The sequence below is a fragment of the Agelaius tricolor genome, unplaced genomic scaffold (genome assembly GCF_023055355.1).
Source record: "Agelaius tricolor isolate 1412-34295 unplaced genomic scaffold, bAgeTri1.0.p SCAF_82, whole genome shotgun sequence".
Taxonomy (NCBI): domain Eukaryota; kingdom Metazoa; phylum Chordata; class Aves; order Passeriformes; family Icteridae; genus Agelaius; species Agelaius tricolor.
In genome coordinates, this window is record NW_027269342.1 from 104,569 (window position 1) to 219,222 (window position 114,654).

Below are 114,654 nucleotides of genomic sequence, written 5' to 3' on the forward strand. Positions count from 1 at the left end.
GTTATGTTTTGTCATGAGTCAGTCCAGCCCCTGTTTTTCCCCTAGGCCCTACCTGTCTTCTAACCAAGCCAGATATTAGACATGGTAGCAGGCTCTGCTGACTGATGCGAGTGTTGAAATTAGAGCTTTGCCTGCTGCTACAGCTCGTATTTGTTTTACAAAATTTGGAAGAAAATTCACTAAGTACTTTTGGACAGCAGGTCAGGCTGGTTAGCAGCATTTCTATATTTCTGTCCTGTGAGAAGATCTGGCTGAACAAGAAACTAACAGTGGGGATCACTTGGCTGATCTGGGCAACCAAGTTGCATTTGCTGCTTTCACTTAATTTGTCCCAAGCTATTTAGAAACTAATTCAGCCCCAGGAGTTTTGTATTTTACAGCATGCCAGGAAAGTTGTCTACAGTTTTTTGATGATCAAGGAAATGTCTTAGTTCAAATAAAAAATATTAACTAAACAACACTAAAATAGATGCAGATTTTAGAAAGCCAGATTTTAGGATGACAGGTGGTACCTGCTCTCATAGGTGTGACTGAATTCCATTGGAAAGAAAGAAAACTACAGCAAGAGCTGAAAAGCAAGCCTGAGGAAGCCTCCCTTATTTCACATTTAAATCCTAGGTGTTGGGCATGGTAAAGATATATTACCATAAATCAAAGCTAATGCCATGAGCCAGATGGTTCAAATTTGTGTACTAAGTGTTAAGCACTAACAGAGCACAACAGTCTGTTGTCTTTCCACAGGAGGGTTCTCAGTTTTGAGCAGCTAATTAGCCTAAAATTAATTAGGGCCAATCTGAACATTTTTACACACACACAAAAAAAAAAAAAGAAAGAAAAAGAAATTTGAACATATGCAAAAACAGGCCAAAACCCCTGTCTGACAAGAGCAGCAATGGCACTGAGAACAGGCAGGAGAGAATTGTATGAGGGAACAGAAGAGAAAAGAGCCTACACAGACAACTGCCACAGGCAGGTTAAAGGAAAGAAAGAAGAAAGAAAACAAATCTTTGGAGAAGAGAAACAGTCCATCTCCAAAGTTTACTTGGGAAGCTGCTGCACCGAGGGTCAGCTTGTCACAAACCTCGTCCAGATGGTTGGGATAAATATTTTACAGGTGCCACACTTTACATGGTGCTTGTGTTTAACCTGGTCTGCTGCTGTGCAGAGACTTGGAGGCAGTGACAGCCAATTCCTGATTCCCAAAGAGATGGCAAAGCTCACAGCCCTGCTGGGAAGCTGCAGTTCTGCTCCAGAGCAGCATTCCCCTGGGAACTTTGGTGTAAAAATGCTGACACCTACCCTGTTAGCCAGCAGACTTTCTGGATGACACAGATACCAAATCCCACCCCATTTCCATTTCCTTCAGGCACATAAGATTTTTTTTTTTTCTTCCCCAGATTGGAGCCTCAGCTCTTAAATAATACACAGGCCAAAAAAGTCCTGTAAATGCAGAATTATATTTTGGTTCTTTTTTCTCTCAGTGAGCAAACTTCATCCACTCAGAGGTGCTAGGCACTTTGGCAGGGCTGAGATCCGGGGCACTGCAATAATGTTTAATCCCATTACTAATGCTTATTTTAGAATCTGCTTGTCCTTAAAGACATGATAGAGATCTTAATTATTGTCTCCAACATGTATTTGCCTGAAATAATTATTATACTTCATTCCTATAGAGACAATGAGATAAAACCCTTATTTCATTTTATTGGCCCTTCTATCCATCAAGAAATTAGTTTCTTGTGAGAGCTTTGAAGTAGTCCCCTTCACGGATTAAACTCCTTGAAAGTACAAGAAGAGAAGGGCGGGGTGTGGGGGAATTGAAATAATTTACATACCAGCAGACATGTAATGGGAATCAAGAATGCAACCAGACCTACATGATGGTTGAGAGGAAAACGTTGAGACATGCTATTCAACATGAAAAAAATAAAAAAAAGGGTCCAGTTAGCTGCAGATTTTAGCTCAGGAGGCAGCCAAGGGCTGCACTCAGGCAGAGGAAGCAAGCAGCAGAGAGGAACTTCCCTGATCGTATTAAAAAAAAAAATAAAACAACAAAAACCCGAACCCAACAACCCCCCAAAACACCCATTACTGGATAAAAGAACATCAGATGCTCAACTGTCACTTGGGTGTCTGCCAGGCAGGCTCCCAGCACCACTGTCAATATTATACAGTGTAGGAATAAATAGCACAAGCTCTGTCAGAGTAGCACCTAAGATCTGGTGTTAGATCTATGCAAGATATTGTCTCCACAAAATATGAAAATTTTTGTGCTCTGAATTCCGTAACAAACAAAATTCCAGCCATGTTTTTTTTCAGAAGACAAGGCTGCAAACCTGACTGCTGAGATTGTCCCTGTGTTTACTTTCAAAAAAATACAGGCCAACTTTTATTTCTGGTAAATTTCAAACAAGATAAAAAAATAAAGCCTATCCCTTAAAGGGAAAACTTTGAGCACAAGAATTATTATTGTATAGGGATTAATTCCGCAGAATCCTCTGAACTGTCTCCTGGGATTGAAGGAACAGTTTGGGCTGGTCCTGTAACACCTTCTTGAGAGCCAGTGCTTTCCCACAGAAAGCAATGGCATCCTAAGATTTTAGAAACTTGATTGCAATGGGTGCTCAGCATTCTGGCCTGGGCAGAGCAATTACACATGCTGTGAAATTTTATGAGTTATTCAATTGATCTAAATTTAATCACGCCTTTAACTCTTGAGTCTGACTGGAACCAGGAGTGCTGAGGGCCCTGCTGATCAGAAGCTCTATGGTCAGGAAGCTTTTAAATGTAGATTACCACACCTTCAAGCAAAGAAATGTGAGCATGTAAAGAACCTGCCCCAAACCTTAGCATGTTCAGGATAAAGGTTTTGCAGTGCTGGGCTGTATGTAGCACATGTGATACACAAAGCAACCCTTCCCAGTCACCTGCCCATCGTGGATGTAGCTACAAAACACTTATTTTCTTTTCCATATTCTGCATGTTTAAATTTCTGTCTACTATCCACACAAGCAGCTGTCATTTGTTTCAAGGCACAGAGGTGGAGACACAAGGACCATGCCAATTCCTCTTCTCCAACACAGACTTTTGCTTTTTCTGCCTTCTGGCCTGAATGATTCCAAAATAAAAATCTCTCTGTCTGACAGCAAGTGGCTGCTCTTTTTAGTGAGCCTTCCCACTGTCCTGCAGCCCTGATACCACTGTGCTGCAAGAAAAATATATTCACTTCCCAACACAACCTTGAAAGCCAAAACAGTGGGAAACCTCCTGCTTGGTATCGTGCCAAAGAAAGTTTTTGAAGAGAAAAATGGTGGTGTACAGACAATAGTATAGACAGTGTTGGTCAGAAAAGTCCTATATATTATTAGATTATCTCAAGAAAAGCAATGCAAATGGTAATCACATGTATGCCACGAGGGCTAAATATAAATGTGTCAGAGGCCTCCTGTATGGAGAAAGTCCAGCTGATATTGATAAGATTTAATGCTTCAGTTGATGATTGAAAGGTTTCAGTCCAGCTTAGAAGGTATGTGCTGACACCTTCACTGCAGATTTTGTAAGCAAAGGTTCACATCCCTTCATGAAAAGAATCTCAACCATGCAGACAGCAGAAGCCCAGGGTTCCATGCCCCGCAGGTTTTACAGCCCTGGGAATGTTGTGCAGCAACTTTCCAAGCTGCCATTTTTCAGATCCTAAAGCTGCACACACAAGAGGAACATACAGTCCTCTGAAACCATCCAGTTCTTCAAAGTAGGGCATAGGATAGTAGAACTTCCTCTTTGCTGATTAATGTTCTTTAAAGCTCTCAGCACTGTTTAATCATGTGATTCAAAGTCACCCTTTCTGCTGCTATGTGAAGAGCAAAAGGCCAACTTGTCTGTCAGCCCAGTGCCATTGATGGCTTTTATAACATCAACACAGAAAAATAAAATAAATCACATCGTTGCATTTAGGAAAAACCCCAGCAATGCTGCTCAGGTGACACAGGGGCCACGCTGGCTGCCAGCCAGGATCCACCATGGGCTGTGACTTCCCAGAGAAGCAGCTGTGTCATCCTGTTAGGAAGTAAAAAGCCAGGCAGAATCCCATTCTCTATAATGTGGTTTCAGAAGAAGTGCCAAAATTGTTAAATTGATTGAACAATGGACAGAAAGAAGCAGAATTACATCAGGCACATTTCAAATCCCTCTGCAATTGCTGTTGGCAGCGGGCTTGCAGCTACAAGAGACTTTTGCCCTTAACATTCAGGGGCTTCAAATGTTACAAAAAAAAAGGGCAGAACCAGGGAATAAAACTTAGCCATGGGACCAGAGCTGGTCTCTTCCCTCCCTCAAATGATTGTCCTCACCTCTAATTTATGAAGCAAGGACTATGAGAGATGTCAGCCACAAAAGAAGCCTGGCTCCACAGTTTGAGGACACTATTCTACCCATGCTGTTGGCTCTCAGCCTGTGCCATGTTCCCAGGAGAACTAAACCTCCCCCAGCATTTCAGCCACTGCCCATCACAGGTGGGCACCTGTGCCCAAATTGCTCATGTGGGCAGGTGCACCCTGATCTGCTGTCCTGGGTAGGGATGATGAACCTCTGCCATGCTTTAGGAATAATGGAAGGGAGGAAAAACCGCCACCTTAAACACCCCACAAAAATTAACACTTGACTTTCCTGGTACAAGACATCTTTTTTTTTTTTTTTTTTTTTTTTTTTTTTTTTTTTTTTTTTTTGGTGCAAAGATCTCAAGGGGCTAAATGAACTTTCTTACTCACAGACAGACATATAGATAGCAAATGCAAAAGCCAGGAAAATACCTGTGCTGGTATGAGCAACATCTGGTGTTGCAGTACTGGCTTTACAGCAGTTCAGTCCCAGCCAAGCAAGTATGATGAGAAAAACTGTTGCAAACTGGTAATTTTGAAACTTAGGAAACCCCCAGCTAAGCCAAAGCATTGCCAATGATTTCCCTCATAGCCCATCTGGTACAGTCTGGGGAAATCCTATACAGTGCCCACAGAAATATTTAAGGAGTAAACAGGACCGTTTGAGTGATTTCTTCCCTCCCCCATCCCACAGGAGCAGGGAAGGGAGTGGAAGTTCAGCAGAGGCTTTTTATTCCTGTGCTGTTACATAACTGTGCCTCTGCAGAACTCCTCCTCCCGCTTCCAGCAGCATCAAGCCCACAGGAGGCTGGAAAGGAGGCAGGGGAAAAAAGGTATGTGACTTGCTCAGGGCTACAAACCCATGGCAGAGGAGGGAGGGGAACTTGCAGGTCCCGGCAGAGCCACTGCCGAACCCTGCCGAGGCTCCACATTCCTGCCATTCCTTGCACACCCTTCTCCAGAGGTGAAGCTGCTGCATCACGGGCTGACCATCCAGCTCAAGGCACCACCTGCTTCCCAATCATCCCTCTGCCTTCCAGCATGCACAGACACACACTGGAGATATTCCCTAGTCTCAAGAGGATTTAAGGTCCCTGGAAATCATGCCCATCACATTCACTGACCACTGGTTTTTCTCTTTGGTAGCCTTCCCTAACCACAGGCCTCATTTAAGCACCACTGACTGAGTCTCCTATTCTTTCAAAATTCTGCAGTAGATTCCATTTGCTAATACTAACAGGAAATCCCATGAATCTGCCTCATGCCCTTTCACTGACTTCACAAATCCAATTGATACAGATAGAGCCAATTTCTGAAACTGCAGCTGTCCACACTTACAAAGCTCTGACTGTTAGATAAGAAAGTGCCAGCTGGAACAAGAAGTTTCTCCTACTACTGGATGCCACACTCCCAGCCAAGCAGGCAGCTGTCACTTGGGTGGTAGCAGAGCTGCTTAAATGGGAAACCCTTAGATCCAGTCCCTCGTGCTCACCCTAAAGCAATTGAACAGCCCCACAACAGGAAAAGGGAGCAAAGCTGAGTCCCAGAAGAATGCAGTTGCACTTGTTTTCAATCCCCTCTCCATATTATTGCATCCCTCAAAGGCCATAGTAGCTGGAGGCCCAGGAAGGTGAAGCTCTGTTGGCCCCTCTTTGGATTTAAACAGTGCCATGGTCTCAGCCTCACTGAAAGAGAAGCTGAAGTTCTCCTCAAGTCTGAGCAGCATTCTGCACTTCACAAAGGTAACACCTGCTCTTGTGATGGTTTTCACTGCTGATTTTAAAACATGCATGAGTTTTAATCTGCGTACCATTACAGCTCCCAAGATGTTTTAATAAGCAGGCACTGGACTGGGAGGTGAGGGGATGGGCAAAGTGGCTGGCTCCACCTTCCTCAGCCTGGATGTGTCCAGGGGGAGCATGGATCATCTCCCATCAGAGTCTAACTGGATATGCACTCACCCCTGACACCAAGAGTGCCCTATACCTGGGAAGGGATTGCAGAGGGCTGACACAGGCTGGAAGCTCACTTTCAGCAGAGGTGGGTCTAATCCCCAGTCCTACACCATCACTGCACGGGGTAGCTCTGCTGGGTGCCACCAAGTCTTTCTGCAGCTATGGCTCTTGGCCACCTGCCTAAGTGTCAGGAAAACTATTTAACAATCCCTTCATGGATCCCTACTTCACCCACCCTTGGTCCAGTAGGGGCATAAGCATAAGCAGAATAAAAGAAATCCATGTTATTAATGACACTCGACAGATTTCATCAGTGCCTTCCTAAAAGATTCCTGTATTAGAACCAAAGGCACCTCATGGCTCACTGCACATCTTCAGTGAACCCTTAGAAGTTACCAGAAACTTTTTATTTCTTCTCTAAAATAACACAGCTGCCTACTGGAAAATGCCCATATGCCCATCCATTCTGTTTTGCTATTTCCTTATTTCTTTATCATTAATCTACTTTTCTGGAGATATTTCAAAGCCAATTCCTCTCTTGCCTCATCCCCTCACATCAACCACTGAGCAGGAATTTTTAAAGGGGTTTGTAAGTCATACTATTTACATACAGGTTTCCATGAGATTTTTAATCTTTTTAACCTTCCTCCTAAATAAGGACGTTTCGAAAGCTTTTTTTTTCCTATTTGGTAAATCACATCAGTTGAGTACTGAAACAAAAATGAACATAAATTCTTCTGATAGGTTGGGAAGGACATTAAACCAGAAGCCTTTAATAACTTTGAATACTCCATGGGAAGCTCTAGTATGAGCATGAGGATAACTGATTTGATCAAATGCAATACACAGATAGACAAACAAGCATACATGCATTATTGCACCTCAGAGATCTTGAACCATAAGAAAAAAAGAGGAAGCACATCAATTCTTCAGTCCAGAATTAATAAAATAAAGGGAAAATCCATATATATATATATATATACACACACACACATTTAAGCCAAGAAAATTTGGTTTTAGAAAGTGAAATACTGCTTGTGCAGATAAATACATATTTGGCACCCACAATTATATATTGATTTTGCTCTTTATCCTTACAGTCATCTTTATGGTGATTTCCTGAATGGGAAAAGGGCCTTCAGGAAAGAAAAGCTAACAGAGAAAGAAACAAATATCCAAGTAGAAATTAAAGCCCAAGCAGTAAATACAACAGTGGATGCTGTATTTTAATGGAAACTTTCTATATGGATCCATGCAAGTTACATGTATGGAAAGTTGACTGTGGCTTTGCGGGCTTCTTAATATAAATATCCTGACATAAAAATTACTGTTCTAGAAAGCTTTGTGGAAAGCTTGGAAAAAATCTCCTCATACACAGGCCTATGTAAACTGTTCAGTAACTAGGGAGAGTTTTCGGATGGAAGCCGCCTTCCCCACCCCCCTTTGCAGACTCCTGTCTCATTTTGTGAAATTGCTTTGCTGTCTTTCAGAGGGGGCAGCTGAGCAATCCGTTTCAGTGCCTCTCTTTCCCATGGAACAAATCCCCCCCAGCCCTCCTGCTGCACCCTGACAGAGATGGCAGGCCTTTCTTTGCTGAATTCTTTCAATAATGCTGCAACTGCAACATTAGGAGAAACAATTAGGACTAAGGGGAGTTGCCTCTGCATGCCAGATCTGCTTAATAACTTAATTAAATAAACAGAAATATAATTATAATGTAAATATTTCCTTTCTTTAATTCCAAGGCATTCTTAGAGAGAGAACACTGCTGAAATGATACAAGATTATTGAAAACCTTTTCAGTTCCTCCACACTTAAAAACAATTTTGCTGTCTTCCCATGCCTTCCCACTTGTAGTATTTCACTTTTGAAATTTCAGAACCAGCTATCAGAGAGAGAAAAATGCATCCTTGGAAATGAATACCCCAGATAGTCAAAAGTGTTTCTAATTGAAAAGGAACCATGAAGGAGTAAATTGCTCTGCAGATTTCCTTCCTCAAATTATTTTCATTCAGCAGTTTTCTCTGAGAACTTTTACAGTTTCAAATGTTTTCTTGAAAAAGTGCAAGACACACTCAGATCATGTTGTCTTTTGGCACGTACACAGCCACTCAGAGACAATGACCTACCTTATGGGTTTACATTGAATGAACTCTGATGGCTTCAATGCATTTATTCATTATTTACCTCAGTTCAGGATAAAATTTAACATCAAAAAGGTTGTTCCCCAGGTACTTACACAGGGAAATTTTCTTTAGCTTCACCACCACCAAATTCTGAAAGCAATCTGTTCCATCGAGCTACTTAGAAAGAACAATAAAAATCTAAGCAGTGGCAGTGACCCTATCCTGAACATCCTGAAACAACACATATGACAACACCCCATGTCAAGTATTATGAAAAATCCCTCTAAAATAGCAAGCAGAGCAAGAATAGAAAAATTCCCCTGAATTAGGAATCAACTCCTACTGCTGGCTAGATCTGACTCCAAATTACAGCGATCTTAGCTTTGTCCTTTCTCTCTCAGAACTGCTAAACTTAAAAGTCAGCATGTAAATGTGCAAACCCACCTAATGCTGACCCCAGACCAGTACAAGTTGAGTATCCTGAGGATTCTTCATGCACAAGCCTCCAAGAGCACCTGGACCTAGGCAAGACACTCAAAACTTTGCAGGCAACCCAGACACCTGCAAGTCCCAGCTGCAGTAATGATGGCCAAACCAGATTTTCTGGCAACAGCTTCCTTCATTTCCCAGTCTGGACCCACGTTATTTCCCATTGACCGTCTCCATCCCACACTCTTCTGTGGATGCACGTGAGTTAACTCCTTATGCCACAAAATTTGGATTGTTCTCTGCCTCCTGTGACTGCCCCAGGTTTGGCCTGCGGATGCTGTGCCTGCGAGTGGTTCTGCCATTATTAATTCTCTGCAGCACACAAGGCACAGGTGTGGGCTGGGAGTTTGGGAAGGAGAGCTGAGGATGACCTCATGCTGGACTTTGGAAGGAGGATGTTAAAGAGCTCAGGCAGCCAGTGCTGACAGAGAGACATGCACCTGTGCAGCAGGGACTCTGCCTTCCTCCTTCCTCTGTGCTCCCACATGGAGAAACCCCAGCCCCAGCTGAAGTTCAGAACCAAGCTGCAGGTTCAGGGCTTAATTAGAGATTACACCCACACCAAAAAGGGGTATGGAAGAGAAGAAACAGAACTGGTTTAACTGTATTAACTCCACTGTTAATACAGGCCAGTAGTACACTTGACTTTATGGTCACATGCACTTCTTCACAATTCCCTGTTCCTGTCGTCTCCTTGTCTTCAGAAAGTGACCCTGGGCTTGCTGCCTTTGTTACTTACATCTTCTCTCTCATCAGACCTATTCTTGTTTCTACTTGGTGCTCTTAATTCCTTAAATATAAAAGTTTATATTTATCTATATAATTATACACACATATTCCACTCAATTTCCTCAGGATATGACGCTTCCATGCTGCATAAACTTCCTTCCCTGGCCTTCTCCAGCTCTATCATTCTTTTTGCTACTGTCCAGGGTGCAGCTGTCAGGGGCAGGAAGCCCCAGACCCTGCTCCTCACATCCAGATTGATCAAGGTCAGGGAAAGGGTAGCCAGTACCTGCTGCCTCCCAAACCCTCCACATCAGAACAAATGAGTCCCCAGACAGCCCTGTGAGCTCTCAAACACAGAAACAGATGGAGAAGGCGGTGTAGGGAGGTAAAAGCCATGTCAGACAAGGACGTGAGCTTATGGCCCTCCCAGAGATGGCCAAAGGCTGAGAAAGGGGCAGGGGAAGCGCTCAGGTGAGCACCCCAGAATATAAAAACTGCAGTGGGTAATCATGGAAATGAGGTTCCTTGTGTAAGGAAGCTTCAAGGGATAAAATGGATATGCCTGAATAATGCAGTTGCAATGTTATTTCAAATAATTAATTAAGAATGCGATTAGATTATCTAAGTAAATCATCTACATTATTTATACAACCTGTTCAGCACTCCTAATTTCCAAGGACTTGCAGACTCTGATTAGAAATTGGATTTAATTTTTTTCTTAATAAATTTTGCTTTGGGATACAGAACTAGAGGATAAAAGTGTCACAGGAGACTTAAAGCAGATGAAATAACGTGAGTTCCCACTAATTCTGCCAACATGCAGATGAAAAAAAAAAAAAAATCACGTTGTTTTTACCCAAGTCTCTAAAATGTCACTTTTGGAGCCCTCCCATAGTGAGATTAGGAGAAACTGATGCTGAAACTGTGACTGAAAGGAAAATTTTGTGAGCAGCTTTGGAGTAAAAGGGTATAGAGCCTTTTTTGGAGCACGGCTATGCCGAGTGCAGAGAGACTGAGCCACAGAGAGCTCCATGAAACCCAAGAGAGTCACATTAAATCTAAGTGCTCATCAAAATGTTTCACATTAATGAACCACCACGGTTTCTGAAGGGTAAAAAATCACCATTCAGTAGAGCTGGGTTTGCACTGTGAAAGGTGAACTGGAACTGAAATGAACTTTCCCACGCTGAAGAAAATGCTTACATCCTGCCTGGCCAGTTTTAGAGAAAAATGTCAGCTACGACATCTGGATGTAAAACCAAAATTCTTGAGTCAGGGCTTCTCTAATCCAAGGCCTTCATTGGAACCCATTTCTGCAGCTCATGTGGCAAACCAGCCTCTGCAAGGATCACCAAGGACAGGTTCTGCAAGGTGTCTTCAACTCCCCATCAGTTTGAGGTGCAACCAGTGGGAGATAGAGACAGCACCCTGCAGGACTTGACCCAGCTTCAGAAAACAGAGAACCACAGGTATAAAGCTACATTTAGCTGGATTCCCTTTTGCAGTTTCAAAACCCTAAGGAATGTGTCATTGGAGGAATGGGATAATTATTACAGCACAGAACTGTTAAAAGTAAAAATGTCCTCTATTCCCCTTTGATGTTGAAAGAAGAATCATTAATTCAAAGGCATGCAAAAATTCATGGAATTTAAAACACCAAGCAAATATAGTCTAGTCTTGTCAGGGTGCCTCTTGTAAGACATTTCCTAGCTTGCCCAACCACAATGGAGCCCCCACAGCTTTTTCAGATCTCCTCTACAGGGTTAGTTAGATTATCCTCAAATACAGCAAAATAATTAAACCACACCAATTAAAATGAATGTGACTTCAAGGGCTCTTCTCTAAAGTATTGCTCTCTATCAACTATTTCATTCCAAGCCATGCAGAACCTAAAAGTAACATATATCCCAGAAAGTCAGCCGTGCCCTGGGCTGCACCAAAATACCCACAGCTGGCAGGTTTAGGGAGTGGTGCCTCCCTTTCACTCCGCTCTCATGAGACCCCAGCTCTGGGGCTTCCAGCATCAGAAGGCATGGACCTGTCAGGGCAAGTCCAGGGGAGGCCCCAACGATCATCAGAGGGATGGAGAACCTCTCCTATGAAGGCTGAGTGAGTTGGGGCAGCCCAGCCTGGAGAAAAGATGATTCCAGGAAGACCTCAGAGCCTCTTCCAGTACCTAAAGGACTACAAGAGAGCTGGAGAGGGACTTTTTGCAAGGGTATGGAGTGACAGGACAAGAGAGAATGACTTTAAACTGACAGAGAGTGGGTTTAGATAACACACTGAGAAGAAATTCTTTTACTGTGAGGGTGGTGAGGCATCATGACAGGTTGCCCAGGAGGAGCTGTGAATGCCCCATGCATTCCTGGAAATGTCCAAAGCCAAGCTGGATGAGCTTTGAGCAACCTGGTCTAGTGGAAGATGCCTCTGCCCACAGCAACAGGGGGAAGTTGAATTTTAGATCTTTAAGGCCCTTTCCAAACCACACTATTCTACAAAATGTGTATTTTTCCTTTCGACATAAGGTCAGACATAGAGTTAGGAGACTGTTGCCCTGTAATTAGCAAAACTTTCAGCAAACAAATCTAGTTTTTAAGATTTCACCCACCCACTGAACTGGTGCCTCTTCAGCAGCATCCCAATGGGACAATGGCCATTTGTGGTCACAGCAGACTTTTCCCTTCAGCCCTTATGGATACACATCTCACAAATGCTGCTATAATTTATAATTTTTAATATAATTTATGATTTTTATTAAATGCATGATTGGCATGAATAGAATGAGAACTGCTGAAACAGGACTCTTTCTTTCCTAGAATATTCTGAATTCAGCAAATATTACAAATAGTCCATTTCCATTGGGACAATCATATTTGCAATTTGAGTTACAAGTTTAGCACTTGACTCATAGTGATGATGATTTAGGCCCGTTAATTATGCCTTGGACTCCAAATGGCTGTCAATTCATCTATTTCTCACCCTGTTTGTCTAACTTCAGCCTTGCAAGGACAATTGATGAAAGGAAAAGGTCTGAGTGAGCTGCCTCAGCCACTGTTTAGCAGTGGGGTGTGAAGCTTAGCCCAGGCTGGCCCTCCAAATATTTGTACTTCTCAGGAAGCATCTGCAGCTGCTGTTGTGCTCCATGGGTTTTTGTGACTGTAGCTTGGACTTGTCTCATTTCCACACCTCTCATCAGCATAAGCTGTGCCCTGAGCTCACAGAAATTCAGGAGTTTAGCCCAGTTTTGGTCTTGGGCTGGAAGAGGTCAGTGAATTGTGGGCTTGGCACATAAAAAACAGCAGACATTTTTGACCTCCATTTCTCAAAGACCAAGTTCTTTGGCACTGATGTGCTTCCTGCTAATATGTACAAGACTGATATTCTGTACCTTTTGGTTTTGTTTGGGGTTTTTTTTGTTGTTTTTTTTAAGCTATCCCTTCAAAGCTTCCTTTCTTTTCAGTTCAGGCCCACAGGTGCTATGGCTGCACTTAGAAATCAGCCCATTGACCAAAGTCCTGCAAGCACCATTTACCACAGTGGAGGCTTGTCACTGGAGACCAGCCATGACTCCTGATTCTGAGGACTACCTGATCCCCTCTAAGAGACTCCTCCACTATTTTGTAATTAAATTTTCTGCTACACCTCACTAAATTTCCACTAGACCTCGCTAAACAGGACAACACGACAAGAAGGAAGATAATGTACTGTGAAAGCATAAAACAACAGCAGAGTTTTCTCTAAGGACAGCCACATAACATACATAGATCATATTAGGCATCAATTTGCCTTTACAATTTTTTTCCAAGGAACTTTCATGCTTGTGTCTCTTTGGGTAACTCTTTTAACTCTCTGGCTTGCTGAGGAATCGTGTAGAGCACAGGTTAGCCCAAACCATGCCAGGGGCCATTCTAACACTGTGAGACCACAAGAGAACAGAAATACTGATCAGTGCTGTGCTGTTTCCTGGTAAATAGAAGCCCTATGACACATTTTCCCCCTTAGAAAATGCCTATCTTTTATTCACCCAGGTTGCTTCAATAAAGAAAACACACAGTTAAAAGGTTACTGGTAAAAATCAGCTTTTTCAGGAGCATTAGTGTTCATGTTGGAAGCCTGCTTGTGAGGGAACCTCTTCCTTCAAATATCTCCCATTACCACATTTTGATTCCCATCACACATCAGACTGAGAGCAGGAGCCCAGTTCCTTTCAGCCAAACAAAACTGAGATTCCTGCCTGTGGCTAGTCCCAAGGCCAAAGCCTGCAGAGTGGACAGCTTGGGCCTTGGCACCAGCTGGGTTGGTTCTGTAGATCTGTTCCTGTAATATTGCACTACTCACAAACAGAGACGAAGCCTCCCTGTGCAGGACTCTCCCATTAAACCCTTTTAAAGGGATTTAAGGCACTCAGGCCCCTGTAACTGCAGGGATAACCATATCTGACTCCAAGAGCTGGAAGTCATTTAGTCTCTCCAAACAAGTGAAGGACCACTCTGGATGAAGTCTGCAGTGCCCTCTAGTCTGACTCTCTCTTCATAACTGAGTAGGTTCAATTCCTCTGTGGCTACAGCTGGTTCCACACCAGACCAAGAGGTTACTGCTGGTCTTCAGCAGAACTTCCCTGACTGTAAATGAGCAAGTTCCCCTGTTATCAGAGACAACTGCAGCCCAGGCTGCAAACCCTGCACTTGGCTGGTTATAACTTGCTCCAGCACTTTGTCTTGCAAAGTAAAGACACATGACTTGCTCAGTGGTCACTTATTTATAAGCTCAGGACTGCAGTGATTCACACGATCAGTGTTGTTACTTATTGTGTTATATACAATGGACAGTGTTTTGGGGGGGGCGAGGTGAGGGAGAGTTGCAAATACACACGGCACTTTCAAGTTTGCATGCCTTAAATTGACTTTAGATTTCCTTGCTCCTGTAGTACATATTTCCAGAATGCTTGGATCTGATTCAGCTTGAACAAAACAGTTTCACTGCTCAGAGACCAGAGGAACACAGTGGTGAATCAGGGCCTTTATTTGCCTCCAATGGCTCACTATCAGGCCCACTGCAAACTACCTATTGAAAGCATGACAGCCAGCACTATGCTCTATAGTGAGCGTTTGGAGTATCATGCCCTAAGTATAGGCCATATGAAGAGGTCTTTTGTTCAGGAAAGCAAACTGTACAGTGTTTAGTAAGCCACACTCCAAATATAGGATCGATAAAGCGCGGCTAAAATCAACTATTGCCTCAACAGGCATTCACAGATTTTCTCTGAATTAAGCACGCTTCAATCTTAGGGCCACAATGCCTTCACTCAGCTCTTTCACAAACAGTTCATGCAGAAATAGAGTAGGCTAGGACCTGGTATCGGGCAGTGCGCAAGAACTTGAGGCTCCAAGTGGGGAAGGGAAAAAAAAAATGAGGGGGAAAAAAAAAAGAAAATAAAAATAAACCATATGGAATCCACACTCAGATGCCTTTAAAACAACCACAAACATTCTTGCTGCCTCAAGCTGCAAATGTCGTGAAACAATTACTGGGCTGGGGGACTTCAAAGGTTCACTGAGAGCAGCAGTTTTATTTTTCAATCAAACACAGGAATAGGGCTTTTTTCCTTCCCTCCCTCTCTCGCTCTCCCCTTTTTTTTCTCTGAATGAAACAGTGCCCAGGCTTCCTGATTTCAAAAACCCTGTTCGGCTTCGCTTGACCACTCCATAACCTTAGGAGAAGCTCAAAAACTTCAAAACAAAACTGTGAGTCATACTGAATGAAAAAGACATTCTTAAATTTCATTAAGATTGAAAACTGCTGCATTCCTTGTTTGTAAAATTTACATGAATGATCTTTAAGAGCTTGCAGCTGAATGCTGTGCAAAGCTTGAACTTCCATAAATTCCTGTTTACTTAATCATTGATACTAGAAGGTAACTGACAATCATGTGCAGGGGTTAGGAGATGCACAATTCACTGTGCACAGAAACAGCTGGACTCCTTCTTGCCACTGCCTAACCTATTTATACTTCCCCCCCCCCCCTCACTTTTTGAAGCATCTATGCACTTTTATTTCTTGTTTTCATTTCAGGAAGGCAACAGTTTAACCTCACTTTCCTTGCAAAGGCTGCACTGTTGCTTACCTCGAGCATTGGCTCACTAGTAGAGGGAGCTGTGCTTAACATGGAGTTTTCAGATGGCTGGAAGCACAGGGCATGTTTGGCAGAGCAGATAGATGGCCAGCAGCCCCAGCTCTCCAACGTTTAAGGAGCACACCTCCCACCACCTGGAGAATCCAGGCTGCTCCAAGAGGCCGGATCCCAAGGGGTTCAAGTTGGCACTGACCCCTCTGCAGAGAGTCATGCACACAAAAATCATGCAGAAATAACATGCTGCCCCCTTTGAAGAGAACTGAGTCAAATTGTTAAAAATGAAACTGACTCATTGTAGAAACAGTGGTCACTGGAATGGCATCTCCACAACTGCTGCGGTAAGAGAGGAAGCTGCCTGACCACAACTGCCTTTGTGCTTATTCTAGCTGTTTAAGTTCTAAAAACCACAAAACCCCATTTGAAATTCCACTGTATAGCAAGGTTTGTGTAATGAGGTTACAATTCATAATAGGATCATTGAAAACTGAAACAAGCAGCATTAATATGTGGACTGCCTGCAACGAGCTGGCAGCAGCGTGATGATGTCATTTTTAATTAAAAGTCTGTCCCTGTTTGATATGCTGAAAAAAAGAGTGCAAATCAGGGAATATGCACTGATCCCATCCATAGGGAAGGACTGTCAAGCAGCACAGTGGTATCACAGAGCACCCTGCGAGCCATATGGCATGGCTTTAATGGAACTAATTCCCACGTACTCTGTTTGTGTCACGCGTATCAGGATTCTGGTCCCACACGGAAAAGACATTAGTCAGGAAGAGGGGGAGGGGAGGCTCAGTGATACCCAGCCTGGTATCCTTTGTCATGTGCCATGCTGTAAATGCTACTGCAGCACTGCTGAGCCCAAGAGGAAATGGGCTGCAGGTTCATGGAAGTGGGCAGACCCTTCACTCCCTTAAGTCAGCGACTAACTCAACTTACAGCAATTGAAGTCCAGGACTTTCAGCAGAGGTGACCAACCAGCCCTGTGAAATACCAATTTAAAATGTCTGGTGCTTGTAGGGCCATTTATTCATCCAGTATTGCACTTTCACCCAAGACTGAGTGACACAGAAACTAAGAGATGCTCATCCACAAAACCCTTCCCTACCCAGCACCATTGATTCCCTTTCAGCCTCCTGTGCTTTCCTTAAGGCATTTAAACCAACTCTGGACTTCAGTATAAGGAGGATACACTCCTGTGAATGTCAGTGTCTGCTGAACACGCTGTCCACCTCCCAAACATTGGCACCAAGGACCCAGTCAGCCCATCCTCAGTTCTCCGAACTGCCCTTTTGGCTCATCTTACTCAGCTGGACAAGAGCTATAAGATGTTGGTAGTCATGAAGCTGGTCATGACTTGTGTGAAAGTAGCAGAAGAAAGATGACCAAGAGAACGTTTACACTTCACTTAACTGCCATTTTCATGTCCTACAAATATTTTGGAGGCAATTTTGCCATTTATTTAAAAGTTCACTGTTGGGTTTCTCCACGCTAACAACTGGGTTTGAGTCCAAGTCATGAAGACTATTACATGCACATCCTTACACCAAGTTGGTCTGCAGACCTCCACTAAACCAGTCAAATTCGCTTTTCCTTTTTAAGATTTCTGTGTAAAGTTTGATGTAAGGCTATATGTGTGGATCTCTGAAAACATTGAGTTGATCATGAGTGTAAAAGAAATTTGGGGATCATTAGCATAAAGTTTTGGCATTAGGTCTTAGTTTCATAGAATGCTGCTCTCACGTAGGATACACCTTGCCATTATCATCAGGGGTATTTAGGACATCATCAGGGAAATTCATTTGGTCTAGTACTTTTATTTCAGCCAGTACTTTAGCTGCCCAGATGGTTCTACACAAAAGGAAAGAATGGAGAAATCTGTGTCCTGTCCCAGGTATCTGCAGGCCTGCAAAAACCTTCCTTGATTTATATTGAAAACTAGAGAGATGTTTCAAAAGGTTTCAGCTTTATCCTAGCCAAAGAATGCTCAGTGTAACACCTGGTACAATTGTGCTCTCTGAGGACAATCCTACAGGATTCCTTCTTGGGAGACACAAAGAGGCAGGACCTGTCTCTGACTGCAGCAGCTCCTCTCCTAGAGCCCCGTGTGTGGGTGCATGTGGCTGCAAGCACACACATGTGTGTGAAAGGGAGAGAGTGCTCCCAACCAACTTTCTAAACCAGTGGGAGGGAAGGATTACCACAGCATTGGACCCCACATGTTTAATTTTCACACAGACTTAACATGAGATAAGCTACAGCAGACCCAAGATAGTGGTTTTCCTATTCTTATTGACCCCAATCACTTAAAGCCTTTTGAGTGCTGTACTCCAGAGTGAATATTTAAATTCTACTTGGATATTGTTTCTTGTAGTACTGCGTGCAGTGTGCTTTTTGAAGAAATAGTATTTCCTTCTTGGACCACAATGAGCAAGTCCAAGGTCAGAAAAATCACACGTGGTAGAACAGGTTGCAGTGTGAAGGGCTCATAAGGTCACACAGATTTTTGCTTTTTAGCTCAAGGAACTTGGCTATTTGTCAGGGAAATACAGAGCCTATCTTCTCATGTTAATAATTGATGTAATTCCATATACTCATTACTGTGAAGCCAAAAGTCATCAGCTAAAAAAATTATAACCTACCTATCCTATAAAAGACAGATCATTACTCATACACACTGAATTACAGCCAGACGAACAACAAAGAAGAATATTCAAATTTGTTCTCTTGTGTGGAAAAAACATTGGAGATTGGAAAAGTAAATGTAAAACTGTTCTCAGTGAATGTTAACCTATAAATAAAGCACTGAAGATCCCCAACATCAGTGTAAATTTTCCCACCCTGTTCATTCTTGCCTTACCTTGGAGGCATGTTAAGAAGTGAGACTGCTGGGATGTTTCTGCCCGATACCCTTTTTGTGTGTTTCACAGCTAGAAAGTGAAAGGCTCAGCAGGTTAAATACCAGCAGAGTAAAGTATTTTATTCAGATATCAGTTGCAAAGATCGGGGGAGGAGGGGGAACGCAGTGAGGCCTTTCAGCCTGCAGTGCCATGGGAGAAGAAAAACGAGACAGCAGAAGTGTGTGGTAACACAAAAAGAATGTTATCTCAGCGGAGGGGAAAATACTTTCAAATGCATAATTGCAAACACATACCCTCAGCAGCTAACCCAGAGCCCTCTCAGACTGCACAGCTAAAAGTTTGGAAAGTGGCCAAAGTATCAGTTTTATTTGAGAGATCAAAGTGATGAAAGAGAGAGAAAGAATAGCATCAAATATGATTGATAAAAAGTATTGCTTTCTTTGATTGGTTTCTGCTCCCCCTCCCTTTTCCACCTCATTCTTCTCCCAAGTTCACTAAGAAAAATGTCAGATCTGTGGTCCATCCAGTAACACATGCGTGCACATGAGATGTGCCTATAGGAAAACACCTGCTCACTGCACATACCTGCCTAAACCCCTGATGGCCACCAGGTTCCTACAGATTCACTGCAGGTAGGGGCTGTTTGCTGCAGTGCAGTCATTTGTGACCCTGCACGGATGGCACACACAGGCATTGTCCCAGGTGGTGATATTTGGTTACTCTGCACAGCCTCCCTGGTGCTGCTGAGCATCAAGGCAATCCCCACGTGGATTTCCAGGGACTCTGACCTGAGAGTGTCGCTGCTTCTGGTCCATAATTGTCCTCCCCCCCCCTCTTTATTGTGCACACTGTCTTTATATAAACACAGCAAGGAAGATAAAAGGTTTATGATGGCAACACAGTTGAGTTTATGGTTCCTTTCACACACGTAGATGTTGCCTCAAGCACAGACCAGCCAGGATGAAGAGCTTGGAACTAAAGGGCACTTTCACATGTGATGAGTTCAAACCCTTCTAAATCCTCACAGGAATTGTGTCTGACAGGCAGGGACTAGGCCATGCTTAGGCTCATGAATTTAACAATATTATACAGGCCAGGACCTGCAAACAATGTACACAGTCACTTTATATGTGCACATGTGTTGCAAAATCAGTTCTTTGCATCAGGGTTTTGCAGCCCATGGGGATGACATTTACTAGAACCACTTACATGAGCAAGAGTTTATTGCAGGAATAAAAGGCAGATCACACCACAGGAATTCTGAGAAAGAAGCTTGTGGAGGTTACTGATGAGTAATGAAATGGGGGGGAAAAAATTGCAAAGGTATTGATTCCAAAGCAATACTGAGAAAATAAGAAATTTTGCAGAGAAGGAACAAGGCAGCTCTGAGCCATGACAGATATTAGGAGGTGAAAAGAGCAGAAAGAGACCATAGCAGATGGAAAAGCAAAGAAATAGACCTGAGATGATTTGCAAAAGACATAGATATTATCAGAGGTAGAGCAAGATGTTGTAGGTATTTCCATGCTAAAGATGAGCAAAAAAATCACAATAATTCAAGAGGGAGACGGGCATGATGATGAAATTGGCCATTAAAGCAGACCAAGAAGATACAGGAGACCAGGTAGGATATGAACAGGTAATAAACATTTTTGCAACAAGCAGAGAGGGTGGGGGCTTTGTTAAGGAAGGAAAAATGATCCACAATAGTGAATTTGAACAACGTCCTTATGGATTTGATAAACTCATGCTTAACAAGATGTGGTGGTGAGCCTGGTTCATTAATCATTCAGCCATCTAGCTAATCCTGCATCCAATATCTCAAAGTCTGCAACAATCAGATGCTGTCTTGGCAAGCCTGAACCACTGGACAAACAGCAGATTAGGGGTGCATGATAAATGCATCACACCACATAACTCTGCAAGGAAAACAGGACACAGAGGCGTGATGAAACATGGGATGATTTGAGCCACAAGATAAACCTGTCCCTTAAAAGGGGAAAATACTTCAAGGAGGATGAAGAACAGGAATGTGGGCAAAAGGGTAGGGAAACTGTAATGTGGGTAATGTGCATGTGGTTAGGAAAGATGGAGAATGCTGAGATAAAAGGAAAAGGGCAGACACACCATAGAGGAGAAGGAAAAGAGAAAGTGTAAAATTGTGGGGTTTTTAAACACCTATCACCATGGCAGGACCAGATCAGGTGCACTGTGAAAGGAGAATGTGCAACTGAACAAACCACTCTGTGTGCTCCTAATCTGAAGGATGGCAGCTCTTCCTTTCTTCCTCTGCCCACAGCACAGAATTGTTCCCCAATTCTCCCCACCCTTCATCCATCCACCAGTACTGGGGTGCATCAAGATTTGTAAGCAAGCTGGCAAGTCAAGTGTCTCCCAGGATGAAAGTACACAGAAAACCATCAGGAAGTGCAGCCATCACTTTGGGGTGAATCCAGCCAATTTCACTGCTTCCTCTCTTGGTCCCCGGGTTGTTTAAGCAACATCTTTTCATTCCCCAGCACTAATTAGTGCTCATAACATGCCATGAGATACATAAACAATTAGTATTACCTCCATTTTACAGGGAAGAAAATTAAGACTAATAGATTGAACAATTTAGCTACACCACAGGGAAGGTTAATTCCCAAAGTAGGGATTTAGACAAAATGAGTTCTTAACACTGTTCTCTGAGCACAGCAATTGATAACTTTGCTGTTCCTACCTGAGCACCTCAAAGCAAGACAGACAACTGCCATCAGACTTCAGGGCTGTTCCTGTTCTTTGTTCATTTTACACCTGATGGTTACACAGACTCAATTATTGACATGCCTGTGATCTGTATAACTCTCAGTAGACCAATACTTTTCTTTTTTCTGAAAAGCAGGCTTGAACTGCAAAAACTACCAGGTATATTTAAAATTAATAGAGAAGAAAGAAACAAAAGAACAGCAGACCTGAAGGACAACAGCAAATACAAAGAAAGTAGCAAATATGATACTGAAACCCAATGAGAAAGGTTAAATGCACAAAAAGAATAATGCAAGCGGAACCACACAAGGAAGTGCAAGGCTGTGAGCTGCAGGGAAATCTGAACTAACAGAGATTGCAGCACATGTACACCTGGGAGCTCCAGGCCAGTGAGGCAGCAGGATGCCACACACCCTGAGCTCCCCTCAGAGCTGCTGGCCCTGCTGGTTTCAAAGTCTAGCAACTGCAGCTACCGCTCAATGACGTCTGCAAAGCTCACAGCAGCACAAGTGCTCACCACCTCCACACCATCCCAGCCCAACAAACAACTGCTGCTCCCAGGGAGGCGTGGAGAGAGGTCAGACCAGCAAGAAGCACATAATTACAGCTAAACTGCGACCATCTTCTGGATTTGGCTGTCTGTGGGGCTCTGGCCAAGCTGAGGATGCCTGGCATCTCCACAAGCTCTTCCTACAGTTGCTCTCACTGGTTGTCATGTGCCTTCCTTACTAAACAAGAAGCATGGAGAAAATGAGATTAATTTGCCTGCAAACATGAGAAGAGGCTGCAGTCAGAACATGGGATAATACAGTCCCTGCACAAGCCAACCTCACTGGCAGGGAGATTGAAACAGAAGCCCTACCTCATTTTGAAAATGGCTTGGATGGCTGTAATTAAACAGCAGAGGCTGCAGCAGCCTTAAAATTCAGGATATGCACTGTCTAGCCTTTTCCTTTAGACCTGAACCCTCATTTAGGACACTCTAATAAATTATTATTAGAATTATTTTTAGGAGCTCCCTAAACAACTACTTATCCAAAGGTCTCCTACTTTTTTCATCCCATTCTAGCCCTCATTTTTTGGCTCTGCAGTCTGGGGCATCCTTCTAAATTGTGTGGCAAGAAATGGGCTAACAGTGTCCCAAACCCACCTGACACTTCCGGGCATGAAGGGTCTTCACATGACACCTCCAAAATAGTAGCAAAGGTACAACCAAAAGCTTTTGATTAAATCAGGTATTCAGTAAGCATTCCACTCATCTGTGCAGGAAAACTAAGCATCAGAATAGTGTGCAGTGAGGAAGAAAGCATTACATTTTTGGGGGGTCTCTCTGGGGCTTGTTGTTCTAAAGAATCAGTGACTGATAGGGAGTAGGTTGCTGAAAACAGGCAAATCTTTATGCAGCAATTCACAGCCAACCAAGAGATGTCATGGTTGAATTAAACCATCATTTTCAGGTTGCCTTTCTTTTTTGCTCATTATTTTTGACTGCTCATTATTTTGTCTGGCAGTTACTATAGTGGCAAAACATTCTCTGTAAACCTAAAAAAAAAAAAAAAAAAAAAAAGAAAAAGGAATGGCACATGTAACAATGATTCAGCAGAGGCTGGTGGTGTGAGCTGTCAGCTAAATATCCTGTGAGATACTTTGTTGGCTAAACCTAAGATTATTATGGTAGAAAGATAAATGGCACTCACGCTGCTTCTGGGAGATTTTTCTGCCTCTTATTGAGATGATATGCACATGATCACAGGTTGGTAACTGCCCATGAAACAAATGCTGGTGAACACTGAGATCTATCATTTGCTCTGAAAGGAAAAAAAGTCACCCGTTAATTTTATAAATAACCAGCAAGCAGCTTTGTGCCCTTAAAATAGATCAGCAACAGCCTCTGCACCTCAGAGTTGATTCTGGGTGATGTTTCAGGCACATAAAGTCCAGTAAAGTTGATCCCAACCTAAAGAACACAGGATCATTTACTCTTTGAACAATAGACAGGGAGATTGAAACAGAAGCCCTACCTCATTTTGAAAATGGTTTGGATGGCTGTAAATAAACAGCAGAGGCTACAGCAGCCTTAAAATTCAGGATATGCACTGTCTGGCCTTTTCCTTTAGACCTGAACCCTCATTTAGGACACTCTAATAAATTATTATTAGAATTATTTTTAGGAGCTCCCTATATAACTACTTATCCAAAGGTCTCCGACTTTTTTCATCCTATTCTTGAACTCTTTTGACACATTAATAGCATATTGCTTTTTTGAACTGTGCAAGAGGAAAGTCCATTGCAGATGGATTGCAGACACTCATTTATGCAAGAAATTAACTCAATTTGGAACTGTCAGCTCAACTCAAAGTAAAAGCAACATATAATAGCAATGTTCTACCTGGGTAGATTAAAAAAAAAATAATAAATTTAAGAATCTGTGGGGCTTTAGTGATCATTCTTGCAAAGGACTTGAACAAGGACTCACAAATAATTGCCACCCTCTCAATAAATGCCTGAAAGTTTGTGGATCAGCCACAGGTGCAAACATCCAAACAGACAGCTACCAACTGGGCACTAACAAATTGGTATAAATTATCATCTAGTCAGAGAACAAACAGGAAAAAATGTACAAAATTAATCTCTTGCAAGTTACAGTTACTCTGTGATGGTGTAGCCACCCAGATACTTCACCTACACTAGGGGTGCTAAGTGCCTGGAGAAAGTGCTCTAGTGTTGACTGAGCATTCCAAAAAGGCTTTCACTGGAAAGCCAGCTTTGCTGAGCGTTTATTTTCACAAGAATTGTAGAGGCACTTTGGGCCAACCCTCTTAAAAATGCTCAGACACTCCAGAATTGACAAAAATTTCCACAACTTGCTCCTTCAGCAGCAGCTCCAGCCTTTGGGATGCATTAACATTCCAAATTACCCCCATTACATTGAAATGCCCTCCTGTGAATTAGCACACTGAGATGGGAATCACCCCACTGACATTTCACGTGTGTTTTCCTAATGCAGCCACAGTCGCAATTCAAGCCTTCAAGTCTTTGTCAGTTTGAGAAGAAAATAGGAAAAAAAAGTGAAAATAAAAAAACTCTGAGCAGCTTCACACTGGTCTTCTTCAAAACCCAGGAGTGTTTGAGATGTCTTCCCGAGGGGGGGAAAAAAAAGGAAAGAAGGAGCTCCTTGGAATAAACAATCCATGAAGGGGTAAGAACAAGTGTCTTGGGCAGAAAGAGAACTCCATGTAGCTGAGATGAAACAAATGTGTCCTGTGAAACAGGAGGGAAAGGGGAGGGGGGCAGTGGAGAGGGCAGCAGACAACTCTGACTTGCTCGCTCTTTCCAGGCTTTGTGTTTATTTCTGTCATGGATCTGAAAAGGCAGGCAGCAGACTTTGTAGAAGTGCCTTATGAAATGGGGTAAATAATGGACCCCAGATGCCCTTGTTTCCTTCATTATTCAGTCTAGGCCTTCAAAGCTGCTTTGCAGTGTGAGGTATCAGGGGGAGGTAGAGTGCTCTGTTAACAAGATTTCAATGAGCTTTGGAAGCAGGTCCAGGGAAGCTGCTGGAAGTGTTTCAGACATACAGTACTTTTGTGCTTTTCTGACCCGTATGCAGTGAGAAAACACAGGACAGAGGGTGCCCTGATTTTTAAGAAAACACCATCTAAACAATATGTAAACAACAGCAATGCTTTTGTGTGTATGTGATCCCTTCAATTCAGCTTTCTCAAAGCATCTAAAATATATTAAAGCTTTAAGAACATGGCTTCAAACTGAAGCTCAGACAATTTGGAATATGTATTACAAAAAAAAAAAAAAAAAAAAAAAAAAAAAAAAAAAAAAAAAAAAAGAAAGAAAAGCAGCACAGTAAGAAACTGGCCAGCCAGGGCCATGAAAACAGGGATTTGAACTCCCCATTTCCCTGGTCCTTCCCCATAAGGCAAAATTTCCTGCCCACTTAGCAACAAACTGCATTTCGCCTTCGCTTTGAGACCCACCCTAAACATTTCTCTGTGCATATTTCTGAGATTCTTCATGATTCACCCTCAACCAGGAGCCACGTGAACCCAACTGACACATTCAAACCCTTCCATTTTTTTGGATGGGTTTAGCAGTAGTTTAAATCTAAACTCCACAGACCACACCCACTCCAAATAAGTGTCCTTTCCCTGCACTTTCTCACTTTTGGTGATATTGACATTTAAAAGCCCAAAAAGAACCAAAAAAAAAATAATAAAAAGAAAAAAAAAAGGATGTCTCAAGTTGCCATTCTTCCAGCCCTTGCCCTCCCCATTGTTGACAGCAGCGGTTCTATATTTACTCTAGCAGCATTACATCCTGTGCGTGGGGATGGCTCTGCGCGCTCAGATGTTTCCGAGTCACCGCGGGTAGGAGGATGCATTGTGCGCCGCATCCTTTCCTCCATCCTGCCTCACCTTAAAAAAACACAATGGCACCACCTAAAGGGCACATCATGCACACAGGGAGCCTCGCTCGACGCATTTCCCCCTCCCGTGTGTGCATCAACAACAGTCCTGGCAACGCTGAGCCAGCCCTGCGGTGGCAATATTCATTTTCTTGGGAGCTGGCGCGGCACAGAGCTTATTCACCATTCAAATCATGCATACAGGAAGAGACATCCATATTTTTATAGTTCCTCTGATAAGGCTGTAACAGAAAGGACAACTGTTAAAGCAGCTGCCCCTTTTCTGTGCATTCAACGTGAATGTAGCAGGCATGCCTAACATAACAATTTGAGCAGTTTTAGGGAAGATTAAATATGGGAAGGAAGTCTCTTGCAAACAGAATGGTAAGCGATACTGTGCCATATAAATCTCTAAGAAAAAAAATATGTGTCAGAACACAAGGAATTAAAAGGAAGAAGGGATAGGAGATCCTTTCATTCCATTGTATCTAGGTAATACAGCAGCATGTATATTGCTATATGTCCCCCCATATGTTAGGCAGTGATCCTAATATCCCAGAAGAACGGGGGGGGGTTTAAGAACAAGTTGGACTTGTTCTCCTTTCTCAGCATCAGTCATAGCTTTCATAGTTCATTCTCCTAGATAACTTTTGTGAAAGCATTTAAGTGCTTTCACAACTGAGGACAGGCATAACATAGGCTCTTCCTAACAAATGTATGAGGGCTTTATCATTTGGAATGTACATTTTTCCAAGGCAAAACCAAACTATTTCAAAGTTAATACAGGCAATAGCCTATTTGTGGTTTCAGTTCCATTTTATATATTCATCTTGGGTTGCTCCATTTACATCAGCAAAACTGAGGAGGAAAAAATAACTGGTCCTCTAAAATAACATTTATATATAAATATAACAGAGAGAGACAAAGTGAATGGCAACTAGTTTTCAAATGCCTATTACAGTGAACATACAATCCTGCTCTGTTCTGTGCTTTGGTTTTAAAGGGAAGACTAAGACACAATCAACTGACAAAGACTAAAGTTATTTTGAGGGGCATCCACCAGTTCCAAATGTTGCCAACAGACTCTGGAGATTTTCACTCGACAATCTGAAGTCTGTACCACAAGATAACATGCACAAAGCCTTTTAACTGCTTCAATTTGGTTACTAGCTGACAATATTGTATGGGAAAAACTGCTTCTTGATAAGTGAGGAGGGAGAGAAGCCAAAGACTGGTTGGGAATAAAGAACAAACTACTTCCTACCCCCCAGGTCAGCACTGGGTGGGGAATGGCAGGCTGTAATTGCCTGCAATGCAGTTCATAAATAAAGAGACTTTGGTCTCACAGAGAGCAAAACGAGGAGGAAATACCTTTCAAGGCTTGTGTTTTAAACATTGTTTCCAGAATAAAGCGAAAGGACAGCCTTTGAAAACATTTAATATGCCAGTTGCCCAAGAAGGATGTGCTAGCCTTAAACACAGCCGTCAGGGCCTGGATACTCAACAGAGCTCCACTGCCCACGTGCATTTCCAAATCAGATGACTAGATTTCCTGAAGCACTAGGCCTCCATCAGAAGTTTTGATTATTTTGGCATTTCCTTTAGGAGCTGAATTGGAAGTTGACAACAACTGCTGAGTGCTCAGCTCCTTGAAAAACCTGGCCTGGAGATTAATAGCTATGCAGTGCCGAGCATACCAGCTGCCTTTTACTCAGTGTCTCTCATAATTTACAGTATCAATTGCTTGAGTCTAACACTTTTGGGAAGCTGACCATGAGTTTTCCCACTTTGTAGGTGAAACAAATGCAAAAGTACCTGTTCTAAGAATAAATCTAGGGTAAAAGCTTCCACAGACTCTTCAGTCTCCTGTATTTGCATTAAACAGTACACGTAGAAAGGTGAATATTTTCAAAGACAGCAACAACCTAAGACACACATAAATGAAAGAAAGATCCTGCCATTCCCTAGATGATTTTAAAGCTCTATGCTCACTCTCAAGGGAGACTCTTCATTAATAAACTCTTCATTCCAGCCTATGGGTTTATTCTGACCCCTCAGTACATTCCTGTCTGAAGAGGACCTTAACATTACTAAAGGAAAAAGTTAATGGAAAATTTTGTGAAGGGTGTAGTAGGTGGCAAACCTACCATATAGGTGGGGAAATGGGGGGCAGTGGTGGTGTGCTCTGCATCTTTTTGCAAAGCATGAAAAGGAAAATGTCAAACCTCCTAAAACTTCAGCTGTGTACTGCCACAGCCCATAAAACCAATTCCAGCCACATCCCCCAAGCACAGTTCTCCTAACATTAAAGGGCAGCAAATCAACTGACAAAAACTTGCAAAGGAGACCATAAAAACATAATTTTCATTTCAATTGGAAATGAAGCAGATAGTTAATAAAAAATTGGTTACCTCAAAGGACAAGGAATACCTGCCAACCTCTGTGTGGGATGGACATTTTTGTGCCAGTGCATTATGCATCCATTCCTGGCCTAAGTGGTTATAAAAGCCCATCAATTCAAATTGTCTTTTGAGCAATTTAGCTTAAGATCTCCCAATGAAATGGTCATCACCTTAGTGATATGCTCCTTAACTGTTTCTAATTGTCAACTCAGCAGCAGCTACACTGCCAAGTTTTTCCTAAAGCCAATATTCTGTTAAAGTTTGTAGGATTTTGATTGAGTAAGAATCCCAGGATTTGATTTTCAGGTTATGTCTTGGAGTGCACAACGTGCAAAGCTGATGCTGCAAGCATAGAGTTAGAAAAATAGCAAGGAATTAAAAAAAAAATTAAAATGAACTGCTCTAGTCACTGAGATCAAATGTTCAGAGAAAAGCCTCAGAAATGTTTATTCTCCCAGATTAGATGGAATTCTAAGCAGTGTTCATTGGAGAGAAGAGGTGGAGTGTGCTATGTCTTATTCTTGTTCCCTGTATCCGCCTTTCTCCTAAAAGTGCCAAGTAGCAGGGCTGCAGGGATTATGGTGCTGAGGGAATTCTTGCCACTTTCCTTCTCTCTCTCTCTCTATTTAAACACGACAACTCTTGGCAGGCCTGGGTCACATTGTTTGTGTAGCCAGGACAAGAGGGTGGAATTCTGGAACACGTTCCAGCCCACATTCCGGGGTTTTCCTATAACCTAGCCCCTTATTTTAAACACACGCCTCTGCGAATTACCTTTGTGCTGCTGTGCCATTTGAAAATCTGTTTCAAACACTCCTTGCAAATTAAAATCTGATTCAGCTTGAGCTCCAGTCAAGGTATTTCTTCATGGTGAATGATCGATGAAAAAGGCAGTGTTTGGTTTTGCAGGAAAAATAAAAATAAAAAAAAAAAAAGGAGGAGAGAGTATGAAAGAGGAAGGACAAATGGCTCAGAATCAGCCAGGGAGTATGGTATTTCTCCCTCTGAATGAACAATTTTAATAACTGCCTATGTTGATTGCATAACAATTTATACAACTGTACTTTATTGCTTGTCTTGTCAGAGGACTGGCCTACCCTTTTGTGAGTGCAATTTGCATATCTATCTTTTTTGCACCACCAAGTAACAGGCAAAAAAATTTCAACAATCATTTGGCTGACAATCAGATGCGTTAATTTGCAGCTAAAAAAAGTACAAAATGAAGGTCAAACTGAGGCAGTCAAAAATGCAGTCCCTGCTTTCTCTTACTCAGCTGATTGTTGCACAAAGATCAAGATTGCTCAATCTGGTGTGTGTACTTTCAGCTCAATAAGTGCTTTCATTCATCATTCACAACTTGCTTCATTATGAAAGTTGAACTATATCTTTAACACAAACCACACTTCCTTTGTCCTGAATGAAAGATCTGCCTGGGCACACGGGAGAACAGGCTCCTTGTTGATGCAATGTTATCACATGCACTGGGGCCAATATCTTACATCTCACAGCACAAATTGCCCGTGGAGAACAAACTTCCCATAAAGAAGAGACTACTCAAGCAGAGCATTTTTAATTAAATGATGGAGGGAAAGGAGCTCTCTGTCTCTCTACCGGTGGCACCAGGTTTAACAATCCATTTGTCACAAAAATGTTCCTGCATCTTCTTTCATGAAGTTGCTGATGCATATTAGGACCTGCACTCCCTCCAGGCAGAGCCCCCCAGGATAGCATCTGCATACCCTATTAGAAACTCATTAACTGGCACTGGCGTAACTTCAGCTTCACATTTCCATGCCTAACACTTTCTTGTTAGTTTCTGTGTTCCTTCTCTTATAGTCCTCTCCTTTTAACTGCTTTTCCATCTTTGAATACTTGTTTGGAAAGGATATTGTGTTCCGTGTTCAGACACCCCACACTCTCTAAGGGAAAAAGTCAGAAACAATAGCAAAATATGGAAGTTACAAGATACCACTTTCCTCATTAGCTTATAACCTTTTCAGGTACTGAAAGGCACCAAAATCAGGCTGTCAGACAGGAGGCAGAGCAGGAGAACAGGGAGGGTGTTAGGAAAGGAATAACAAAGGAAAAAAAGACAAGAACCTACTTATAATTGTCAAGGCAGGCACCTTCTGTGAGTATGAAGGCTGCCTAATGAAGTTAGAATAAGTTCAAGAAATGCCTGTACTATCCATATGTAGAGCATGGATTTCATCTCACTGGATTTCACAAGCCACTTCTGACAACTGAGATAAGATATGTCAACACTCTCTGCTTGTAGAGTTTTTCACTCTTTTAGCACATCAAATGCATTTTGTATCTTAGCAAAATCTCTCTTCTTCCCGTTCCTCCGCAAGCATTTTTCTAAAGGTTAGCTGGAAGTGGTATTAAACACAGGACTGGGGAAGAGTGAGTGGAGAGCCACAATTTCAGGGTCCATTCTCACCCTGCAGCCAAAGGAGCCTGTTCTGGCTGATGGACCCAAAAAATGCCAGAGGCACTGAAGTACCCACTGCTCCCCAAGCTGGTGCTGCTTGGTTCCTGCCCATCCAAAGCCCCCTCCTGCACAGTGTCACAGCATGAATGCCAAGTGATAGCCTGAGAAAACAAGTCACACGTGTAGCGCCATGCTGAATAATATCCCTGCGCCCCTCTTATCTCTCCTGTTCCTTTCGTCTGCTGCTGAGAAACCATTAACACACTCAGGGCTCTGAGAGGGAGAACAACAGCAGACAGGAGATGGATTTCAGGTGACCTCCTGAACTCTCCCAAGCTGACGATGGGCAGGCACTGGAGTAAACCTGAGGTGTTATCCAAGAGCAGCTTCACAGCCACTGCCTGATCCAATGTATGTATATCCCAATTTTCCAGAGAATTTCCATCCTCTCCCTGGCTTGGGTAACTCCAGTATTAGCAAGGTAGAGGAATGGAAGGCAGCCCTGACCCTCACTTCCAAGCACAGAATGAGAGTAAACAAGTAAACATTTTCTGGAAAAAAAAAAATTAAAAACAAAACAAAAAAACCAAACAAAAAAAAAAAACCAAAAAACCAAAAAAACAAACAAAACACCCCCCCCCCAAAAAAAAAAAAACAAAAAAAAAAGAAAAAAGAAGGAGTTCAAGTTTCAGAAAGCAGAAAACACCCTGTAAATGAAGGAGGGAAAGGTAAGAGAAATGGTATGGAAAATTTGGAACTAACTCTAACAACCTGCAAAAGAGAACCTCTAGTCAAATATGCACATTTACAAGATGAAGTAGTTATTAATTATCCACTTTTTGCAACTGAGACAACAAAAATCTTTGTAAAATCTTAAGAATATGTACAAATCTTGGACATTTGAGCACCTCATCAGAGAGGGATCTTGGATAACATTAAGCTCTAAATAAAGCCCCAAATTCTAGCTAGCTTCCTTACCAAGTCTGAGATTTTCACAAAATGTGGACCCAGGAACTTCCTATTTAATGGCTGACCAATTTATGATCTGCTACAATTTTAATACACTTCTATCAGAAACCTTCCAGCATTTTCAGAAATTCAAAAGACCCTCAACACCAGAAATATCATATGGTGGCTGCAGAAGATTGCCAGGTCTTAAAATATTATAACAGTTGCTATTTTTCATGTCACTGGATATATTTTCAGCCCAGCAGAAATGGCACACTTCTAGTAGCAAATTCTATATAAATGGAAAACACACAATGTACACAGAAGCTAAGAATATTCCAACCCTTGACACACAGGTATGTTAGTTTTCTCATTAAGACTAGAATTATAAAATTGGCAGTTCCTATAAACAAGCATTTATCAAATAGGAATCTGTTTGTGTTGAGTAGGCAAAAGAATTTGTATTTAAATTTTCTGAATGTATATTTGTGTTTCATCATGCATTTGACATCAATCTATAATTAAACTAATTTCTGTAATCAAATGGCAAGAACTATCATGTTTAAAAGAATTGCAAAAGCTGTGAAAGATTCATGATAGCAGAGTTAAATTAATTTTTAATGAAGTCCTACATAAAGCCCCCTGCAAAGATTAATTTCAGTTATATACCCAAAGGTTACAGTCAATTTATATCTTATTTAAGTCATATTCCACGGCACATTTACAACCAGTCTTTTGCAGTGCTGATTTAAAATTAAACCAGACATTGAAGGACTTTTCATTTTAATTTAAAGAGCTAATGCTTTGGAAAAATGGTGGAATAAGCATCACTGGAAGACTTTAAAAGCAAGAGGCAAACATCTGCCAGGAAGGATGGAGATATAATTGATCCCACCTTGGGGCAGAGGGATAGATTAGAAGATCTTTTGAGGTTTCTTCCAATCCTATTTTTCTTCATTTCCAAGGTGTGGAAATGGGAAAACAAAGAATCACAGAAAACATCTGAACAACTGAAGGAAAAGTAATTGTATAATTGAAACCAAATTGTTAACTGATTGCAACTTCCATGTTATATTTGGATGGGAATTAGCAAGAGACAATAACACAGATTAACTGAGACAAGGGAAAGATAAAAATGCCAGGGGAACCAGAACTCCAAAAGCTGCTGTGGAATTGAAGGCAAATGTTTGCTGGCCACACATGCCCCGTGTGTCAGCCCCCAGGATCCTGCACAGGGCTCGGCTTTGTCTGGAAACCAGCTTGGATTTCATCCCATGTCCCGCCTCAGGAAAAGGGAAAACGAGCCACACATTTCCCAGCTTAATCTCCAAGGTGGGCACAAATGATAGATGAGATTTAAGCACAAGAAAAGTGTGTCTGCAAAGGGAGGGTCTCCATGCACCAATCAACCCCTCCTGCCTCGGTCATAGGGGGAAGGTGTGAGGACATCCTTTCAAAAACCAGCTTCTTGAGCCTGTTCTGCTCCAACACTTCTGCCTCCCTGCAGATCTAAAACAACAAAGCCTCCTTTCCCCCAGGAAGGGCAAGCCTAAAGCACTTTGTGTGTCTAGAGCTCAATTCTCAGGAATTATTTTTGGGTTATTTTCCTTTACTAAATTATTTGATAAGGTCATTGTGCAATCAGCTGGGACTGGAAATTCTTTCCCACTCCCTCCATTTGCAACCACAATGTATTGCAAGGGTTTCTAAGACCTGAAATTGTGGTGCTTGTAACTCAAATCTGCCAAGCTCATGGATTTTTAAGAGCAAGAAATTCAACAGCCTATCTTGCTAATGCTGAAATTTCTGCCCTAAAATCCCAGCAGGAAGACAACCTTAAAACAAAAAGTTTCTTATTCTTAAAGTCAAAATCTTGCTGTTATTTGATCCCATTTTGAGAAGGAGGTTGTAAGAGGCAGAAATATGCATTAAAAGACAAACACAAAATTTAATTTTTCCTTAGAGCAACAAGGATATTAAGACATTTTTTCCATTTATTCCACACTATAGTCAGAGTTCATATCAAGGGGATGCAGAAACTCAAGGGAGTGTCCTTTAAGAATGAGAGCAGGCATTTAGAAGACAAATTCCTTTCCTGACTTGGCCACCAGATCCTCTGGGACAAATCATTTAACATTATGAAACATTAGCAATTCACAAGCTGATGTGTTTTTACTCCCTTAGAAGTACAAATGAAGAAAAAAAAGTGAAGAATCAATGATACAAACTGTATGCTAACAGGTAGCTATAGATTTGATGGGACTTAAGTTTGGCAACCAACAGCTTTCTGCAATCTTTGAGACCACAGAAAATGTGTGCAATAAGGAGTGTGCAACAAAGCTTACGAAGACAAGGTGACTGTGCAGAGTCCTACACACGTGGAGCTACAATGATGAAGAAGGGCTCAACAGTGAGTTTTCCTGTTGGAAAATCAATCTCACATTTCCCAGAAGGCCATTAGAATAGTCTGGACTGGTAGCACAATGCACACACGTTCCCCTGTCACATCTTCAGTCTACCCCAAAGGCTACATTGAAAATGATGAGGATGATGGTGGCAGGGACTCTGGATCATCCAAAGTTTGTGTACCAAGAGCATCCTCTCATGGCTAAGGAGGGCTTACACACGTGCTGTAATGTAAAGAAACAGGGAATTAAAGCAATGCACTGGGTGCTTTTGGACTTTTCTTCACCATCATTTAGTCTCTCCTCACTGAAACAGAAATAATTCGCCAGCATTTTCCTTCTTCTGCCATAGTTACCACTATGATATCTCCATTACTGTACCGAAGTTAGAGTTAAAAACAAAGGAAAAAGTCTCTATCAGGTGGCATTAGTCAATAAATACAGAAAACCCAAGAACAAAGCATCCATACTGCACTTAATCTCCCTCCCTGCCTATCTTCATTTATTTTAGCCTACCGTTAGTTGTACTCTTTGCATAGGAAACAAGCACTGAGCCCTTGGAAGCAGAACACCTAGGCCATGGAAATGTCAAAATCTGACCAAAAAAGTGAAGCTGGCAATGTAACCACAGCTTCTCTCTCCACCTGCCTAATGCCCATCATGAAAAAAGAGGGGGAGAGAGAGGACATTGCATTAATGGACACGTTATTGTAGGAATCAAACGCTGTGGCTAAAATTATCCAGCAAACACAAGTCTAAACTGTAAACTGGTCAAGTAAGAGGGGTTAATAAACCCTTTCTGTTGGTTGCAAAGTGGAGACAAATAGTTATTGGCTAGGTGCTCTGCACAGCTGTAAAGTGTGAGGGACTTGGGAGGCATTGTGACCCAGACACTGAGGGATTGAATGTGACTGCATAGTGGTGAATAACTTGTTTGTCATTCATGTGAATAAAATGTGGAAGTAGATCGATGCTTTTCTCCATAATATGGGTTCTCTACTAAGCACAGTAAATCTCCGTCTCACGACAATGGTGTGAGATCATTCATGCCATTAGTTTCAATAACACTGACTCTATACTGCATGCAGTTTTGCTGTTCTCTTTCCTCAGTATAACAAAGCCTGAGAGTGCCAGCTGCCTCTTGGGCCTTAAAAAGAAAGAAAGCGAGAGAGAGAGACTTTTATTTACCATGATTTTGATTGGTTAATTTCTCTCTATTATTTTGTTGCTTCCTCCCATATGAAAAAATGCATTGTCGCCCGAACTAACGCGCAGGAGAAAGGCTGCTCGGTGAACATGCAAAATATAAATCACCAGCCAGCAATGGCACTTTGAACACGGAGCATAACACCACTATCAGCCTTGATTTTTACCCCAAATATCACAGATTTTTTTTTTTCTCCCCACCTTTTACAGCTGGGGCTGTGATCGGTCTCATCTGCTGAGCTTCAATCGGGCCGCGCACGCACGCAGCAGTCAGGGTTTTATGAGTGTAGTATTTTAATTGTTGTAGTACATGGTTGGCACGTGAATGAAAGCCAAAGTCCTTCCAGCTACAGATATGACTAAGTTATAAAGATAACCGTGCAACAGAGGCATTTTCTGACCATTTTAATGGCCTTCTGGCTTTACTGCAGTGTCATTTAATACAGCCATTTAATTGTGCCATGTTGGCACTCCTGCAGAAAAGATTGCCATGGACCCCCTTCCCCTCCCTGCACTGCCCTGCCTGGGGCTGCAGCTTGGCCTCTCCATTGTAGCTGCATGCTGAAACTTTGCAAATACCATGCCAAGTTAGGATGTTTTTCCCTGAAAAGTCAGAGTAGGGGATGATGGCAAAATCAAAGAGGAAAAAGATTATGGTGCACACACTTAAATTCAACTTATATACACTTAAATTCAAGTGCTTACATCCCCATAAATCTGGTCTTGAAAGGGAGACCAAAAATGTTCAGGTAGAAGACATCCAAATCCTGAGGTCATGTTCAAATGCACTGGGCTATACACTTTGTGTTTCAGATAATGCCATGGTCCACAGACCTGTGTTCCTGATGTTTTCAGAAAGTGCTTTCTCATCAAAAACAAGAACAAAAAGTTGTCTCCTTATCTGCTTGCATTATTTAGAAAAACAAGAGGGGGTGAGACAAAATATACAGAAAGCCCCAGAAGTTTTACTATTAGAAAACAACATTTCGTGTCCTCACATCAGGACCAGCTGGTTAAGCTTGGACAAGTTACTGCTTCTCTCCATATCCCAGATTATTCAGCTATAAAACAACCTGAAGAGTGAACAGCTACCTTAGCTGCAGGGATGAAGTGGTTAATGTGGAGAAAACACACATTTTACATTAGGTATGCAATGCATTTATACTGTTCCTGATCTCCTAGAAGGACTTGGGAAACACTGAGGAATTAAAATGGGGACCTGGCACTGGTCTGACTACCCCAAGTGCTTGGGTGTGAGCAACAACAATCCATCTGTTCCATTACCAGCCAGACAAAGCCAGCATTACATAAGAACCACAGGGATATATTGGCTTATTAGGAAAATGGTTCCAGAGCCCATTATACACAACATTACTGAGCTGTATAAATGCATATTAAATAACAGCACACAGCTTGGCATGTGTTAGCTTTAAAAACGTGTGTACACTTCCAAAAAATGGTCATGGCAGCTGTTTCAAAATTGATATAGCCTTCTCAGTTAGAAAAAAAAAAGTTTAAAAATCAGCTGTTGAAAAAACCCCACCCTAGATACACATTTGCCCAGCATGCTGGAGCAGCATCTCCTGGGTAAATAACTCATGGGTTTTGACATTAGTACATGTTCAAAGTATGTATTTACCTGATGGACCATAACAGCCATGAAGGAGCCTGTCTAGCCTACTGGGTAATATCTGATGGATTTTTCTACAATTAGTATGCATGCCACTAAGCATCCTAAATCATATAAATAGTGTACCTTTTAAAAAGCCAAAATAAAAATTCAGACAATCCAAAACATACAATGCTTTGGACCACAATGCGTGGGCAAGCTAAATAGTTTAGAGGTTTGCAAAATAGAAGCAAGGACAGATAGATATTTTATCCTCAGTTCCACTGTAACATGAGCCAGAATTTTGAAAAAATTAGCAGAATTCTCTCCTGGTGCCAGAGACCCAGCTACCAACAATATTTCACAGGGTTTTGCAATAACCTCATGGTAACGACTCACTTAACCCACTGGGAAGAGTGAAACTCAAAAGCAGCCTCAGAGCACTTTGCCCCTGTGGTCTCCTGCTTCTCTGTAGCTCTGGTCTGGGGTCCTGTGGCTGGCCACACTGACAGCTCATGCCTCATCATGCTGAGGGGAAGAGGTGCCTGAGTGATTTCACCTTCACGCACAGAAACACAGCCTTGACAGGTGTCTGAGTGCTCCCAAACAAGGATGGGTTTCACCCCTCACCGGAGAGCCAGGGAAGGAAGAGGCCATTGTCAGACACTTGTGCTTTCCCCTCTGCAGGAAGGAGTTTAAAGGGAAGGGGACACCCATTACCGTTCTTCACAATGCTTACATTTGCTACAGAAAGAGTTTGCAGTTCAAAAACAAGAAAAAAAAAAAGAACCCTTAAAAGGGTGTAACCTTTTCCTTTAATTATTGGCTTATTGTGTTATTGTGCTTCACATGCTGTTGTACAGTCACCTAAAGAAACTGTCAGCTAAATAGAATCTGTGGGCTTCACCTTTTCAGAAAAATACAAATATAAATCACTGAAGAACATTTTTGGTGTTATTTGTAGAAAGCCCCATGGGATGCAGATGTCTCGTGGTGAAAATGCCACATTTCAGGCAGCTATTCATGCCATACATCCCCCACAATTTTCAGATAAAGATGCCATAGTCATCCCTACCATTAGTATCCCAAATTGTATTTTGAGTGCAAAGTAAAGAATTAATATTTCCATATTAGCTACTGCTATATATGAAATTCATTACTATCTGCCAATCTATGATCTATGCTACATTTAAGTTCCACTTAACTCCCAACTGAGAACCCAGAGCAGGCTTTATGCCTTCTTTAAGGTCTATTTGAGGTGTGAACTTTATCCAAGGAATACAATTCCACACTCTCAAACTTTTTACCATATTCCCAATAACCAGAAAGCTAAATGGGATTCGTTGTACACGTAACAAAATAAACACATCAGTGAATGGAAAAGATGTTAACAAGGACAGGCTTTTCCTTACTTGTTTTCCTTAGGTGATGAAGAAATATCATTTTTCCTAAAACCCCACTGTGGCTATGCAGAACTTCCAGATAGATCCAGTGCAGCCACAAGAGATGTTTAACAGCAAAACTGCACTGCTCTCCTCCCCAAGCCTCTGAAATCCAGAGCAGTGCTTGACCTTGAGTCTGAAAATCTAGCCAGCAATCCCAATGCTCAATCTGTGCTCCAGAATTTGTCTTTGTGTGGGTTTAGAGGCTTAATTTAAGTAGCACTCAATTAATAGCATTTCTATTAAAGATTTTCATAGGTATCTTCTTGAATTCTGACAGCATTTTCATTTTCACCACCCAGTATTACGGCCAGACATTTGTTTTAACTTTCTGCATTTTTTTCATAAAGATCTACTGTCTGCTTGAGTTACTATAACTTCTGTAATGAAGTCAAGTACATACAACCACACAACTCTACAAGAAACTCAATCCGAGTGAAAAATGGACACATACATGAAAATCCCTTCAGAATAAACCTTTCAAAATACTAAATTTGTATTAACCATATGAATATCTCCAAATCTCTTGAAGAATTTGAGATGATGGAAAAAAGTGCTTGAGGAACAAAAAAAGCATCTCTACTTCCTTTAAAATAAACTCTCAGTCTCATGAGTTATTTCTAATTTATCATCAAGGAATGCAACTGGTGTGCTACCCCTGCTTTAGGACCTTGCAAGACAATTTTCACTGTTCAAAACTGGAGCAAATCCTTCCTGCTCTGCCCTTCTCAGCTGTCACTGACTTTTGGTCTTCTAAATCATGAACTCTCTGAAGCAGGAGGTATGTTGTTCGGAGTATTCAGAATCTACCTCACAAACATCAATACGATATTTGGAATTATCATTGTGAGACCAAGAATTGAGAAACTCAAAATTATTGACTCGGGATATTTTTTCAATATATTAATGAAAAATTTCATCAAAAATAAAGAGCAGATAAAGAAAAGCAGATACATAACTGCAGTAAAATATTGGCTATGAACATCTCGTTCCTCTGGGTGCCTGAAGAACAGCATGAATAAACCTCAACTACTGCAGCACAGACTAGAAAAACTGATTTGAATGTAAGGCTCCTTTATGACTGGAAACTATTGCCTCTAGGTTTCATTTTTTCATTTCAATAGGTCCCTAAAGGGAAGCAAGAGGCCCTTCCATGAGCACAGGCTCTGCATGGACAAAAGCAGCCTGCACTGACCACTCCTGCCATGTATGACAAAGCTCTTCCACCTGGATCCTGGGCAGAAGGGACATTTCCCAGTCTGCTCCTGGCCTGTGCTGGGCTTATAAAGCTGCAGTTGATTTTGCTGAATGCCCCTGCTGCCTCTGACAGGTCTTTGCAAGCAGACACATTGTCAAGGTTCTCATTCTGCTTCCAAAAAAACCCAAAACAACGGCTGTAATAAATAGGGCTATGAGCTGCAGCAAAGGAGAGGCCACGTGCAAGCTTAAATTCATGAACTGCACCCCTGCAGCTGCCAGGCAGGTAGCAGGGAAATTGTAAATCACTTCATTTTTAGTCACAGGGGTGTACTAGTGAGAGGGAAATGAGGACAAAAGCAAACATCTTGGGTTATAGTTTCTGGAGATTTCATTAACACAATACATACTGAAATCAAACAGCAACTCTTGTGACAATTAGAACTCCTAGGTCAGTAGGAATTTTTGGATGAATGCTAGATTTGGTTGGGTTTAGGTTACAATATTTGATTAATCTATTTTTCTGCTCTCATAGAATGATTCAAAATTCAAAAAACCCCATAAGTGGAAGTGATTATCCTCTCAAATTAAGAACACATATCTCATCTGTCAATGAAAACTCTGTCACTTTCTTCAGCTCCAAATGTTCATAATTAGTCTGAGGAGCCTGGTGCCATCCAATTTTCACCCCAGCAAAGACATTTTCATAGGTAGTGCCCTGAAGTTGGGATACCAGTACAAATATTTCTGCTTATTAATCAGAGCTTCCAGTTGGTCCATTGCAATTTAATCCTGCAAGGAGCTTGCTCAAGACACTGCTGGTCAAATGCTCCACATCATCATTACACATTTCCAGTCATGTTTTCTCCATAAAGTACACTTGCATTGTTCAGTCTGAACTCACAACAGTTGCCATCAACTTGAATTTGCAGCACATTATTATTATTATTTGCTTGTCTACTTATCATTTAGGCACTTTTTTTCCATCATCTCAAATTCTGCATCTTAGAAAAGGAACTGCTGGGTGAAGGACCATTCCTGGCTGCTACACAAGATTGGGGATCAGGAAGTGTTTCCAGTTTGTGCCAGAGGTTTCCTCTGTCAGCTCCAATAACTGATATAACTTCCCTCCCACCTTTGTGAGAATTCACTAATGTTTGAAAACATCTTTTATCCTAAGTAGGAAACTGCTATAAAACAGTTGACATTTTTAAGCTAATTTTGTTGGGTTTTTTTAATGCTGGGATCCATGAGATCAATTTCTTACACTGGAAGAGATCATTGCAAGGGGCCATTCTATTTCAATGGCAAATTCAAATTGTTACCTACATCAAATTCTTAATTCTAACTGAGCTGCAGACAGAAGAATGGAGCAAAGGAAAAAACTGCGGGCTTAAGTTAACATTATAAGAAAGTTAAATTCACCAATATGCATTGGATGCTTATGCAGAGAAAAAGACCATTAAAGAATACTCTGGGCTAGTGACAGAAATATTTTAAGATTGCTTTTTTTAACCTAGAAATCATTCCAACAATTCCCTTTCCCTAAGACCAAAACTAATTTGAAAAGCATACACGTTCATGGAGATCTCTAGGTGTAAGATGGTCAAATGATAACCTCTTATTTAATATACTTATCACAATGAATCCTTTCCACATAACAAAATAACTACTGTCCACTCAATATGAAGAAAATATTCTCATCGCTTACCTAGTGCTATGTCTCTTGCATATCTTTGTGCCATCACAAGATGTAACAGAGATAAGATGGGGAGAAAAAAAGCAGCCAATTTTTTCTGTGTGATTTCCCCTCACCATCCTTCCTGGCTCCCATTATTGGCCCCCATTGTTTATCTTAATCTGCTCTGTGAACTCATCTGAAATACAGGTATGAGAGAAAGCAGCAATTTACTTGCAACTCAACCAGTGGCCTGCAGCAAAATCACAGAACTACATTTCAGAGAACAATCGGGTCTTGCAGGAGGGGTGAGGAAGAGGGAGGTGGGGATCAGGAGAGAGCAAGTGAGCAACTGTGTGCTAAGGTAACACTCTCTCCCCTCCTTGTGGTATCTAAAAGTTCTTGCTGCCTGAAGGAATAAATGTGAATCTCATGCAGTTCTTCATTTTAGAGTAAGTCTGCCCTCAAAGAGATGCAAATCTAATGGAGTTACTAATAGAACGCAATTGTATCTCAAAATTGTTTCTGCAAGATGCATTTGTGTGCTCACGTATAAAGAGCAGGGAAGATGCTTGCAAGACACACTTCTTTAAGAGAAACAAATAAGCACATTTGGTATAGTTTGCAAGAGCAATTGGCAGATATTTTATCATTAAGTAATTATTTTCCACCATGAAATTTGCATGGACAATACATCCTTTAATCTCCAAGCTGCTGTCGAGCTGTCGGCAGCTAGCAGAGGTATTCACTGAATTACGTAAAGCAAGTTTTTAGGTTTATGCCAGTTCCCATTGGCAATTAACCACACTCACAGTCAAAGTGGCTTTTGGTACCAACCTGAGCAAAGATAACCGAGATGATAATGACTTATTCTACTCAAAGCATTCTGAATGACACTGGCAAGTGCAAAAACTAATACTGGCAAGTAGAGGGGACGGATAGTTCCTGTCATCATTTTTAATTACAAAAGATTCATTCAGTTTAGTACCACATACCAGGATTACATTAGTCCATCTTAATTAACCATTCAATTTACATTTTACTTGATTATTTTGCGGCTACAGGCCTAAAAGAGGAGGCAAGCTCCCTGCTCTAGGGAATGAGCAGAGCTAGGGAGGGAACAGAGGAAGGGAAAGCTGAGAAAGCAGCACAATGTTTGATGCATGACAGATCAGTCCCACGGGTTTAGGAATTTGTTTTAGCTGCAGGCAAACACCCTCAGCACAGGAAACAGCAAGTTTGCAATGGCACTTGTGCTTTTTCTAAGCAGCCTGGCCAAGTGCAGGACTGTGAGTTATTAGCAGAGGAAACTGGATTAGGAAACAGAGATGCACAAGGTTATTTAGGGTAAAGAGTAGGAAGAGCCTACTAAATAACTCAACACATGGTAGTGAATTCATCCCAGCACATCAGCCCTAACACAGGCACTAGAATTCTACCAGTACAGTCAGAAAACAGACAGCAGATACGGTCAGGAATCAGACAGGAAAGGAACAACATTCCCTGTTAAACAGCCCATCATGTGCCTACAGGTCAAATACAGCAATTTTGGTTTCCCCATCTTACAAAATGTAAAATGGAAAAAGAAAAGTCATAATCGTGGTCAAAGGAATAGACCACCTTCCACACAATGAATAACAAGATAGTCTGAGAGTGCTCAGCCTGGAAAACAGGGATTTATGAGGAACACGTGGTTAAGATCTCCAAGGTTATGATGGGCATGCAAAAGATGAACAGCAAACAATTACTACATGTAGCTACCAATACAAGAACTAGCAAGTGAATCTTGCAGGTGACAAATGTAAGATTGATAAAAGGAGATATTTCTTCATACAGTGTTGTTTAACCTAGGGAATTCCTCACCACAGGACAGATCTACGTGTGCATGTTCAAAAAAAAAAAGTAGAAAACTTTGAGAAATTAAATTTCTAATATTTCTTGTTTCTGCACTCAGGACAATATTCAGAAATAGTGTTTCACTGTAACACCTACCATGCTCTTTTTCTCCTCCATTACCACACCCAGAGTACTTCACTGAGGGCACCTCTGCTCCCCCTCTGCACACCACTTGTACACACATCTTGGACCCCAGGAATTTAGACATTTGAATTTCAACACTTTAAATTCCTGCTGGACAACTTGAATAGATTAAAACCAAAGCCTGAATCTTCATTAACTCCTGTAAGCTTCAATTAACTCATCAAGATTTTCCTCGGAGGTATTAGGGAAGGTGTCTTAAACAAACAGTTCATTTTTTCAGCACACTGATATAATGAAGTTATATGAAGTCATGGAGTTTCACGAAGTGTTGGTATTTTGGTATGGCTAGTGACTCAATAAATAAATCAGTTCCATTCAAAGAAGTTTTTACCTTTATTTTTCTCCTGGTAAAACAATGATTAAAAATGTTTGTGCTTCAAGTGTCAGATTCCACAAAAGATATTATTTTCAGTCCATAAAAAAAAAAAAAAAAAATGGAGGGTTTGACTGGCAAAGCTACTAATCATTGGAGCTGCTCAGTGCATTCATCAATTCTGCTATGAAAACACTCAGGTCTTTTCATCCTCTCCTCTAGCCCATCAGAGCCTAAATTTAGTGGACCCATGACCCAGGCAAATACCTTCACTTCCTGTGTTTTCCTGTTGCAGCCCTGCTCAGCAGTGACTGTGGTAGGTATCCCACCTCTGCCTTGCAGCAAAGCCCAGCCAAACCTTCCCTGGATGTCCTTTTAACCTTCAGAACAATGATGGCTCTGCTTAGGACAACAGAGTAGGAGCTGCTGCCCCACAGCACCCTGGAGGGGAGGATGATGGACAGTGAGAAGGAAAGAAATTCCACTTTGTCATGTTGATACCAATCTACTTCAAATATTTACATTATGGGATGAAAGTTAGAATCTGCAACTCCTTAAACAGCATCGTTGTAAAAGGACACATATTCCTTCTTTAAAATCCCCACAGTTTCCTTGATAACTTTATATTTACAATGAAATAGACTTAAAAGGAAGAATCAAATGTACCTCAACCTCAAATACCACTGACTTGGTGGTCACCTGCTCTTGCTGAAAATCAGGCTCATTTCCACCCCCCTGCTTGATTCCAGTGCACTGAACTATGACCTCCCATTTGCCAGAAAACATTTCCTACACACTAACCATTGGTATTTGATTTATAAATGATTTTTTTGTTAGGCCAAGGGATCACTGCGTCTCTTCTACTATGCTAGAGATAAAAACTGTTGACCCAATCTGTGTGCAGCCAAATACAATGAACCTCAGTGTTAATGACACCAGGAAACTCAATGCATGTTCTGGATTATTGCAATTCCAGTTGAGCAGCTTCACATAATTTCTCAGACTCAAACAACCAAATCCATTATGTGGCTCCATTCATAACCCTGCCGCACTTCATTCTGGTTGGTATCTCGGGGCCTGGAGATAAGATATCCATTTAAAGATCTGCATGAGCAGTTTTTATACTTGTCAAAATGGAAATGCAATAGCCAAAGAAGCCCTTTCAGACACTTTGGTCCCAGCCCCACCTACAGATAATATGATCCTGTGAGGACTGGTAGCAATTAGTTTAATAGGAAGCACGAGAAACAATTTCTATTGCTCCACCTCCTAAACTATTGCATTACAATGTGATTCTCAGTATCTGGAGTGTTTCACAGATAAATAGTTTATTTATTTAAGTCATGATTAAAGCAAAGCATTTTATAAAAGTAGAACAGCGGGTGAGAGGAGGCAGTCTGGTCTATTTTCCTCAGAGTAAGGATATCTTCAGAATAACTGGACATCCTCAATCAATGCTTAAAATGGACCCTCACAAAAATTTATCTCAAGACTTCATTTTTTATTGCTCTCTGTTTTGGGGCACAGGCTTTGACAGTAAAGATCAATATATGGCAAGCAAATCCCCAAGCATGTGTTTTAAAGGCCAGGAGACACAAACCCTTTGGTCTCATTGAAACACACACAAGCTGGCAGGAAATGAAGGAAATTAACATAACCAGCATTCTCTTGAAAAAGGGACATGTACATGCCCACATAATTCTCATAGTCTCTGCTGCATGGAGCACCTCTTTCCTGACAGTTCCACTGGGGTTTACCTGGAAGCAGTCCTGGCTTGTGGAGATGAGTGTTTGCCACAGTACCACGGGCTGCAAGACTCTGAAGAGTTTAAATAAACTTGATTTCACACTGAGCTATTCTCCCTGCAGGCCATGTACAAACCTTTATCTGAGTTCCCACCACACCTTTGCCTGGGAATGGTTAGCTTCCCCCCAGGGTCATTTGATATGGAGCCCCTGCTGTATAAATACAAACACCCACACCTTCATTATCCGTGTGCTTTACTTTTCCTCGGGGCTTGCAGCTCCCCCTGTCCCAGCGATAAGGATGGCCCGAGGTGCTGCAGTGTGGCTGCTCAGCTCAGGCCAGGAACAATGCACACCCCAGGCATCAGCAGAGGTATCAGCAGCAGGAAGAAGCCACCCAGCTGCCTGGCAGCCCTCTAACTCATCCCCACCCCCAAACCTGCTCTGGGGCTACGTGCCTTATTAAACAGAGACACCCTAACCTGGCTGGCACAGACCTGACCTGCCCCCAGCTAACCCTGTCTTGCTCTTTGCAAGCCACAGTGCTATAAAGTCTTCCGCTCAGCATAAGCAGAAGCTTTCAGGACAATGACAGATGCAATGGTTTTGCATTCCCAGGAGAAGGTCCTGTTAGATTTCCTTCTGAGCTAACCCAGGTCAGATCAGCCCAAGTCGAGAACAAAACCTTCAATAATGCTGAAATTTTTCCCTTTGAACTCCAAAGTGCTATTAGTTTTAGACACAGAATAAAATGAGCCATGGCAAGAGAGTCCATAAAAACCTGTGTTCAGTGACAAAAAGCCAGGGAGAAGATGAATCATGGAACAAGCTGGATGCTGTATTCCAGTCAGCTCCGGCAATGCCAATAATGATTTGAATTGTGATCACCCAGACACAAATTTGCTTCCTAAGAGTTTGGGCACCTCTTCTCAGAGAGTTTTATTTTTTTCTTAGTGCATAGAAGGAGAAAAGGTGAAACACCAAGCAAGCAGAGGTGTCCCTTGCAAGCTGTCAAAGTTGAGCTGCTGGGATACAGCAACAGAAGGAAAGGTCATCCCATGCATGACAGTTACGCCAAGCATCAAGACTTTAAATAGAAAAGAGTTTATGTAATTGTGGTGCCCAAGTGCTTCCTCATGACAGTCTCTCTCAGCCAAGCCATCAAGGTTAGGAAGTGTTACCTGTTGCTTTTAAGGGGTTTTTTTAGTCACAGTGCGATTACATTAACAGGTAAGGTATAACATGTAATAGTTGATGGATTTTTTTATGTTTTACAACAGGAGATGCAAACACCAAACTTATTTTCATGCTATGGTTTCTAATAGAGTAACAACATCATTCTGAGAAATTTTCATTCTACCAATCAATGCAGCAATTAGAAGTTTCTGTTGCATTTCCACTATGCCATTTAGAAGACAGCACAGCTGGGTTTCAGAAGACTGATATTTACTAAAAAGATAAGCTGATAACACCAATTCATTAATTTCATAAAAATACACAATAAGTTGTTGCTTTTTACTGGGAATTCCTCTTTTTGTCAGTTAAACATCAAGTCCTCCCCAGAAATCTAACATAAGAGATGCCTAAAAAAATATCTACCATGCTCAGGTGAGAAGTGCATCTATCCATGGTTTAAGTGTTCAAAAATTATCTTCACAAACTACACTCAGAATTTTTATTAGGAAGTACCTTATCACTATAATAACATGAGATTAAATAATTGAGAAATCCACCCTAGAACCAAGATAAACCAGAGCTGATATATCCACTTGAACTGAAATGTCAGATTTTGCAAACCAGATTAATCCTTCAGTCACTCTGAAAGGCTTATTTTAGGATGGGGATACATTCAATGCATTTCTGACTCAGTACAGCTGGGTATTAAATCTATAATCAAAGTGATTATAGATTACAATATGATGCATACCTAATGCACTGTGGGCCAGACATCTAAGAACACTTTCCTGATGGAAAACAATGTTAAGTCCTTCATGAGCATCTTCACATCTCCAATGAATTCCCAGTCTCAAGGAGTTATATTTATTTCACCAGAAGTGAAAGAGATACGAGCAGATTTGAGCATAAAAATCTATCAGTTCAGGTAATGCTATCACTGATAGTCACTTGTCTCAATAATAGCTGAGGCCACGACTCAGAATCAGCTAAGGTGAGCCATTCCATCCTTGTAGAAGCTCCTGCAGTCTGGGGCAGGGGGGGAGGAAGAAGAGAACACCGACAATTTATCAGCTCCATGGGTCATCAAGAAATCAAAGCTCAGTCCATGGCAGCATTGGAAAAACCTCTGCCTTTATACAGAAGAAAGCAATCGGTAACTACTGGCTAAAAAAAAAAAAAAGTTGGCAAACTCAAGAACTGTCTTTACAGTACTCTTTGCATACCTTACATTTGTTGAATGGTTTCCAAAACTAAAGCTTTCCCATGGGAAGGCAAAGAAACAATAGCAATTTCTTCTGAATGAAGCTCTCCTAAAGCCGAAGAGTAAACATACAATATGTGACCTGAAAGTTTGCTTTTAACTGTACAAGTGGCCAATTACATAACTAATCAAAATACCTTCAAAAGCAATTCCTGAGGGAAGGCAAAAAAAAAAAAAAGAGAGAGAAAGAGGAAAAACCAGAAGGGAAAGAAAAAAAAAAGCAGCCCAGCAAAGAGAGAAAGTGATTGATAACCTGCTGCACTGTATGAACTTGTATGTGTGTGCACATACATTCAAGCTTAATGATGTTTAAAGATTTATTGCACCTCTGCAGAGGGCTGTGTGACTCCCAGGAAATCTGCATTCCATCGGAGATGCCAGTGCCGGTTGAGGAGATGGATCCGTACACGGCACAGCTCCTGTTCCAGGAGGGAGCACGAGCTGATGACGTGGCAGCCATGGAATGCATTGGCTGCACGGCCTAGGCACACTTCTTGACATCCAACGGTGAAATAGTTTGAGTCTCAAGACTTATTTTGAGAGGAGGACCTGCTTGCAGAATATAAATTGTCTCTTAAAAATTAGTGGGGGAAGCAAAATTTGTTTCTTTACTGGGGAGACACGGCATGCACTCTGCATTGCACGTGTATCCTCCACAGCCATATAACGTGGAATTAAACCTAAGCAGAGGCTTGGTTGGTATTAATTCTTAAAGAAACACGTCTTCACACCTTATAAACTCTGGGGCTCTCCTTTCTTGAGGCACCTGTATTAAAGGCAAACAGGAATTTAAATATTTTTGTGCATAGTCCATGCAAGTGCTGAATTACACGGCAACTTAAGAAAACATGTGGGAAATGAATTTGTAGAAAATTCTCAAAACCTGACAGAAGGCTCACATAGATAAGAAATGCTGACTTAGAAATGCCATGGAATAGGACAGATATTTGGAGAGAGAAATTGAACACTAAAGTTTCAAAGGATGGCCTTGCAAAAAAGACTAGATACTTGAGAGAAAAAGAGCTATGAAAGATGCATTGTAGTAAGACCCACAAGGGGCAATTTTAGATGATTGGCTTTAAGGCGTTTACAACATGGTGTGGCAAAAACTGATAGGCCAAGAAATGCTTATAGTGTATTGTAATTAAGAAATAGTTAACTTCTGATTGCAATGGCATGAATTATAACACCTGTATTGTCTCACCCTTCACATAGACTGAAAAGGGAATAAAAGTTTTTAAAATGCCTTTCAGTTACCCCATCTCTAAGTCAAAAAAAACAAACTCAATCCAACAAAAACTGTCAATTTCTGTGCAAAAAAATGGCTGCAGGTTTAGGTGTCTCAAGCTTTGTTCCACCACCACCATTCCTTGTGTACTGAAGGCAGGATTAGCTCAGGCATTCCCTGACCCCTACTGGTAAGGCTGGCCCTGATTTTTGCCTACAGAAGGAAACAGAGGGGGGAAATACACTTAATGGCTTTAGGAATGCCAAGAGGATTGTAGAAGGAACTTGAGAACCAGACAAAATATTTTGCAGGTAGAACAACCTTCTCTAGAGGCTATGGTAGGCTTAAAGTGTACCAGGGAGAAAAAGTGAGTTGGGATCCTCTTTCAAATTGTTTCCTGACCAGAGGGATCTACCTGAGGTTTATTTACCACTGCTCTAAGAGATGAATGCAGCTGCCATAGACATAGCTCAAGGAACTTCACCTTGCTGCACACACGGTGTCAAAAGCATCCACAAATCACCAAGCACAGCCCCTGGAGGGGCTCAGCCCAGCCCAGGAGCTACAGGAGAGAGGCCCTGGTGCTCACCTCATGCTGCTCCATTCCCCACTCCAGGCTGGAGTGATGGAACTCTGCACAGGAAGAGCTCTATGCGACAGAGGCTAGAGAGGAGAATCTCCACAATGCAATGACTGCTTCTGCTCAGGGAGAAGGCTTGTTTCAGGAATTCTGCAGCACAGTGCACCCAGTAAACTGATCTAAAGACCCCTCCTTTTCACAGTATGGAAGAGGATCAGCATTAAATTAGATGCACCCACTTCTGCCCGAATCCACCTCTCCCCTGCTGCACAAATGGACACAGCTTTGGAGGCAGCCTCTCCTGAAGGCACACGAAAACAGCTCAGTGATTCCACATGGCAACAGCTGAAACAAGCCCTGAGCAAATGCTATCTATAATGCTGACAGCAAGCTAAAAGTCATACTTGAGTTTTTTTTCTTTTCCTATTTAGGCAAATTTTCAAGGAGCTACTGTGAGTGAGTTCAGCTAGAGTTGGACATATTTTTTCATTCTAATGAAAAGTCAACACATTTTCCAGTAGGCATTAAAAAGTAAAAAAAAAACTTTTTGACCATTATATCTCCAGAAGAGCAAGCTAAAGTACAGCAATACCCACCTTAACTGGAATAAATCCATCTCCAGTTACTGAAATAAAATCAATGTTTCTCTATGGGACCATTATTTACTAAGGGGTAAGTGCATTTAAAATCCTAATTCATGCATTTGCCTTGCAAAATCTGTTTTGGATTATTTCAACAACTAGCTGATCATGTACATTTAGCTGGAAAATATACAGCTTTGAAAAAATATGAGGGGAAACCTGGAGATGTACAGTATAATTATGAAGACAGACTTGCCAGTACCTCCAACAGAACAGGCCAATGTCAATATCCTTAATGAACTGCATTTTCTTCCACCAGTGGCCAAAAAAACAGAAAAAAATATTTTTAGAACCTATTTATGTCCCCAAAGCCAATCTCCTAGACTCATCCCCCTCACCCCCAGCCCAAGGAAGTCTCTATTACATATATCCATCTTTTTGAGCAAATATCAAATCTCTTAACTCTGGGTTAACTAGCAGACATTCCACATTTTCTGACATCATTCTGACTTTGTATCAACTATATTTCCTGCTGAAAAAAAAGGCAAAAAATCATTTGGGAAATACATTTGTTGTCAAGACAACTTCCAGCACTGAATGCCCAAACTCCAACAGATCATATTTTTCTGAAGGTCTCTTTTCCAAGTAATGGAAGGCTTTGCTTACAGCATCTTCAGATACATCTTTTTGCAAAATCATAGAACCCTTTAGGCTGAAAAAGGCCTTTAAAATGCTCCATTTCCTGCTGCATCTACAAAAAACACTTCTCAGTCATGAGCTCCTCTGATGCCAGGAGACTTTGCTTCCCTGCTAGGATAGAATCTTTTTGCTCTGCTGCATACCACATTCTGGACCAAGAGCAAATCAGGAACAGAATCTCAACACTATAAATCAAGTAAGGTGGAATATTTGTGAGTGGAGAAAGCAAAAGCCTGGGAAAATTCCTCTTGCTTTAATGGGCCTTGAATTTCACCAGTTTTTGTTTCTGCCATGGTGCTTAGTTCATTGGAATTAGGCAAGCCACTTAAGTTCACAAGTAATAAAGACTTTGGAATATTTAACTCAAAAGCTTTGCTCTCCCCATTGTGTGTGCGGCCACGCGTGTTTTACCTTCTGGAGGCTGCCCACAAAAATGAAGGAGGGAATCACACTGGAAACAAAAACAAGGATTAAAATAAAATATACTCCCTGTGCTACAGCCCTGGGCAATGGTTTTTGTTCCTAAATGACCCACTGCAGCTTCCTAGCCAGGGGTCCAGAGGATCTGCATCCCCTCCCTGACTTTTTGGGGAATTATTTCACATCCTCCCTCTCCAGCCTCTGAACTTACTGACGTGAGATAAACTTTATCAGAATCCATGTTGACCTTCCTCTCTTTTGAACTCTCAAACATTGATTAACTTGTAAGTTATGCAGCAGGGGGACAACTTCAATAACACCCTTATGAGTACTTTTCTCCTGACTGGCTATTTCAGCACTTGTAACTCTAAAAGATATTACAAGGGCTAAAACTGACTTCCCTCTTTCTTCCCACTTGTGAAAACAGAAAATCTTGCTGGAATATTAAGAAAAAGGTCATTAATTTCTTGTAAGCTGTTAGCTGCTCCATGAGAATTGCCATTAGCAGCCAGTTGCAAAGAAGTCACTAAAGCAGGGCTAGCCACACTTCAGAAAGAAAGGAGGTGGCTGGAGTCATTCTGAGCAGAATTTTGAGGAAACCCTAGACGTTGCATATCACAAAAATAAGGGGCTCCAGTATAAAAAAGAACCAAAAAAACCACAACTCTAATACAGAAACAAAGCCTTGAATGAAAAGGAAAAAAAAGGCAGAAGAAAGTATCCATGCCCATAATCAGCACCTGTAGCTGTGCAGAAACATAAGATTCCACCATTTCCAGCTTGTGTTTGTGTCATACTGAACTACATCTTCATCCTCTCTGTCAGGACTCATCCCTGCACAGGCCACCAATTGTTGGTGTCAGTCCTGGCACCAGTTTATTATCTTACTGTAAAACTTTAAAACTTTCATACCTTCTCTCTGTTAATTCCCACAGACAGCTCCTCACAACACTGACTCCTTTTCTCTTCCTTCTCCACGGCCTGCTGACTCCTTCATGTCCCTTGCACAACCACCTAACCCTTACTGTCCCTCACAGCACATACTAACCCTTCCTGACCCTCGTTGCTCCTCACTCCAAACTCCAACTCTCCTCTTGACCAGCTAACCCACTCTTTTGTAACTCCCATCCTTATTGGGCACAGCTCTGTTACTGAACTCTTTGCTAATTAGTACAACTGCAACCTCTCAGGGGTCAGATTACCTTCAGCACTATCTCTATCCTCCTACAATCCATCCTCCCACAACTCCCCCTTTTCTTTTGCTTACAGAGTTGCAGCATCTCTAGAAAGACATGTCCAAGTAAATTGACATTATGACAAGCTCACATATTCCACTTAGGACTCACAGTTATGCAAATGTTCAGACAACACATCACGGTAAGAATATATATTTCTAGGTTTTGATTTAGTTTTGCTTCTCACAGTATAGAGCATCAACCTAAGGCTTTTCATAAACTAATGTTATGTCTACTAATCTCTGCAGGGCCCTTTGCAGAGGCCAGCAATCACAGTACAACCATCTTTGGTGTAACTTCCATTGAACTCTTGAATGCATCTGTGAATTGAGCTTGATTCATTCTCTAAATTCACAGAGTACTTATCATCAAAGTCTTTACACTCATGCTTATGGGATAATAACAAAATTAATAGCTGTAATTCATATGTTGCATCAACAAATAAACACATTATACTGAATAATAAAACTACTCTGTTTCCAGTTCCTACAGTTACTTTAATAAATTCTCTTGTTCTTCTTTCAGTTCTGTTGCTTTCATCTCTTGCAATTCCAGTTCTTCAATCTGCTGAAGCAATGTCCCTGTTTGCTGCTTCTCCTCATGCAGTTTTCTACTCATTTTCATAATATCTCTCTCACATTTTAACAAAAAAAAGGAAGTTTTTTCATTTGCTCTCATTAACATTTTATATCAAATAACCAAAGTGCATATATCCCACTCCTCATATGTAACACCCTTCTTCTACAAAATTCATAACAAACTGTCCAAAATGAATTTTTCTTCACTTAATATTTAAGTCCTCCTTTGCAGGATCCCAGTTGCTCAACTGGGGTCCTTGAATGAAATTAAAAAAAAAAAAAGGCAGAAGAAAGAACCCATGCACATAATCAGCACCCGTAGCTGTGCAGAAACATAACTCTGACTTCATAAGTCATCTAAACATTCAGGCTCTTTGCTAGACTGGGTTCCACCATTACTGCTCTCTCTGCAGTTCTCTACCCAAATCACTACAGGATCACATCAGGATCACCAATTGTCAGGACTCATCCCTTGCACAGGCCACCAATTGTTGGTGTCACTGCTTGGCACCAGTTTATTATCTTACTGCAAAACTTCCATACCTTCTCTCTGTGAGCCCCATGGGCAGCTCCTCACAATGTTGACTCCTTTTCTCTTCCCTCTGCACGGCCTGCTGACTCCTTCCTGTCCCTTGCACGATCCCCGGACCCTCACAGCTCCTTGCAGCACACCAACAAGCTCCAACTCTCCTCTTGACCACCCAACCCACTCTTTAATAACACCCATCCTTATTGGACACAGCTGTGCCCTGTTAAAGGCAGGGCTGTGGCTACTCTTTGGTAATTAACACAGCTGCAACTCCTCCGGGCTGAGATTGCCTTCAGCACTATCTCTATGCTCCTACAATCCATCCTTCCACAGTCTCTACCCCACATAACCTTGCTATTTTTATTTTTTCCTACATACTGAAGACTCCTTAGAAAACTGATTTAGTGACTAGGTCCAGCTATCAGGTACCTATTTCCATGAGGTGCAGACCAAAGGTCTGACCTGCAGGATCCTCCCCAGCAGCTCCAAATTATCAGAATCATAGAGGGATCATTTACTTCCTATCCCAGAGGAGAGCAGCAGGATTTCTCCCCAGCCTTGCAGTTGAATCAAAACCAGCTTAGGAGTTCCATTTTACATCCTGTTCAGAATCAGGGTTTCCAACAGCACAGCAACAGCCCAAAACCTGTGGGGAAACTTCAGTCTGCACTATTTTACTGAAAAGCTGGTGTGTTGTTCACAGCACCACAAATCATTCAGCAATCTCTTGTCTCAGAAAGGTGCCAGGTTGACAGGGGAGCTAAGAAGACTCAAACACAAGCAGCTGTAGCTTGCGTGTAGTTCTAAAACACTTCAAAAGATTTACATGCAAGTTATCAATTAACAAATATTACACTCAGGGTCACCCCAAACTGTGTTATCATTCTCATAGTGCTGCAAGCTTCTTTTTAAAGAATTATCTTTCCTTTTGCAGTTCAGCCATTTCCACCCTAATGCCTTTTAGTCCATCCTGGTTATAGAGTTGAAGAGATAATTTCTTGTTAAGAAATAAAGCCAGGACGAATAATGCCACCAGTGTTATTTATGTAGGGCTGGTACATTCCATGGATGTTTCCTCCAAAATTATTTCAAAGTGCTGTTTTGATATCCATGTTTCTCTAATGAGCAGAGTCTTGTGTTCACAACTAAAACATAAAAACAGTGCAAAATGTACAGAAACTTTTACAGTGCCGGCATCCCAGCTAACAGGAATTAGTACAAACACATTCTTTTAATGTGAGTTCATTTTTGGAGTTCAATGGCCCTTATTATCTCTCAAGGCAAGATGAAGCTTCTCATGATTGACCATGTGCACAATATGACAGCAGAATCAAAGGGAGGTCAGTTATCTACACCCAGTGAGTTCACCCCATCACTCTAATTACATTTTTTTTTCTTTTTTTTTTTCCTTTGGAGGATGGCTCAGGGAAATAGGGTGATGATACAAGGTAAAAGAGAAGGCAAATAATATTTTCACAAAAGGTACTAGTTCTTTTACAGTGTAGGGTGTCAAGCTAGTCATGTCAGCGTCAGGTGGTTCCCAGCTACAAAATAGCAGATTTCAGAAACACTTCCACTGAATTCTGAATTTTACCTATGGCCACAGAAGAATATATTTGTTGCCTAACACATGATAGATTTGGGCTAGATTTTTTTTTCCATCACTGACTTGGTTAGTTTTGATGTCTCTCTTCAAAACGGTCATGCACTATTTTTCATATAAAGTTGACTATAAATCCTTATTAGTGTACCAGGCACTGGGAGCAAAAGAACTCTCACAAGCCTAGAAAACCAGAAGCAGCTTCTTCCAGAGGCACAAATACTACTAGAGGGAGCCTTGCCCACCAGGTAGAACACGCAGCCCAAATACTAAAGAGTCAGAGACTGTATCATCGCCACAAGCAGAAGGAAAGTGAGGTATTTTGTTTGCACAGAGCTCTGAAACTTGGCAAGATTGACAAAGTGAGCAGATATCACTCTGCTGCACACCCTCCTGGCTGTCACAGCACCCAGTTTGCTGGAAGACACCTGGTGTGTTTATTCACAGGTGAAAGTAATTTCAAATATTTGTTCTCGATTAGGTATTATTTTCGATACTGCCATCTGCACCAACCTGACTCACCCATTCATAAAGTTTTTCTTTGAGAAGGCAGGGAAGTTATTGGGGCTTGTATCAATCATCCCAGCTTTATGAATGAAAAGCTTCTTCACTTCTTATTGCCACCCAGATGTTCAGGGTGTGAACCAGAAAACCAAAACTTTAAAAGAAAGCAAACCTGTGCATTTTTAATGGAAGAATGTAACCAAGAGCCGCTACTGAGTGACACGAACCAAAAATAAAAATACAGATGACTAAGCACACTCTTGCCAAACAACTTCTGAGACCAATTTAAGAATGAAACACAGCAGTGCCAAAGCTTTGAACTAGAGGAAGCAGATGCTTTTGCTGCTGTGACATGAATTTCCACCCAGCAGGTAGATGAGATGAAATCCGGTCTCATCAGGTCACTAACAAGGATCCAGGGCTAACAGCAGATTGGGCTAAGCCAGCAATAACAACACTTTTACATATGATTTCCTGATACATGGAAGTTGGATATTTCCGCTATTTCATCTTCTATTTTTCTTAGGACAAACTGCTGAAAACGAAATTGCCATGGAATGCAGGCATCTATTCTGATACACAATAGTTTATTGAAATGGACTGCACGGGAAGCATTCCTTCCCTGGATGTATGTACCAACACCAGCAAGTGGGGTGACCAGTGCACAAACAGCCAGAGGTGAGGGCAATTTGCTTGGCAAAAGTCAAGGTGGTGCAGGTGGAATTAATCCCTGGTTAAATAATTCTCCCTTCAAAGCCCACTCAGGAGAGTTACTGCTGTCAATCTAATGAGTTTTATTGGTTTATTACCATCATATGTTTTCACACAGTCAAATTTTCAGGTGTTTATGTTTTCACTTGGCAAAAGCAAGCTCTGAGTCAGGTTTGTGTGAATTAAACACAATTTTATTTTCTTTGTACCACTAGCAAAAAGATTTGCTACAGCAGTAGGAATACAGGGGAAGGTTTGCTTGGGGAAAAAAAAAAGTAATCCACTTTCCATGAGATATGTGTTTCATCCAGAAGTTGTTCATGCTACAGTCAGTTCCCATTTCTCTGTTTTTCTCCCCAGAGGTCACCAATGTCAGCTACAGGCTGCTTCTGGTCACTTTCCCAAGGGAAAGCTTTGTGTGGCATTAATGGCTGGAAAGGCAGGGATTGAGAACAGCATGAAAATACGTGGAATATAAGGCTCTAATTACAGCAATAGTGTATTTTAAACTCAGGGTTCCCCAGGGTATTACATCAGTAACTCAGCTGAGACACTGAACCAAGGGAAGAACTCTCACATCATTTAACTATTTGCTATAATAGATGAAAAGAAAGAAGATATTTTGATTAAAGCTCCTCAACAGTGAAAGCCTAAAGCCAAAATCTCCCCGCATGAGCCCACTGACCTCACGTTTGCTCATGCAGTTCTGGTGCACTGAGAGAGGAGAGAAGTCAGGTAGAGCAGCATAAGCACAGGGGCCCTGCTCTGCCTGCACAGACACTTGCACAAACAGAATTTTTTTGATTAGAAGGGACCTCTTGAGATCTTGCAGTCCTACCCCATGTTCATTCATTCCTTCCCCCTGTCTGTGGAAGTACCACAGGCACGACCCATTGATCAACCACATGAAATTCCCAGCTACGAGCAGTGAATTTATGGATTTTTTTAAAGATATTCATTTGCCAGGGCTAAACAATAACTGAAACAATTCCACAGTCTTCTGGAACATGTAAGTACCAGCACAGGAATGACTGCAGATGTTCATTTGCTCTTGTATTTCCACTTGTCTCTTAACCATCCCAGGTTTCTCCAGCTTACATGTCAGCATATAAATGTCTTTCTCTTGAGAGAGACCTGGTTATCCCAAGCCACAGACACACCAAAATTCCAGCTGAAGACAGGGAGAATGATGTTCATTCTGTTCATTATTTCTCGAAGACAAATTGAGCACTTCTCAAACTTCACATAAACATTTTAAAAGTCAGATTATCTGTCTAGTCTCAGACTTCATGACACAGAAAACAAAAATGATTATGTCTTAATATTCCACATTCAAAAGGGCCTAATTTCACTACAGGGCTGCATTTTTGTTCTGTGCAAAATACAATAAATTGTAGTTGTGTATCAATGAAATATTGAAGAGGAAATTAAAAGTATATTCAGTCACGTTTCATTTTCACAAAACCATAAACATAGACAAGAGGGAATACAAATAGTGCACATTGGAAGCCTTCATTATTTAAGTTGCATGTAGGCACTTCTTTCATCAACAGAGACTAAAGAAAGGAGAATTATACCACAGATCACTTTTGTTTTTCTTCAAAGTTAGATAGGTAAAGATAGCAAACTAGAACTTATTAATAAGTGAAAGAAGGCCTTAAAAATCTGAAGAAATAATAAACTGATCCGCCCAGCTGTAACTCCTCCAAGTTATTCTGTCTCAATCCAAACACCTTCTACACTGGTCCTCTAAAAAGACCTTTTCAATCTTTCCTTGCCTTTTACAATACACCAGTGTTGCTCAATTCATTTAAGGCTTAATTCATGAATAAGAAACCACATTTACTCCACACTCCTGCTTGGGATCTATCACACAGCTGGGATGAAAGGGCCTCGATTCAGAAGTTGCCAGGAAGCTGGGTCACAGTGGTACAGGGGCAAAGTTTAGGCCAATACAATTAAGCCCACAAAAATTTGAGTAATATGCACTTCTCATCACAATACACAGGAACTTACACTTACTGAGTCCCACAAAATACTCCTTACAGATCCCAAAGGTCTCGTTAAAGAGAACATGAACAGAGACTGTGGGCATCAAGTATTTCTCACCCTTGGCTGAAAATGCTGGGATGGGGAAAAAAAGGAGATGGCAATTGTAGCAGAATGTAAAGCAGAGCACTGTCTGTTCTCCAGTGCTACATGGCTGCTGACCAGAATAAATAATGATTTTCCTCATCTGAATCTTAAGAAACACTTTGGGGATCACATGCATGTTGCACAATGTTTAGAGAGAGGGGAGAGGAAAGCACCCTCCAGTCTTGTACAGGAGGGCTTGTGAGTGGCTCCCAAAAAGCCCACTCATGATGCTCAGGAACACTAAAAGCATCTGCTCCATCAGGCAGCAGCCCCCTCAGTATGCAGTTCACATACAGGTTTACCTCCACAAGAGAAAGAAACATTCAGCACGGAGGGGGGAAAAAAAATAAAATCCATTAGCGTTCAAAAACATTAAACATTGGAACAGAGTGTTTGCATCTTACAGAGTGTTTGCTGTGAAATTCTCAACTGCCAAATGAAATGCATCAGTGCAAAAAATAGCAGAGAAATACCAAACGATGCCATCATGTCCAGAACCGCAAGCATTTCCTTGTATTCACTATTCCCATAGCCAGACAGGGAGGTTCCTCCACCCAGTGTGACTGTAACTTCCCTTGTAGAAATACCATGGGCGCTGGAGTAAAGCATTGAATGTGGTTTTTAACACTGATGATTCAGCTCAGAAGTGGCACACACACAGCCAGGCTCACTGGAGCATCGTTCTGCATCTGCAAGCAGCAGTCAGAGACCCTGGGAGTATCCTCCACAATTGTTAACCAAATGGAAAGATTCCCCTTTATCCATTTCAATCGAGCCATTACACAAATCATCACCTTCTCTACCCAGAGCAAGGATCTGGGAACAGATGCAATTTGCAGCTGAATGGCAAACTTGGTTACAAAGGGATAAGTACAGCTCCAGCAGCAATGGGGCTCTCCCTATCTACACCTGCTCCTGCTGCTTTTGGAATGCTGGGCTGGATCCTCCTGCAGAACCACACCCAGTGCAAGCTTAAAACATGGAGATTAAATCTCCAGGCTCTTGATCAAGGGAATAACTGCTGAGGGTTTAATGCAAAACTCATCAGCTCATCTATTAGTAACACACCCCAGTTCCCATTCTGCCTCTCCTCTTCATCCATATCCCAGTCTCTCCACTTAGGAATGCAGAAGCCTCACCCTGGCAAAACCCCAACTCTCTTTGCAGTCACAAAGCTCTTTCTTGGTTCCTCTTGTGCCATCTTCTAGCTCCTCTCTAGCTTTTGTATCCAACTGTCCCCAGATACCAGGCTCCTTCTCGCAGTCCTACTCTCCTCCAGCCCACATCCTTCCTCAGACCTTTCATATCAACCATCCCATTGGTTTCTTATCACACTGCTCTTGCCTTCGACATCCTACCACAAAACATTGCTCTCTTTCCTTAACTGAAACTGTAATCTGTTAAACTAACATCCAGATCCTGGTTTCCATTTGTGTTCCCAGTCTCTGTGACCCACCTGCTTCCCAGCCAGTCTGTTTCTTACTGCTGTGCATGGACACCTCTTTTAGAGCAAGAACTAATACTGTTGTCCATGTTTAACTGCAATTAAATCTAAGAAAATCCCATTCAGCTCTTGACTTGAAGAGTCCAAAACCACTTCACGTACTTCAAGGAATGACCTAATGGCAGGATCACAAATCCCTAATAAGCACGTCCAGATTATGACTTAGGATTTTTATTTCCCCAGTTAAAAAATGTGTTCCATAGACAGGAATGGCAGAAAAGGGAAAAAAATAGTTCACAGGGAGTCTGAAATCTTTCCAAATTTTAGATGCTAACTTCAATCTAAGTTTGAAGCACCAACACAATTAAAGTGCCAAAATAAGATGATCAGAGTATTTTTGACATGGGCAACCAAATGTATTTTCATTCTCATTCTGAGAAACATCTGGATTCTTACTGTAACATGCCTAAAATTCAGCCTAAGTTTCTTACTCCAAGAAGAAACCACAGGCAACACAAAAACACACAGTCCTTCGCCCAGGCAAAAAAAAAACAAACTGCAAATGAGCTAACAGCAAAATGTTACTAACTTTCTATAATCCATGGTTTTCAGAAGCCCTAAAGACAGTCAAGTCAAATTTCATAATGGCTTGGAACATATTATACATCAAATAAATATTGGTGGGTGTTTGCAAAGGCATAAAGGCTATCAGAGTACCCAGTTCCCCATGAAATCCAGTGGAAAGAAAGGAGTTATTCACAGGAAAAAGGTAAATACTGCAAGAATTTGAGTGAATTTATGAGAGCAGACTGGGAATCCTGGAAATCCTTACCTGAGCTGTCATCTCACTGCTGGTTCATAAATGTGGGTAGGACACATGCCATCAATCCAAAACCCTTCTCTGCACCAACACCCACCAAAGACTTCAGTCTTGACAGGGTTGAAGAATTCAGCCCACGTGTCACGGCCAAGCCTGGCTTGAGCCCAGACATTATGTCTTTTTTTATTTTCCCATCTGTACTGAGAATCTCCCACTTGGTGGATTTCCTCAGATTGTCTCATAAAACTCATTTGTACCGGTTACCCCTTAGGATTTTTTTTTTGAAAAGGAAGAGAAACTGCAGTACCGATGTCCTGGATATAATTTATAAATTAGTTTATTTACTGTAACACTTGTCTCAAAGGTAAAAAGATAGAAGAAACCAGAGAAGATGGAAGACAAGAAAAAACCACAAATTCCAATCTTCTGTTTTATCCACTAGGGAAAAAAACCCCTTCAACATTTCTTCCTAACTACAATCCTGGTGCTAAGTTCTCCCTTCAGCAGTTCATCCTAAGCAGAAATCACATGTTTCCACATTGTTTAACCCTGCCCTGTCCCAGAGATAGTTCTTGAGTTTTGTCCCCCTTCACAACAGCTGCTTTCTCTTAACTTATCCAAAAGGTGAAAGGAGGAGACAGAGAGAGCGTGGAAAAAGGGCTATTTAGGACTGTCTTTTGGCTTTGGCCAAACATCATCCATGAAAGTAGGAAACAAAAAGACATGATGGGGTGAAGGTTCTTGACTGTTTACAATTAAACACCCAAACCACAAGATATTTATTGTTGCGTCTTTGACATGCAAATTTTAGGAATCCAAACTAGAGCTCGCAGAAACATTTTTACATGGCATTGAATTATGGTTTACAGTTCTGATGTAAAAAGAAAAAGAAATTACCTTGCTCCAAATGTGTTTGTGCTGACAGCTCTATCGAAAATCTATTAAAACCTGCAGAATGTTTTAAAAGCTGTTGGAAGGAACCCTGTTTCAATTTAATTGTGTACATTTATGGAGGGGTTTTTATAAGCTTGACAGATGCTATTTCAGCAGAACTCCCCCCTGACTGCACGGAGCTCGTGCTATACCTGGAATCCACAACACCTCTCCCTGTTCCTCTGTCATCTAAAAACTTCCTAAATTCCCACAGAGAGAGAAAGGGGGCTCTAACATACAAAGGGGGCAAAGGAATTGTTTCCCAGGGCTGGGAGTGCCATTTTTGGTATGATTTGTCTCTCCATTCTAGCAAACTTCTTGCTGCAGCTACAATTTCAGCTGGCAAAGGGGACTGAAGGACTTGCCTATTTCTAGGAGCATCGAGGATTAGGTCACTTGAAAGGCTGAGAGAAGGTTCTGTGAGGGAGATGCCTGCTGCATCCCTCATCAGGAATGCAGCTCTCCAGCTTCCAGCCTCATCTGCACACGCACACAAATGAAATTAAATTAAATGTGCCAAAAGAACACTGTGATCCCACGTAATATGCACCTTAAATTTTAAATGGAATTGCTTCTTATAACCATGTTTGCCTTAACACTGTAAATAAGGAAGGGTGTAACCCTTAACAGGCTCTTATCAGTTAACTATATAGAAATAAGAAACAGTTGGTGAGTTTTTAAAAGTATTGACTCAGCAGTTTACAACAAGAGATGACTTGGCTGCACTGAAAGAAAGGACTGGGGAAAAAAAAAAAGGAGAGTTCTCTGTAGGCAGCTGGCTCTCACTTATGCTCCTTTTAAGACTCTACATACCAAATTTCAGCGTGTTGTGAAGAAGAATATAATTAGTTTGCTTCCTCTCCCTCCCCTTTATGTAACAAAATAGTGAATTATAAAGCAGTATCTGCTTTCCAGATTTTTGAATATCAGTTAAGATTTTGCCAATAAATAATAATAGTAATAAAAAAAAATCACAAAACATCATTGGTTTTTACAGGCCAAAGCATGGAGCATGCTATAACAAAACACAGCTTATCATCTGGTGAGCCTGATCTCACAAAAAACACACAGCATTTCTACTGAATTAAACAAGACTCTTCACTTGACTTCTTGCTCACACAAGATTACTAAACTGGAGCTTCAAGATTTTAGCAAAAGATTTATGTGAAAATATCATTTTACAGGGGTATCTGAAGCAAGTGACAATTCATTGATCACAGACACGTGAAGCATATGGGCCTGGCTAGTCACAAGGAAAAAGGAACTGGAGAACTTGCCTCTTTTTATTCAGGAGAGTTTCACCAACACTGACAAAAAACAGAAGAGCATGAAATCAAAATGACATTTGATTTACAGAAATGAGCATTTCCATTTTTGCTTTATCCTCTCCATTATTTTCAAACTACTGACCCTAAAAGCACCCAATACTGAGCTTATTATCAATTATTATTATTAGACTGTAGAGCTGAAATCTTGGGTACCTTATTTTCTGGAAACACTTCTACTGTCCCATAACCATTCCTAAGCATCTCTAACAATCCCTGCCTGAAGCCTTGCAAACCATTAAACCAGGTTTAGTCCAGATGTTTCAAGGAAAACAGTTCCAGGTAATGTCCTAAGTACTCCTTGAGGTCCTGCACACAATCTTGTTTTGACCTAAATGGTTTACAAGCTCTTAAGTACGGTTTGACTTTCAAAAGTGAGCCAGAAACACAAACATTTCTCATCTGTGGCACCTTCAAAAAGGGTTTACAACTAGTGAGTGTAGTAACAGCACTGGCAATGCCAGAGAAAGGAAGCTGTGGGAATTGGACAGCAAAAAAGGAACACAGGGACAGCAAGGAAGAACAGGAATACTATGACACAGCTAAGCAGAGCAGCTTAAACACTTTCTCTAGGTAGGAAAAAGGAAATAATCTTATGGTAAACCCTGGATTTATTTAGGCACTTTGATTGACAGCAAGGATGGGAAACATCTCAGAAGAGTCTTGCAGTATTGAACTCAATGTGTTTTTTTAAAAAAAATCCAAATGAAACCACCCAACCATCAGAGTGTAACACATAGAGATAAAGCCAGTGTTCTACATCACCACAGTTTCATCAGAGCCTTTGAAGCCACACACCTTTGATCTGAGGCAAGTGATAAATGTGTTATGTTTTAAGTGGACTATTACATGTTCTGTTTAACACAATGGTAGGTCTGAGCCAGCACAGTCATGGTGCAATGAGGAAATAACCTGAATGGAACAGGTACAAAAAACAGAGGCATCTGCTCCATGCCTTTCAGATAAACAGGTACCCAGGTGCCCAAGAGCTTCTAGAGGCATGACAAATAACACCCACACAGCCTGGGGGATGAAGGACTGGACACAAACTATTTGCAGAGTAGAAGCCTTGCCTTTGTACTTCCAAGTGTGAGGAAGTGTGGCTTGTAAATATTTCCCAGTGCAACCAGGCAGGACTCAAAGGCAACAAACCTCCTAAGGGGCCCTTTCCAACATAAATGAGCCAAAGCCAGGGTATTTGTTAGGAATCTCTTCCAATTTTGGGACACACAAATGGAATGCCCATTCAGGCATCAAATGCCTCACTGTAAGGCCTTCATGCAAGCCCCAGTTTCAGTCAAAGGCAGAAAGACTGTCCTAAACTTGGCTACCTGAGGTTTTTTTCTGGGCAGACCAGATTTCCACAGCTCTAATAAAAACAGCTGTCAGACACTTCCAGTCCTCCAGTTTGGAATTCAGTTTCCTACCCTGTAATGGTTCTGAATCCCTTAATTTATCATAAACCTTAACCAGTTTCATTGTTTAAGAAGAGATTGGCTCAAAATACATTCTAACTTGATCTCACAATATTTTTGTGGGTTTGTTTGGTTGTTTTAACTTCCTACTCTGAGTAATCAGCAGTTTGCTTGTGTTTCTAGCTTTTAAAGGAAGAATGTTATGGCTGGGCTAATCTGAAGGCAACAAAAGCAGAAAGCAGACAAGTGTACTTCAAAGCATTACAATGTCAGGGGCAGCAAGCTTAAAGAAAAACAACAAATCAAAAAATCTCCAAAAATAACACCACTTACTATCTGTTCCAATGCCCTGGCTTGGATTTTATGGCCCTCACTAGAATCTTCCAAACCAATAATTATGACACTATTCCTTTATCTCTTACACCTGCCCCTATAAACTATTCTAAGCTATGAAGTCTCTCTGAGCTTTTTCTTAGTATCAGTTCCTTTCCTGGCAGCTCAGCACAGTGCAGTTACCTGCCCAAAAAGTGACAAGCAGGCTGTAAAGGACTGATAATAAACAGGAAATAATTGTTCACAGTGGCATACTAGTGGCATATTTGTTAATAATACTGTACAAACAGCCACTCAACCCACAGAGCTCCTAAAATGGAAGAAGCAAACAAAAACCAGTGATTATCAATAGTCCAGTGAAAGGTATCAACCACAGGGAATCATGGGAATGTAAACCCAAGTGTGCTAATTCCAGTGTCTAAAATATTTGGGTTGAATGCCTACTCGGGATTTTTTTGTTGTTGTTGTTAGGAAAACGGAGGGGAGGGAAATTAAAAAAAAAAAAATCCACTTGTTATCCTAATCATATTTCTCAATATTGTCACTGCTTAGAGGTTAACTGGAGCACTCCTATTATTGGGGAAGATCCCACATGGAACAAAGGAGCTGTACAGAATCTCTCTTCTGGTGTGTGTTTGTCCTCACTTTATTTTTTTGTTTGTTTGTTTGTTTTGTTTTGTTAGGGAGAGCAGTAACTTTTGCTGGATGCATTGTTTCCTCTTACTGCACATCTCTTCCTGCAGAATGAATCACTTTCTGAAAAAACCCTTGGCACACAAAACCCAGCTCCTGAAGCTGCCATAGTAGAACACAGCAATAATTTAGCTATACATGAGTAGTTATGATATTCTTATTTATAGGATGAATATTAGTGAGCAAATGAACGTGAGCCATAAAATGTTACTATCAGAATAAAATATACTTATTTTCATACCTAAAAGTCAGTGCCAATACTTATGCAGGTAAATGGACTTTGTAATCAGCACACTTTGTACAGCTTTTAACTTAACCCAGCCATGAATGCTTCTGATTTGCAGTTTTTCCTCATTATATATTGAGAGCAGTCTACAAAAGTTTAAACTCAGCTAAGTATCTTTCCATTGCTGCTATTTTATATCTAATTCTGTCCTCTATTTTTTTAAAGTCACACTAAGGTAGTTCAGCTAGTTTGGGGTGTTTGTTTTTTTTTTTACTTTAGCATTAAATATTATATTTAATATTCAATTAATTGGATATTTAATATCCCCCAATAATTGCATTTAACAGTAATGTTTGTATTTTGGGATAATACCCCACACACTTCTAATCTAGATATAGAGGTGAAGATGTTTATAAACTGGCTGAAGCACCTTTAAGAGCATTCTAGACATGACAACCCTTCCTCCTCTTCCTGGGTAACCAGAGAGAAGAACAAATGTCCAACACTCCTTTGGGACTTGGGAATTTTTCACGTGGGATCTTCCAATAGGTAGAGGAGGGAAAGAAAACCCTCAGGTCATACTCTGTTCTCTCAGCAGCAGAGGGTCTGATAAAGTCAGGTGCTCCACAATTCCTACAAGCAGCCAAGCACCACTAAACACAAGCATCTTAAAAGTGCAGCTCAGATGGGACCATTTTTAGTTCACCTCCACTCACAGTCCCAGCACTGAGAGCTTGGCAGCTGCTCTGGGTTTCTGCAGAATATTGGTTGTGAGGGTCTGGCGTCTGTGAGATGTGTACCTACCATCTTACAGAGACACTTCTTGCACCTCCAAACTATGAAATGTTAAAGAACAATTTTTGACCCTGTACCAGCACAGATTGTGGCCTTTAAAATAAAAAAAAACCCCAAAACCAACACTGCAATAGCACAGAAACAGCTCATAAAATAAGGTTTATTCTCTTTCATACCTCATATTTGTACAATTATACTACATGAGTTCTGAAAAATGTTGCATAGTTCTGCAGTGAGTGGATTTCCACTAATGGGATTTGGACACATATTGCAGCCCTCTCATCAGCAATAAGGAAACTGAATGTTCCCTGGTAATCAGCTCAGTACAGTCATTTTTTAACCCACAGACAAGGCATGGCAGCAAAGCCCAAATTTTCAACCTTGAGAAGGCTCTGTGAGCTAACCCTGCTGAGGGCAGGCAGAAGCCAGGGAGACTTCTTGTAGACAAGGGATGGAGATGCACTTTATCTTCTAATGAGAAAAGAAATTCAACAAATCTGACCCACTGCTGAAGCTACAAATAAGGAAAATCATCAGGCTGCACCCAAAATTACAGATATGGACTGCACACAGAGGTAACAGGAAAGGTTGTAAGATATCTTTAAACTCCATCAAAACTACAACACCAACAGGCATCAGCCTCATCCCTTTTTTTGGGAATGCTTCAACAACAAGGATAGGCAAAAGGACAAGAGTAAGTCAAGCTGCTTTGCACTGCAGGGAGGTTCCTTTATTTTTATTCTCACTCCAGACAGTGACAAATACAAAAGTGAGAGAGAAAGAGGTATCAGCTCCCACTAGGCTGCAGTGCAAGTGCTCTTTGAGCATGTCCCTGTGTGATCCTAGCTGGAGACATAAATACATCCCCAAAGGATGCAATCCAGAGACACCATTTGACACCAAGCAACAACTTAAATGTGGTCAGAACAGCCAGACAGATCAATCCACGTGGCTGCAATAAGATGGTTAAATTCTAGTGCATTCCAATATTTTTATTTCAGCAACCATAAAGGACTTTTCCATAAAGCATTGACACACCATTGCTTTGCACAGTTGTATTTGTGCTCCCACTGAATTTGCTCAAAGCAGATGAGACGTACACAGTGTAACAAAATTTAAAAATAAGCCAAATTTGATGATGTGAAAAGGGTTATATTTTAAAGGGAGACATTTCCTACTTCTACTTAAACACAGCAGGTGGACCATCCCACTTTGAGACAGAAGGAAAACACTGGCTGAAGGAAGAAGCATCCCTAATCATTGTCAATTCATGTTTCTGCAACACCAAAAGGTCTCAGTGATTTTTAGGTCTGACAACATGAAAAAAAAAAAACCACATCTACTTAATCAGAACTTGAATACTGACCAAAACAGCAAAGTGAGCTATTTCTAATTATTTATATATTTGGTTTTGTTATGGCAAACCTTGTGCCTAGCTTTAAACATGGGAATATTAACACGTGAAAAAGAAAAAATTTTATTTGAGGATCTGGATAGACCAGGAAGTTGCTGGGAAATGAAGTTTACTTGTAAAATCTCTGTAGATTTTACACTGCAGATCACCAAAGCTCACTTTAATTAGATCTCCTTTGACTAAAACACTAATGGTTACTTTCTTTAAAGTTAGCCCACACACATATTTGCACCCACACCGTTTCAAAGCCATGCCATGGGGAAAGACCTGGAGATGGCTGCAGTAACCTCCCAGAAAGGCCAGGAGTGTGCCAAGCTGTGACTCCAAGCATCCTGCCACCTGAGAGCACAAGCCATGTTTCCATGTGTGGCAAAACCAGTTGCTCAGACTCTCCAGCAGGGAAGTTTGGCAAACATGTGTAATTTCTTACCTGCAGGTGAGGTTTGGCGCTAGGAGTACAGGGCCAGGAATTCTCCATCCAAATACAGGCTCAGTCAAAGCCTTGCCAAGTTATTTGTTCTACTTCTCACTTCTTTTTAACATTATCATTGATAGCCAGATTTTTATGGTCTTGTAAGATTAGAATGGCAGCGTTAAACTAACCTTAGATAGACAAAAGTACAAAACCTTCACTTATTGCTAAAACTTAAGTATATTTTAAAATTACAAGAAAGCCAACAATAAGCTAGGCAGGAGAGCACATGCCTTTGCAAATCCACAGCAATTCAGTCATGTTCCAAAGCAGCTCCATGCCATGTGCCATAATGGTATCAATCATGCACTCCCAGCACAGCTAAAATCCAGCAGCAGCTTGCTCAGTAAAGAACGGGATGGGCAGTGGACAATCCCTATGGCAACTCAGCCAAATGCTTTTCAGGATCTATTTCACAGCAGGGAAAACAGACAAGAAAAAGTGATGTTTTTCAAGGTCAGGCAGCATCAGAGCCTGATCTATATTTCCCCTAAACCTAAAAGCTAAAATTAAAAAAACTTCTGTAGCCTAAAACTCTGGGCATGAGTTCCGGCAGTTGCCTCCAAATGTCCTCCAGAAGAGGCAACTCAGCCTTCCTTTCCAGAGAAGAGGTAACTGGAAACACACTTACTACCAGTGATTGGAAATAATTACCAGGGGAGATTACTTCCTACAGAGAACCTGGTCCCCTCAGCAAGCCCAAAACCAGCCAGCACAAAGAGCTTGTAGTTCAGTGATGGCAGTTTTCTATCCGTGATGCAAATCAATATGTTTTATAATTAACACCCAATTTATTCCCGTGGTTTTGTGTGTTCCCCTTGGAGTGAATTCTCTCGCCCTTTTTGATGCTAAAGCAGTCAAAACAATAAATGCTGCGAGTCAGCTTCTAAGGGAATGGGGCACCTCTCCTCACAAATAGGTGCCATTTGGATTCCCTTCATGAACAGGGGATTGCCTTTTAAAGTCACAGAACACTTTCAGCATTCAATGGCTGGGGCTGGTGCTGCTCAGGTTCCTTTTGTGATTTGTACCCCAGGGACACGAGCCCCGTGCACCACCAGCTTCTTCCCTTGTTTCGCACCCCACATTATCAATCTGTGTAAATAAGATGCACAGCACCGACTGGTTAATAAATAAACTCTCACTTTGATTACACTTTCAGTTTCCAAGTGCAGAGCTGACTTTACAACGAGGAATAAATGTGTTTGCGCTTTCGGTGCCCTTGCAAGTTTGTTCACAAATACGTGATTCATATCCGATCCTGGACATTAACACTTTCCTCATGACTCACACGTACAGTTAAACAATAAAACAGAAAGCTTACTGAGGTTTTGTTTAACATGCATAAAGCACTTATTATTAATATTTTTCAATTTAATTGTTTAACAATTCGCCGATCCTATTATTAGCTGCAAGGAGGGGATGTTTCCACTTCTGTCCCAAAATAAATAGATGCTTTTGAATTTACCCTGATTTATAATCTTTCAGAACATAAATAACAAAAAGCCATTAAGCACTGTATGGAGCAGGGTATGTACCTTACCAACCTGCCCACAGGACATTATTTGAATGAGTAAAAGGCAACTGTTCTGTGTTTCTCATTCTATAGAGCATGGTGTGTGCAACATTCTGATCAACACACCATTTCCTCACATTGTTTTCCTCTCCAAAGTGAAGGATAAACCAGAAGATTTGTCCTTCCTCACACAATAGAGCCTTTAGGTCTTCTATCTGGTCCCTACATGTTAGGATGTTCGCTGCAATACAATTCCCGGATAAATTGTAATGAGCAACTGGCAAATCTGAAACCCCTTAAGAGTTCAAGTTCAGTTAAAAAAAAACCCTGAAGGGTTATTTTTAAAACTTTATCCTTCACTATTCAGTATTCTTTTAAAGCATGTAAAATCATCATCACTGGGCTGAATTTGCAGTTTGCAAAAAAACAGCTCCATGTCCACACATAGGAACCATGGAAGTGCAAAGCAGAGTATGTAAGAATCATACTGTAATGTAGATATAGATTCAGGCAAAATATAAGATTTTGATCTCCAGTTTCAGCCTGCAGGACAGTTTCTTATCTTGGGACATGTATGTCTGCCTGAAGTGTGTATTCATGCTGCTTTCAAAACAGTTTCACAAACTTGCTCCTGTCTTCATGCAAGCTATTTCTAAACAACGACAGAAATAAGTGTTCCACTGCAGACAAAGTTTTTCAGTTTGCTCCACTAAGCTTTTCCAGGGGGTAAACTCTTCTAAAATACTGGAGGACAAATTCAGGAAACCCACTGATGACACAGGACCATGTTCTGCAGCTGTTGTTCTTGTCAGTAACCCATGAAGTGATGAGTAAGAACCTCCTGGGCTCCATCCTAACCCTGCTGAAGTTACTCACAAAATAGTCACCCTGTAGGTGTGAAGCTAGCCCTAAATTCAGAGGCTGGCTCTGCCTTGAGAATGCTTTCAACTTGGCCCACAAATTTTTGCAATTTCCAACTGCTTCCTGACTCTCCATGCTCCTCACTGGTGGCAGTTGTAGTCTTGGACATGTTGTCTTCAGCACCTGACCTTGCAGAGGCAGGAACAGTGATTTGCTGGTGTTGACAAAGCCCCTCTGCACTCCCAGCTGTGGATGCTATTTCAGGATGGCTAAGCAAGGACAGGGAAGATGGAGGAGTTCCTCACAAGCAGACACTAGGACCAGTCATTGCCCCCACATGGCTAATAATTAAATCCCAGAAAACTACATTTTTGGTAAAATAATGTTAACACTTTATCCCTGCCTCACCAGCAGAGAATAAATAGAAAATCCTTCCCTAGGGATGAAGCACCATCCCTAGCTTCCTCCTTAGGTTTCCACAGACATAAAAGGAAAGGGAATAGTGCCCATGCTTCTCCTGCTTGCTCAGGAACTCAAGTACCACATTTGCTTGAGGGGGATCCTCACTGCCCTGGCAGCTGGGCATGCTCCCATTATCTCTCATTAATGGTTTCATTCTCATTAGAGCAATGTCCAAGAGCCTCACCTGTGAAGGATTCTCTGGGAATAGGTGCCTCAGGCAGCCTCAGCACTCCCAAAGGACCTGCCCCACATAGCCTGGATGTAGATGCCATCTTAGGGTGATGCCATGCACCTCTTTCCTGGCTGGAAAGACACCTGAGGGTCCTGGAGTGCCACCTGAGGGTCCCTCAGGAGCAGCCAGGGATGAGCAGCCAGGGATTGACACAGCTGGGCATGGTGGGCAGCATTCCCACTCAGCACCATGGCTCTGCAGACAAATTCCATGCATTCCTCCATTCCAGAGTGCCTCAGAAAACACAAGCCAGTTGCAGGTTTCACCATGCAGCTCTTATCTCAGCACCAGATGACCAAAAAAACCAAAGGGAAATACGAGCAGGGGAAGCGGCTCTCGGTGTTTTCGTGTGCCGCTTGTTGCTAGGAAAAATATTTCCTTCGTATCTCTGTGGGCTCTGCAAGTCAGCATCAGTGGAGCTCTGCTGGCTGCCAGAGAGCATAAAACAGCAAATGTCAGGAAAAGAATAGGAAGAAGAAGTAAAGCTTTAAGAATGTTGGTGAATCTCTGTCCCCTCACATGGTCAACGAGAAGACTCGGAGACGCACGCACCTCCAATCTTTTCTGGAACAAACCTTGGGAGTGTCTTCCCAAGGTATTTTGTCTAAGTTTTACTTTTTTTTTTTTTTTTTTTTTTCCCTGTGGGTTTCTTCTTTTGTCTTTTGGTGTTTTTTTGTGGGTTTTATTTTTGGTTTGTTTTGGGGGAGGGTTTTGTTTGTTTTGTTTTAGAAGGTTGAAAGCAGTTATTCATGTCAGGGCAGCACAGGGTGGAGGGGAGCCCCTCTTTGCCTGGTGCTGAGCATTTGAAATGGGCAGGAGACAGAGGGTGGGAAGGGGCCAGGGCAGAGTATCCTCTCCCCAGGGATGGTGGGACCTGGGTCTGCCACCAGTGACACTTCTAGTCACAGATGATACCCCAGAGAGGAAGGCAGACAACCCTTCTGGTCTGGGCACACCACACAGCTCCGAGCCCTACTGAGACTGGTGACAGCCTCACAGTGTTCCAACCTTCCTAGAGGCCAAAGGATGACCCATTTCCGAGGCCAGCTATTCATCCATCCTTCAGCTGGGGCCAGTGACAGTGATGAGGGGCTGGGGCTGCAGAGTTTGAAGCTGGTTATCTCTCAGTTTGCTTCACAGGAGCCACAGAACAAGTCAGTGGATCTGCTTGAGCTGGGAACCCCCACTAAACATTTTCCAGCCTCCACTGATCATCCTCCAAATTGTCCCATGTCTGCTCCCATTGCTGACTGCTTTTTGAGTTCTCACATGGTGCTGCTCTTTGAATTTTCAGTTTTTCACAATAAAGTGGTCTTCCCCACTCTCTTTGCATTGTTTTATAAGCCATTTGTTTTTAAGTAAGACTCTTTTTTTCCCCTCACAAAAAGAAAGAGCAAAACTTTGTCTGAATACAAATCCCATACCCGGCAGTGTGCTGACATTTGTGCACAGAGATGTGCTTTCCAGTTTATTCTATTGTGTGCTTTCTTTTTTTTTTTTTTTTTTTTTTCTTTTAAAAGTACTTCAGTGGAAAGTTTGGATGATTCCAGGGGAGTATCCTTTAACACCACCAGAGAAATAGCTTGAAAAATTGGAAATACATATCAGTGTTGCAAGAGGAGTTATGTAGGGCTTGTAGGTTCCTTGCTTTTGCTTTATTCAATATACAATATCTCAAAAAAAAAAAAAAAAAAAGAAGATAAAAAATAAAAAAAGGACAACTTTCATTGGTAACTCCAGCAGCTGTGCTTCTCTCCACCTGGATGTACTAATGCAAGTGCAGGGTTTCTGCTGTCCCAGCCATCTGCCTTTTCAGAGCCCACCACTGGAGCGAGCCCATGGCAGCTCCCGGTGTCCAGCCAAGGATTCTGACCCCATCAGCAGCAGCACAATTCCAGCTTCGCCTCCTTGCTGATGTCCAGCAGGGGCTGGGCGCTCGGGAGGACACCAGGACATGGATATTCCTGTCGGTCTGGGTTTATATTCCCACAGCACACTGATTGCCCAGTGGTGGGTTTGCCCCAGAGCACTCAGGTAAAGGGCTGAGCTTTATTGCACGGCGCCATCTAGCTCCCACCAAAGGAATTCTGTCCAGAACTCTTTGCCCACATCTTCCCGACCCAAACCTTAGCTGATACTTGGCAGGGAAAACACAGAAGGTGGTAAAGGACGAGAAAGAGTGAACGTCGCTGTTGTCCCTTCGTGAACCTCCTGGGAGCCGGGAGAACTGGAGCAAGGCAGGTCACCCCACAGTCCCTGCTGTCCTTCTTGGGGAGCTTTGTTCTCTCACTTCAGCAAGGACAAGTGGCTTGGCCCAAACAGGGGCAGGAAACCATTTTGGGTGCACAAACCATTTTGGGTGCACCAACCGTCCCCACCCTTTCATCCCCTGGTACCTCTCACCCTCTGTTTCTTTGTCACACCCCCGGGCCACTGCTCTATAGCAGACAACAGCCAGAACATGCTACATCAACGCCACAAAAGCAAAGACATCAATTACTGCAGCTGGCCATTAATTCCCACTAATTACATATAACACATCATGTGTTATCTAGGTTTTTTTCTGGTGATGGCCACCATAGTTAAGCTGAGCATTTTCCATCTTAAATATTGCAGATTTCAAATAGATGAGAATTCAGACTCAGTTCATAAAGAGAAATAAAATCTGAAGGCTGTTTCTTCTCTCTGAATATCCTTCACTCACTAGGCTCTCAGCCTCTAAGCCTGTTTACTAAATAGGAAGAGCTCTGTGGCTTGTCCTAAAACATTTAAGACACTTAAAATTGGGGTGTGCTTGTAGCCCAAAGGAAGAGAGAAGACAGGCTGAGATCACAGGAACCAGGAAACTCTCAAAACTGTATGAAAACAGGTAATATCCAAGCAAAAAAACAAACTTAAAACTCCCAGTCTGCAGGAGACTTGCCAGCCTGTGAGTTAGGCTCCAGTGATGTATGGAATATATTTGCTCTGAGCCCATGCTCTGCTCTATGCCAGAAGCTTTTAAACCATCTTTACAAATATGTTCCCATCTTTTGCCAAGGGAATGTACAGTCTTTTTCCCCTCACGTTGGTATCTAGTGTTGCTCTTATTAAACTTAGAGATTTCTGAGGTTGCAATTACTTCTGAATATTCTTAAATACTTGATTGGTGTCTACCAAACTTTAGTGCTTTCTCATTTTGGCAAAACAAGCATTTATTTTCATATTTACTTTGCATGCATGCTTTACAAAAAGACCAACAAAACTGCCTAAAAATGCTTCAGTGATCAGTGGTGTTTCAGCTCTGCAGACTGGCAGACTTGTTTGCTCTACTGCATTACTCTTGAAACAATGAGCTGTTTCTCCACTTCCTTCTGTGATCTTTTGTCCAGAGTGATCCTTTTTCCTCCCACGAAGCTGCCACGCTCTGTTCCTGCACCAGCAAGGACTTCCAGAAGCCAGGCCTGTTTTTTCTGCTGTACCCCTTTTGATGTTATACACAATCCTTTTACATTTCCCCAGCTCCTGCTGCCCCAGAGGAAAGGTTGGATTAGGCTCCAGAAGCCTGGAGATGTGGCAAGGACACAGGAGCAGGTGGAACCCACAAGTGGCCCTGTGCAGGTGGGAACTCTGCCATCAGCTCCTGACCCTGCTGCTCCTTTGGCCATGCCCTGACCTCATCCCTCCTCATCCTTCATGCTACAAACAGATTTGTGTTACAGAGTGGGCTGAAAGCCCTCCTCTCTGGATTTAAGCAACATTTGACAACAAAGATAGAGTTTGAAAGAAGATGAAGCCAGACCAGGTGTTGCTGGGTTGCAGGAGGTTGACTCCCTTCAAAACCCCACATACAAGAAGAGCTGACAGGAAAGGACCTGCAATTGCTTCTGTAGATTGCATTTAGTGCAGTCAAGTGTGGTCCTGGTGTTTGTTAACTTTTAGGCTCAAGTGCTTGTCAGACATGACTAAAGAAGATTTCTCCTTTTCTAGGGGTCGCAGCTGTACATAAAGTAAAAACTAAAATTAGAAACAATGACTTTCACTAAGGAATGCAGGAAATGTTGTGATGTATTTTCACTGCAACCACTTGAAAGCAGAATTGCTGTGGAAATAAAGCAACTCTAAACACACTGAACTTGATGACTCAGTTGGTCCAGAAAAAAAAATAAAAATCACAAGTCAGCAATTTGAAGCAGCAGCACCACCAAATGTACTGTATCTGCAGCACTGATGTAATGTGCATTGCAACATCATATTTCCCTGCATGCTGTGCTCATGAGTTTGATGAGCCACAGCTTTTTTAGATGAAGCTTAGGATTTGCAGCACATTACATAAGAGACTTTCCTTTAGAGCTGAGGCTGGTAGATGTTGGAACCACCCAGCTTCTAAAGGGAGCAATTCCCTCCAACTTCCTTCTGACCCTGATCTCAGGCACACAGCAAATTAAAAAGCAGCATAGGTCCAGCCAATTCTCCTAATGCCCCCAGAATTATCAGCACTGCAGCATTTTCCATTCAAAACAGTTATGCAAATGATCTTCTATCGCCACATGCAAATGACTGAATTGATTTTTGGTAATTTTTCAAACAATTTCCTGGGTTTCATCAGTACCTAAGAAGTAAAATATTAAAATAAAAGTGGGCATCTCTTCAATTCAAATTTTCCGTTTAATGTTCTACTTTAATAATGGCCATAAGAAATTATTGGCAGCTGTTAAAAATCTCTTTTAAAAAAGGATATATCCTCTGGTCTATGGAAGGACAATAGAGGAAAAAAATAAACTATAGAGAGAATTGTGGAATAACAGTTCCTGCTTTAATATTACAATACATTTCTACATTCCTGAAGCTGCACACACTGCTATTTGGAAGTCTAATGAGCAGGAACCATGACATTATATGATTAAATTTAAGGAGGGTGACTGCATTGAAAATAGAGATTTAGAGATCATTTTATCTTTTGCACATTATATTGGACAACTATGAAATAGAAAGCAACAAGAAATTAAATGGAACCAAAAGAGGCCAAATGGAACCAATTTTTCCCCCTTTTTGTTTTGTCCTTCTGAAGTTCGCGCCTTGCTGCTTCTGTTCATGAAAACCCTTCTGCAAGAGGATTTTATTTGCTACTGCCAAAATCCCAAACGTCAAGATTTTTTTTGGTGCTCTGATGGAGTTGGCCACTCTTGAGAAATCTGGTCCTACCTTCTGCTGTTATTTTCTCTAACTTACCTGAGTATTGTTCATTGTCTGTTCAGAGCTCTCTGATCTTCTGTACCACAGCAATTGATTACATTAATTTAACCCCCACCATGGCCATCCCATGTTATACATCCTTTCCTGCTTCCACTTTCCTTAATTTTCCAGTCACTGGCATAACCAGGATCGACTGAGAAAGAACTAGTTCATAGGCAGACAAATATTTCTCCACCATGTTTAAAACCCTCCACACCACTCTGCCAAGAGAACAAGGCAAGAAGTAGCAAGACACTTTGAAAAAGCAGAGAGCACACAGAAAACTACCAGGATTAAAGGGATCCCACAAAATATCAGAGTCCACTTCTTAGAAACACTCTGCTTCTGCTAGAATAGAACCTCTAGCCTTCATTTTCCAGGCAAATTGCCATGACTATGTAACCAGCAGAATGGAACAGCTTGGTTATTCTCAGAGAAAGCGAACTTTAATAATGGTGCTCATTCTCCCTGAGGAACATTGCTGGATAGAGGACACCACTGTTTTGCTTTTCTTGTTGGCAGTTCCCAGCCAGGCCAGGAGAGCCATGGTTCTCCCAGTCCTGAGCTGGAGCAATGCATCACTGAGGAGCAGCTGACAGCCCAAGGGTTCTGTGCAGCCACACAGTTGGGCTGGGGGTGGTTGTGGTCTCTGCAAAGGGAAAGGAATGTTCACCAGGAAAATTAGATGAAAATCGTCAGAAGAGAGTGGCCAAGGAGTTTTCCAGCTCTGATTTACTCGCTGTTCTTGGCTCATCACTCCCCTTCTCTTTTTCTGAACGATCCATCACCAAGCAAGTGGGTTCATGGAATAATAACAGCAATTAGTTGCATTGGAGTTACTTTATTCCACAAACTCTGGGATAACTGTGCTCAGACTAATTTCTCTCAAAATACTGAAAGCAAACTGGGAGCATCCCATACTTTTAATTCTTTGCATGACTGTGACCTTGTCTTCCAGCCTTGAAATACAAGGTAATTTAAGGTCGAAGTGGCTCCAAGAGAAAAAATAAAGACTGGAAGAAGAATACATTAATTCAAGTGACATTTAGGTCAGTGCAATCTTTGGTTCACTCACAAGAAACCAATTTAAAGTCCAAGAGAGTAATAAAGTTGAGTGGCAAGAGGCAGTTCCAAGCTACCTCTGTGAAAGGAAGGAGAGAAATCATTGCCCTAGAATCTTTGTTTCTTCTAATTTCAAGTAAGAGATGGAACACAGAGAAACTTCCTAAATTATTATTATTTGCTTATTTCTCCCACAGTAAGAGCCATAATTCCATGTCATGGCATGGACCATTAGCATGTTTTTTACCCCTGTTTTAATCCTTAAGTGGCCCAAGTGAAATATCTTCTGATATTGAGGGGTTACTTTTAATTGACATAAATCACAACTTCAGGTCTGAAGCTCATTTTCATGAACTAAAATTTAGACAGTTTTAACTTGCATTTTTTTGTTTCCCCACAGGTTATTTTTCTTAGCTCAGGACGGCTGAGGATTGTACCTGTATGAATAGAAAGAAATAATGAAAGAATCCTTGTGGTTCAGGTCAGTAAAAGAAACAGGAAGTCCTTCTGGTCATTGTGTCCATCCTTGTTACTTATATGAACTAAACCCTATTTCCTAGAGGGAAAATTAATCTTTTCACTTAACTGACTGTGAAGATGGGAGAGCTCCCAGAACACCCCAGAGTGTAGCTGATACAGGTGATAATAGGGCTACAGGAGGTCTAGCCAGGTACTGCAACCAGATTGGGAATTTTGAGCTTCCACAGACAAATATTCCTTGCCATGCTTTTGTAAGACATGTACACCTGTAATTTTCTCCTTTCTTACATGCATGGAAACATCCAAAAACTTCTCTGAGCATGGATTGCTCCTCAGGCATCCCTCACTTAGGGAACAGCAGAAGAAAATGGGCACTGGCATGAAACAGCGATAGAAATATTTGCATGCTGAATTCCTGGAACAGAACCATATCCCTGTGCAAAGTTTACTTGTATTCTTTCTACTGATTGTTTCTTAGGAATGACTGGCCAATTTGATTTTCACTCCAGCTGGTTATTCCCACATACTTTGGATTTTATTCAACCTGTACTCATGAGGTTTAGTGTTTGGTTTTTTTGGTTTGTTTTTTTTTTTTTTTCTTGGCAGTATCAGCCAGTATTCAGGAAAACAAGGCACTGCAAACCTAACCATAAAAGGTATGTGAAATTCAAGCTGTGAAAAAAATCCTCTTGCTCTAATGAAGAAAATTGAAGAATTTTGATACAAGGAAGCTGTGACCAGCATGCTGAACAAAACACTTATGCAAGTTAATTTTGCAAATATGGACATGAGCTATTTGAAGAAAGGGAGAACAAGAAAAGAAAGGGATTCTCAGGAAAATTTTAAAGGTGAAGTTAAAGATGTGCTAGGGAATTTCTGTGAGGATGGATATTTGCACATATGCTCCTTCATGCAAGTAAACTTCAGTGGAAAATGGAGCTCCTTGAAGGCATTCTTTGTCTAGAAGTACCAGTGGGAAGGAAAACAGTAACAGAATTTTTATAGACTTTTATAGATTTTTACAGATTTGCAGAGTTCAGATGATCTCCAAAAATCGATCAAAAATTGCAAAACTTCCAACAAGTTAACAGTTAATATGCTACAGATTATCATTCAAGGAAAACTTTTTAAAGATGAGCATTTTCTGGGAAAGAAGTGGTGAAAAATCAAACTACCTTTCTTAGGACAGAAACAAAGAAAATCACCTACATCGAAAAGCTGAAAGCAAATCAAACAAAGGATGCACTGTGTTGAGGGGCAGGAAACCATGCAGATTCTGCAAAAATGCTGAGATAATAGACAATTCTGATTAGTGAGCCTTTGTTTTCAAGGCAAGAAAAATCAGCTTGGATTTAGGTTTTTGAATGGGTTTGTTTGATCTGTGTATGAGGGCAATGACAGTCATTTAGTAGGAGACCTTTATTATTAGGTTTTGGTCATAGGTTAGATTTGTAACCAAGAGTAGAGCATAAATAATAAAATTAAGGTGCAACACAATCAGTCTGCAAAATGGTGGCTTTAACATGCTAAGATTAAGCACATCCAGAATGGCAATCCATGAATGCATCACCATGAATAACAATTAGCAAAGAGAAGAACTTTTCTGAGATTAAGAGCTGACAACAGCACTGAATGTTTGCCTCTCCCCTACTTAATATACAACACTTTTTTAGCTACTGTTGTAAGAAAGAGCTCAAATAAATCTGAGGGGGAAATTATGGGTAAGATGACTCTTTCCACAGTAGTTGGAAAGGAGAGGACATGGGTGCATCAGGAGCCTGAATGTCATCCTTGACCTTGCTAGGAGCACTCTGAAGGAATCAAACCCTCAGCCTTGGCCTGTTTCACTTTCTGTGCCCAGGAAGTGACCACACCTCCATTAACACTTGGTGGCTTTTTTAGGAGTCCCCACTGCAGAAAGTTTAGGGTGGAGAGAGGCAGCTGTGCCACTGAGAGGTGGACTCCTTGTAGCAAAGGGAACCTCTGGGAACATTTGCAGGCTAGTGCTGGGCTGGAAATTTGGATCTATAGTGATGATCCCATCACATTTAGGAATTTTATCTTTGCGGAAAAAAGCCCTCAAAAAGCCCAGAAAAAAAAAAAACAAAACACAAAAACCCAAAAACTTCTAAAGCACACAGCTATAAACTGTAGTCTGCCATTCAAAGTTTGGCCAGTATATCAGATTCAGTGAGGCCATGTGATTCTGGCAGATGTAACTGCAGCAGTAAAATGCTTATGTACCTCGTGCACTGAAACCCTGTTGCTATAATACAGCATTATCTGGTCTAAGTGCTTTTCCTTAAGGCATAATTTTCTATCCCAGTTTAGGTGGTTCATAGCAACACTGACAAACATCAGAGTGTCAACCTATTCTGAGGCAAAGCACTTTCTGCTTCGAAAAAAAGATTATCTGTAAGTATTTTTGAGGTGTTCTTACACAGACCTCTAAATTGTGATCTTTCTGAGACTGAAGAAAGGAAAATTGCCTACTAGTTCTTAAGCTAAATTTCTCCTCCCCTCTCAATCCTGGCCTTTTTATGGAAGTTCTACTGCTCACTGAAAGAAGCTGCAGAGGCAACAGGCTAACAACATTTGTTTACTGTGGATCTCCCTTTGAAGGATGATTACAACAACATCATTCTGCATATCCGGAGGGTGGATTGCTTATCTCCCTGAAGGAGAAGGAGAACAATCACATATTTGATAAGTTCAAACAAAAGTGCACACAATTATAGGAAGCCAAGTGTTTGCTGGAAGAGGGCAGTTTATACAAACCCCATTTTTATAACCTAATTACACACAATTATTTCATGACAGTTTTCAGGAGCAATGTTCTGCAGCCCTGCACTATCTTTCCCTTGCGGTGACACGTGAAATATTTTCCATTTGAAAGTTGACACCAAAGGGGAAGCACAGTACAGAAAGGAGTCACTGCAAGAACTTTGCTCCGTGTCCACTTTCACCCCCACCCACCTCACGTTCCGAGGCAATGAGGTGATGGTAAAGCCATACAGGGCTGCCTTTCCACCTGTGGGAACAGTGGTGAGAGCTGTGTGGGCAGGAGATGCATTTGCTTCCACCTTAGCTCCAGCAGGGACCCGCTGTTCCAGGCCCCAAAGGAGCAGCAGTGCCCAGGAATTAGAGGGAGTTTGTGGTGGTGGGAAGGCTGCACTGACAGGACAGGACAGGGTTGTGTGGCTGCAGACATGGAAGAGGAACTGCTGGGGAAAGCCACCACATTCCAAAAGAGTTCTTTGCCCAATATCTAAAAGGATATTGACAGCAGTAGGTTGGTTTGATATGGGAGTGACACACTCAGTGAATGGGTTCCAAGGAGCCATATGAGAACATGCAGCACTAAAGGGCTGGAGATTCAGGGAACTGGTGGTCTCAATGTAACTGGACTGGGGGGGAGAAAGGAATTTCCTTCTAGTGGAAGAAGGAGAAAGGAGAAAGGAGGAGAGATTTTGGTTGTCTTTAGCACTTTCTAAACACTCATAACTGGTCTACAAGCTAAATGACACCGTTGTCTAAGAAAATAAAATCTAGTTCTGTTATAAATGTAAATAAATAAATAAATAAATTTTTAAAAAGAAGGAAGGTAAAAAATTCATTTCCTACATGGATTAAGTAAGGAAGACTTCCTTGATGTTATCTGTAGGGTTTTTATAAAGGTAATCCTCCAGCCTGAAAATCCAGATTCCAGGAGGAGTGAGGAAGGTTTTCAGGATCAGATTGTAGAGTTTGTTTACAAAAGAATGCTAGTAAAGGGAAAGAGATGGGCACAAAACAGTGGATCTCAGCACAGCTTGTAAATGCTGTAAAGATACTTTGGGCAGGTTACTGGCAAATCCAGGCAAAAAAGAAAATAGGTTACAGAGGACTCATCTGGGTCTGAATAACTTCAGATCTCTACAATTGCTGTACCTGTGTCTAGCCCTTCTAAAGAAAAAGAGGTCAGTGACAGCAGTTGTTCAGTGACCACAAAAAAAGAACATGTCCCACAGGCTGTTCAACCTTGAACATTTCTGTAAATAGAATTCTGCCTGGAATATTTAAGGCTTTCATCACAATTAGTGTATTCTGTTCATAGCATTGACTGGTTTATTACCTTAGCATTATGCCATATGTAATAAAAAAAGTTTTCACTGGCTTATTATCCTGAAGATTTGGGTGCACACACAGAAAATGGTTGTACATGTTTACAGAGCCAAGGCCAAAAAAAGACTCGTTTAGGAACGAATATTTCTTTTGCTGGAAAACTTCCATTTCTCTTTTTGATGTAATGCATAAGTGACTGCCATGGAAATGTAATGCTGAGGCTCGGTCCTGATGCCACCAAGATAAAAGGCAAAATTGTCTTTGAGTTCCAGACATAGAAATTATTTTTCTGGACTCATTGGAAGGTTCAAAAAGTGAAGATATATGTTGCATTTTAAGGCAAGCATATTAATTTTCTTCAGACATGTGCAACTAACTGAAACAGAGACACCTTTCTTTACTGATTTATGCAGGGTGACTGGGAAAACAGTGCACAGAAAAATATCTTCCTTCCTACATACTTGGCTTCTTGTACCTCAGCATATATAGATCCAAGCAGTATTTTGACTTCCAAATTTTTAATGTTAATTATTTACTTCTAGTTACCTTTAAATATGGAAGATCTGGCTGCCTTTTCCAGGAAGAATAAAGAATTCTCTTTGATTGCCTTTTGTAATGCAACATTCTGCAGGAAAATGTAGCATCACCTTCTGCAGGTACAATCACATGGGAGGAAACACAATCCTGTAAACACATCCAATTTTACATTTACCCTTTTTCTCCTTTCTTAGACAAAGTTTCCTTCACCAGGAGCTTTGGCATTAGAGAGGCTGTTGGAATAAATGAAGGGACAGAAGCGTCATCTGGTTAATACCCAGGTAAAAGCAAAAGCAGAGTCAGAGACATGAAAGCCATCAGAGATGTCCTACAGTTTATGATGTGAATGTAAAGTGTGCTTAAGGCAATGTGAATTACCCTCAGCAGATCTCTGATGTTACAAAAGTAATTGCTGAGATCTCTTCTGAATTGCTGATAACTCTATCTATCATGGCTTGGTTTGTTTGTTTTAAGTTGCATTCTTAGAACCAACAGGAACTCTTGACAATAGAGAGCTATAGAATTTTTTTTTGAGTTTGAAACATTGAATCATATCCAACAGGCCCTTAGCTCTGTTCATCAAAACAACAGTTGCTGGGGCAAAAGTCCACAAATGTGTGCCTTAGTTTTGATTCCACGTTTCCAGCAGCATGGAAAAGTTTTTGCTGTAGGAGTGCAAGGACAAGCCTATCATCAAGAACATTCAAACCCTACAAACTACATATAGAGAAAAATTCACAGGGATGGCTTTCGTGCTTATGAGAAAGCTGCCAGCTTGCAGGGGGGAGGTGTGTATAGCTGGCTTCATACCTGAAAAGGTGGGGATAATCACTAAAGAGAGCCTGTACCCCAGACAGCTTGTGCTTACTTACAAAATCCCCAGAATTACTAGTTACCCCAGAGCATATTCTCCATGTCCTTAGGAGTAGGTCAAAATTCCCCCCATCCCTGCTGAATCTCCTGGTTTGGGAGAGGTTGGAGTCAGTTTGGCTCAGGTACAAAAGACACAGCATTTATTTCCTAATGAAAACCTGAATATATATTAAAAAAAAAAAAGCAGATAAAATAATCTTATCACACCTTTCAAAAAGCACTAGAAAAACTGGGCTGATAGGCCTCACTGTTATGCAAAGGAAGACTGGGTCAGGAAGAATGAAAACACAGGTTGGGGAAAACAAGAGTTGTTTAGAAAGTTCAATGAGTCATTAGTTTTGTTGTTTAGAAAGTTAAATGAGCTCTTAGTTTTAAGGAAAAACATCAGTATTAATAGTTACCTATGGGTTAGCAAGTCAGTCAGTGACTGGTACCTGCCAGTAACCCTACAGCTGAGATGAATTGCCCTCCTGTTATTGCTTGGTTTGGCAAAAGAGATTTCTTGCCACTAAGATCACTGCTATATCCTACTTAGACCCAACACGTGGCACAGAAGGAGGAGTCATTATATATTTAATATTTCTCTTTTGAGAACTAGAGGAAGCAGGATTATATTAGGGGCAGGAGTGCCATTGATTTATCCTGAGTTTAACATAGGACATCAAGATTATGCAAAGTACAAAACCATTTCTTTGGAAAAGGAGCAGACATCAGAAGATCTTTGTCAGAGACAGAGCTACATAAATTGAAATCAAATACAAAACAAATCTCTACAACGTCTGCCAGCATGGTAGCTCAGACAGCTCTGTTTTTTCAAAAAAGCCCAGTTTATATTAATAAAGCTAATATCAGGTATTTCCAGTGGTGTCAGGCAGAGAAGAACAGGGCTCCCCCAAGCTTCCTGCACAGCCCTGCCACACAGGCAGCACAGCTCACCAGAAAAGGGCATCACATTCTTCTCTGCACATGCAATTAAATTGTGTGAATCTAAGGCAAGCGTGCTGCATTTAAACAATGAAGTCAGCCAATAAATCTCACTGCTGTCCAATTCTTCCAGGGCTGCAGCCTTAGCCCATACCTCCAAGATAAATTATGATGTTCACCACCAAGTCCTGCAACCACAGCCAATAATGATCCTTCCAAAGAGTGATCCCACTGATTTCAGTCATGTTACTTTTAGCTTATTCTGACGTGAGTGGAATGCCCATCCCATTGACAGGAACAGCAATCTGCTCATGGACTTTAGAATATTTGCTGTCCTCTGGCCTCAACCATGAGAAACAAGAGTTTCAGAATTAATCACAGCTCCTCCTCCTCTGCCACTCACTGCAAGCAGAAAGGAAATTGCTTTTAACATATATATTTAAACAAGCTTGGTTGCATTAATTATCTCTCCTATGACATTCACCTCAGTTCTTCTTGTTATTGCATTTTAGACTGTAACTAACTCTGTGGTTTTAAGTAAATGAACTCATTTGAACACTTGGTCCTGTATTTTTCCTGTCTGTTAATAGCTGAGCCATTCAGTATGGGACAGCAGCACCCCCAGAATTCCTGAGAAAACTGAGTCATCCCATCATTGCTCACAGGAGGGTTGTACAGTTGGGTATTACTGCCACCTAGTTTTCAACTTTTATTATTATTATTACCTAGACTTTGGCATTTTCTATGGTAAAAATAATACATCTATAAAACCAGACAATTTTCATTTTAGTCATATATATATGTCTACATATCTATCTCCTGTGATGTCTTGAAATAGTGGAAAATTGGCCAGGGATAAATTATTACTGAATAAAATCTGCATGCATCTAAATGCAATCTTGAAATTCCTATTTAGGGGAGATATTACTAATCCCATCTATAAACAAAATGTGAAAATCCAACTTAAATTGGCTATGCAAAATCCAACTTAAATTGTTGGAGTTTGTAGATCTATAGTTGATCTTTTTGCCAGCTTACACAAAATCTAATAATCTTTATTGTGGATCTTTTTCAATGCAATGGTCAAATAACACCTTCCTGCTTAATATGGGTGCTATACCAAAGCCTTGCAGAAAGGCCTTGCAATATAAGACTCCTCGTGGAGGTACCACGTATTTTTCATTTTGAAGTGTAAAAAGAGAGCTTTCATGTTGGGATAGTCTTTTTTAGACCAAGATATGAACTAAAAGCTTAGCAAAAAAGCAAACCAAAAAACCAAAAACAAAACAAACCAAACCAAACAAAAAAACCCCTACAAAAACAAACACCCCCCCCCCCAAAAAAAAAAAAAAAACAAAACAGAGAAATGTGGAAAACAATTAAAGCAATTTTTGAAACCTCATATAAATTCCATTTTGAGGTCTGAGAAAGGAACTGTTGGGATTCTCCTTTTCAGTGACCTTTTTGCTTTTATGCTAGTTCTGTGGTTTCTGACTCTGACTAGGAGTGCCTGTGGGAACCCATACAAATGGGAGGGTAAATTCAGAACCCAGCTGAGCAACCTTTCACAAGATGTGAAATGGTAAATATATTGCCACAGGAAGGTTCCAGTTTTGAAAACAAAAAATTAAAAATGGCTTATAAGTGAAATTTAACTGCTAGAGCTGGGGCTCTGTTACTCCAAGGCAGAGCAACATGTTTTATAGTTTATCCAGTGCCATTCTACTGAACCAGATGAGGAGAAGGAAGTCTGCTCTTTGCTGCAACTGAATTTTGTCCATTCTTTTAACAAACCGCATGGCAAAAATTAGGCCATTTCATTGTGTTTGTGTGCAGCAATCACGCACAAAAGCTGCTCCATAAATCTCCTAAAGGAGCCTGGATTCTCCTTCATGGAAGTGAAAGATTTGTGTGGCAATTTTTCATGGCAGCAAGACCAAGTATACTGATGCTGTTGGTCTTTATTTTTACCGAAACAGCTTTAATGACTGGAAGTAAAACAAGATGTTTGTGAGCTTCAGACATGATGCAATTTGAGGAATTTGGCACGGTGGATGGGTTGACAAGGCACAATTCTGAAGGGGGCCTTTCAAGACAAAACTGAGACATCTATATTAACACAGGTTGAGAGGCCACAGATGTCTCTAAGCATTCTCCCTTGTTTTTTAAATTGTTATTGAAAGACGAAATTCTATTTGAACTCAGGTCCCAGGCCCCTGGGCTTGAAAACCATATTGTGCACCCCCCACCGTGCTCAGGTTAAGTTCATTCAAACTATTTCTGCAGCTACAGTATGGATCACACTCAGTTTTCCTTTTTTCCCCTAACAGGTTTGTTTCTGGTCATAAATTCTCAATCAGTGTGCAAGCCACATTGTACGATTTCGTAAGTAGTGTAGTTAAAACATGTTTAAAGTCAAAAGAAAAAGGATCTGACAATGGAGCATTGTCCCCTTTTGCAGAACTGAAGTGTACCTTCTTTGATTCGGTAACCTTGCTGCACTTTGGTATGAAATTGCCCCTTTTTCCATCAAACTTGCATTTAAAGTGCCTCATTAGCATGTCTCACCAGATCAGTAACGATTCTGCAAACCCAACACTCATCTCAGTCAAGCCACCATGGTTTTTCTATCTGTTTAACATCTAAAACTCCTTGACAAAGTTCCTTTTAAAATTTACTCCTTTTGTTTCTCCTTGGGTTTTCTGCAAAGATCTTTAAACTTCGATGTACTCCAAGATGACTCCTGAACAAAAATCATGTCTAGCCCAGCTAGTAAATCTACCCTCCATTCAATGGGATTAAATAAGTGTTTCACGGCTATTGTAGAAGCCTCTAAAAAGGATCTTGCATCTTTAAGAGTTTCCTACAATAAATTAAACACATCTCACCCATTATAAAAGAAAAAAAAGAAAAAAAGAGGAGACTTGATCCAGCACAGGGAAGCCACTGTAGACCCACAGTGATGCCATACTTCTACCACCAAAACACCCACAAATAACAGAGCCCAAATGAACAGCAACAGGCAATGCAAGAGGAATTTCATTTTTTAGGAGCTCAGCCTTGGGCTTCCCATCAGTAAAACAGGACCAGCAAAATAAAGTAACTATGTAACATATTAAAAATCTAAAACTCTCGGAGTTGTTAAAAAGGAAATGTGGCAGGTTGCTAGTTTGAATTTGCAGTAGCTCAGCCAGGAAATTCTTGTTTCTTCTGAAATATGAAAGATCTCAACCTCAATGTTCAGATACTCCTGAGCCCTTCTTAAATGTGGGCACAGGAGTAATCCCACTGATATTCTTGAGATTCGTGTCTTGCTTAAGGTTAATCTCATGTTTAAACTAGAGCAAACACACCAATTCAAACCTCTCAGATTTTTCTGCTCATTTATGAACTCATTTAGGAACAGAAAAAACTGGAGCGCTTTGAACCGAAAGCAGTATTGAAAAAAAAGTTTGCTGAAAAGGAAAAAAAAAAAATCTGTGCAGAGAAATATCTGTGCAAGAGCACCTCAATTTGACATTAAGTCCTGGAGGCTGAGAACAAGCTACAAACCACAATCATCAGTGTGACTGTGACCTAAATTGACATTAATTTTCCTCAAATGCTACTGAATCATCTGAAAATCATCCCCACTTCAGTGTTGAACAACCCACCTGAAATGAACCAACATTTCAAAGTTGTGTTCAGAAAACACAGGAAAAATCCTGCCAGCATGACTGGGCGCCAGTTTAGTACCTTTGCTGTAGCAAAGAACATAGTTGATAAATTTGGAAATAGCTTTTAATTCTCACGTGAAGATAAAGGCCTTCATTGCATTCTTTCCAGTCATTACCTGCAGAGGGAAAAGAAATGTAACTCAGCAAGTTCAAATTCTCCCTTAAAGCTACAGGGCTAATCAACCTCTGAACATTAGCTGGGTGCTCTGTATTCCAAGTGGAAATGCAATGCAGGCAGTGGAAGCAATTGCCTCATTTCCTAGTGATCAAAGAAGACTGAAACAAAGTGCCTTGAGAAAACAGGGAAGCACAGAAGGAAGTGCTTCTTGTATAAACCAGGCAGGAGAGAAGATTGTTATCACCTCTCCCCATTCCTCTCGCTTTAATCTGTCAGAGTTTACTAATTTTATTATCCAAACATTAAGGTGAACTTAGTTCTGTGTGTAAGTGGCACAATCCTCTTCTCCCTGAGGTCACCATCCAAGGTGAAAGAGAATCACTCACATTCAGTCACTTTTCCTGTCCCTCTGGATGGACAGAGTTAGGCTTCCCAGAGCTGGGAATTACAGAGTAATTTTGTGACCATTTTCCATGCAGCCACTCCTGCCAGCCTGGTCAGCCAAGTGTCCCCCCTGGAAGGACCCTGCTTCTGCAGAAGTCACTCAGAGCTATAAATGGCACCAATTCTCACAGATTTGTTGGAGGCTATTGGTGTTTTCTGAGAGTTCCTGGTGGTAGACTTTGGTCCAATAATAACTACCCTTACAAGTTTCCAAGCCTGGAAAACATTCAAACCCAAAAAACTGGCTGAGTCACAATACAGTCATTCTATTTCTGAGTCAGTCTCATCCTTCCTGAAGGTCTAACTCACAGGTTTTGACCTCCTTGTGTTTGTGACATCCAACTAAACACCAGCTGATGTGCTTTGGTCCAAAGTGAGTTTTAGTGAGCCTTTTCTTTAAAACAAGAGCTTCTACAAGTTGGTGTTTTTGTATATTAATTGAGAATTCTTAAAGTACTCCTATATAATGACCAATATTTTATTAGTTATGATATTACTTATTCTTAACTTCCTGTGGTAAAAGCCACACTGATGATCTCTTTTGGTTTGATGTGTATTACAAATCTACAATATAGAAAAATTCACCATGGTTTGGAAAAAGGGGATGCCTGAAATGTGTCTGCCCAAGATTTAACTGCTGTACACATTATCCCAAAAGCTCACACCTGCCAGGAAAGGTTCCTCTATGGACAGTGGAGGCCTCTTCTCCCAGGTTAGCAAGTGAAAGGACAATAGGAAATTATCTCAAATTGCACCGGGGTGGGGTTTAAATTGGATATTGAGAAAAATTTCTTTGCCAAAAGGGTTGTCAAGCACTGGAACAGTCTGTCCAGGGTGATGGAGTCACCATTCCTGGATGTATTTAAAAGCCATGAAAATGTGGCACCTGGAGACATGGTTTAGTGGTGAACATGGTGGGGGAAAGACTGGACTTGGTGATCTCGGAGGTTTTTTCCAATCTAAACAACTCTATGATTCTACAAGGGAAGGAGTATTTCTAAAGAATGATTCACACTATCCAACAATAAATGTAAACTATTCATAAACTGTTGTATTTAAGTTATTCCTGATCCTCTGATAGTGATTCTGTCACTTCCCCACAGCAACACAATATCAGTCAACTAGTCCACACCTGCAGTTTTAAGCTGCAAATCTCTAAATCATGAAATAAGACCAGAAACTACAGAGTGGGGCTGCTCCTCATCCTGCTGCTCCCTCTTTGTTGCTGCACTTCTCCATTTTGGACACAGGCCCTGCCCATCCTCTGCTCTTCCCCTGCTCCCAAGTTTGGCTCTCAGACTCTGCAGGAAACAAAAACTGAGCTTTCTTTAGTGTGGCAGGACACTGGAGTTTACCATGGTGGCCTGAAGACAGGCCCTGTTCCTCCTGGCAAGCTCCAACAGCAATTACCAACAGGACAAAGTCATAGGAAATGGTTTGCTTTTTGTTTTTTGATTCCACAGGGTATGTCAAGGACAAGCTTTCTGTTTCTGGCCTTTTTATAGATGATAACTTCTGTGGCCACAGATTCTAGAAAAAAGAAGGAAATCCAAAGCTGTCTGCCAAACTACAGCAGATGTGGAGCAAATGAAAAATAAGAAAAAGAAGAAGAAGAAGAAACAGGAAAAGAAAAAGAAGAAAAAAAAAAAGAAAAAAGAAAAAAGAAAAAAAGAAAAAAGAGGAAAGGAACTTGATACCTTGTAACAACAGAGGGCTGAAGATTTTGAAAATTCACAAGCTTTCACTGTCCATCTAATGCTGGCATTAAGGCTCTGTGCACCACAGAATATCTGTTCAGAGACCAATTACCACAAGTTACAGCTGGAAAAAAGGAGGATAGTATTAAACATTGTTTAATAATAATATTTCAATAATTAGACTCTTGTGTTTTGTTCCAACACCAAAAAGCTGAATGAAATTTTGACTTCATTCATTCTGAATTTCTAGGTCTGATTTCTTCCAATCTCAGCCAGAAAAGATTTCAGAGCACTTGCTATGAAATTACAGCCACTTAGAGAGGTAGATCATCCAAATACACCACCTTTGCAATGTTTTAACACAAAAGAGAGGCAGTCTATCATGAGGGACCTAAAAAAACAGACCAAATGCAAATTTAAAAAACCCAGTCAGTGTTTTCTTTTCCATGTGCAGGATGTAATAATAATTAACTATAATATCTTGTTCCTCTCTGAGCCTTAGTACAGGGAATCACATCTTCACCGGAAGCCTTTAACCAAAGTGTAATGTTCTGAAAGTCCCAGAGTATAAATTCATTAATTTAGTCAAACATCCAAAAGACAGGTAGATACAAAGGCAATTTGATAAAATAGGGGTACATTTTTCTTTCTCCTTTTGCTTTTTTGTTGCCCAAAAAGCCATTGCTTGGTTCCTTACTTCAACTATCATTCATTTCCACAACATTCACTGAAGTTATTGAATAATAATCATTATTCCTGCAAAAAAATCCTTCCATTGCCAAGATATGTGTGTATCCAAACTGGTCCTTCAAGGAAATAACTGCTACAGAATACTTCATCTCCATGTTTTTCATACTGGTTTTTGATTCCTGTTGCTGAATTACTTTAAAAAAACCAAAATTCTTTGTGTAGGAAGAAAGGTTTTGTACCACTTCCATAGAGAACTTGTAACCATGTAGGTGCTGGAGAGAGAAAGTCACAATTGTATTTCACTTTCCATGCCCACTTTGGAAATTTTACCCCAGAAAGAATAGGAAATCCTGTTCCTGAAATGCAGATGTCACAGGGATGAAAACTCCTATAAAACCAGGACACCAAACAACATTTTAGGACAAAAGTAAAGATCAGAACAATCACATAAAACACACACAAGGATTAATTGAGAAGAAGAATTTGTTAATGTGGCAGAAATTGACTAATGACACACCAGCTCCTGAGGGAAGAAAAGATCATCTATAGAGGTAGTGAATGCAAAGTACTTGTCTGACCCTTAAGAAGAAGAGCAAATAACTTTTTAATAGGAAGTGCAAAAAAACTTATAAAAAATAAAGCTATCTTCCACTTTGAATTTGCCAGTTGTTAGGCCGTTTAATAAGTCAGGATATAGGATCTCTCTACTTGATGATGCCCTAATTCCACACCATATTGAAGCACTCATTTAAAAAACTCCACAATCATTTGTAGGTGAGAATTCTGTTGGGAAAAGATTGCTGAAACTATAGCCAAGCATAATTAAAGTTATACAAGTGCTGCTTCACAGCCCAAAATTATATTGCAGCCTAAACTTTCTCCCTGAAGAAGTAGGTTGATCAGGAAACATCTCCTTCCAGTTTGGGGTCATGGATTCGGAGCAGCCTGGACCAGATTACCCCTGACCAAATGTTGCTCCCAACTGACAGTCCTGCACTGATCCACTTGAAAAGAAAAAGTGGGAAGTTTTCTCCTTAATGGACAGGTGTTCCCCTGACACAAAAACCCAACCCATCAGTCCCATTTGGTTTGCTAACTGGAATCCTTATGCATAGCCTAAAAGGAGGACAATGGGTGGAAATGGCCATGGAAAGTTAATGACTCTTTCAGCGCCACAGATGGTCACTCCAACTCCTCTAACCCCAGGAAATTGCCTAAAACCCCTTTATTCAATTAGAACCAAAAACCTAGAAAATCTCTTACGAGCAGCAAATTGGACAGGAGTTTGCCACAGGATAAATTGCAGGAAAAGGGACAAAGATTTTCTGATACCTACCCAGGCAGGAAGATTTTTATCACACCACAGAGCAGCCACCACAGGACTGTCGGGAAGAAACGTTTAAATTTTTTAATCATCTTTATACATTTTGACACCCACAAAAAAAATCACTGAGAAGTATCAGAATTAATCTGGTTTGGTAGGAGAGGTCTCAATTACATAACTTGATTAGGCAAATTCCTAATTATTTACAAATTAATATTAATTCCATTTTGTTTAAAACCGTGTTGTATCCACATCTCCCAATTTTCAAAGAGCAAAATCACTGAGGATAAAAATTTAATATACTGAACACAGATGAATAGCATTCATGTGACAAATACTGACGTGAGAATAAGATCTTTGAAACAATGCTGGTATCTCCCTCAGAAATTGGACCAAAAGGATTTAGTCCACTTATCTCAGTGAATTTTAAAGATATCACTGTTCCTTCGACTTCAGCCATATCCCTCTGAGGTGTGTTTCTATCTTTGTAGTTAAAGTTGGCTTTCTGTGAGAGACAGATTTAAATTTAAACTCAGTGCTCTGGACATCCTTTTTATTTTCCATAGTGTCATTGTCTTTGTTCTTGCACTTTAAGAAGTGAAACTAGCAATTCATCATACTGCCCAGTTAACAAAAAGGGAGAGCCTGTACAATGGAAAATGTTGCTGAGGGTCTGCTTCTGTTGCCAAATTCTATCTAAAATCATTTCTTGATCAAGGTCCAACCCATTTTATTTTTATCTCTTTCATAACACAAGAGAAACAACTTGGCAGAAGTCTGCAAAAACCATTGGTGGAAAGACAGAATAGCTACTGGGTACCAGAGTAGCTGGCAAGACACACGAGTGTTCCCAGACAGAACTATCAGGAGCATGTAAATAAAAACATAACTTCCATATTGCACTGCCACAGCCTGAGTGCTTTTAAAATCCATCTCTGAGGCAGCATCCACTTGTGCCCGGTTCAGCCATGGACAACCAAGAGTAAAAGCACGACATTGCTCCCATGACTATCAGAACTGTGATCTGAATCCCTCTCAATATCCTCCCATTTGTTCACTGTGATCTGAATCCCTCTCAATATCCTTCCATTAGTTCACTGTGGGTACAAATCATTGTCAAATCCAGTCTGCACTTCGTCCCATCGGTTGCCAATATTTCATGGGAGTGAATCTCTGACCTCTGTGTCAGTGTGTCTGAAATGCAGCATGAAAACCAGTCTTGAGTGAACTATTTCAATGGAAACCAAACAAGCAGTTGCTCACATTGAACAGATAATACCCAAGTATAGAAAATTGATTACAGGTTGAAAGTAGTGCAGATAGTCAAGTACAGCTGGTGTTTTAGCCAACGCAAAAAAAATCACAGAGAAGGAAGCATTTAGTTTCTGTTGACCCAATCTATTAATTAAGGTAAACACAACTATTTTAAGTTCCAGGCAATTCATGCATGTTAGGCCTAGAAATGAGTAATTATCTTGTTTGTGACTAATCTCAGTAGGAAATTTATGAGGGCCAAGGGCCATTTCAGAAACACATGATCTGATGTGAGTACAGGAGGCTGGACTGGAGGTATTTTTCTGCTTGCAAAGAGCATTTTACAATTATTACCCTTGTTCACACTAAAAAAGGAAAGAAAGAACTCAGGCCTCTAAAACTACATCTGACTTTGTTTCTAAATCTAAGCAGCCTTCAGATTACCATATCTCACCCCACTCTCTGTCACAACTTAATAACCATTCACAGACAAAGACTCACATATCAGCTGTGCACTCTGACAGCTTCAAAATAGGGAGAAACCCAGAGGCAATTTTTCCCCTCAGTTCTCAGCAAGGTATGATCCTGATTACAGGAAATGCTTTATTTTGAGCCTGACATCACATCTATGATCAGGTGCCGTGTGTACCACATGGAGAAAAATGTTCAAGGCCAATTTAATCTACAGTAACAAAATTAAGCAGGTTTGGTTACCTGCTCTGACTGAGAGGACTGGTCTTTCCATGACACAAGCTCACATTTGTAAATTTACAGTGCACATTAACCAAATAGTTTCCAGAGAGATGAATTTCATGGAGCTTTCCAAGGATTCTGGGGGTGGTAAAATATGTTCCATTTGAGAGTATGCTCTGTCTGTGCCACAGTGCCTGTGGCAGCCCATACTTTTTATTCATCTACATCCAGATCAAAGCCTTCCTCCCCAACAAGCACAACCATTGACATCTACAGGGGTGTTCCAAGTTACTCCAAAAGAAGAGGTGTCTGAACATTTTCCACAGGTGTTTGAACAGAGTAAACGATGATCTCATACAAAAATAGCATTAAGGAAAACCTAAGCTACAACCACACAGCAAAGCAGAATGTTTAGCTCAGAAAAAAAAAAAAAATCCTCCCTTCAAGCAAGGCAACTCCTCTTTCAGTGCCACCTACAGGATCAGCTGCAGAGTACTCACACAACAGAATTTTTCAAGCCTTTTCTAAAGCACTGTAGTGCACCTGGAAGATTCATGTTCTCTGTTTGCACTATCTGGATAGCTTTGATTCATGTACCACAGGATTTGTACAGAATCCAGCTGCTGCAAGCATAATGAAACTTATACATCAAATCTCTTCTCTGTGTTAAAGCTGCTCTCCAAAAAGGTTCTGGCAGCCCAGGAAAAAAAAAAAAAGACTGTGAGGAATTTGCCAACTGTATGTTTTACTAAAGTTTAGAGCTTTGTATAAATGTGTGATATGTTGCAAGGCTCACCAATGTCAACACGTCTACAGTCAGGATAATTTTACCCTGTGCATTCTGTCCTTGTTATGAGCCTGATAACAACACACCCCAGATTTACCAAATCTATTAAACCTTTATCCAGAATGCTTGGCAGGGATCAGAGTATGATACCTGTTTATTATTATTATTATTATTATTATTATTATTATTATTATTATTATTATTAATAATAATAATAATAATAATAATAATAATAATAATAATAATAATAATAATAATAATAATAATTTTTAAAGGGTGTCAGTAAAATAAAAGGATTTAGGATAAAATCCTGATTCTCCTGAAGTCTGGGATTTTTTCCCGCTGGTCTTTACAGAGCTAAGATTTTGCTCCTGATCCCTGTCATAAAAACAGCAACAACAACAAATAGTAATAATCAGAATAAAATGATAGACAGCAAAATGCTGGGAGGTTGAGAAGAGGGCATAGCAAATCCAGAGACAGAACTCCATGGTTATGCAAACTTATTATGAAACATCACCATGCTTTTTCCAAGCAAAAAAAAAAAAAAATAACCCAAAATAGAAGGAGTGGGATAAAGTGTCAGCGACTGTATTACCCAGTTTCATAAAAGGGAACACAGAGATTCACAGAGGCTTGCACCAATTCTTGGTTTTATGAAAACCAGATTACATTGCAGCTGAAGAAGGAATTTAAGAGGGAAATTTAGAAGCTGAATTTCTGAGCAGGAATTTAAGGAAGGCTAGGTAAGAATTTTGAAAATACAAACTTTTTGCCCAGTGTCAGTCAGCATTTTCTATGATAGGGTGAGGATTTTGAGCTGCTGAGCTCTGACTCCCAGCCCCACATTTAGAAAAGGAGGTTTTAAAACAGCAGGTACTCCCCAGGTGACATGGACATCATCTACCTGCCCTGGCTGTATCCTTGTGTAGGAAGGTGGAAATAGGCTTCTGCACAGGAGAAAGAACACAGAGAAAAGGAGAGGAAAGAGCACAGAGAGGCTCGGTGAGTGTCACCAAACTCCAACACAGAATTGTTCACCAAGGTCTGAGTTTCCCTATTGTGGTTGCGCCAAGATTTATTAAAGCACAGCATGTGTTCACTTATTTTTATCCAAAATTAACTGAAAAGGCACTTCACATCTGCTCTAAGAGTGGAAAAAAAAGTTTGCTTATTTGGCAAACTTTGTTTAAAAATCTGTTTCTTCCAAGGTTTGTCTCTTCAGTTCTTTTTGTTTGTTTGATTGGGGTTTGGGGGGCTTTTTTGATTTTGTCCATGGGCGTGTGGCTTTCTTCCCCTCTAGCACCTCTCTTCCTCCATCTGTTGACCTCACTTCAGCACATAGTTTCCCACTCACTTTGCCAAAAACGTATAAAACTTGGGGCATCTGCTCCAATTTCTTTGTGACCTGTAATTGTATCATTAAACTAACATTTGCTCTGTTAGTCCCTGGAACCTTAATTAGGCTCTTCTGCTCCGTTTGCCCTCGCTCAGGCACTCCCCCATGGAAGTGGCAGGGAATAGTCTTGAACAAATAAGCTGGGTGAAAAGCCAGAAGCCCCAGTGCTGAGTGTTTTACAGCACCAAGTACTATCCTTCCTGCATATGAAATGTTTTCCTATGCAAAATATTTCCTTGTCTTGCATTTCCATCAATGCCCCCTTCTCTCTCTCCACCATTCCTGAATTCTGCTAGTCTGTGGACAATCATATTCCAAACCCTCTCAGAGGCTCAGGGAAAAAGGTCCATTCCTTAAAAATTCAGTTTTCAGCCATGGATATAGGCCACACAGCTCACCTTATTTTCATCATTGACTCTGGGTCTCTAACACTACTCTATTGCATATTAAGACTTGGGTGAATACCTTGAAATAGAAAGATTCTCCTGCATCAGAAGCACTAGTACAGGTAGGGAGTAATTATGTGGATACATGAAGCAGCACTTGGGGACATTTTGAAAGCAAGTTTCCACAACATTATTTATTACACTGAAATAAGTAAATGCCACAATTTTCAGAGTTAGAAATAATTTTGCCTTGTTAACATGATCCTTTACTAAATCTAGCGGGTAGAGACAGAGGAGATAATATTTTCTACCACTGCAAACAGCTCCCTGTTATTCCAGCAGCTGCACACTAGGAATCACAGAGTACTTCAGGGAAGATTCTTAGACATCAGATCCCGTTGTTTTGTTGATTTATATCTATCTCAGGTAACAAATCTCTTAGAAAGAATGTTTACAAGCTATGCTGTTTGACATAGAAATCTGACATTGGTTTACCTTTTCAGTGGAATGAGGACAGACAGCAATGTTTCCTCTTGTTCTCTGTGATCCCTTCCCATGACAACATCATTTTTTATTCACGTGTTTTGTTCAGCTCCATCCTGTAGGTGTTAGTGTTACAGCTGTCATGCAATAAAGCTAAATCCTTACAAGGTGTTCCCTTCCATTGCCACATACTTGGAGAACATTTGAACCCACATGACATCAAAAAAGAGAAGGCAAACCTCCCAAACCCTAATACTTTCATTTAATCATATTACATTTCAGTGTTGGCAGATGGGTGGATTTTCCTGCTACTCTCTCCAACTTCCTAGAGGCACAATGAATCCAGAAGTATGTTCTTTGAAGAGATTATACCCTGAAAGAACAACAGTGAGCACAGGGAAAAAATTAACTTACAAATAAACTGCACAGGTACTGACTGACCACCCAACAATACCAGGAAGTCAAGTTTCATTAGGAAATCCCCAGGCACCTTGGACAAAGGAGAGACAAACCTGTAGAAAACCATACCTGTAGAAAATCCTGCCTCTGAATCCATTGTTATTTAATAGAAAATCTCATTTCTTAAGGTAAAACATAGCTCAGCTCTGAAGCAGCCACTGTTCCAAAGTACAGTCCCATCAAGACAGAGATCCAAGATGCAGTAAAGGTACATGAAAACAAAAAAAACCCCATCTTTCCCCTCCAAACCAGCACTGAACAGATCTAGGGTAGATCTCATGGAAAGGGACCTTCTGAAGGTTTGCTCCTCCACTGTGTTCAGAAGCATTTGAACATCACACAAAGTGTAAACTCAGGGGATGTGGTCTCCTGGCCCTGGGGAAAGCAGAGCTCCTCCAGTCAGGTGGCCTTGGAGGGAGTCCCCAGCCATGGTCCCTTCCCATCTCCAGGCACTCCAAGGGCAATCCAGTGTCCATCTTTATGAGCAGAGAGTGAAGAGAAGCACAGAAGATAGAAGTGGCACTGTCATGACAGAAGACTTTTTTCTGGGCTCTGGAAAGGTTCTAATAACCACCTTTGCCACTCTAAAATGCACAGAATTTTATACAACCATGATGCCTTAGAATTCCTGGGAAAACAGGAAATTATTTTGCTTTACTCATTTAATTATGAGTCTGGGTTAAAAGATATCTCCAGTATCTCTTCTTTCCTCCCAAGAAAAAGAGATTACTTAGGAGAAATAGATAGGTGTTGGTTTTTTCAATGACATACAGGAACTGATTTTTTATTTAATAAAAATATAGTGCTTTTAAATGAGTATGAAAAGTATATATTATCAAACCACATGAACTCCCCTCTGAAGTCCCCACACACATAAAAGAGAAAAACACAATGGGCTAATTTCTAAACAAAGAGTTGTGCATTTTCCCATTTTAAACTGTTTATAAAAACTAAAACCCAGTCAAACTGTACTGAGAGTGAGAAACAAGGGCTTTGAATTCATCCGTGCCTCTTCCTTCAAGTGTGCCTTTCACCATCTAAGAAAATCCCAAACAATAACAACAAACTAAAGAGCCTAAACTTTTGGCTAAGTTTCCAGCTGCTAATTTTGTCTGTCATGAACTGCTATTGTCAGTCTGAGGGAGGGATTATTCCCAACCTTAAAAAAAAAAAAGAAAAGTAGAAGATGCAAAATATACTCAAAGTAACATCTGTGTTTTCTGATTTTATTAAAGCATTTTGTCTTTGTTAAACAGAAATAACAAAACACTGAGCCCTTCCCATCAGTATTCATGACGTCTGCCTTTTCATACAAAACCCTCTGAAAGAAAATTCCCCCTGGAAAAAAAAATACTCTCCTTATAAAAAAACAGATTGTGAGACAGATGATTGCATTGTTTAATCAAATTTCCATCTGAAAACTCTTTTCCTAGTTTTAGATTTAGCTCACCCAGTAAGGCACAGGCACTAGGAAGCACGTGGAAGTATAAAGTAGCAGCTCCTCCATTTTATTATCTCCCTTGAGCTTTGCAATTGGCAATTGAAAAAAGGGGAGGAACAAAAGTAGCAGACATAAATTAAGCCCTGCTTTTTAAAGTTCAAACTGAATTTTCTTTATTTTTCTACAGCTGTCAGATAAGCAGGGTAAACCCACTAATGCATGTTTAATATATAAAAACTCATAATGTTCAGTAGTACGACCTCCATTGGAGACATTAGTTCAGGCCAGTGAACTTGGAGTAAGCCAAGTGTGGAAATGTGGAATTGGGCCAGTGACCCCCACCAGTGCCTGTCATATCTGCTGAAAGCAAACTTGTCAAATATAGAAGGGGCAGAAGGAGGACAAGAGTATCCTTAAACCAGAGAGCAGCAGCAAAGCAAAGATGCCCATCATCTATTCACAGTTGTCTGTTGTTCACTAAGGGCTCTGGCCGTCTCAGGAACAAAAAGTCTGGTTATAGCCTCAACCTTTCAACCCTGGCTGGTCTGGGGGCCTTTCATTTCACAGGCTCCCCAAAGCTGATGAGTGATCATAAAGCTATGATACGCTCCTTGCTGTTATCATCTCTTCAGACATACTCTGTACCCAGCAGAAGAGGGAGAGGGTATTCCCAGGAGTGCTAGCCTGCCATAATCAAAGAGCTACTGTTCTTCCCCTTCAGCTACAAAAACAGTCTTTAAAAATAGTTGATTAGTTGTAATTCCTTAGGATTTTTTTTTTTTAATAAATCAAACCATTTTAAATATCTTCCTTACATCCCAACAGTGGTTTTAATTGACTCATGAATGCTTTTCCTGCTGCTTTGGCTGTACCCTGATTTCTTTTTGTCCCCTCAGATTCATTTGCACGGTTTTATTCCTCAGCAAAACAAGATGCAACTTCCTGGGGAAAATCCCCTACGAGCATTTGATTTCACAGGCAGGGCAACCACTGAAATCCTCACCATTGTCAACAGAAGACAGAGAACCTGCGCTGAATTCGTAAAAAAAAACCCAAAGAAATTTGTGGAACACTTTCAGCTCTATTAGCAACAAGCTTTGATAACCTTCCTCAGTGTTTATTTCCCATGTTGTATGCATTGTTTCCATGACCACTCTGTATTTCTGACTCTCCTTTTTGAACAAACATGTTGCAAGTGAGACGCCTGATTCTCTCTCCAGTGAGATACCAGTGATGGCCCTTGTGTGAAAACAGATCTCTGGGGGCTGTTCCCACCCATGGCTCCCAACAGGTACCTACCCTACCCACCCAGTGACACATCAGCACTTTTGTCAGACATGATCGAGCACAGTTCTGCTTTTTTTTAACACAAAAAAATCTGCTGGTGCTTACCATCTCATATTTTCCATTTTGGAGGGTGTATGCTTAAGAAAGCAAGCTGGATTGCAAAAAACCCCTAAAATTTTATCCTCTTCAATACAGATTTCTGCCCATCAGATGAAAAGCCTGATGGTTCTTGCTGTACAAAGTACTTTTTGAGTATGTCCCCAGTGCCTTGCACCATCCTGCTAACATGCTTGGGTTTGATCACATTTTCTTATCCTGGAGATAAAGTTATACTGGGATAATTTTCAGACTTCTTATGCCATGTTCCTAAAAGATAACTTCTAGGACAGCCATTTCCAGGTTAGGTATTTTTAAGAGAGAGGTTTAAGGTTTTCAGGTAATCTCTCATTTTGTTTGCTCCATTGAGATAAGCTTTAGTGTCCTGAATGAACTGTGGTCTACCAAAACAAGTATTTACAAACATAAATTTGAAAAAAATACATACTACCACATGTATAATTTCTGGCTTCAGTCCCAGAGAGGTAGATGAGGCAAAAGAATTAGGCTAATATACCTAGGAATAAATAATTTAAGTAACTTATTTTTACATGAGTGTCTCCTCTTGAGTTAATTATGCACACAGGCATTGGAAGAACATCTTTGTTTCTTCCAAGAAAGAAAAGCAAGAACTCTGCAAAGATACTAAAAAAATGATATTATTTATATAACAGCTAGATTTTATAGCTGGTAGTTACTGTTTACACTTAATAGGGTGAGCTAATTGTAGCTTCTGCTGTATCAAACACAAGGGTTCAAATACAGCATCACACCACAGTATTACACCAAATGTCATTTAAGTGAGGTTATCTTTTCAATAAATCCTAAAGGAAAAAAAAACTCCAAACAAAAAAAAACCCATAAAAAAAAAGCCAACACCAAAACAAAACTCCATAACCATTGCAAGACTTTATATTACAAAAATGGAGAGAAGTAATTTCATAGGTGCACAAATGCTGTATTCCTTATACATTCCTACACTACTTGCCCACAGTAACCAAGTCTACTTAAAGACAAAGAGGAAATCACTGCTAAGCCCATCTCATGAATATAAATCTCTGTTTCAAGGAAAATTCTCAGAATGTAATTGACAAAAAAAAGCTTAAATTAGAAGCTCTTAAAGTAAACTCTGTCATCATTCAGCCTCATTACTACTTCACAGCTTAAAATGAGGGGTGGTTATTGAGTACTGTCAAAATACTCTCAGCTTCACAAGCCCTGAGGATGATTCCTGTGCACTCAGCCTGGTGAGATGGACCTTAATCTGCCATCGTTACCTCTGAGATACTCAACCCTCTTGTGGGAAAAAAAATCCCCTAAGATGACCTGTTTCCAAATTCTTGCTGGTAACAGCATTATGAAGCTCAGTCTATCACTTATTATTTTGCATGTTATTTATTAGAAAGCTTACAGACAGCCCTGAGAACATTTAAGGATCCAGAGATAGAAATCAGCTTATGGAAATGGCTAAACACAGAGATGTGAAAAGGATGGCAAGATCAAATCATCAAAATTCAGAAACCCTTAAAAGTCAGACTTAAGGCTGGCCACAAAACCTTAATTGAATGTGAGGAGTTTTGGGCTCAGTGTGCCCTCATTTCCCTTTCTATTTTTGGCTCTGCCATCCATAGGATCAGAGTGCACTCTTAAACTGGATGGAAACCTCCCCACACCTGGGCAGTGATCCCTCTCCTTCTGCCACTTACAACACAGATGAGAAAGCAGAATTTTACTCCATCAAAAGGTCAGAATGAGAGCAAGTAGCACATGCAGATCAAGGACTTTTCCCTCACCCAAGAACTCCAAGTAGTGCAGTTTGGGAGGTTTAGGGATATTCTTCAGCAATTCACATTTTGCCACACCCTCCTTGGCCCCCCCCCCTTAGATTTGTTTTCAGTTTGGTTTTCTGCTTGTTATTTCTGGGGCAGAGGTGAGAAGCTCATGTTTGTTTATGGAGTGTTTGGCAGGGTTGGTTGCATCCTTGAGCCCTTTCCCATTACATTGATATTGAACATTCCTATAAACCCCATGGCCTTTTCCTAACGCATTCCTTGCCCATACTCCAGGTTTTACTCTAGTAACTACCACTTTTTTGTGCTACCTGTTCATCAAAACTGAAGACTTCATCAGCTTTTAAAAAAACCCTGTAGGCAGGCATTTAAAATATATGACAAAATGTGGTACATTTATAGGATTCCCACAAAATAAATTGGAAGGCTTGGAATTTGGAAGGCTTTTCACCATGGTGTTTTATGAGGAGGCATGTCTCAAAAGAGCTGCCACAATTGATTGAGCATCATTCCTAACAAGAGTTACATAATTTTCTTTTCCTGCAAAATTATCTTTAGTGGTTATTTTTAGAGTTTGGTTTTCTATCTGATCACAATAGATCACTTTGCAATTACAGTAATTTATATATGCTGGTTTTTTAAAAAAGACATCTACAGGTCCATTTCAGTGTCAGATTTTCAAGACCTTGACTTGCAAACTTATTTATCTTTAATTTTATGCTATACACTGACAATCAAGTGGTAGGCAAACTTGCCTAATAAGAACATTAACATTTATCCACAATGCAAATGGTTTCACATGGTCAGAGCTCCTCCACATATTAAGTCTTTGCTCAATCTCTTAATGTATCAGCACTGCTCTGGGGTGTTCATTAAGAAACCAACTATCCCTTATTTGGAATTTTATAAATTGTCTTCCAGTTTTGGATGTACAAACACTCTTTTGATGAGACCTGCCTATCCCAAATCTCTTAACCACTTTCAAAACAACTTCAGATCTTTTCTCTGACAGCAATTCAAAACCTAAAGATGTAATTTCCCTTTCTGAGCACTATCTCCTCATTTGGTCCTCTCCTGTACCACAAACATATATCTCATTAGACCACATAACATCCATGTTTAATTATCCTTAGCAGACTAAAATTTGCCAGTTTCCATATGGCTGATCTGTTCAATCTGCCAGGTTTTTCATTATTTATTCAGGAAAAAGAAATGGCAATTTACAAAAACAAATTCTTTGTTTCCCCACAGAAAGACCAGTTTCTATTCTCTGAGCCAAAAAAACTAGAACTAAACAATATGTACAACAGAAGCAGATGTAGCCATTATGGTGTGGCCTGGTGCTTTGAGCAAGGGGACAGCATGGGTAAAATTAATGCATTAATACATTTACTTCAATGTGTTTAACCCCTCCTACTTAACACCATTTACTTCAGTGTGTTTAACCTCTCCTACTTAACATCATTCACATTATTCTTGTGAGTGCAGGGAAATTTAAACTTCTTCACCCCAGTTTGCTGCAATCCCACCACCAGAATCCCGGTTCTGTGGATCAAAAGGAAAACACTCAGAGACCACATTTCTAAATATAGCCAGTGCTTTCAGCTGGTGACCAACAGCCTCTGTGGTTGTCGAATTCAGCATCAAACCCAGGGATCTATTTTGTATCAACACACTGGAATTGGTTTTTCTGGATGGCATCAATGCCAGGGTCAGCACTGAGGACCAGGGCTGCAGCAGCAGAGCAAACATTAAGTTATTATGTCCCTTTCAGAGAGCATAAAAGTTACTCTAGCTTGAAGCCATATGGCCCAGAAGCATGTTGACATATCTCAGCAATAAAGGGTTGTGTTACAGAAGGGACCATGCCCAGGAGATCAAAAAAGCTGGATCGGCTACTTGACCAGTGTCACTCCACTGAACCCGAGCAAAGAGCTGGAACAAAGTGCCATGAACTCATCTGCACCGCTGTCTAGGAGCAGGGACCTTCAACAATGGCAGCACCTGCCAGATCGCTGCTCCCCTCCCCAATAAAGTCACCAACAGCCCCCTCACTGTTCTGTCATGTGCCTGGCACAAGGCCCCTATTGTTACCAGCCACTCTCACTCCAATAATTTCTCCTCTAAATGACACTGCACCACCACAGGTCATTTCAAGGGGACTGAAAAGAAAGATTTTGCATCTGTTTTGAGTTGTAGGCACCAAGGGGGAGGGGGCTCAAAACCCCTTGATAGCTGGCAAATGGTAATAGCAAAATGTCTCTATTGTTTGTGTCTGAACAAACAACCATACTACATGAGAGTTTTTATTGTCCTCAAGGCAATCTGCCACGATTGCTCCCCTTTGCCCATACTCTACAGAGAGAGAGAGAAAGAGAGAAAAAAATCTCCACAATAGTCACAGTTAGGAAACCTTAGTGAGAGTTTAATGACCAGCTACCAACTAATGGATGGTGAGTAACATATGGCAGAGCTTGGCCTCTTCACATATTGATTAAAAATAATTTAAAATTTAAAGCCAAGTTTGTTTGACAAGGTTCCAGCTTCTCAGCAGCCACTTAACAATCTGAATAAACCTAAAGGGGAAAAGCTTAAATTCTAACTAACCCAAGGCAAAGCAGAACAAAGTCATTGTCACATTACATAATTGAATCTATTACATTTATCCAAGATTAACAGCCAACACTTCACGGTTTTCTCCCTCTACCTAAAATAGTTGCTGATGCAAACAGCAAAGCAACTCTCTGCAATATTTGGTAACCTTTGTAGAGTGCCTTTATTAGACCCTCCTTATTAAAGACTAATATTAATGGCCATAACCAAGACCTGCTAGTCACATTTAAACTACATAATATTATTTATTGCAATAGAATGAGTCTATTATTATGCCCTTGAAGCACCACTTGAGTTCAATGGTCATATTTTTTAGACACATCTTTGTATTCTTTTTAGATTGATGAATGTCAGAAGTTATAGCACTTGAGATAATTGTTCCTAGTGGATGGATTTAAATAAAGTCTAACTGGATTACTTTTTATTTGCTTTCAAAACCAGCCACACACACTAATTAATTGATTAAATAAAAGCATGGAAATTTCAGTACCTGTCTCTAAGAAGAATCAGATGTGCAGCTAAGAAGATTCCAAGTAAATGAAAAGAACAAAAACAAAAAAATGCTAATGATGAATTTTAAATGGTGTTTATTTGGAAAAGGAAAAAAAAGGAAAAGTTCTCTATGGCTCAGCTATACACACAGTAAAGATCTGGATAAAAACTTGGGATATTTGGAAGCTGATATAAATTGGTGGCTAAAGAATAAAGATCTCAGTTATCCTCAGGAGACTGCAGCCTACTCCTGATGTGGGTGCTGAACTGCTCCATAACCTCAGACAGGCCACTTTGTCTCTAACTTCTCCCTTAGACTGTTTTTAGTGGCTTCTACAAAATATTCTGATCTTTGTTGAGGCGCTGCCCATTAAGTCAACACAAAAGAGTCACCAATATAGGGTTCAGTGCTGAGAGCCCCTTCAGATCCACTGCAAACATTTCCCACACCTTGCAAAATAAAAAGGCAGGTATCAAAAAATTCTCTTTGCAAATGGCACACCCCAGGTACTCAGAGAACATCATCATTACCCTGCTTAAAGCAGCAGTGAGGCAGAATATCTGTCTCATTTATGATCCATGATTGCCATGGATCAGCTGAACTGGCAGGAGCTGCAGGATGTAGGGAGCACAAACACTGGGAGCAGCACAGATTCCTTGGTTCCTGTGAACCCTAGTCAGAAGAAAGAGCAACACACAGAAACTGTGCTGAGGGTGTTTTTGGGTATGAAGAAATGGCAGAGGATGTGTTAGACAACACATCATTGATGACATGATGGCATTTAAAAAATGACAGATGATGGCAGAAATTGTGAGGGAAGAAAATGTGTGAACTTTTCCTGAGTAGCAGCAGCAGCAATGTGGGGAGTGGGTAGCACAAGCAAGGAGATGCAGCTTGGTTCTCAACCAAGAGGGTCAGTTGATTCCATATTATAGCAAAGTGACTTTAAAATATTTTAACAGTTTGACTTGATTACATCTGCTGATGTCTCTTTAACGGAATTGCTAAAATACACTTTAACAGCTGATTTTATTTCTAGAGATCTTCTATTATGCCAGCACATTAGTCCACGACAGAATTTTGAAAGGGACTAAGCTACATGTGGATGGAAGACAGAGAGATCCCAAAGTGCCACAGGAGTTAAGACCTAATTTGTTTAAATGCTTTTATAAGAACACCACAAAAAAAAAAAAAAAAAAGACTGGATATAAAAATATCATCTCTGAGCACCTATAGATGTGTCAAAATCTGTCTGGCAACTATGTATTAACTGCAGAGTGCTCCTTAGAGATAACAAAGAATGGCTTTGCATTTTACTGATTGGAAACTGGAATGTAGCAAGAGATTCTTCCAAGGTCACACAGGAAAACCTGTGTCAACACCAGGATTAGAAGTGAGATCATCTGGCTTCCAGCTCCATAAAATCATCCTTCCTCTCTAAAAAAATTACTCGTCTTTTCTAACAATAAAAGCAACTGCAGGAATGGGTGGTCCTCTGTATTTGCCTTTCAAGTTCAGAAATATAAGGAATGATCAGCTCTGGTCCTGCCCTGCATTTGGACTTCCTAGATGCTTCCCAAGGATGGCCAATGCACATTGAACATAGGAAAGAAGTGAACAGCTTCATTTTCATCTCATTCCTTCCCCTTTATGCTCCCAACAGCAAACAACCTAAATCAGGATTAAACAAACTAATCCTCAGCACACTCACTTTTCTTTCAGGTGTCTCCATGGGATCTAACCACATCCTAGCCTTTGGTGCATTTTTCAAATCTACAAGGCAGGAAGCACAGGTCTTCATCAAAAGAAGAGGAACAAAGGTTTAGACCAGGAAGCTGCTAAAAATCAGACAGAAGGTAGGCTTTTGAAAGCAGTTTCTTAATTCAAAGCTTAGGGTTTCACCTGTTGTATCCACCTGCATCCCAAAAGCCTGAAGGAAGTAACTGGGACTCAATGTGGATGCCAGTACCACCTTGTATTAACTCACATCAGCCAAGCATAAAACATTAAATGATACAAAACTGGGCCGTTACCAATTAGTTGTGGCATTTATTGTACATTTGAAGTGCAATATGTTACCTAGGTTTGGTTGATTTTCATATTTGGGACAACATCAGTGTGCCACACTGGCATGAACACACAGAAACACCTTCTGCAGGACTGCAGCTGCCATATGAGCTTCTGGCAGGCCAGGGCTGTTGACCAAGGGTCCATTGAAATTATGTTCTCAATTTTATACATTGTATAAACAGGATAAAACTGAAGCCTGTAGAAGGATTCTAAATGCCTTCCACAGAAAATATGCTCAGAACACCAAGGGTGCCATCATTTCCTCTCAGGCAGTTGCACGTTGCCCCATAAACATCATTGGAGTTTATGTGCACACAAATGATCTCTGAACTATTTGTCGTTAAATTTAATTAAAATCTCCTGTCTGAAGGGAAAAAAAAAAATAATAGGACCTGAGAGTGCATTTGGAAGCCATTATGGACAGCCTTTGTGCTCTGTGGAAGGGCACATCACGGCTGAAATAGCCCTGTGTCAGTGCAAGTGTGGAGGAGCAAGGAAACACATGGCACTGCAGAGGGGCAAGGGAAGGCAGAGGAGAGGGGCTGAAGCCTCTGCACTTCCCAGGGACCTTGGATCTTTCTGCCTGACATCAGGATGCTGGAATTTTCATCATGGCAAACATTCTCCAAGAGGAAAGCAAATGAGGGTTAGGAAACCCTCATGGAACAGGTCTGATTGTGCTGCTCACTGAGCCCTGTGAAGCTGATCTGCCTGAGGAAGGACAGGAGGGCATTTCCAGGGAAGTCAGGGAAGGACAGGCTTTGCATCACATTTGCAGAAGCTCCTGCCACAGATATTTTTAGGGTCATGGAGGACTTCCTCCTCCCTTCCTCGCCCCCCTTCTGCAAGCAGGTCAAGTAAAAGTCTGCTGCCCTGAGCTATCTCTCTTAGCAATCTGATTAACATATGGACATACTCTGGCTTACTAAAAATGGGAAATCAATTTGAAAGGCAAGACAAATATTATGTGCTTTCTTCCCATCTGCTGTGATATGTGAACACGCCTGTTTTCAGCAGTGATACAGGATTATTGATTTAGGATATTTATATAGTGTTTATGCCGTTATCAGGCCAGCTATCAGAAGGCTGTAGGAAAGGCTGTTTGACCCTACAGGCTATTTAAATATGTAGTTGCTTTAATAAAGTCAGATTTTCTTATTCAAGTTGACAGCAATACTATTTCATGTCGTGCCTAAAGATACCATTTCCTGCTTTGTCATCCACTTCTGTTTGATAGCAAGTCAAATTAAATGTAATTGTTAAAGGTCTCTCCTCTCTCCATGGTGACCCCAATGCATTTCCAGGCTGCTGCTCTGACCCTCTGGGTCTGCAAAAAACTGATTTTCACGACACCATTGCCTTTTTACCCATAATCAGGCTGAGTCACTTTGCTGCAGGGAGCACAGAAAGCCAGAGGACCATTTACCATAAGTGCAGACTGGCTTTTAAATAGATGCATTTTGAAAAGTTTCTCCATAAATAATCAAGCCAAATAATTGTGAAGTGGCCACAGATAACTATCTAAAAAGAGATAGCACTGTGGGCTTCCTGCAGTAGCCCAGGCCAAAATGCAAAATATCCAATTTGGATTGCTGCTGAGAGTTTATAATAAATATCTTTCATAACAATATTTCATCCAACACATAAACACTTCTCCACATTGCTCAAGCCTTACTAGAACACACACAAGTTGTCAGGAGGGCTGATTTTGAAATTAATTAATGAGAGCCTGTGCTCACAGAGCACATGCATGTAGCAACGTGTGGCTCTGTCAAGGGACATGGTCCGCACAGCAATTAGTCTCAGGAGAAAAAACACCTTTTAGGACTGGATTAGGATAGCTGATGCTCCTAGAAGTACTGGGTTATTTGTGTGACTATCTCTTGATCCTTCCAGTCTTATTTCTCTATCATTTTAAGTTGAAAATAACTAGAGAAAAATGCAATGTACTGGAATATAAGCTAAAAATTAATATACATTAGTTACTAAGTAAAGCATTTAATAACCAAGCAGATTTTTAACAAATATTTCATGTGTTATGCAGATAAAGCACTGAGCTGAGACTCACAAGAGTTGTATGTGATTCTTATGTCTCTCAAGGCCTTTCTACAGTCACTCCTAGATCTTAGACCTGGCTGTGCCCTGTGTGTTGTCATTGCATCCCAGGGAACATAGCTGATCCTGGAACAGGGATTCAGCTCAGGTTGATGGAAGCCTGAGACAGGTCAAACTAAGGCAAACCCCCAAATCTAAATTAGGGACAGGGCCTGTCATATCTTCCCTACCATGAAGGATTTGGGGACCTGAGGCCTTCACAGGAGAATGAGTATGAATAACTAAGGCAAAGATTACTCCAGGGATTCAGATAGGGCAAGGCAGACTAATGGAGAGAAGCACTGACTTAAAAAGCTTGAGTTGAGTTACTTGAGGTAACTCAATCAGAAATGCAAGTTTAGAAAGTAATTCTGTGCTTAGGATCTGGAGGAGCTACAAGGTCATGAGAAAAACTCAGTTCAGTTCCACCACATCAGCAAACTCCCTTCTGCAGCAGGTGATAACTGGCTCACAAACATCTGGCTGCAGTTGTAGGGAAGTCCAAGGAGAAGGAATTGAGGCAGCAGCAGTGTATGAAATCATCTGGGGTTATATCATATTATAAGGTTACTCAAATGCAGCAGGAATGTTGGAAGTCACTGACTGAGCAGCATCCTGGCAGGACAATTCCATCTCTGTGCACAGACTGTTCCTGAACAGCCAAGGGTTCTGCTGGGAGTTAATCACAATATTTTCTAATAACAGGCATAATTTGCTTCAAAAGTTACAGAATTAATCTTCGGAGTCAGGTAACCCTCATGTCTCAAAGGCTCTAACACTCTACCATAGGCACCGCTCCTTCTGACCGGAAGAAGTGTTTAATAGGAAATCCTGACATCTGGAAGAGCACATCTGGCAACCATAATGTTTCCAAACTTGCTAAGGGTCCTTTTACATCAAATTATTACCAACTTCCTTGTGTCATGTTCTCTCTTTACAAGGTGGGCCTGCATCAACCCCATTTATCCCACACAGCACCAATTGAGCAGCATCAATTATACAATAATCACCTGTTTTTCTGTAGCAGAGTGAAACTTTTAAGACATTCCTGGTGCTGGTGAAAAGTTGAGAAGTTTACAGTGAGGTATCTTTTGGTTGTTCAGTATTACATGGCAGCTGAAAACATCCAGTCCAAGCTAATAAAAGGAGCACAGGAAGGAAAATAAAATCTCCCGAGTCAGGCCTTAAGCCAAGCTCTGCGTACAGGGGATGGGAAGGAGCCTCTTGTATTTTCACATCTACTTGACATGAGGTTTCTTGCCTTTTTCTCTGGAGCAGTCTGGGGTTCCTGCTGTCAAACATATCCAACAACATGTCCATAAAGGAATCCCTAAAATACTTTGAAGCATCTTTCCCACATTGTAGGATAAATTTACAGGGGAAAAAGGATGTCTCTGAACAGTTATAGAGTCTATCAAAACAGCATGGCACTCAAAAAGATGTTTTTGTTGCCCTTTTACGAATGTAAGTCTCTTTTGTCTCCAAAGACACCTCATCTGCTACATTGTTGTGACTTTCCCTCTGTTCAAGTCCTTTCTTGTGACCTTTTCCACTTATCAAACCAAGAGTGTTCCCTACTGACATAACTCAGGGACCCTCACCACATAAGGCCTTGGAGCTCCTACTCATCCCTCACTGCCTTCCAAACCCATCCTTTCATTCATTGCTGCTCTGTCTTGCCAGCACTTTGCAACTGCAACAATTCTCTGCACTTGCTGATTAAAATATTTTTGTTGGGAAACAGCTGATATATAAAATATCACATAGAAATTATTTCACTGAATCACAGAATCATTAAGGTTTGAAAAGACCTTTAAGATCAGAGATTACAACCCTTAACACCATCCATGCTCACTACTAAACAATGTCCCTAGAACCATATTCCCATATCTCCACTGTCTGGTGCACAGCAACAAAACATACCATTATTGCTCCAAAAGTGTACCAAATCAGGTCAAATCATAATTGGGTTTCCTCACATTTTTTTAAACTCTTATTTAATAAAATCTGCTGTTAAACCAAGAACAAAGTAGAACCTGAGACTGGATGTCCCCATGTCTGGCCCAACAAAAATTATTTTTCTAGGATGGACTTAGCTTAGAGGAAAGGAGTTATATTTACAATATTCTGTGCATCTGTGCAAAGCTTACCTAAAATTGCAATAACTATGTGAGGCTCACTGTTGAATCACAGAGCCCTGAATCAAGTGTTTGGTTTCCACTCTGCAATCCCAGATAATTCTCCTCACACTTTACCTTCAAGTATCCATGCCTTGACATTTGAAGAAATACCAAGGATACTTTCCCTGACTCGATGTGTGTTCCCTGCACAGACAGAGGGCATTTCACAGGAGTCGGTGGAACAGAAACATAAACAAACCCCGGTGCCCTGGTTAGGCCTCTGATCAGGAATGCCAAACACCTCCCCCCCTGCTCCCTGTCACGGATATCTCCAGCCCCATGGGTCACTGCTGGTGGCCACAGCTTTGAATCACATGCTGGGCCTCCAATGATTTATCACCCCTTAACAGTTTTTGTGTTGAAGATTCCCAGTTGGGAGCTCCACTCCCCTTCCCCCCCATCACGAAGTATTACCCAAGAGCATCAAAATCCAAGCAGGAAAACACACTGTCCACGTGGAAGCAGAGTTAAAGCTCTTTAAGAAAACTATTTGTTACCCACAGACACTTTTAGCAAATAATTAGTGAAACCATAAAAGATTTTAGGAATTATGAAAGGTTAAAAAGTTAAAGACTTGAAATCTTGTAAATTGTTTCCAACAGACCACATGGCTGCCTGTTGCTCTCTGCACATTCCATTTAAAAACACAGCCAGTCCTGCTTTTGATAAATCCTTGCTATGAGATTCACCTTAATTTTCAGCTCCAGTTGCTTCTGTGGAACTTGCTTCAACAGTTTACCATGAACAGAAAAACTGTGCACAGGAAAAACTCCATCACTTACAGAGTGCCAGCATGTGATATGGTATTTTCTGGTCTGAGTACATAACCAAGATTTGTCTCACAGGAAACACTGATGCAGCTTTTTTCATCCACAGGTCTGCAAAGTTTCCAGCACCCTCATTCCAAAGCCAAGCTGACTTTCAAATTCACAATGTGGGATGCTGCCTGAACAAGCCAAGCTTTCCTAGTCTCCAGCAAAAAGGCTCTGGGACTGACCTACACATCTCTCAGGAACAGATAAACTTCCTGTACTTGATCAGACTCACTAGGCAGTAACAGCGATACCAAGTCCTCATGTCTGTATCTCAGATTCTGCCAATAACCCCTGCAGGTGGTGGTGCTGGCAGTAACGAGGATAATATTTGTCCCTCTCCTTCTGGTGGATCCAAACAATCCATCCAGTTACTTTTTCTCTAAAACAAAACAAAACAGTAGACCCACTATATGTGGGTTCTGAACACAGTTAAACTATTCATTGTGTACAGGACCACATCATTTCAGCCACTGAACAGAGTTTGACCATTTATTAGTATTTGTTTCAGTGGGAAAAAGGCAGGCCCTTTAAACAAATGGGTCACACTTCACTCTTGCTTCTCCCCTCACACCTCTACTGTCACTTAATGGTCTAATCAAAGACACATAATGCCAGCAACAGAAGAATCAAGTTGGAAAAAAAAAAATCAAGTGATACCTCTTGGTGACACTCAGAAAATGAAGTCCAAAAGGCAAAAAATGCAACTCATCAGCCAAGTAAGTATCTTGGAGGGATGCATGGGAGGCCTCCTGTTGCCCAGGTCAAGGACACAGCTTAAGCACATCCCTTCTCCATTCCCATCCAGCTCTCATGCTTATGGAAAGCAGGGTGACAAGTGGGAGCAATGTGGATGGAGAGGTACAGCTCTCATGCTGGCATGGAGCTGTGATGGAGCCAGGGAACACTCACTGATGTGAGAACTGAGAAACACCTACAGCTGCCTGATTTTATGTACAGCTTTAGCAACTCCCAACATTTTATAGGTTCTTTACTTGTACAACATGCAGGCAGGAATTATTATGGGGAGAAGGTGTATTCATTATACATTTAATCCAAATCTCCCTGGGCTAAGCCTCAATGATGCTGAGCACTCACAGCCATAATCAAAATCAAGCCATTATGAGATTATCTTCTGTAAACACAAGGCAACCGTGTAAATTTAAAGTTATAATCTGTAAAACAATAACTCAGTGCATATCTAAAGATGTTCAAATAGAAATGTACAATTCATAAAGCACAGCCTGTAACACTACGTTACAAACAGGTAACTTACCTGGGAAAAAGGGCAATCCACCACTAAAACAAGGTTACAACACAGGCTCTCTTCCCACTTCCTTTACAAAGGCATGGAATGATAATAATGATTGTCCAACACAATTGCTAGCACACAGTGTATAAATAGTATTTCTGCATGATGTCACACAACTACCACTGCCCTACATGGCAACAGGTCCTTAATAAATGGGTGTCTGAGACAACAAGGGGCAGGCCAGAATCCTTACAAAGCAAATTGCTTCTTTCTTGTAGTTCTACCACTTGCCATAGACTGTGAGTAGAAGTATTAAAATCAAAAGCTAATACACAGGAGGCTTGTTTATTGCATTGTATGAACCGAAGAAGAATTTCCGCAATATGACACTGAAGGCAGAGTGCACAAAAATTCCTCTGAAGTCTGCAGAGAACGTTGAACAGACCC

At 41.0% G+C, this 114,654-nt stretch overlaps 1 long non-coding RNA gene across 1 annotated transcript; it reads left to right on the top strand.

The window, feature by feature from the left end:
* The first annotated feature begins 5,127 nt into the window (after positions 1-5,127).
* On the top strand, positions 5,128-78,204 carry LOC139585507 (uncharacterized). Its single transcript, XR_011677101.1, has 3 exons — positions 5,128-5,209; positions 5,981-6,118; positions 78,112-78,204. It is a non-coding gene; the product is annotated as an uncharacterized lncRNA (long non-coding RNA).
* The last annotated feature ends 36,450 nt before the right edge of the window (positions 78,205-114,654 follow it).